General features: G+C 35.7%; 10 protein-coding genes across 11 annotated transcripts in view; 5 read left to right on the top strand and 5 right to left on the bottom strand.

Moving 5' to 3' along the window:
- Window positions 1-2172, top strand: part of LOC146140469 (very long chain fatty acid elongase 4-like) — an 8388-nt gene extending 6216 nt beyond the window's left edge. The window contains exon 5 of the mRNA XM_083391537.1: window positions 102-2172. Coding sequence (XP_083247663.1) covers window positions 102-422 — 321 coding nt within the window. The 3' untranslated portion in view covers window positions 423-2172. The remainder of the gene's footprint in view (window positions 1-101) is intronic.
- A 4539-nt stretch (window positions 2173-6711) lies between these two features.
- Window positions 6712-9128, bottom strand: LOC146140468 (peptidyl-prolyl cis-trans isomerase FKBP2-like). The gene is made up of 4 exons (XM_083391275.1): window positions 8950-9128; window positions 8694-8806; window positions 8583-8629; window positions 6712-6940 (listed from the first exon to the last, which is right to left on the bottom strand). Exons 1-4 carry the CDS (start codon window positions 9091-9093, stop codon window positions 6843-6845), a joined length of 402 nt encoding a protein of 133 aa, XP_083247401.1. The 5' UTR covers window positions 9094-9128; the 3' UTR covers window positions 6712-6842.
- Window positions 9129-14427: 5299 nt separating this feature from the next.
- LOC146140467 (isoleucine--tRNA ligase, mitochondrial-like) lies at window positions 14428-25625 on the top strand. Its single transcript, XM_083391418.1, has 15 exons — window positions 14428-14684; window positions 15209-15334; window positions 15790-16202; window positions 16366-16509; window positions 17065-17350; window positions 17777-17976; window positions 18378-18554; window positions 20233-20457; window positions 20965-21190; window positions 22618-22743; window positions 22999-23130; window positions 23469-23572; window positions 23833-23975; window positions 24539-24735; window positions 24874-25625. The coding sequence occupies exons 1-15, from the start codon at window positions 14502-14504 to the stop codon at window positions 25147-25149; spliced, it is 2958 nt and encodes a 985-aa protein (XP_083247544.1). The 5' UTR covers window positions 14428-14501; the 3' UTR covers window positions 25150-25625.
- A 6060-nt stretch (window positions 25626-31685) lies between these two features.
- LOC146140466 (ATPase WRNIP1-like) lies at window positions 31686-37074 on the bottom strand. Its single transcript, XM_083391240.1, has 5 exons — window positions 35423-37074; window positions 33220-33375; window positions 32711-32790; window positions 32372-32488; window positions 31686-31842 (listed from the first exon to the last, which is right to left on the bottom strand). The coding sequence occupies exons 1-5, from the start codon at window positions 36534-36536 to the stop codon at window positions 31699-31701; spliced, it is 1611 nt and encodes a 536-aa protein (XP_083247366.1). The 5' UTR covers window positions 36537-37074; the 3' UTR covers window positions 31686-31698.
- A 7484-nt stretch (window positions 37075-44558) lies between these two features.
- Window positions 44559-57802, bottom strand: LOC146140465 (DNA-dependent ATPase/E3 ubiquitin-protein ligase HLTF-like). Of its 2 annotated transcripts, none has more exons than XM_083391253.1 (26): window positions 57566-57802; window positions 56364-56477; window positions 56042-56208; window positions 55742-55890; window positions 53656-53726; window positions 53352-53426; window positions 53040-53148; window positions 52842-52939; window positions 52297-52394; window positions 52022-52104; window positions 51194-51266; window positions 50790-50863; window positions 50665-50730; window positions 50433-50492; window positions 50306-50361; window positions 49964-50110; window positions 49382-49523; window positions 49025-49160; window positions 48589-48768; window positions 47904-48025; window positions 47408-47589; window positions 46983-47102; window positions 46771-46883; window positions 46400-46514; window positions 46069-46191; window positions 44559-44822 (listed from the first exon to the last, which is right to left on the bottom strand). In XM_083391253.1, exons 1-26 carry the CDS (start codon window positions 57566-57568, stop codon window positions 44670-44672), a joined length of 2829 nt encoding a protein of 942 aa, XP_083247379.1. In that variant the 5' UTR covers window positions 57569-57802; the 3' UTR covers window positions 44559-44669. The 2 variants fall into 2 exon arrangements, with proteins under 2 accessions (XP_083247379.1, XP_083247380.1); XM_083391254.1 differs by having other exon boundaries at window positions 53656-53723.
- Window positions 57803-62908: 5106 nt separating this feature from the next.
- On the top strand, window positions 62909-66167 carry LOC146140464 (protein SPATA45 homolog). The gene is made up of 3 exons (XM_083391417.1): window positions 62909-63047; window positions 63127-63241; window positions 64686-66167. The coding sequence occupies exons 1-3, from the start codon at window positions 62946-62948 to the stop codon at window positions 64706-64708; spliced, it is 240 nt and encodes a 79-aa protein (XP_083247543.1). The 5' UTR covers window positions 62909-62945; the 3' UTR covers window positions 64709-66167.
- Window positions 66168-66395: 228 nt separating this feature from the next.
- LOC146140463 (barrier-to-autointegration factor 1-like) lies at window positions 66396-74302 on the bottom strand. The gene is made up of 2 exons (XM_083391416.1): window positions 74114-74302; window positions 66396-66852 (listed from the first exon to the last, which is right to left on the bottom strand). Exons 1-2 carry the CDS (start codon window positions 74237-74239, stop codon window positions 66709-66711), a joined length of 270 nt encoding a protein of 89 aa, XP_083247542.1. The 5' UTR covers window positions 74240-74302; the 3' UTR covers window positions 66396-66708.
- An 8317-nt stretch (window positions 74303-82619) lies between these two features.
- Window positions 82620-84044, top strand: LOC146140462 (uncharacterized). The gene has a single exon (XM_083392191.1). It carries the CDS (start codon window positions 82708-82710, stop codon window positions 83920-83922), a length of 1215 nt encoding a protein of 404 aa, XP_083248317.1. The 5' UTR covers window positions 82620-82707; the 3' UTR covers window positions 83923-84044.
- A 19578-nt stretch (window positions 84045-103622) lies between these two features.
- On the bottom strand, window positions 103623-110389 carry LOC146140461 (putative RNA-binding protein EIF1AD). The gene is made up of 4 exons (XM_083392189.1): window positions 110104-110389; window positions 106838-106946; window positions 104400-104508; window positions 103623-104225 (listed from the first exon to the last, which is right to left on the bottom strand). The coding sequence occupies exons 1-4, from the start codon at window positions 110188-110190 to the stop codon at window positions 103994-103996; spliced, it is 537 nt and encodes a 178-aa protein (XP_083248315.1). The 5' UTR covers window positions 110191-110389; the 3' UTR covers window positions 103623-103993.
- Window positions 110390-120691: 10302 nt separating this feature from the next.
- Window positions 120692-124393, top strand: LOC146140460 (uncharacterized). The gene is made up of 3 exons (XM_083392353.1): window positions 120692-120898; window positions 121978-122115; window positions 124140-124393. The coding sequence occupies exons 1-3, from the start codon at window positions 120712-120714 to the stop codon at window positions 124316-124318; spliced, it is 504 nt and encodes a 167-aa protein (XP_083248479.1). The 5' UTR covers window positions 120692-120711; the 3' UTR covers window positions 124319-124393.
- The last annotated feature ends 11285 nt before the right edge of the window (window positions 124394-135678 follow it).

Here is a 135678-nt window from a genome sequence, read left to right as displayed (position 1 = left end):
CATAAATATGAAACTGCATGTTTAATGATATCACATTTTTTGTGTATATGTGTGAAGAAAGATTATGCATAGCTTAAACTAAACATGCAATTGTTTTGCAGTCTCAGTTTTTCGTTGCCATTTACCACACCGGAATGTCTCTTTATGTCGACTGTCCTTCGCCAAAATGGATGCACTGGTCACTCATCGCCTACGCCTCTTCCCTCATCATTTTATTTGGGAACTTTTACCTCAAAGCATACAGCAAAACGCCCAAGAGGTCAAAGGCGACCGAAAGCAGCAAGGCAAATAATAATGGAAGCGGCGATTCACGTAAAACTTCCTGGAGCAACGTTGTCGAGCAAGAAATGGCAGACGACGAGTTGTCTCTGCGTAGGCGCACAAAAAATGGTAATGTCGTTTCAAACGGAAACACCCCATAGAAAATACTGAAGCTCATATGTTTTTTGTTTTACTTTAATCTCCATCACGCTTTGAAATTACTTTAACTAAAACTCGGCTTTAAAATTACTTTTTTGACGTGGCAACCTCGTGTTTTTTTCTGTTTTTAAGTGCAAAATGTAAACCATTCACAAACTCACGCAAAGTGTAAACCATGCACAAATTCATGGGATTTTAACTCTAGGTTTGAATTTCTCCACTTGTCAACCAATCTATTTCTAATATTTTTGTATTAAATGACTAAAATACAATTGCCAACTGTTTGCTTATATCGCTAAACCATTTTCTTCTTTGAGGCTATATTTAACTTAACATTTTTTAAAGTTTTTAACCATTTTGTTTTGATACCTATTACTTACTTACTAATCCATGAAAGGTTATAACAAAAACCCGTTAGAATAATTTTAATTAGATTATTATTTTGGACTAAATTATAAACATTTTTTGAGACACAGGAAAGCAAAAAGTTTGTCTAAATAATTTTTTTTGGTCCAAATTTTTTTGTCTGTACTCGTGGCTAAAATGGGGGCATCTCTGAAATAGATCAACAAAAAAACTAAAACGTTTAAATGCATATATAACATTTTATTTGGTTTTTGAGACCGCTTTACTGAAAACCTTATATGTCACGTTGAACGTGTTTTAGTATTTCAATTTCAATTTGTTTTAAATAATAATCTGGCCAATTATGTTGTTTTAAAGTGTTACACAAATTTTACCACCATTTTGTACACAATGTGAATACTTGAAATACTGGTTATTTTTCTGTGGAATTTTATATACACGTTCAAAAAAGTATAAAGCCACGGTTTGCACTGTCAATATATATTGCATTGCATTTTGTCTGTTACATTTTCTAAATATTAACTCAAAGACACTTTTTTAAAGACAATTTTTTATTTAATCAGGATTTATTTTTAATATTTTTGATCAGTATGTGTCTCGTTCTGAGTGCCCTGCTTTTCCGTGTAGTTGTGTGTGTTTTTATAGCCTTACATTTATAGCAAGTTTTACGTGGGAGCTATTTTTTGTTATAAATGTTTAAGCTTATCAAATTATGCCTTTTCAACGGTATTTATGCAATTATATTAAAGAAGGTATTTACAAGTGTATTTGATCGTATAACGATTTTAGGAAGCATTCTGGTATAACAGGCTGCTTTTTGTACTTTGGTTTTAGGTTTTGTGGTGTATGCAAATTGGTAAATTTTATGTTTACTTCTAGTGTTGCTAAGAATGAAGTAAAACACACTGTACCGATAGCGTACTTTCCGTTGTTAGGCATACTAGTAACATGTTTTATAAAACATACTGTAGCAATCCCAACTTCAACAATCTAAGTTAAAGTGTTAAAGTTAGATTATAAAATTATTTTAATTTATCTTTCAAAACATCACTTTGTCGTAAAAATAAGTTTATTAGAATCCAAAGTTTTTTTCTTATTTTAGTAGATCTCTTAAATGTAATCGTAGTCTAACGCCACGTGAAATTCGTTCCTTTAGGTTGGGCTTGAGTCTGATTCCAACTTAGTTTTGTTAGTCTTATTGTTTCGACGATGTCGTTTAAGTCTGAAAGTATTGCAAGAACAACGTGGACTGTACCTTATTTGCGAATTGCGATAATTTTTTTATGGTTTCTTGGTGTTGGGGCACTCGTTGACTTTTTTATATCTAAGTTTAATGTAGGCCTAATCTTCATTATATTGGAACACGTGATTGTCATTTGAAATAAACGTATAGTTAATTAACATGCCAAAATACTGTGTGTCGGCTCAATATAGCCTAATCAACATCAGTTTCTTATCTAAAATAACGCAGTAAGCATACCGGGTAGTCTTACATCTCTGCGGTATATTTAACCCAAAGTTTATGTTTGCTAGCGTACATAATGAAGTCCCCACCCGCCGATGGTTAATTAGTATCGTTTTCTCCATTTCCGTGGAGATAACCATCCTAGGGGTTGGACAGCACCGGGACTGTTGTGTAGATGGCTCGCGAATGGACTTAAAAGACGTCGATGAGCGTACAAATAGTCATTCAGCAAATCTACTGCGCAATCAGGCGCGGATATGGCATTTTCGATGGGCTAAAGTGTTTTTCAGATTTGACGTAATAAAATTACTTCATAACGTGACGTCATAAAGAAGTAATCTTAATAACGCTACAAAGTTTGTTTGTTTAAGTTGGAGAGGGGTTACTTGCAGCACAACATTACGAAGAGAAACGTAACACAGATTCGAAACTTTTGTTTTAATCTTAGAACAAATGTTGCATTTAGAAAAAGAAATTGCATTTATCGGTAAAATAGATCTAAAAAAAAGTTTGGGAGAACAATTGATCCACATTTTAGGGACACTAACAAGAAAAAAATGGGAATACAAGCGGCAATGTGTGAAAGGGCGATATGGTCGCAAACCATTTGAATAGGCCCTACAAATTAATCTCCTATTTTCTTCATTTTGATTTCTTCATCGCCAATAAAAAGAGTCTGCGGACAACGTTTTGGCCCGCAGGCCACACTCTCTTAGAAGAGAATTTGGCTAACTGAACACATAAATTCATCAGCATTTTTCAATCCACAGCAAACCATGTAAAAGTTTGCAAGAGGCGGCGCATAAAAGCATGCATTTCTCTCCTTCACAAAAGTTGGAAAGGTAATTTGCAAACAGCAAACAAACATTAGCTCGATAATTTAAATTGCATTTCTTCACAGTGCCAGGCTGTGCACACAATTTTATGTCCTCTTTAAACAGCTGGATTCGCCCCGGTAATCACACAGCAGAGTTGTCCTTTTTTATCTGAACAAATGGTGACCCTGGTTACGCAACGTTGGCCGTTTCGCAGTTGCAGTGTCGTCAAACTTAAACACAGCTAGCTACTAGGCCTATTCGTTTCTTTTACGACGTGCTGGTGATTACTGTTAATGTGGGAAACAAAGCTCACATCGTATTTTTTGGCAATTCTGCAAACCATTCCACTGTTAAACTGATAGAGATATCAACTGCGTAAGTGTGCCCATTTCAAAGTTAAACCTTACTGTATTATCCATCAATATAAAAAGGTTTCTCATTAGCAAAATCACAACTATAGCCTTCTTGCTGCGTACAACACACCTCAAACAGCACCTGGATTACAAGGCATGATTCTACTAGAGTCACTCCAGCGAGCAGTATGGAAGTGGTATTTATGTGAGGCCTGGTACGTCGATAAATCCTGGCAACACTGTAATGATTTAACTAACTTTTTTCCGCCAAACTTATGGCAATTTTAATATTATCAATCTACAAGTTTTTTTTTGTTGTTGAATATATGACATAATTGTCGAGAAAACTACACATTTTGGACTCAAAACCCGCCTCCCGGATGCGACGCACTATGGTTGCATTGGAGGTGCATTGATCGACTCAGATCAGGCAGCGGGCGTTATGGAGCCTTCATGCATGTGTGTGGATATTCAGACAACTCGACACCCTGTGACAACGGACGAGAGCAGTCAATGCAACCCATGATTGCATATCCACTGTTTGACGCAAAGCAAGAGATACCTGCCTTTTTTTAACAAAACGGTACCATTTCTTGAAACAAATAAGAAGGTCATACCATGTTCTCCTACCTCCAAATGTGACCAGCCGTTTTTTTATTAAATCTTATATAAGCTAAAATAATCCACAATGTGCTTAAGAGGAAAACATACCGATAAAACAAATGTTTCAAGATGGATTTAATGTAGACTATATACGGTTCTTCAAAATAAAACGTAATATATATTTAACCCATATTTTTTTGAAAGCATTGTAAAATGGCCTCGAAAAAAAACAGAAATAGCCTTGACAATTAAGCCTGGCAACAATTGTCAAACATCGCCAGATTTTTTCGGATGCTATTTCGCTAATAGTTATTTGACATGCCATTGATACACCAGTCATCGACGACATGAAGTGATTTGAATAACTTTACAATGTTTGGTTCACATCTAACAGTGTTCATCGACTTTTTCTAAAAAACTCGAAAATATTTAGAAAGCAGCACATTAGCGGGTTTATTAAGCTTTAACGAAGCCATGGATGTACAATGTTTTATGTGTCCAATAAATGCGTAATGTCTCCTAAAATATCGCTTCATGAAAGTCCGCTTAATAAGCGCTACGTCGTTTCCCTGATATGTAATCGGCAAATACCATACTTGCCTTTTTTGCAAGGCACTGGACAATTGCAAATCTGTTTGCCAATAAAGCGCTAACACAAGACTACAGCAACAGTGTCAGGCATGGAAGTTCGAATAGACTACTGTTTTGATAATAAAAAAGTTTTAAACTGCAGTTGTCGTCGAAGCTTAGAATTTCCGTTGTGTCCTCGCAGCGTAGGTAAAGCGCTAATGTTAATTAAAAGCTGTTAGTAATCAATCAATTTTAGTTGTTGTTGAGATTATGGCAAAAATATTTTAAGAAGTTATTAAACCGTACTTCATTTATTTTTTGTTTACAGTTTTGATATTCTTTATTTGTTTTGGTAAAAATGGGCTAAGTAAGTGTAACAGTTGTATAATGAAACAGGACTATAATATTTGTTACTGACAGCAATAGTAAGGTCCACAGGCTAACCAACACTTATTGATATTGCGAGTTTAGCAGTCAGAACAGGTGATTTAAGAGAGGCCCTCAGCCATATTGCGCAAGGTGCATAGCACTGCCCCCTATAAGGTATCCTGGATACGGTACTTACCGCACGCAAACAGGGAATAAATATGAACAAACTCTTATACCGATGTGTGAATTCGCAAAGTCAGACACTATCCATAAGCTGCTAACCCGCACAATAATAATTAAAGTGTAGCTATTTTATGCTTATGTTATGGCTTTGGGTCAAACAGTATAGATTTGCCTTAATTGGTGTTCCAATTTTACCTCAACAGGGGTCGGCAACCTATGGCCCGGATCCGGCCCTCTGCCTCTCTGACAAATTAGACGCGATCAATTTCACATACATTTTTAACTATTTTAACAACGTAAGTTCGAAAAATTTTCGCGATTTACGCGAATCATCATTCTACATCCGGTTTGTTTACGTTTTGATGCTGTTTTTTTTAGATCCGGGCTTCTTTACCGTTTCGCCGTGGAAGGCTGCTAAGTGAGTCGCGGAAAAACGGAATCCGTATTCAAAAATATTGGATATATATTTTTTAATATTTTTTGTTGTATTTTTATTTTCGGCAATGACATAAAAACTTGTAAGAAATGCCGGTATACCTAAAACAAATCGCGCTCGCTTCGCTAGCCAGGTATGCCCTCATTTAAAAAGGTTAACAAACACTGAGCTAGATTAACTTAAATGTTGTCGCGTTCCCTCGAAGTAGTTTTATTAGACTTTTTATTACTAAAATGGATGACGACGTGTAAATTTGAATTTCAAACCAAACAAACTATTTTTTTTTCACGCTTTGCGTCAACACTTTATTACCTCCTTAAATATAATTAAACACGTTTTTAAGTGCAAAAAAGACCCCAGGTCCGCCTGATTCGCAGTTGTTCTACCATTTCAATAACACAATTATAAGTATACATTTTGAGTGGTCAGAAAACACTCCTCGCTTTGGCTCAATTGGACATGTACCATATGTCTCTTTGCGTCACACATACTTTTTGTGGAATTACCAGTGTTGACAAGTGTGATGTAAGAGAATAAATGTTGCAAAGTCATTTATTTTATTTGTCAGAAGTTCAGAACATTAGGACCCTTAAAAACGAACCCACATTGTGATATCTCGTACTTCCTAAAAAATACTTCTTGCGCGTTTCAAGTCGCATAGCCCCACGCTTGCATACTTAGCTGTTACTAACGAAAAAGTAATAGGGGGAATTGGGTTAATGGCTATTTGATACACGCGATGTAGGAAAAACGATTGCGTAACAGCCTAAGAAGATTTAGAATTAAGACGATTTTTAGACTCTAAAATCATTTGGAAGAACCTTCGGCCCACTCTAATTTGTTCTCTAATTATTACCAGCGACATATTAAGCAAGAAAAACTAGGTTGCAAAGATCTATTCACCTGAACTACGCTGGAAAAACTTTTTTTCATTTTACCCTGGTCCTGACAGTTCACGCAAACACTAAACGATATGGCAATAACGAAAAGAGCAAAAAATCAACTAATAAAAAAAGATTTTTAGGGGCCTAAAAAAACAAATAATCGCAAAACACAAATGGCCTATATCCTAAATCTACCAATCGTGCAGATGATTTTGTGACAAGTTGAACAATCAAACCAGCTCAATACGTGATTTGGCGGTAACACCAAAACGAAAATTTGTATTTTAGAATGTAATCTCGTTCCATGATATACTCAATTCAGTCTATGAAAATAGTCATAACTGCATTACGTTTCCAGAATTTTCGTCATACAGCCTACAGTTCGTTCTTCCTGGTGATTTTAAGAAGCTCGACTTCAAAAATAAGTTCTGCGCCTCCAGGGATTTTAGGTGGTGAGCCTCTGTCTCCGTAACCTGTAATTGTTGGGAGATATAATATCAGAACTGGCAATTATTTCCATGGCAAAAATTTTTGATTGAATAATACTAAAATACACATAAAACAAATATTTTACTTTAAATCTATAGAATATATTGAATAAACTTTTGCAAAATTGATATCAAATTTAATTACTACTGGCTCATTTTGGCAGCCTTGGAATGAAGAGTTTCACTGGCTCATATATTTTAGCCTTAGTTTTAAACTGAGGATGCCATTCAAGATGAAAAAACTTCTTTGGGGTTCGGACTGTGTTTTCTGGTTTTCACAAGAACTCAATGTGACATCTTTGTCAGGGTAAGAACATAATGACAATAATACAAAAAGTTGCCTAGCCATACTACTCCAAAAAAAAGCATTTTGCTAAATATTTAATAAATTTTAGTTTGTCAGTATAGAACTACCAGGACAAGGCAATTTAGCCTTTTTTAACATGTCACGATGGCATGACAAGAAAACAAGTTTAGCAGTGAAATATCTCAATGGACACTTCCTAAATTTAGGGGAAGAATCGTATTTGGGAATCTTAGAACAAGGTATAATTACAAATGTAGATGCTGTTCAGTGTATCAATGTATCAATTTAATGTTAAAAACTGATTTGCTGCCCCCAGATTTAAAAATTTAACTAAACGATTTGCAATAGATTTTTTACTAGGTTTTTCATATATTCGCATTTTCATTTTTTCTATGTTTTGCTGTATTATTTATATAGACACATTATGCGCTGTGACTTAATCCAACATTGATGTGACTTATACTTAAACAAGTTGTAGCCCTCTTTTAAACAGTTGGGCACAACACTTGTAGCAATGTGGCGTAGGATAAAGTTTAAAGTAGACCATTAACTCTATGTTACGTACCAATTCTGTAAATTACAGAACTGGTGAAGTTCTAAATTTGATGGACGAGAAGCTTTCAACAACTTGCATTTTGCAATTGAGATATAAAATTGTAAGATATTTGGCGGACCGGCAGGAAAGTTGACGGACTGGCGGATGAGAACCACTGTTCTAGACAGATTTGAAAAATGCCCTGCCATTTTAAACACTTGGCGCCTTTAGTTGGGATTTGTCTCATTTAAAAGATGTGTTAAAACTGATTGTGTTAGAAATAAACTAAAATTTCTTGCTGGAGAATGATGTAGTAACAAGACATTGCGGAAATAAAAAACATTTTAGCAAAGCAGAGGATGCACATTGTCAAATTCTGGAATTATGTGCTTAGCTGGCATTTAATGGCTGTTTGATAACATTTTTAGAAAATGAAAATCTCATTCTATTTTGGTAGGTGTTGATGATCTGCTGCTTCACAAATAGATGGGTTATATATTAAACTCTAACTGCATTTTCTGAACTCTTACTTTTTTTCATAATATATACTGAAGCATTTTAACTAAGCAAGACATTATTAAACAGATTTAGTGTGGCAATTTTCGACGGATTTTTTCATAAAAACTTGGCAGTGTGATTACCATGCCTTATTTAAATGATCTTCCCCAATATTGAAAACTTTTAAGGATTTTGTGTATTTGAATTGGGCAATTAACATTCCATTGGCTAAAAGAAAGCAAAAAACAGTTGCAAAACAATATAAATATGTATAAATCCATAGTTACCTAACTCCGGAGGAATTTTAAGTTTTCTTTTCTCTCCTTCACACATACTAAAAATAAGAAATAAAGTGAATAAAGCATTTTTCAAAATACAATTAAAAGTAAACTAATTACTTTAACAAGCCTTGGTCCCAGCCTTTAATCACCTGTCCTGCTCCAAGGGTAAAATCAAATGGCGTGTCACGTTTTCTGCTGCTGTCAAACTCGGATCCGTCTGTAAGTGTTCCCTGAAACAACAAACATTTCTGCTCATCTAGGGTAAAACAAAATTTATTTTATATCCGGGTGTTTGGACACCTTTACACTTGAAATATGGCTTCCATTGTAAAATAGAAATAAAATAAATGAACATTTATACGTATAAACATACTGTGTAATGCATTGAGAGCACATCATTTTTCTTGCTTCTTTTTGCACATTCTTTTATCTTTTTTGTAATGCCTATTTGAAGTTTATTTTCTCCACAAACATAGCATGCCAGAAAACCAAGTGTGAATAGGAGTATTAATTTCATGATCAACTGAAATTTAACAGTCCAAGGTCAAAATACAACATTATTTCTTTGTCAGGTAATTTGAAGCCAAATTTACGCTCAAGGTTCAATATCTGTTCATACCGCTTGGCTATTTTGAGCCTTTTTACTGAGGTTTTAGTTTTTTGCTAAGGTATGTCCGTTATCACACTTCTAACTTTGTGCTTTACAGTTTGCATTCTGTGGAAGGTGCTCCCGCACTTCCGACAACTGGCCTCTCACGTTTTTTAAAGAGGGACTGATCTAGGACTCCGCCGAACTCCATTTTGTTCTGTTTCGAAGACTAAAATCAAAATTGTTTTTGCTTTTCGCCCGACCATATGTCTTTACAGACAAAACTGGCCTTCAGCACTGTGACACTCTTTCAAATAAAAGTTTGGGCGCTGGTCTAGAATCCTACCACAACGAAACACCATTTGGGTTAGGGTACAGGTTAGCGTTTGGGTTAAGGTAAGTCAAGTATTATTATTAAATTAGGAATATAATAATACTTGACCCACCCACACCCAAACGCTAACCCGCATGCTAACTCAAATTTTGTGCGTTGATTTTAGAACTGTGGTAGGATTCTAGACCAGCGCCAAAGTTTGTCAAACTAAGCCTAATATGTGTAAAATGACTTTGTATTCTGTCTTAAACATATGAACGAAAATTAAATGGCCGTTTTCCAAAACTCTTGAAACCTGGGCTGCGGAGTTGGTTAAAAATAACCAGAGTCCGACTCCGGCCAAATATCTAAGCCAGAGTCTGGTCACATGTGCGATTTTGTCGAGTCTCGAGTCCGGCCTGGCTATACAGTCTACAGCCTGTATTCCGCCAATTTACGTAACTAAAATAACGTAGATATTCCGCCATCCACTTATAGGGGTGTCGTATAATTCAAGCCTCAAAAAGCAAAAAAAAGACATTGTAAGTTGAAGTTGTTTTGTGGAAAATTTTCACGTACTTGAACCAGAATCTGTTGGGTTAACGTTAACGCCACACCACTTGATTAATCTCAACATATCAAGGAATGTTACAATGTATATATTTTATCTGTGCTTAATGCAGCACGCCTCCTCTAAATCTGAATTAAAGGTTGCAGCGAGATTTTTATCGCACTTCGCGCGATGCCTTGTCACCTTCAGATCAACTTCATTCGTACATTGGCGCAACAACTTCTAACGTAATAACAGGTTATTTTGCTTTTTTGTTGTATAGCGTCATATTGCGTGAGTTTGAAATCCTTTTTTTGACCTGGCCCGCCTACACCCGCCACAACATTTTATGTTTTTAATGTGGACCGCGGAAAAAATAATTGATGCGCAGTTGCGCACCGACTATTTAGCAATAACACCCACTGACAAAAACTCGTTGCACTGACTGAGCCTGAAGTTAAGATTATTGGCCACGTCGGGCTTTCCGCTTATTTATTTTTTTTATTGTTATTTTTTTTTTTTTTATTAACAAAAAACTGAACTAACTTAGAAAAAATGGGCGCTGGTCTAGAACCCTGTCACATTTTTTAAAACAACGAAGCGAGTTGCCAAAATTTAAATTGCAAAAAAGAAATAAATATGGAAGAATATAAATGTAGACTACTAAAATACCACTGGTCAACAAATTTTCACTTTTTTTCTAAACTAGAATGCGAGTATTTTATCTTAGATGTATTAAATTTTCGAAAAAAAACGCATTAAAAACAACCACCCCATCCGTCAGAAATCAGAGCAGTTCTAAGCAAAAAGGTCTACGACAATCAGTGCATTCAAAGGATCAAAAAGTCCGACTTTTAGACTTTGAGGTCTTGGACAATGCACCAATTTGCATTAACAAATGTGCATAAGAAGATTAAGTTTAACAATACTTGACCCAACCAAACCCAAACGCTAACCAGCGCCCTAACCCCAATAATGTGCGATAATTTAATAATTATAACGCTTCAGGCCCCAATACATCAATTTGTGACGTAATAATCTTAAATACAATGGACGAGAAACCATCCGAGTTTGGGCTTTTTTTCCCAGCATTTAAAGAATTATTAAAATAACGCACATTATTTGGGTTAGGATTCGGGTTAGCGTTAGGGTTTAGGTGGGTCAAGTGTTATTAACCCTATCTCATATTTTTTGTTATCTTTTCTGAACTTTTAATGAAATAACTTTTAATGAATCGCCGGGAGTTTACCTAAAGGTCCAAATCAGTGCATTGCCAGGACCTCAAGGAATGTCTGGACTTTTCTGCCATTGGATGCCCTGATTGTCGTAGACCTTTTTGCTAAGAAATGCACTGATTTCTAACGGATCGGGTGAAACAACGCACAACTGTTCTACATGGCCCGTGAAAACGTCTGACATAAAACTTTTTTAATCACACAACTCAAGTCATCACCATAGGACTTTTATAATGAAATCTTGAACTATAACCCCCTTCTAAAATCCTTTGGTGAAAATGCACTTTGAAGCCATCTATATGCTATAACTAACAGATAAAGAACACCGAACGGAAAATAATGCAATTTGCATTTTCTAAAAAAATTAACAAACAGTCGCTAAATGCCAGCCCAGCGCGTTATATGTTCCACCTTTTTACAATGTGCATCCTTTGGAATTTTACTAATATTTTGTTTCAGTGAGATTCCTTTCGTTTTGCTTATCTTATAGTGACAATTTTTGTAGAGAAAGGCTAAACATATAGAACTCCATTCCTCGAGCAAAAAAGTTTTCCCAAGAGGCGTAGGCTATTAACATTTGTGATATCAGCGACTTATTGCTCTCTTATCTTGTAGGCTTATAGTCTCTTAGTAATGCAGTTGATAGCACGGCTGTTGTAGCAAAAATGACCATCTACTGTAGGTTGTCTCAGTTTTATTTCCGTTACCGGTATGTCTAATTATTACCACATCAATCTCAACCAAGTTGTTCTATTTTAATCCGGATACAAGCAGTTTTGACTTTTCTTTTGAAAGAGACGCATCTCTAGCAAGGCTGTTTAAATCTGTCTAAAAACAGCGGTTTTGAACTTTCGTTTTGTTTATCAACTCTTTTCGATGTTAAACTTTATCAGGGAGAATTCAAGACTTTCAAGAGGAGGAAGTGAAACACGCATCGGGGCAATGTGGTGTAGGCCCTAGGCATCCTTGCTAAATCTAAAAGCTTAAGTAAAATCGTCCAACTTAATGATATCTGAAGTGACATTGCCTGTCGTTGGTCACTCAAATTTGAAAAAGATGTGGAAAAACATTACTGATTAAAAGCTAGCATTACAAAACATTTCTTCATTTTTTTTCTTCATTTTTACTTTTTCTTCTATAGTGCTACGAGAACTTTGTTAAAAAACATGTTTGCTCAGCTCGGATGTTGTGTTTACATCTAAAAACTAACTCCTTATTTCCAAAATTGGTTGATAAAAGATCTTTCCTATATTGTTTTTAAGAGATATCAGTAAATAAACAGTTAGAATTGTGTATGAGTCACATTATAGTTGGATTATGTCACAGTGGGCAATTTGCCTATATTAATAGTAGGCTACAGCTACAGCAATTCATAAAAAAAATAAAATCCTGAGGGGGTGGGTCTGATTAAATGAGTCTTCATTTATATAATTGCCAAGATGAATCGACCACACTCCTACAAGATTTGAGATGGCTGTCTTCGTGAGGCCAGATAGGTCCAATTCTTTCCTTTAGTTCAGATACATGAACAGTCAATTTTGCTGTCTCAGTATTCTCTCTCTGCACTAGGCAGTACTGGGTGATACTGGTTTTTATTCGATTGTGCGACTATACTTATTGGCGAAAATATTTCTAAAATGCACAGGAAATATTGACGTAGATATTCTTACGATTTTCAATAATAAATCACGTGACAACAAGGCGTGGTCTAAACCTTTTTCTCTCGACTCTTATAGACGGAAATAATATTTTTGTCCCAATATGGCTTGAACAAAAGCGCTTCGATCTACATTGCGACGTAACTGGCGTTCGATTCTAAAAAATACCGCATTGTTGACAATAAGGCGAATTTCAAAACAAAGCGCTCACATTAAACGGATATATATATTTATAAATGCCTTGACGCATAAAAATTGGTGTCAGCAATTTGAATTTTTGCAAATTCGCTGCAAAGATATCGCAAACATTACAATGTGGTTGCAAGAAATCTACGTAACGGAATTTTACCGAAAACTTTCCGCTTATCGTTTGCACATTGGCTGCAAGGAGTAACGCAAACATTACAATGTGGTTGCAAAGAATTTAGGCCATAGATTTTTACTGAAAATTTTCCGTTACGACACATCGATTAATACAATAATTCTCTGTGTAAACACAATATGACGAAGTGGCTACTACAATCCAAATATTTAAAAATCCTGATGTCCTAGAAAAAACTGAGGTAATTTTCAAAATCAGCGCCGAAAACACATTAAGAATCAATCTATCACATCTCAGTTTAAAATTTGCTGTTGACCAGTGTACTTTATCCACCCAAACTCGAACTCATCGCACCCTAACCCAATTAGTGTTAGTAATTTAAACCCCCGGACGAAAATGCTCTCTGAGTACTTCGAAAGGCTGTATGTCGATCTTAAGCAGTTATGATTTTTTGATCGCATATTAAAGCACGGGGCGAACCGGAACCGAACCGAAACTTTATGAACCAGTTTTGGGTCAATTTTTTTCTGAACCGTAACCGAATCTGAACCGTTTTTTGTAAGATTTTAAAGACCCGAACCGGAACTGAACCGAATAATTTGAAAGAAATTAAACCTTAACCGAACCCCAAACTGTAAATAAAAGCGGTTCACTCCAGCAAGACGTCACAATTTGTATTTTACAGAGTCAAGTTATGCTGTGTTCGAAATTTTATGAAAAAAATAAGAATATTGATTAAATATAACGTTGATTTTTATTTTTCAGATATTTCAATAATGAGTTGCTGTTTTTTTAGTACGTCACGTAACTTACATTAAATCACTTACAATTCCAAGATTATTCTCTACATTTATTGACCCATATTTCTAGATTTAACGCAACTTATATTGTATCCGAACAGGAACTTTATAAACCGGTTTTGAAATAACGATTGTCGAACCGGAGCTGAACCGGAACTTTTAAATTTCTCCAAACCGAAACCGGAACTGAACCAGATTCCGAAAAAAATCTTGAACCCGAACCGAACTTGAACCGAAAAAGTCAAACGGTGCGTATCCCTAAAAAAAGAATGATATTCCCCTAGATCCAACCCTGTTCGCGCCCCGTAATAATTGCTTTTACAGCTTTTTCATACTAGGGACATCCCCAACGTTGAACAATCTCTTTTTTAGCAAAGTCACGTGCGTTGTGCATTACAAATAAATCAAAGATTCCCGAGTTCCAGGAACTGTTGTAACCGAGAGTATGTTTTAAAATAATGCCTCTATATTTCCTTAAATGCCGTTTAAAATGTGCCATAAGGCAAAAAGATTTAGTTCGAGTCTGTCGCAGATTGTATGCTAAATCACAATACTCTTCCACAGTTCTTTTGCCAGGTACCACTTTTCCTATCAAGATAAGACCTTCACAAGTTTCACAGCACGAAAAGGAAATACAAGAGGTGAATAACAATAGTCTAATTACTGTACTTACAGATGTTCGAAACGGATATTCTGTGTTTTTATTTCATTTAACAAAATCGGCGCTGGTCTACAATCATACCACAATTATTTTAATATTATAACGGAGTTGTCAAAGTTAAAAATTGCAAGAAAGGCAGAAATATGTAAAAATGAATTATCATCATTATGTTAATACCGGTACTTGACTTGTTCAAACACTAACTCTTACCCTAACCCAAATGTTGTTAGCAATATAAACACCCGTACGAAAATGTGGCAGGATTCTAGACCAGCGCCAATGTTTATGTTGAATTTATCTATTTACAGTAAATGTTTGGGCACTTTGCAAATGTTTAATTGTCCATTTTTATCTAAATCATCATATTTTGTATTTGTTAAGGTGCCAAACCGTGTTGGGCATTGTATTTAACAATCCTCACTTTCATATCAATTTAAAAAAACAGGTTTTATTTCCAAACTTTTTTAAAATATACTTTGTAACATATACTATCCAATATTGCAGACATCAAAGTTTGATGAGTTTTATAATTTACAATGGAAGTCTAGAAAAAATCACAAATTATTTGTCCTGCATGATGGACCACCTTACGCCAATGGTGATGTTCATGTGGGACATGCATTGAACAAAGTGAGATATTGATAGAAGGCCATATTTTTGTTTGATTTAGGTTAGTTGCTTTCAGGTACTATGAATAACACTTTATACATGACAATAGTTTTCTCTTGCAATACATTATACGGTCTATATCAGTTTAATTGGATAAGGAAGATAGCTTTACTATAATTAAGTTTTTATGAAAACTTTTTGTCAATATATAAAAATCATTTTTATTCAGTTAATTTTTATTTGAAGGCTATTGTTTAGTACAAAATATTACAAACTGACAAATAGACTAGCCAATATAAATATAGTGTTAATGTTAATAAGTCAAAATTTGCCATTTTATCTATGCGATTTTCAGGACAATGTTTATGTATTTAGTGCATAATATAAACTTTAACATAAAACTTAATTGAAATTGTTTGAAGTTGTCATTCAACAATAGTATTACAAAACTATTAATTAACAGTATATTATTTTAGATCCTAAAGGACATTATCAACAGATATAAAGTTCTATCTGGTCACCGTGTTCATTATGTGCCAGGCTGGGACTGCCATGGCTTGCCAATTGAAATCAAAGCAATTAAAACGAAAGATTACCAGTCAATGTCAGAGTTAGACGTAAGGGACACAGCCCAAAATTTTGCAAGTTCTACCATTAAGAAACAAATTAAGGCTTTCAAACGATGGGGCGTTATGGCGGATTGGTCAAACCTTGATAATTGCTACTTTACATATGACAAAAATTATGAGGCTGAGGAGCTAACATGCTTTTACAAGTTATTCCAAAGAGGATTGATATATCGAGATTTAAAGCCTGTCCATTGGTCTTCGAGTAGTAAAACTGCTTTGGCCGAAGCTGAACTTGAGTATAATAATCAACATATTAGCAGGTTTATACAAATTAAAACACTATAAATATATTGTAGTTTAAATATACCTACCCTATTCCAGACTTAAGGTTTGATATGTATTTATTTGGTATTTTGTGAAAACAAGCGTTTTTGTCACTCAATTATTTTGACAGATTGTATTTGTTTATATTCACCCTTTCAGATCTATATTCATCTGCTTTAAACTCATAACTCTTCCAGACAATCTGTTACGATACTCTAGTAAAACCATCAATGTAATTGTTTGGACAACACAGCCTTGGACGATTCCTTCTAACCAAGCACTCTGTTACTCAAAAGATGCACGGTAAAATGGATTAGTTACAGACCTTTATCAAAAACACTACTATAATCTTGCCACAAAATTATGTTTCATGATAAATCCCAATTTGCTGAAAAAGCTTGCACACCATTTTGTTTTAGTTAAAAGATCTTATCCTTTTATATCACCATTGAGTACTGAAATGAAAACCCCAAATATTTTTGTGTTTGTATGCTAATGGTGAAAACTAGTGGTTCTTAAACCTTGTTTTATTACAAGCCATTTTGGAATGCTGGCGTCACCAAACTTGTTTTATAAAGGGTCAGATAAATAACCCTAAGTGGCCAAAAGTTACCCGTGCAATTTAATAATGTCGCAGAACATGTTTAAACACTTCAATTTCAGGTCAACGAAGTGAAATAACCGCTTTATAATGCATTTTACGCGATAAGCCAAGGCGTTTTGATATATTCGACTTGGAAATCGTGATAAGAATAATAATTTATTAGGTTTTTTGTCATTTCTTTTTCAAGTCATTTAGGCGATGCGTTTGAGAAATCAACGCTAATAATAATTGAAACATTTCCTTCCTATTGACAGGTACTGTGTGGTTAAAGCAACAGACGCCAACGTTATGTACCTACTTGCCGAAAAAAGCGTGGACGCGGTGTCAAAGCAAATAGGCAGACCACTAAGCATAATCGAATCGTTCGACGGGCGCCTTTTGGAAGGATTGAAATACATCCATCCGATGGACGGCAACATGTCCTGTAAGCTCATTGCTGCCAATCACGTAACGACCACCACGGGATCTGGAATCGTCCACATCTCGTGCGCCCACGGAATGGACGACTTTAAAATCGGCCAAGAGCACGACCTGCATTGCGTGAGTAATTGCATTGAGGATTTCTGTATTGTACGTTTTTTCTTGCGACTTTTATCTAGTGATTGTCAATCAGCACTCGTCCGCACTCGCATAGGCGAGCGGGCAAACACAAAAATCCCAACCCTGCGTATCATTGTTACGTGACTCATCTACTTGGTTTTCGCAATGATACTACACTAGTTTTAAACGTATGTTAATGTACATTATAATCGCCTAATATAATTAGACTTTTTGCGATTAAGCGGTTGGCTTTCGTACACTTTTAATTGCAGGCAGTCAAATGAAAAAATGCAAATAATAAATATTTATGTCGCTAAAGCAAACCAAGATGAAGGACCTATGCATGCTTTGGCACGTCTGTCAATCTTAACTTTCATGTCTAACATTGAAGAAACTTTGTCATCGAGCGAAATCATTTGCTTTTAGGAGAGTGCAGTGGACGACAACGGTTGTTTCACAACAGAGGCCGGGAACCAACTGCAAGGAAAATTTGTGTTCGACGAAGGAAACCAAGCTGTGATTGACATTCTCAGCTCACGCGATACCTTACTTCACACTCACGATTTTGTGCACAGCTACCCGTACGACTGGCGTACTAAGCAACCTGTGTTTGTGAAAACCAGCAGGTAATTTGGGAACAATACTGATCGCTGTATGTCGCATGGTACGGTTTAGCCTTTAGCGTCATGTCATTTTACGTCACACTCGAAGCAAAAACACTACTTGATTTCATGTTGCACCAAGTTGTAGTCGTGTCGTTTTTTAGGCATCAAAATTAATAATAACTTCTATTAATTCAAGGCAATTTTTCGCATATCAAACAATAAAAACAAAGCAAATAGCAAGCAGGTCTATCAGACATTTAAATGTCGCTAACGTTCTTGAAGATAAAAACAGTTAAGTTGCCGTCTGCTTATAGGTTATACCTGTCGTGTGAGAAAATAAAATTAGATGCACGTCGAAAATATGGAAGCCTAATTTAATACTGAAGTGAATAAATTATTAAAATCGTTTTTCACACTTACAGGCAGTGGTTTGTCAACACTGGTGAGCTGCACGTAGACGCGTTGGATGCTTTGAAAGATGTTACTTTTCTTCCCGAGAGCGGTCGGTCCGCAATGCTCAGCAAGCTGACGCAGCGAGCTTACTGGTGCATTTCGCGCCAGCGCGTGTGGGGATTGCCGATACCCGTATTTTATCATAAGTTAGTTTAACAATCGTTTTTTGTTGTCGTATACTTTCAATTACCTTGTGTAGTTTGACTAAAATATTAAATGCTGCGCCTGTCGGTGGGGTCATCTGTTTAAATGCATTTATGTCACTTGCTCCTTCAGTGTTTAGTAAATTTATTCATTTTATTGAATGTGGAGCAACTTTAGAGAATACCTTAGCCATTCATTATATGTTTGGCACAGCCACAGTCACAGATAACGTGGATGTTACCAAATTGAACGACTTCGCGAGTTTAAACCTTAAACTAAGGGTATTTTCTTACTAAATCTTATTCTGCCAAAAGTTTTAGGCATTAGAATCAGGGGCGTATCCAGAAATTCAAAAAGGGTGGGGTCTGAACTTTCAACTTAGGGAATTCCCCGTTGTTTTTTCGTCTGACGTTAATGACGTCATAAAATAGTGACGGATATGACGTCATAAAATAGCGATGGTAATGACGTCATAAACAAGAAAAAAACTCATTCGAAACAGCCAATTAACGTCCAGCAAAAGAAAACATTCAGACGCAAAGCGAACACTTGCGTTATCGACAATCCTGCCAGGCGCCAGCTGCGAAACCGCTTAACGTGCAATCGTTAACTTCTAGCGAAAAACTGAACCAAGACGGTGAAATATGTGTGATTGATTTTGGTAGATCCATCTACGGGACTAGGCTAAATTACAAGCACGTCTTTCGCCACCTGCAAAACTAAACGGAGGTCGTTTTCCGGGTGTTTTTCGATTAGCGCGACATATCAAACTACTTCGAAGAAACGGTATAACTTTAATAGTTAGTTAATTTAGTTGAGCATTTGATAAGCGTTATAGGTTTGGGCGCACCTGGCGAGCGAAGCGAGCGCGATTTTTTTGGGGGTATAACGGCATTTCTTTTAAATTGCTTGCAACTTTTTATTACATTGCCGAAAATGAAAAATGTTAAAAAATATATGTCAAATATTTTTGAATACGATTTCGTTTTGTCCGCGACGCACTTGGCAGCTTTCCACGGCGCAACGGTAAAAAAGCGCTGATCTAGTTCAAAATACAAGATCTAAACGTTAACAAACCGGACGTAGTAAGATCATTCGCGCCAAGCGCGAAAATTTTTCGCACTTACGTAGTTAAAATAGTCAAAAAGTATTTGAAATTAACTCGTGTATAGTTTGTCAAAGAGGCGACGGGCCCGATAAATTACAGGAGGTTGCCAACCCCAGTCTTACACCAACATATGATATTAACGCAGACAACAAACAGCGAGAAACATCAGCACCGTCTAACTCGAAGTTTTCAGAGAGAAAAAAGCGGAAACCGCTTGATTTATATTGTTAATTGTCGTACACACACTTGCTGATTAGCCAACCCGAACGAATAACGAAAGGTGAAAGAGAAAAACTATCTAGCGTTTCCGTCGACCAAACAAAAGACGAAAAAGTGTCGCACATTAGCTTAAGACGCGTGACCCAATTACATTTAAAAACACGCAGCTTCGGACGGTGAGTAAAACTCACACAAAAACGAACAAAAAACGATAATGTCACTTACGAATAGGGGGGGTCCGAACGCCCAACCCCATCCCGCCCCCTGGATACGGCGCTGAAGAATTTTTTTTTTTTCTTAAATTTAAAAGCAATTGTTTTAGATTGCACATTATTTATTACAATTCCATGCAGATCAACCGGTAATGTTTTGCTCAATGACACCACCATCGACCACATACGTAATCTGTTTTTGGAGCACGGATCAGATTGTTGGTGGAAGTTACCCATGAGCGAGCTCCTGCCTCAATCAGTCCTTGATAATTCCGATACGGCAGGTTGCAGTGACGATTTCGAAAGAGGAACCGACATACTCGACATATGGTTTGACAGCGGGGTTTCCTGGGCCGCCGTGCTTGGGTAATTCAATTAAATATATTTAAATAAATATTTCTAGCTTAGCAATAGCTACAATGCTAACAATAGGTGCAATGCGATTAAATTTTACATGCAAACTGAAAGGTTACCCATATATAGATTGCCGTCATAACCTCAAAACTACATCTTTTCACTTCTCATCTTAACGTAAATCAACTGACAATCGGAGATAGAATGTAGCAAAATAAAAGATTTTTTAACTTCATTTTTTTATTGCGACCGGGCCGTATTAGAAAAAAATATGTACCTATTTTTGGCCAAAGGGCTTATCGACTTCATAAAACAAATATAGTATACATTTTTTATACGATTTATATTTCTTTCATTCAGTAGCGCTGTAATCCTAAATTTGTATACCGTTACTCTGCCTTTTAACCGTTTAGCTTAAGGTTATTCCTTTTACAATTGGCGTGACGCATCTCCCGCTGACGCCTACGACACCCGAACTAATATCAGATGTTTTACCGTTCAAAGTCCTATTTTGTACAGAAATATTCCTGGGATGGATTCACCTAAAGCGGACCTCTATGTTGAGGGTAAGGATCAGTATGGAGGGTGGTTCCACTCGTCCCTGCTGACGGGGGTAGGACTCCAAGGGTCGGCCCCCTATCGTAAACTGCTGGTCCACGGGTTTACGGTGTCCGATTCTGGAAAGAAAATGTCGAAGTCGCTTGGCAACGTTGTCGACCCTGCTGTGCTAATCGACGGAGGCAAAGTGAGTTGTGTTAGGTAGCAATACGACGAACAAAATTACACATTTTTATTTAACTGCTTTTGATAAACGGCTTCTGGGTTTACACACAAAAAACAATACATTGTAACAAGAAAAACTATAGCAATTTGATCGCAAGAAAAATAATTTTATGCTAAATGGCTTTTTGCAGTTGTTTTTTTCAGGCTTCAAGCAAAAATAAATGGAGTTGGTATAACCATTATAACGTACATATTGGGGTATCTTGCGCAAATGTCGGGCTTCTAACCATACCTGTTTGCCCCCGGGATCAGCCCCTGTTTGTGACCATGTTTTTTTTTACAAATTGACTGTGTTGTAGCCCCCACAACAGATTACTTCGAGTACTCTGTCATGACAAAAATCCTAACGTTAATGCATCGAAGGTTATTAAACAACGGAAATCATTACAGGAATTATATGTTCGCTATATACAAGCAACTCCGCACTTATTTAGAATAGAAGTACTAAACGGAAAAAAATGTTATTGTATTGTGGGCCGCACTCAGGCTGCATTAAACGGTTACGCGGGCCGCATGCAATTATCGGCAAACAGTCAAGGGACGACCAGCGCTTTTGCTATTTCACAATAGTCTACATGTTTCCAAACAACGCAAAAAGGTAAAACAAACATCACTTGTTATTTATTCATATTTGAAACCAATATTTTCGCATTATTTACCCCATGATGAAGATGATATGCTATCCGTAACATTGCTTTTTGGATATAGTTAATTGCCATATTCATTTTTAGAATCATCGGCTATAACACAAGACTAGCAAATTTACACGGACATGCTAGAACATAAGGCACAACAGTGATGAATAGTGTGATGCTTTTTTACATTTTGTTTAACCACACAAAATTCGGATAGATTTTACAAATTACCACGCTTATTGCAAGCGAAATTAACTAAATTTGCCGGGACAACGCCAGTAGTACTTCACCAGTTAGAATTAAACTGGTAAATACTCTTTTAAACTTGACAACACCGGGTATTTTGTCTAGATATAAATAAAATGCAAAACTATCGTAATGTAATTCAATTATGCTTACGCTAAAACCGCCCGATCCTAAACGCTAACCCAAAATTATTAGGTAATATTTAAAAATGATGAATGCTGTGCAAAAAATCCATCTTAATGCCCAATCATTGTCCCATGAGGAAATGTTATATAATGTGATAACGAAAATGTGTGATTATCAGAAAACAGTTGTGTTTTTGTCTGGCTTGTGCGTACAATAACACTAAACCCAAGAAAAAGCCCAACGTGGTGTATAAACTTGGGCGAGCATTATTCTCACCTAACCTTATTACAGTCTAGTACTTTTGTTTACTTCACGTATTTTGTAGTCTTAACTCTTAAGTGCCTGAGCAAAACTCATCTTTAAAAAATCATTTTTAATTTAGAATCCACAGAAAAACCCTGCAATGGGCGCTGACGCTCTTCGTTGGTGGGTGGCAACTTCCAATGTGTACAACCAAGTGTCGATCAGCACTAAACTTGTGGCTGATGCGCGGGATTCCGTTCAAAAGGTACCAAATTAAACTGGTGCAAACGAGTAAAAAATCGGGACACTTTCTTGGCTTTAAACAGCAATTGTGCAAATGATAGTAAACTGTGATTTAAAAACAATAACTTTATTACACTTATATTAAGTCATTAACTAGTCATTTATAACACTTCTGCTAAGTGAAAAACTGTAACACGTCTTACAGGGCTCTTACGTAATAACTTTCGAACCACTTGAAGCGTATAATGTCTTAAAGAATGTAAACCTTCCTCTTCAGATCCGACAATGCTTTCGGTTCATGCTTCCCAACTTGGAAGGGTATGATCCTGCTCATGCACCAATAGATGCTTCAAATATAAGAGCCATCGACCAGTACTACATGTATCGTTTGCATAAATATATCGACCAGGTTGGAGTTTTCTTCAATTTTGAGGGGTTCTAGGTTCCAATGCGTTCATATTTTACTTTGCTATTTGTTTAAAAGTTGCTTTGTCTCTTCTTTTATTGTTATTTTGTTCTAATTTTGCTATTATTGTTTAAAATTGCGAGTATTACTATAAATTTTTGAATTACGGTTTACCAAAACGTTAGTTTTTGTCATTATTGCAAGGAAATCATTTAAGAATCCCTGCGTTTTCATCTATGTAAATTGAACAACACACAAGAAAAAAAAACTTAAAAAGGCAAAATTATTGTGATGAGTTGTTTTTCAATCTTGTCATTTAACTTTTATTTAACGTATCGTAGGTCACTGCGTCGTATGAAAGATACGATTTTTCTTCGGTGGCCCGTAGCACTCTAAACTTCGTCACGAACCTGTCTAAGGTCTACTTTAGTGCCATCAAAGACCGGTAAGAAGTTCGCTAAGTAAATCGTACCGTATTGACTTGTCTGGCATAAAAATATCTTTGTTTATTAATGCTTAAAACCACCAACCGTATTTATACTAACAGCTTAATTACGGTAACGACGTTTTTCAACAAAATCAGAAATGTACCAAAGCAATTTAAATAAATGCCTTTCATATTTGATTTAAATTCCGTAATTGAGAACACGGCTCACTAGATTACCTAAATCCTGGTCACTGGTGCATTGCCTTTATTTGTTTAAGATTGTACTGCGAAGAAGAGACCGGTGACTTAAGAACATCATCTCGCGCGGTGTTATACGTCACTCTTCGCGCCTTAATGACGTCAGTCGCACCCATACTTCCACATCTTGCAGAAGAGGTTGTCATGCACCATCCCTGTTATGGTAAACCAGAATACCTTTAAAATAAGAATAATTAAAACGGAAAAAAACATAATGAACCATTGTATTAAGACTAACGACCACTGTTTCTTTAAACAAAATTCTTGGCAAAAGTTTATTTTAACTGAGCATGAAGATTTGATGGCGTTTACTGCTTTAGAGCGAGAAAAGCACATTTTATTTTACTGCACGAATAGTTTTGCGGTGCAATTACGCACGATATATTAAAATTACGGGCCTTGTTTCGACTTTTCGTTTGTCTTAGTTCGGTATTATAACGACGGTGATGTTGTCCTATATTGGTCTTATTGCTTAAGTTCTTAAATGATTAGGGAGTTTGAGACCAACTATTGCGATTATTACGGAGATTCCTATAAATAACAATACTATGAATTACACAGTTGACACACTCGCCACAGATAAAAAGAGCAATATATCTGGATCGCTTTATTCATTAACACGTGCGGCTACGATTATAAATGAGCTCTACCAGTATATCTAAGTGTCGGATTTATCAATTTTAAGGGTGTTTTTTTTTTTACAAACGATGCATTTTTGTGTTTTAGATTCAAGTAGCGCATTCGACGGAGGTTGGTGTGACTCCCTTATCGACCATTGTCGCTACACTAAAGAGGTGGTGGCTGCCGTTGAAATAGCACTCGAATTACGTGACGCGTTTAACTCCGTAATCGGGGGGACCTCCGCTTCCGAGTTTGATGTTACAATTATAGCACCCCATGGCCCACTGCTTGAACAGTTACAGGTAAAATCATAAGTCACTTCGGTAAAAAACTTGACGTACATACCGTGTCTACTGCGTTCCAATAAAAGCTCATACAACTATTGCTAACTAATACGAAAAAAACAATGTTTTAAATAAAACTATTGTTTTTCCAAACAGGCACTCCAGAAATCCGAATCGAGTAGCTCATCCGAGCTCTGTGAGATTATTATGTCGTCACATTGCGTCATAAACCCAGCCGTCGTTCCACGTTCGGCAGAGAAACAAACTCGCAGGGTTAAAATTGACTGTCATGGCACGACGAGCGATTGCTGCGTCATTGTCAACACTGCGAGCGCCCACAAGTGTCCAAGGTGTTGGAAGAAAACTGCAATCAGTGCGGGGAACTTATGTACAAGATGTACTGAGGTTTTGTCCGAACCATGGGGCAGATAAATAAGTAATTCTGTTTTGAGCCTTTTAATTCTGTTTCTGAACCTTCACAGAGATGCACAACTATCTAAAACTAAATTTAGGTATTTTTTTACAAAAAGATTGCTACAGTTTTTGTTTATTTTGTAAACGCTTTTGACTTGTTTGCCAAGTAAACGATCTATTTACAATATACTCGAAAAATGGTTGATATACATCGGATTTTTTTGTTTTGTCGCGCTAAAAAGCATCGATAGTAACCACCCAACCGCGAAGCATTGTTAAATTATTATAAACTAGACGAAATACCCGGCGTTGCTCAGGTTAAATATAATATTTATCAGTTATTTTAACTGGCTAAAAATGAATTACACCTACAATAACCATTATAATGTACGAAGTCTACCTGAATTTTGTCTGGTTGAACAAAGTGAAACAATCCATCATACTGTTAGCTCTTTATCACTATTGCATATTACGTTGTAACATGTTAAACTGCTGGCCTCCATGATTATGGAAGATAGATGTGGTAATCGGAATATACCAAAAAAGTAATGTTACGGATAGCATGAGAGCTTCGTAAGAGGCATAAATGCAAACATAATTTTATAATGTCATAACAAATTTGCTTATGCCTAAACATTTGCACTGCGTGTCACTTAATACAAATTACACCTGTGATGTGTTTCAAATCATGTCATATTGTGTGTCTAAAGTCGGTTAACCTAATGCCATTTACAATCATAGTAACACCCCACAGCCAGCCTGTGTAAAAGCGGCATTAATGGAATGGCGTGTTTAATTTATTTATGTGACTTATCTGCGTGGCTCTAAAGATTTAATTCTTGGCTTCTGTAAACTCTCATTAATTTTTGCATTTGGTTAAAACAGCGTAAAAATGAAAAATTAACGTATTAAAAAGCCGTTTTGGGTCTGAAATAACTAAAAGGAAAGGCGCGAACGCGCTCTGTCCATTTAATCACTAATAACGTGTTACCAGCATTGTATAACCTTCTTCCTGAAGCCGCATGTTATATTCGATATTTAAAAAAAAATATTTTTAACATCAAACCAAATTGCAACGTTTTGCGTTTTATAAAATGGAGCTACTAAACACGCACCTTGGCTAAACACGTGTCGCATATATTTTACGTAACGAAAACCCGTGACATCAAAAATTACTAACAAACGTAAAAAAGTCGTTGCATCAATTATTGAAATTGCGCGAAATTCAAGCAAATACATAATCCCGGCAGATATCACGCTGCATCCAACAAAAAAAACGTTTAAAAAGGAAATTTGCTTACTGTGCAAACCGCTCCAATAAACGCGATATTTTGCAAACTCAGTCCGAATGTTGCGTAGTTTATATTCGGTTAGGGTTGTTGTACGTTGTCTGTGTAAGTGTCCTAATGCCCCATGAAAGAATGTTAGGGAAAACGCTGCAATAACCGCACTATTATGCGAACTTGGGCTCCATTTACGTGGTTGAACAAACTGCAAAAAGCTATAAAACATAAAGCAGAAATTTGGCCACATGAAATTTTATGTACTTTTAGAAGTCGCACGCGAGCCCTTTGTATTTAACATGCAAACAAAGTACAATGCTGTGTGATGTTTTTGAAATGGTACGACTAAATAATTGACTATATCACACATCCCTTGGATAAGCATGTCATACATCTTTTAAGTAACGAAACCCCGTAACATTTGTCAATTGAAAATAATTTTCAGACGTAAAACTTTAGGGTGTACCAGCAATTGTTTAGTCCTGCTTGATAGCGTGATACACGTAATCCCGGTGCTAAACTGCGTCAAACGTGGGAAAAATCCTCATTGAAAAATGAAATGCCTACTGTTAAACTGCTGTAATAAACGCATATTTTGCGAACTCTGCCAAGTATTGCGTGGTTAAACACGTTTGTTGGATGTCCGTACAGGTTTCCTAAAACGCCAAAGTAGACTGCGTCCAACACCACACAAACCCTTAACCCGTTAAAAAATATAAATTGCTTACGGTTCAAACTGCGACAACAAACGTGATATTTTGCGAACTCTGCCTAAATTTGGCATTGTTAAACTTCACTTGCCCCCTGGAATTTCAAAATGCGATTATTAGTATTATTTGTAAGTGTAATATGTATTACTTATGAAGGTTAAAAATAATATACACTATCCATTGCCCCCAGTGGCGTATCCAGGGGGCGGGAGTTCTTACCTTTTTTGTAAGTGATATTATCGCGTTTTGTTCGTTTTGTCATGGTTTAACAAACTGTTCGAAGCGGCGTGCTTTTTAAGTTATTGGGTCACGCGTCTTAATCTAATGCGAAACCAAAATCGAGCACAAACCGCCGTTTTTCGTCTTTAGTTTGGTCGACCGTAAACGCTGGATAGTTTTCTCTTTCGTTATTTGTTTAGGTCAGTAGTTCTCATCGTTTTTTCTTTGGTGACCCATTTACGTTGCAAAAAATTCTATGGCCCAATAGAATTTTTATGAAAGAAAAAAAATTAAAATAGGTTTAGAACAAAACACAGCAGAACATATTTCAAAACAGATTATTTATTCAATTTTAGTGAGATACTTCACAATAAATTTACATTCCTTTTTAAATCCTCCCCAAGCCATTATTCCTGTAAAATTAAATATAGTGACACATATGAAACTAAATCTAGCTTTTTAAATTGGTCTGTGGCCCACCTTAAATGTTCTTATGGCCCACCAGTGAGCCATGGTTCCACTGATTGAGAACCGCTGGTTTAGGTTGACTGATTAGCAAGTGTGTATTCGACAATTGACAACGCTAAGTCAAACCTTATTTCTTTTTTCTCGCTAAAAAACGTCGAGTTATACGCAGTATGTTTCTCGCTGTTCGGTCTCTGCGCTAATATCCGATGTTGGTGTAACATCGACATTTGTTTAACTGAAGCAGATTCTTAAAAGGAGGTATAATGATGATTGTCGCGACCGTTTTAACGTCTCAATTTTTAAGTAATGATAGTTAACGCAAAGTTATGTTCTTTAAGCATACTCTTAAGACAGTGGTTCTCAACCTGTGGTACGCGTACCACTAGTGGTACGCGAAGTCATTTTGGGTGGTACGCTGTATGTTTTTATTAAGCAAAATTACAGTTTTACCAAAATTTTAAGCATTTATTTTATTGGAATAAGCTATACATTCATTATAATGATTGTATAGTTAAATATTTTATGCTTCTTTAACGATAGGAACTATTATCTTTCTGGAACATCTATGCAAATTTATTTTATGACATCATAGCAAAAGAACAAAGACTCACAAAACTTGACCAGTATGTTGTAAGTTAAAAAAGGGAAACTTTTTTGAGAGTAGAAGGCCACATTTGTTATGAAATTTCCGGCCTAACTATAATTAGCTAATTCACCCCTGTTAATAATCCTGTATACATTTTGAGTAAAGTTGATTTTTTCGACAATTTGTTGGTACGCAACAAGATCATAGAAGCTCGAGGTGGTACGCAGTGAAAAAAGGTTGAGAACCACTGCTCTAAGACCACGTGATAAGTGTGTAATGGACACAACTTATTTCCCCTCAACCACAGCTTGTAATTTAGTTGCCTGGGCACACAGCTCGGCGCAGATGTTGCGCTAGTCGTGGCATAATAACACCCGGTAAAAACGATCTTCGTTCAGTATTGCACGTGGTGAAAGGCGTGCTTGTAATTAAGCGCTCGTCCGTTCATGAAACTTGAAAACTGCGCTGTTGATAGTCGAATTATGTAGCCTATGATTCTACCACAATTAATCACACATATTTCACGGTCTTGGTTTTTTTTTTTTTGCCTGAAGTTAACGATTGCACACCGTGATTTCGCAGCTGGCGCCTGACAGGATTGACGACGACGCACGTGCTCGCTTTTTCTGGACGTTGAGTTTTTTCTATCACGTCTTGCAATCACCATTCTATGGCGTCATACTGTCACTGTTTTATTGACGTCATCATTCATTAACGTCAGGCGAAAAATAGGGGAATTTCCTAAGTTAAAAATTCAGGACCCCTTTTTATTTTCTGGTTACGCCCCTGTTTGCCCCCCACCCCGAAAAATTTTCTGCGGGCGCCCCCGCACGTTTGCTAACATGAATTATAACATGTGATGTGCTTTTTACGTAATCCCAGTACCATATTTCTTCCAACGTAAGTAAAATCTCGCTTAAAACTGAAAATTGGTTACTATTAATACCGCTGCAAGGATTAAATACCCAACGGCTAAGCACGTCAAACATCTTTTAAGTTGAAAACAGTAAAATTTATTTTTCACTCCACGGGGAGTCGCCGTTCCTTTTGTTAGTCGACGACGGCGTTGCTCTGCCAGCGACCGACCGGGCGAACATGTTGCCACACACAAATCTCACAAAAATCTTCTCTTTTATTATGTAGATGCACAGCACTAGAGGGGTATTTCCCAACCTTGTGTTGCGTAACAATCTTCGTGGTGGAAATAAAATAAAATCATAATTAGACAAACATTTTCCCTTTTAAGCGAGAACACAATCAAACACTTAATTAAAAAGGACTTAAACATACGCGGGAGACCGGGAATACCGCGTACGCCGGAATAGGCTATATGGGAAGACGTTTCCCGATACACAGGGCAACATGAAATTAAACCTCCTCGTTTTTAAAGTTTTCCTACTTTTTTTAGCTTGAAAGCTTCAAAAGAGCAACAATTAAAGTATTTTATAGCTATACGTGTTGGAATAAATTTGTTTACCGATTGTCAAATTATTTTTTTAGTAAAGGGATGGGAATACTGGGAAAAGCATATTTTGTATTTTATGCAGTGAGTTATGAGACGGACATTTTCTTTTATTGAAATCACGTAGCCGGGAATACGCCGGGCATTTATAAGTTTTAATAAACAGGAAGCATGCAACACAGTATATGCGCAGAAAATTTGAGCTAAAAATGTTTACAAAACAGCCAAAAAAAATTAAATTCGTCACAAAGCACGACAAATTTATGGCCATGCTACCCCCCACACTAAAAAAAATGAACATTATTTTCAACTTAAAAGCAGATAATTTTCGCGCTTCCCTAGGTAATATGGCATATTTTCGCCAAAATGGACATATTTTTAAGCTTTGCAGTAGTGTACGGGCTTATGGCGAGTATTTTAAAAAAATTGTAAAATTCGTTTGGCAAACTCGCGCAAAGCGGAGTTTTTTCAGATTTTGCAGCGACGGCTTAAGTGGCCGTATACGCTGACCCCGACTATATAATAAACGAACTTGAATCCAAGTAAAATTGAAAGCTTTTTGGTGTTAATGCAAATGTGTATCAGAACCAGCCCGCCGCCTCTTTGACAAATTAGACACGAGTTCATTTTAAATACTTTTTTGACTATTTTAAGTGTGTAAATGGAAAACTTTTCGCGCTTTGCGCGAATCATCTTTGGCTGCCAAACCGCCGCGGACAAACGGAAACGTACTAAAAACATACAAATATTTTTTAACCATTTTTTCGAAAAATATAACAAATACTCATAAGTAATTGAAAAGAAATACCGGTACCGGTATACCGAAAAAATCGCGCTCGCTTCGCTCGCCAGCTGTGCCCGGAATAGTTAACAGACGTTGAAATAGATTAGATTATCTATCAAACTTATCGCGTTTCCTAAAGGTAGTTTTATTACACTTTTTTAGTAGTAGTATGGATGGCGACTTGTGAACTCGAATTTTAAACCAAGTAAATGCTTTGTTTAGCGCTTTGCGCCAAGACGTTACTGCCTCCTTTGAAAGTAATTATAAACACGTTTTTAATGTGCAAAAAATATCCGAGGCCCACCTGATTCACAGTTGTTCTAAAGTTGTAATAACACAAAATCTCAGTTAACATATGTTGTGCGGCCCGCAGAGACCTTTCCGAGTTTGGTTTTGGCCCGCGACTACAAAAAAGGTTGCCGATCCCAGTGTAAGGATTTTAATCACCTATCCAATGTTAGGATTAACTCTGCATAGAGTTTTGCTCATTTTAGCAACCTTATTTGACAAAACCCAATTACAGTAACTTAATAATTGAGCGAAGTGTCATAAAAGAAGCACAGCCGACCGCAGAAGACAATAAAATGGTTTTATTGCGGCCTCGGTGCTTTTTCGGGGGGCATGTGAGGTTGCTCTCGGGAAAAAGCAAGATGTATAGACAATAGACATGGTAGCGTCTTTCAGCAATATTCTTCAATTCACACTAGGAAACCGGCCAACTGTAGAGGCTAACCTCATTACTTTTTCGTGCTTTTAAAATGTCTGTTTGCCGCACTACGCGGAATGATTTGTTTAACAACCTGATTAATGTTATTTTGCAGGAGTTCGTTTGTTCGGACAGCCGACGTTATTTTTACCTGAATTATGACGTCAAGCAATGACATACATTTTCGACGTCATATCTGAAAAAATTGTGACGTCATATCATAAAAAAAATTCATGGCCCTCCCCAAACTAAAATCCTAGATCCGCGCCTGTTCGGGGTAGTTGTTTTTATTTGCCAATAACAAAAAAGGAAAATCTTACTGAAACACACTAAGAATACAAATCGCGAGTTAGTTGTTATTAAAAAAATTTAAATCCTCAATCTCCTCTGGTAAATAAACTTGTTCGCCTTTCCGTGAAGTATAATCATAATCTTTGCCGTACCCAAGATCTTTCATAAGTTTGGTTGAAGCGTTTCGTAAATGCAGGGGGACCTGAAAACAACAGGGAAAACGATTTTAAAACACAGTGGATTAAGCTTTTTTCCTAAATCAAGAAAGAACTTTGTCTATTTAGGCGTTCTTGTTGCACCCCTAAGAAATAATAAAAATATTGCGGCACCGGTACTCCTACTATAATTTTTATTAAATGATTCACTATAATGTCACAATGATCTGAACTGGGACAACACACATGAACTCTACACTATGTACGAAAATAAATTTGATTTATACGCAAAAAGTTGTATGATGCTTGACATGCTTCCCAAATGAGCCAAAATTAGATTCATTTACAACCATCTCCCAGAAGAAATGGCAGACCGGTTGGGGACCACTGGCTGCGACTATACACATGTTTAATCTTACATATAAGCAACTATTCCTTTCATTTTCTGTTACAAAATATGGTCACAGAGCCAGTAAATGAACTTGTCTATGTACCCAAGAAATTCCATTGCATATTCCCCAGGGATAAACATTACCCAGTCTTGAAACACTCAAAAAAAAAATGGGATAAACTCACATCTGGTAATGGTCCCTCGTGATTTTTTATGGAGATCTTAGCTGCTTCAAGTGCTTTGTAAACCTCAACAGATTTTGGAGCTCTTGCAAGATAAACTACACATTGAGCCAAAATAACCTAAAATATGAAGCCTTTATTAACTATAAGGTATGGGTAAGAATTTTTTAACAAGTCTCCTATAGTTTGTAAGTAATAGATTTTAAAGATTATGTTTTTTGAAAATCTCTGCATATAAGTTGATTGAGGCAAATATCCACATCACACACAGACATAAGAATATCCTACCATGATAGACTGTAAAATGTGAATAATACAAACCCATATTAGTTTTTAACTTACATCACATTCTGGCATTCCAACAAACAAGCATCCATGATAAGCAGAAACCGCAACACTTAATGCATTCGAATCTGCGAGCCCTTTAAACAACACTTGGTTAAGGTTATAACAGTTGGATTTCAAAATTTTCAATATCAGTACAGCATTAAGAACAACGAACAAGTATATATGTTATTATACAAAAGTGTATAACAGGTGCATGTTAATTGGTGAGATAATTAACATGCATGCAACACTAAATATCACTACATCTTTAGTAAATTAGGAAATATTAAATACAACTTTATAATCGCCCCTAACGTACAAGAAACTATGAATATGTAAATGTTTTAATATTAACAATTTTGTATTGGATAGTGCAGATTCGACTCTGAAATGCTTGCTTAATGCTTGTATGCCTATTTGTAAAACAAATATTTTTTTCCAAAATTACATAAAAATTCCTGGCACACTTGATTTAAAGGGAAGTAATTATAAGACAAAATATAAATAACATTTTGCAACCATACCAATATCTTCACTGGCCATTCTTATTAGCCTCCTGGCTATGGTTTTTGGGTCTTCTCCACCAAGCATCATCCTGGTTAACCAATAAAGTGCAGCATTCTCATCACAACCCCGAACTGATTTATGCAAAGCTGATGTGATGTTGTAATGTTCATCACCTATATTGCCACAAATATCACAATCTATTGCATTATTTAAAAACGTAGAGGAAATGAATTTTTAAATACAATAGTTTTGGCTCACATTTTATGGTAATTAGGCTGTCTACTATTAGCTCAGCATTTACAATAAATATGAATATATGGAAAACAAAATTTGACATAATAATTTAATAGCCGTCGATGAATAATGTGAGACCGTTGACACATATTTTAATAAGCATGTGTTGGCGGCCGTGTCCGTGCTGGCTTGCGCTAATGGTTGATATGCTAAATGCAGATTAGATTTTTTTACGACTTTAGGGAGTGCAGTTGAATCAGTGACCTAAGCTCTGTCGCTACAATCCCAGTGATCAGATTTCTTATGTGCGCTAAAAAAACTTGATTTCATTGATCGATTAATGCACAAAGAAATCAGTGTAGGATATGTGCAACAATCTGAATGGTGATGTCTCATAAAGAAAACATAATACATATTTAGCCGCTGAGCAAGCATGTGTTATGTGTTTTTGAGTGGATTCAAAACTGTAGGAGAGGTTGAGCGGCATTTATAGAAAGCCTTGTTTAAACGAATAAGATTGTGTGAGTCCATCTTAAACTCTTAATGAGTCCATCTTAAACTGACTAATCAAGTTAAAGGAGCATACATGGAGGATTAAATGGCCACAAACACATAAATTTCTGTATTATGTTAATACCAAAAAACAATAAATCATAAACCACAGAGGCTTTTTTGTACAAAAAATGGCTTTTTAGCATATTTTTTGAACTTTAGATAAGCAGTTGATATAATTGTGTGAATTACTAAATGCACTATTATATTAATTTGATGTCATGTTTGCTGCATCTACTTTATTTTAAAATTTTAAGCCATTTTTCATACATAACAGCCTAACAAATATTGTTGAAATGTGACATTTGTACCATGACTACTTACTTTTTTACTGCAAAACAGGTTTATTTATGGATATTCAATTGCAAAGCAATGCAAAAAAAGAAGAAAAAAAAATTTTTTAGGGGGAGGACAATTAATTTTTTTCAAAATTTTAGCCCAAATCTGAATTTTCAAATTGACGTAGCACGGTCAATACTGAACCAAACGTGCTCAGAGTTGGTTTGTGGGGTTATTAGACACAACCTAACAATTCCAGGGGGTCCCCACCGAAATTGACAAAAAAGTGTTTTTTTGAACAACCCTAATGTGTACATTATAATAAAAAAAATCTCCCATATGTTTCACATTCTCAACAACTGACATTTGAAGCAGTTGTGTAAACTGTAATATGTCAACTGTCCAGGTTGTTGCCAAAACTTATTTTTTTGCCAATAGTGAGAACAAGGCAACACTGCACACAGAAGTTTTACGCAATTCGGTCCTGTTTTTTTAAAGCATTGTTGGGTCTTAGAGCTTCTTTTTAACGTGATCTGTTATGCAGTCTAATAATGTACTGTAAAGAATACAAATTACTATTGACTTAACGAATTCTTGACAATTACACTGCGCATAACTGCATAACCTCGCTGAATTTTGGCCTAAAGTTAACCTTAAGTAACCCTATAGCGCATTTTGTGGACGGCCAGAACGTTTTGCAACGTAATTGTTACTTTTGCAACTTAACGCCTTTAGGGAAATTGCGAACTCCACACCAGACATTACACGTTAATCTCTCGCCCAATAACGCTTGATTGACACTTAATTATTAGACGAACGTTATCGCGAGACGCGGTAATTGGTCGCCCGAAAAAACGCTGACACTGCACTTCCAGGTTACATTTAAAGCAATTATATCGGTAAAAAAACTCAACTAGCGGCCGTGAGAAAAATAAAACTGTCAATGCGGCGGTCAAGAGCTAGAAGGTTGGGCACCCCTGCCTAAAACAATGTTAGCAATTGGCAAAATAACCAACAGTTGTTTGAAATTTCCATCCCTTGTGATCAAAACAAGTTAAACTGTCAATACAAAATTTGAAAAACTGTTTTGCCCAACAAGATTAAAATGGTGCAAAATAAGTATCACCTTCTGAAAAGTAATTATCACCTTCTTACCTGTTTTATCATACAAAATATGAGACTTTTGTAAACTTATTTTGATATGCTCTTTGGTCAATCTTCTTTGAACTCCACGTTGGGATGCAAGTAAACTTTGAACAGCAACTTGCAAGCCATTTAATGCAATCCTAGCATCACCGTCACACAACTTGGCAAGCATCTCAAGAGCACCATCATCAATGCACAGTTTTGATGAATTTAAAACATCTTTCTTAGAGTTTGCTATAGTGGAATCTGCACAACTTGGTGGATTAATTATACAAAATGGAAGATGTTTCTTTACAGCTTTAACCAGCATTGTCTTTATGTCATCTGCTTCCAGTTTCTTCATAACAATAACACGGCAGCGACTGAGTAGAGCAGAGTTCAATGCAAAGGAAGGATTTTCTGTTGTTGCTCCTAATAAAACAATTGTCCCATTCTCCACATGGGGCAGAAATGTGTCTTGCTGCAATTTGTTGAATCTGTGAATCTCATCAATAAATAAAATGGTTTTGCGACGAAATGATTTCAGTTCGTTTGTGGCAATTTTGATCATTGCTTGAACATCTGCTTTTCCACTATTTGTAGCCGACATTTTTACAAATCTAATAGAATTTCCCACAAACTTTTTGCTTCTACAAGCAATAATATTAGCCAAAGTAGTTTTGCCACATCCTGGAGGGCCCCAAAATATCATTGAAGGCACTGTGTTGCTGATTAGCAGTTTGTTTAAAGCAGTTCCTTCACCAAGCACTTCAGATTGGCCAAAGTAGTTTTCTAAACTCTCAGGTCTAGCAGTTTCAGCAAGTGGTTTGTTGGCTTTACGAAAGTCTTCCTCAGATGTATTTGCTGTATCTTTATGGTTTTTATCATTTTTCTCACTGCGATCAGATGTTGACATTACATTTTTAGTAACAGTTTCTGATTTTGAATTTTTAAGAAATGACTCCCATGGCGACTTTTTACTTGTTTGTGGACTATTAGCAACATTGATGGACAGCCTTTTTCTTTTAGGTGGGATCTCGATTACGTTATTGTTATTATTTCCATTGCAAGATTGCACATGAAACTGTATATGGCTGGAAGAAAAATTCTTAAAACAAATAGGACACTCAACAACTGAACTCATGATCACCTTCTAAATAAAAAAAACTTTATTTGGTGGGCTTTTTTTGTGCAAGCTCCCAAACAGCACTTTTATCACTTTCTGCAGCCTTTTTAAATATGTCCATAAACAAGGCAGCCTCCTCTTGATTTTTTTTTAGGTTTTCCTTTGTCCAACGCTGTTGCTGAAAAACTTGCTGTTTAATTCGTGTTTGAGTTGAATCCAAGGTAACATAATAATAAGTTAAGCTGCCAATAACAATAGAAGAAATTGAAATACCTAGAGCGCGGCCTACTGTCATTATGGCACACCTAAGGAGAAAATTATAATATAGAATACTAATGAAAATAACTACAGACAGAATGTTAAATTTAATAGTTAGGAGTGGTAGACCACACCTTTTAATTTTTTTTAATTCAATAACCAGTTTTAGTTGCAAAATTTTGGAATTAAAAAATGTATGTTTAAACATAAAAAAGAGTCGCCAAACATTTCAAAACAATCAGGTGAATTATTTAAATAGCCTGTGTTTAATTAACAGTTTGAGAATATATCACACTTTGGTCAATCCATTGATTTATTTATTCTCTTTTTCTATTGTGCAGTATTTTGAAGTACCTTAAAGGTAACTTATGAATAATACTTAAATGCTTTTAAGATCAACACAAAATTAGTGAAGTTTGTAGACCACGGAGCTTAATAATTTGCCTCTTGTTCATGAAAAACGAGGAATACTAAAACAAATTTTTAATTCTGCATACAATCAGTGTTCCCTCAAAGCACTTTTTTGCAACTCGAACCCTAAACTGCCAAGAAAGTATTTCACTTCAGCATGACGTCACAACTTGTATTTTACAGAGTCAAAGTTATGTCATGTTCATTTTTTTTATAAAAAAATTAGTATTATTTAAATAAATGCTGTTTTTAACTTTTTAGATATTTTAATAATAAACTGGTTGTGTTTTGATAGGTTACAAAACTTAGATTAAATACGAGTTCTGTTTGAATAAATATTCTATACATTTTTTTGCTTTGTTCATCAATTTAAAATTTTTGCTACCTAATTTAAAATTTAGACGTTAATAATATTTTGAACACACATTTATACCCCATTTCCGCATAACCGGCCGTCAAATCAGGACTCTTTTTGTATTACACAACAAAAATGAACAAACTGACTTGATAATTTAGTGTCTATATTGTGTATTTTACATTGATGTATCATTTACATTTGAAAAAGTAGCAGAGTTGCACTTTTAATGAAACAGTTCATAACGCAGCCCCGCCAACTGCATTCCAAAATTTGTGGTCACAAAATATTTTTATCTATTTTTTTTGTCTAAATCCTACGCCAAAGTTCTGCAAGAAATGCTAGTTTTTATTGTAACTCAATAATATTTAAGCCTAATAACATTATAGGTATAGCATTTTAAGACAAAGATATTTTTCTGGTATGTATTCGGGCGCAGCGCATCACCTCTCACGTTTGCGTTCAACTATTTTGAGCTCATAGTTGAGTCTGATTCTAACAATAAAGCACAAAAGCAAGTGATTTGATAAAACTAGTTGATCAGTTGCCCATTGGATCAACCAGAGCAAGAAACATTTTGAAGGCTAGACTCGTAGGCTTTATCCTATGCGAGTCACTTTAAGGAAAAATTGTGTGCGCGCAGTGTTTTTTTCAAGGTGTTTGGGGGGACCGAAACAGTCCCCCAAATTTCTCCAGCGGTTTCCCAAATTTTGGACTTGCAACTTTTTGGTATTTAAATGAAACACTTGCGGTCTCTTAAAACTACTTAGCGGTCAACCAAACCAAACCTTAAAAAAAGAAATGTCCACATAGTACGCACTGCGGCTAAATTAGAAATGTCCAGTTAGTACGCACTGCGGCTTCTCTCAAGCAGGTGTATGTAACACAAACCAAAAAAAAAAAGTTTTCTTGAACTTTCCTAATGTAAACTATGAAGTAATTTGATTTGTCATAACTGGCTTGATATAAACCCTAATTAGGTTTGCATACATCATCACACTATCAATGTTTTTCTTCACAGTACCTTTACGCAATTGTTTAAAATTTTCTTCTTCTAAGCCAGTGGTTTTGCTTTATGCGAACATTAATTACGAAAGGCGTTTTTTCGAATTTGGGCAGTTATGAATTTTCAAAGAAACAGTAAACACCCAGTCCGAATGAATTTAAACATGATTTATGTCTCATTTTGAAGGTGGTGACTCCTAGTTTATATCGTTAAAATTTGAACTTGTTGGCTCAACAGTTAAGGGTTAATATCGCTGAATATTAATATTCATATTTTTGAATATTAATTTTTTTTCAATATTTTTCGCTAAAAGTGTGATTGCTGGAAAGATGTAACCAATACAAGGACTGTGTAAAAATTTCAACTTTGTAGCGTCATTTTTAATTGCTTTATGCGAACATTAATTACGAAAGGCGTTTTTTCGAATTTGGGCAGTTATGAATTTTCAAAGAAACAGTAAACACCCAGTCCGAATGAATTTAAACATGATTTATGTCTCATTTTGAAGGTGGTGACTCCTAGTTTATATCGTTAAAATTTGAACTTGTTGGCTCAACAGTTAAGGGTTAATATCGCTGAATATTAATATTCATATTTTTGAATATTAATTTTTTTTCAATATTTTTCGCTAAAAGTGTGATTGCTGGAAAGGTGTAACCAATACAAGGACTGTGTAAAAATTTCAACTCTGTATCGTCACAACTTTCGGAGATATTGCCCCAAACCTATTCCAGCGCGCCAAGTTCGTGCAGGTGTTCTTAACCAGGGTTCAATGAAGCTGTTTCAAGGGTTCAGCAAGAACGACCTCTGAAACATGAATGCTGTTATTTCAAGCTAAATTCAAATCCATTTTATGTGCCAAGGGCATGGAGCATGTAACCTTTTTTGAAAGTTTGGCCAATTAAACCTATATAAATGCAAGTTTATAATTTGATTATGCTCAGTTTAAGTTGTATAATTAGCGCATGGTTTGGCTACAGAACAATCATATTTGAGTCATCCATGACAACTTTAATGTTCCCCCTAAACACAAATCCTAGATCTGGCCAATTTGGTGGCAAACATAGTTCTAAGGAAGAAACAAATTCTGATCAAAAATTTGGGGTTCAACAGGTGTCAGAGGTTAAGAACCACTACGGCAGAATGCTTACGACTTGAAAACTACGACCGAAGAATCAGGCCAGAAACCTAAAAAATTGGTCAAAAAAAAAACAACTAAAAAAAACATTTTTTTAAATATATTTGTTTTAAGATCGATTTTCCAAATGCTGAATATGTGGAAAGATTATGCACTAAAATTGTCTGGAATTTTTTATTTTTTGCGATTCTGAATAAAGTTACAGAAGAACGAAGCCCGTTGTTTAGCAGGGAAAAGCCAGTGTTAGGCATATAGATTGTTTATAACCAATAGGTAATAAATTTCAAAGAACTGTTGTGTATTTACAGTCTTACTTTGATTTGGCAAGTACTTTTTTATTGGTTAAAAAAGCAATCATGATAATCACAATTCCTTTTAAATAGACAGGTATGACATTCCTATAAACATATGAAGGATGTAACAGGCATGTTTCTCCACCTAAGGCTCAAATTAAACTATATGTGCTGAACACGACTTTAGCAATAAATCTTAAAGGCGCGCTATGATCCAATATCTCCCTAAGATGTGGCCCTACTTGGGGAGATTTTTTAATTATATATTGTTTTGGCTTTGGTTATTCAGCAAACACACTTTTGGCATATTATATTAAATTTAAATTGCTGTTTGTTAGTTTAATAGTGAAGGGCATATTTATGCTGTTATGAATTTCCAAAAATACATTAAACATGTCTTTTGCTTTAGTTTAAACCTGAACAATGGCTCTTTTTAAATTGTGTATGAATATTTAGTAATATTTTTCACAAAAAGTGTATTTCCTTGATAGCTAAAGCCAATACAGGGTACAGGTTTGCACTCACCCGCTCGCCAAAGCATGTACAATTCACTCCGGGCAAGTGTTTATTGAAAACCTTTTTGTTTTCAGACCATCTGAAGGTCCTTAATTATCAATCTGTAGCAAATTATGTTTAAGTTCAATGACTGAAGGCTAATTAATCTACGAATCATTAAGAATGATTTAAAATTACCCCCTGTTTTGGTATTACCAACCCTGATTGCATTTCACTGCCTTCCCGCGAGATCTTTGGCGTGGAATACTTGCCTAAAACTACGCCTGTGACGTAATTTGGCGTGAAATATCGCCGGCCTGGTGAATTCACTAAGAAAAATAGCCGTTTTTGGCGTATATATCGTCCTATTTTTAGGGTAGGATTTCAGCCAAAACAAATTTCAATGGCGCATATCTTTGGCGGCCACAAATTATGGAATGCAGTATTTGGGATGTTTGTAACTTACTAAAAAAACAAATGACATGCTTTTGCGTTTACTTTCACAGGCTGGTTTAGAATCTAACCACAATGAACATTGTTTGGTTGCTGGTTAGCGTTTGGGGACGCTGGTCTAGAATTTTACCACAGCACACATTATTTGGGAAATTGGGTTAGGGTGCTGGTTAGCGTTTGAGTGTGGGTATAGGTTATGAAACTTTAGTAAATAATAATACCTGACCCAACCTCACCCTAACTCAAATAATGTGCGTTGCTTTTGGACTTCACCCTCACCCTAACTCAAATAATGTGCATTTTGTTTTAATGATGTGGTGGGATTCTACACCAGGACCAAAATTTTTATTAATAGTTCAAATTATCCTTAATTTTGGCAACTTGTTTACTTGTGGGCAGAAGGATTTCCGATAAAAAACATTGGTAAGCAGGGGGCAGCAAAATATTAAATAAAAACCTAAATTACAATTTAAAAAATAATGCAGAAAAAACCTACAATAATATATAGTTATTAGTTTACTCTGAATTATTTCTCGCTTGTCATCTTCCTAATGTACACTAAGAAGTGGGCCTACTTGCATATTTTATTTGACATCACTGCCTTTATATATTAATTAATTGGCTTTGAATAAGCTACATCGCCTAACAAATGCCTTTATTCAGTGCCACTTTTAGCAATTGTTGAAAATTTTCGCTGGTTGAGAATCCTACCACGCTTTTTTGCAGTAACAAAACGACTAGCACAAAATTGAAATTCAGAAGGGAAAATAAATTTCGGAAATAAATCTAATAATAATACATGTCCCATCATCCTACCCGAACGTTAACCCGCACCATGTGTGGTAGGATCGTAGACCAGCCTCAAAAAAATTAATGCAGTTGAAAAGCAAGTATATTTTTTTCTTGTTAGTTTCTTTTGAGTTGCTAAAGAAAATAAAAGTCGTTAGGAAAAAAGTTGATTTGTTCCTAATTTGGAAACTCTGCAACTAAGCTACATTTAAAATTATGTAGAGTGCTTTGCTACATTGATATTTTTAATTGAAGTTTTTTACGATTGTAAAAACGAATCAGTATGACGGAAATATTTTCGTTTTTGTCAGTGTTCAATTTACTGTCAAAAGCGGTATTTTTTTAACGTAATTAGGTCACGCGTCTTAATACATGAGATAGGAGTTCCACAAAAACGATCATGGGCGCCCGCACGATGGGGCACTTGACCCTACCCCCCCCCCCCCCCTGGAATCTCAAATTGCGATATTAGTGTTATTTATATGTGTAATATGTATTACGACCGTAAACGCTGGAAGTTTTTTTCTTTCGTTATTTGTTTAGGTTGACTGATTAGCAAGTGTGTATTCGACACTTGACAACGCTAAGTCAAACCTTATTTCTTTTTTTTTTTCGCTAAAAAACGTCGAGTTATACGCAGTATGTTCCTCGCTGTTCGGTCTCTGCGCTAATATCCGATGTTGGTGTAACATCGACATTTGTTCAACTGAAGCAGATTTTAAAAGGAGGTATAATGGTGACTGTCGTGCGCGTTTCAAAGTCTCCATTTTTAAGTAATGATGGTTGACGCAAAATTATGCTCTTTAAGCATACTTTAAGACCACGTGCTAAGTGTGCAATGGACACAACTTATTTCCCCTCAACTGCAGCTTGTAATTTAGGTGACTTGGCACACAGCTCAGCGCAGATGTTGCGCTAATAGCGCTCGTTACGTTCATGCAACTTGAAAACTGCGCTGCTGATATTCGAATTATGCGTGATTCTACCACAATTAATCACACATATTTCACGGTCTTGGTTTGTTCTTTTGCTTAAAGTTAACGATTGCACACCGTGATTTCGCAGTTGGCGCCTGACAGGATTGTCGACGACGCACGTGGTCGCTTTTGCTGGACGTATTTGGCTGTTTCTGATTAGTTTATTTTTTATCACGTCTTGTAATCACCATTCTATGACGTCACACTGTCACTGTTTGATGACGTCATTATTCATTAAGGTCAGACGAAAAATAGGGGAATTCTCTAAGTTTAAAATCCAGGACCCCTCCTTTTTGATTTTCTGGTTACACCCCTCCCTGGAAAATTTTCTGCGGGCTCCCCTGAACACGATCACATTTTTTGATTTTCCACCCACCAGGTTTTACATAGACGTTGTGTTTGGGGAGATATTGCTTTGATAGCCCGCTACAAATATAAATTTCGCTTAGGACTTCCACCGAAGAAGTTCATTACATCAGATAATATGGCCTACGCATCACTCGGCGTATAGAACCAATAGCAGATGAATATGTGAGAACCAGGTCCAAACAGTAAGCAGAATACTGTAGCCACTACTGCAGTCGGATAACATTATAAGCAGCCTGGTCTGAACCCCATTGAATTTTCCAGACATGTTGCAGTCCAGCAGTCCCCCCGACACTAAAGTATGCAAAACCTGTATTGCGTTGGAGGTGTATTGGCCCGTCAAGCTTTTTAACTGACAAACCCGAGAAAGCCTTCCCTAAGTGTTAGCTCGCCATTGATCTTTATGGCAACGTATCTGATACAGATGGAAAGTTTCTTAGAACAGGAAATATCCGTAGTTTCGGCTGCTAGAACAGAAAAGAACCTGGCCTCGTTAAGTCTTTTAACTAGCCTATTGATTTCTGTATCAAATCACCGCACACCGATATAGGTTCGTTCAGGATTATGCAACTAGTCAACGTTGCATTTAACGAACATTTCTCGAAGTGTCTTTTTAGGATTTCGTCTAACCATTGTCTCAAATCTCAATAAAGATCTACAGTTTCCATGGTTTTTAGAGTAGTGCTATTGGTTAAGATTACACAACGGCCCGGGATGAATATGCCCTCTCAAAGCGAAGTTCTCTTCCATACAATATATATATAATAATTTCAAAGTTTGAGCTGCCTTCGGATTTTAATTAATCGCGCTGCCTAGCTCCATTAACTGTTGCTTGCTTCTTATTCCCTCGGTCTATCTGCTCGTGTACAAATCCGGCTGACGATTTAAATGCTGATTGAAACGACTTCACTTAGCAGCAGAAAAATGGTAGGCCTACCGGTACCCTATTTGTTAAGCGCATGTTTGTTGTACGTTTCGTTGGCGTTATTCCAGTTACAAAACGGTTTTATAACAAAAATTTTCAACCTTGATCCCCCAGCTGTGGTTGACCCAAACAAATAGCAAAATTTACAAAACGCACTCGAACACATGTACCTTAAGTAAACATGGTGCATGAGCATTTCACAACACCTTTAAGGGTTCATCAAATCAAAACGAAGTTGAAGTGCACTGATTTAGCGTATAGTCGAGTGTATAAAACTTGATGGGCAGCGCCGCTGCTGACAGTGAAATTGTGGATGGACCAAAATCAATCACACATATTACGCGGTCAAAATTTTAACCTTATCGTCATACCGAAATATGCTTGCAACCCAGCAAGTTATTTAACTCGCCTAACTAAAGTTGAGTTTCTAATGTAGCTTTTCTTCTTAAAGTGTTTTTTGAAAGAAAATGTAGTAAAAACATTTAAAAGCAACAGTAAAAAAACTAACATGTAAACGAATAAATGTGATGAACAACAAATTAGTGTCAGTATACCAAAAAGGGTATACAATGGGGTCGGAAAGAAACATATGATGAAACGTCGCTAACAGTAAGTACAACAAAAATAACACTTTACAACAAGATTTTGAAGCAGGCTAACTTTAGGAGCCTCAAGCTTGTCGGAATTATATGGCAGCCAGGATGCGCAATTCGTCAATTCTTTTTTTCTGCAACTCTTTCCCGTTCATTGACTTATGCGCTAAGTCGCGTTTTGTTTCTTGTATTTCAATTATTCTCTCTTCGATAGATTGTGAGCAGATAAACTTGATTATCTTGACCTAAATAGATACGCTTAAACTGCAAATCAACGCTTTAAAAATATATAAGATAAGTATATTTTACCTAAAAAAATTAGTAAATCAATTCAACTAAGAGTACTTGGGACATGTGCTTTGCATTGTTTGAAAAGTTTGTCCGCAATTTAGTGTGAGTTTAAATTGGCATATATATTATCACATTACACAACCTACGTTTGGCAGCTTTACATTAGAGTTGCCTCGAACGGACTCCAGCCATAAGACCAAAATAATAACAACATCAACATCGAAATAAATCACAGTTTGGATTCAGGCCAAAATAGGACTACTACCTAATAGTCTGACGTCTAAATCGGAATAAGACGTAAATCCGTCGGAATAAGACCTAAATGGCCATAATCAGGCCTATACAACCTGTTACCCAAACCCCGTCCCTAAGTACATTACTAACTCCCCTAATAAGTTATAACCCAATTTCTCACCCGCACCATTGCCCTCACTAACCCCAAACAGGGGCAAACAATCCTGTGCCAAAACAGCAGGGCCCTTACTAGGGAACCCAAACGTCGAAACCAGAAAAAATCAGCGGAGTAACCTTTTTTTATTGGACTAACTGCCGGGCGACATGTACTCAAGTCCTATTTTGCAAAAAATATTATTGCGCTATAGTTTAGGTGTCTTATACCAGTGTTTCTTAAACTGGCGAATGGTTCACCCCAGGGGGAACAAAATTTTTGCAGGGTGAACAAAATAAAAGGGGTGAAGAAGGGCGAACCACCAAAAATGTATGATAGCTCTGCAGAAAATCGACTACTGAACTTGTGTTTTTTTGCTTATTGTAATAGTGAAGTTGGTTTGCACCGAGTGAAAGTTGGTTCCACTGAGTTAAGTACAAAAATTTGGTGACTGTGTTTTGTGTTTTCGTAGCTTTATATTTCTGGACTCGAGAAATTGTAGATTTCCAATGGTAAAACTAGCTTGAGTTGATCTTAAAAAAAATCGAAACAACCTAAATCATTTTGTGATGTTATATATAGACGAGATAGTTTTATCATATCATGAGACAAGGGTGAATAAAATCTGGAGATTGATGCTAGGGGTGAACAAAACTAAAAAAGTTTCAGAAGCACTGGCATACACTATATTGTCCCTAATAAACTCGAACACCGCAACTCTTGTAAACTGTTTGGTGATGACATTCGATATCGAGAATGTTATTTTGTCCGAAAGCTTCCTTAATATTTGCTTGCGGTTTCAATTGTTTTACCTGTTTTGTTTGTCCAAGCCTGTGCACTCTGTCAAAACACTGTTCCTCGGCAGCTGGATTCCAAGCTGGCTCCATGAGAAAAACACGTGACGCCGTTGTCAGGTTCAGACCTACTCCGCCAGCCTTTAATTTACACATTAAAGAAATGACGATGGAAAAAGAAAAAGGAAAACGCACGAAAGCATGAAAAAAGTTAAAGTAGAAACCAAAAGTTAAAACCAAAGTTTTAAACAGACATCGGATGGAGACTTTATCGAAATATGAATTAAATAATAATAGTTAACTTATACAAAAGAGCTTTTTAATATTGGTAAAAAAAGGTAGCAGATACCTTTAGAGAGAGAAGCATCACTGGTATACACCCGTTCTTGAAAACTTTTAGGGCTTCTTTTCTCTTGGCGCTATTTAACGCGCCGTGAAACAGTATACATGGGACGCCTTTCGATCTATAAGAATCACCAAAAAACATATAGCCTACATTTCAAATTGTTTTGGTGGCAAATATTTTATAATAGTGTTAAGTTTGATAACATTGCTTAACTCGCGAAAAAACTCGATTTGTCTAACTAAAAATGGGCATTCTCGTGCTACGTCAGAGTAAGTTATTAATTAGTAAAAATTCAACTTAAAGAAAATATAATTTTGTGAAACGCAAAACTCCCACTCGCAACGTAACGATCAATTATCCAGAAATAAACTTACTGCAAATGCTTTTCAATGATACAGAGAAAGGAAGTAAACTGCGACACGACCAGGCTTTTAACTTGTGGCTCTTCACGTCGTATGCGCAGCAATTCAAACATCAGCGCGTTCACCTTAAAGGAAAAAAACGTGTGAAACCGCAAATATGAGATAATACCAAGAAGTAAATGTAATCCCTATGCAAATGTTTCGCGTCATGCAACCGAACATACCTTAGTACTAGGTTTCATTGCCTCATCAGTTAAAACTTCACGTTCATCCACCTCCGGGGGAACTTCTGTAATTTCAGTTTCTTTTACCTCACGGCGACACAATGGGCATCGCCCAACATCCTTTAACGTTGAAACAAAGTTTACATTTGGAACTATAACGTAAAATTGGGGAAAACTCGCACAAGTAAAAAATAGTGTAACAAACATACATGGAAATTATTTCGGCCTGTGGGATCGCAGTTTGGTATTTTTATTACTAATTTATCGTCACCTGTTTTGCTCTCAAGAAAAGCCGAAACTCTAAACGATAATATTCGATGTTTCAATAAGGGTTCATATGTTTGCCAAAATTAAAAAAATACAGTTATCGGAATGTAATCGGCCATCAATAGGACATTACAAATGAACGACAAATATGACTTCACCCGCGATGAGCTGCAGATAACTTCCGAAATACAAGTCTTGCAGAAGATGTGAGCGCATCTAGTGATGACTGGTAGGTTGAGCGAACCCAGGCAGACGCAGCATTCTTCCGCAGATCCTGATGCGAGTAACATTACAAGCTTGGCTACAAGTTCTTTTGCTTCCGTCGCTGGAACGGAGTAACCTAAGTAAAACGAATACAATTTTCAAATTATAACGGATTTCCCCAAATAAATAAAAAAAATAAAACAACTTGACTATCAAAATAAGGATTAGCTGATTTTTAACATAATTTGTGTAGTGTCAATGAGAGAGCGCCTTTATTTTTCATCAGAAAAGCGTTGCCCAGTGCAGTTACAAGTTACAACATATACGAAAAATTGTTTTGATCTTTTTTTTACAATGTTACTACACAAAGCAAAAAAATATAATTGTGTCAACATAATTTTTAAGTCACATATCTCTTACGTTTTTTTTGGAAAACAAAAGATGGCTGACCTTTTTCGAGTTGATCAATTGCATCTTTTGCTAGATAGGAATGGCAACATATCTGACGTAATCGCATCAAAATTACTAAAACCTCAGCGTATTTGGTCATAATGTTTCCGTCATCCAGCATACTAAAGTAAATAGAACAATAAATAACTAAAATGGCAGTTGCAGTATGACATCTTATTTTTGCACATGTATTATATACTAATACAAATAAAATAATAACGAATCCGCTACAGCAGTAATTATCAACTTTTTAGTAGATCCTACCCCACCTAAAGGATATAAAATATCTAATTTAAAAAAATCACATAATACAAAAGAATTTACGATACAAAAACAGCAATGTAATATAAAAATGGTAACATTCAAAGGCCTTTAATAAAATAAAATAATGTATAAAACTGTTTTTTTTTCTACCAACTCGAAAAATTGCTGCTTCACAACAAAAATCTAAATAAAGTCAATAAAAAAACTCAATGGACTTGTAGTAGTGTATACTAGTCTACTTTCAACTTGAATAATCTAAATATAAGGCATGGTGTCAAAATAAAACTTTTACAAGTTTGAAATAATTTTAGGACTATGAACCAAATTACATAATCTAAATAACTTCACAAAAAAGTCGAACTACCCCTTTATATTTTCAACAAATAACTATAAGAAAAAAAACAAGTCAATTTCAAATTACGTTCGAATGGTCATCTTCGTTAACGCATCCATTCTGTTGTAGATTAACCTGTCTTCTGCACACATGTCAAGTTTTTGTAGCACTACTTCTCGCGACGGAAGATTGACAATTGGCTTCCCGTTGATTTTCTGCTTCTTGGTTCTTCGCATGCAAATTGAACCCATTAAGCACTGGATTCTCCTGAGATATATTCGATTATCATGATTGCAGATCAAACGATGTACGACAAGTTCGACAACCCTACATGTTACGATTAAATGCAACAACACAGTTTAGAATTTCGGTACACGGGCCCTGGTTTCTGAAACCAACACATTTACGATTAAAATACATAACTATATACAAACATCCTTTAGTTACCAATGGGCTACATCTATCATAAATTAGCAAATTAGGTCACTTTTTTAATATACTTGCTTGTATGGTATGCACTTACGTTAGAGCTGCCGATTCACAACTGCGCAAAGGCCGTTCGATTGTTCTCTGCCACCAAGATCTCTCGGTAAACGGTTCCAAACCCAGGAATGAAACAATCGGCCATAAGTCCTTTATTGAATTTTGAATTGGAGTACCTAAAATACTCAGTATTCGTATGCTAATTAATTCTACAATAGCCTCATATTAGTAAATAATAACGTTAACATTTTAAGTATTAATGTGATAAAATATTCGGGGCACAACGGTATTTTTTTTTACAAAAACGCCAAATAACCGTGTTTTCTTTGTGCCGAACATTGCGATACTCGAAATACAGTGATGTATAACGTGCTGTTCAGAACACTTAGGAAATCACCCGACAAAATCCACTTTCTCTCGGATTTTATATTGCAGCATGCTAACGTTTGAAGAGAGGAAGGATTTCTAATCACGTGACCCTCATCGAGAATCACTCGCAGCCAGTCGGTCGACTGAAGGTGTCCCTGTTTCTTGCAACGCTGAAGAATCCAATTGGGCATTATTATATCAAAAACATAGCATCTTATGTGTGCTTTGAATATTGTACTGTAACTAGTGCAAACCGGCTTTTTCACCCAAAACATGTTCGAAACCGATTTTTAAAACATTTTGTTTATTACTAGGGATTTAAAGAGGTTTCGCTGGTCCGACAGCGATACACTAAAATACAAAAATAAAAGTCTTATTACAAAAACATTTGCATTCCTTAAAACATAGGGGACAGATGGAATAATAACGATGGTAACTTTTAAATTGACATGTTTTTTATATCCCCCTACATGGTTAAATGACTTTAATCAGATAGCAGATTAAATCCACCACAGGATTGTTAAATTTGGCGATCAAAGTTAACACAAAACAATACCAGCCACATCTAACAATATAGGACATCTTATGAAACAACTGCTAAGTGACCAACCTTAAATTCATGTGCTAGGGTTTGATAGGTTGTTATGACGACATCTTGTTGCGCAAGGTGGTGCTTTTCGCAACTACTTCGCATTGCTCCATGATAAACAATGGTATTTAGGCTAGCGTTTGGTTGGAGGTGCTCTTTAATTTGATCCTTAATAAATATATTACTTTAATTACAACTAACCATCTTTTGCATAGAAAGGTTTGTAAATGGCGGTCACTTAACAATAAAATATAATACCATAGTTGTCATTGTGGCATTTCATGGAATGAATAACAACAAAGCATACCAGTGTTGTATTAGTATTTAGATTAAGTAATGCAACCATATATAACAATAATAAACCTCCCAATTTGAGATTACAGAAAGCGGGCAGATGATTAACGTTGGTTTTGACAGACCTGCAACAATCAAGAATGTTTAAATGGCTTCTACCTCTAATAACAACAAAATAATCTCTATAAAGTATTACCTTTAACAAACAAGGTCGAGACATGGTTAGCAGGCTGACTTGGTGGTCCCAACATACTATCTATGTTAATAAAAATGCATTTTTTTACTATTTACATATTTAATACCAAATTGCTATGCAAATTGTTACCTGGCCTATAAAACTGTTTCTGTATTTAAATAACAAAAGTTAAGCAATACAATGTCTGTATTGCTGGAAAAATCTTAACAATCATTTACAAACAACATTCTACCTTGTGTTTTGCAATAGCCCAGGTTGGACTTTTGTATACTTTTCTTGGATAGTTTTTGTTTTTTCTCTGAATAAAAATACACAAAATATAGTTGCACTAGTATGAGACTTAGGTAATCTTAGTACCTTTGTTTGTCACCATATTTGAAACAGTGTAATTAACAACTTTATCATCATATCGAGCAGGTCTTTTGATTGCCCTGAAAATATTTTTTTTATTTAGCAAAGTAACTGACTACATAAAGATCTGCTTTAAGGGTGCTGTTCACCTGCAACACATTGCAGGCAACACAAAATGTGTGAGTCAAGTTTTGTGAATACACTAAAATTCTTGGTTGAATTTTTATATTGTCGCTGTAGTTTTCAGTTAGTCCCACATAGAGCATAATAATTTCAACTTAATATTAGGTTTAATCCCCTATGTATATTAATTCGTTTGAACTAATCTTTTAGTTTGAATCTGACCATCAGGCACTATAAACAATCTTCTTGGAATTGTAGGTTAGGATACAAATATAATAAGTTCTAACCTTTTGCTACAAACTTTCGCATTTTTGGTTGCTGTGTTTTCTGTTTTCTGGTTCTGAGACACCACCTTAAAGCCTTTAAAAATATTTTCTAGTTAATATACATGAATTCGCATCACAGAACTACACAACTCAATTATATACAGTATTATATGTTGGACAAATAAGGACATAATATGTCGTGTAAGAAGTTTAGATTACAGAAAATCTACAAAAGACTTTGATTAGACCAGTGGTTCTCAACCTTTTATTCTTCGTGGCCCCCTTTGACAGACCCTTAACTCTTGTGGCCCCCCGTTAAAAAAAATGACTAGCATTGTTCGTAACGTGTTTTCACTTGTTTTACTTTTCGTTTTACAATGGAATGCTTGTTTTGCAACTTAACGCCCTTTAGGGAAATATCTGTACCTGGCATTAGACGTTAGTTGCTCACCCAACTGCATTTAACGGACACCTAATGATTAGGCGAAGGTTACCGGCCAGTAATTAGTCATGGGAAAAGACGCCAACGCCGCATATAAGGCTGCATTTGAAGCTGCAGCACAGCAATTGTTTCCCACAGAAATATGCTGCGTTAATCAAAGTTTTCCGCGATAAAACGAATAAATTATATCGTTTTCAATAACCTGATATAAACGGAAGAACTTTTGTAACACCATGACCTAGGTTGAGAGTTATGCCCGTGGCCCCCCAATCACTGCTCCGTGGCCCCCCAGGGGGGCCAAGGTCTACGGTTGAGAAACGCTGGTTTAGACATTAAGTATCATTTTTATTGGTGCAATAATAGGGAGTTCAAAAATTGTAAAAATAAAATATTTTCAATTTGTTCACCTTGATTAGAATCCTTTACCTCAGCATTTCTGACATAAGTAGGGGAAATATTGGACACCTTTGCATAAAGGCTTTCCTGCGACCTGTTTTAAAAAAATTAATACTATTTGCAATCTAGGAATATTGCAATAAACAATTTTGAAATATTTATTTAATATTGTTAGACAAATTGTATAATTAGAATTTAGAAATAATCAATTAAAGAATAAATAAAATATATAGGTTCCTCAATAGCCAAGAATGTTATAAACTTATAACCAATAGCATAATCCAACCTTTCTGAATCACTTAAATTGGTTTGGATTGCCTCAAATAGTTGTTTGTTTTCACATGAATTGCTTACTATCAAAGCTATTGCAACAAGTGTTTTACCCTGTAAGTATATTAGCATACATTTATATATATATATATATATATATATATATATATATATATATATAATACATGTGTAGAAAATTGAAGAGCATTCATTTCCAATTTTAAAACTGTTACTCAAATTGCTGGTGTGCTTCTAATTAAAATCAGGATTTTACTAGAAAATTGCTATAAATATATATTTTGCTATGTATTTTACCTAGACCTATTTTTGATTTATTTTATCAAAATAAAAGTCGGTTATGTCTATTTAATGACCAAAATGACCTAACTCTAACAAAATATTAGGGTATTAATAAATGTATTGTTTACATTCGCGGTTTTCTTTTTCAGGTGTACATTTGAACTTTTCTGGCCACAGGCCAATAAAGGCACCCCATATCAGATATAAATAAAAATAAATGACATATGAACTGCTTTTTATCACATTTATTTTGTATCTTACCAATCCCATATCGTCGGCCAAAATTCCACCCCTGACCTTTCCTGGAGGCGTCACAGTGTGAAAGTTTGTAATAGTGTTTTTAAATACAATGCGTCCATCTATTTAAGAGGATGAAAAGAGACAATACCAAATTATAAGACTTAAGGAAGCAAATGATAATTTCAGTGGTGAGACGTTAAGTAAAAAAATTGTAGATACCTTTATGCTTTGTTTCCTCCCAAAATGGTGGCAATTTGTTGCCATGTTCTTTTCGAATCATCCAGCACAAGGCTTGCCGCTGGTGGCAAAAAAGCTTTGTTGAAATCACCTGTATCACAGGTTGCAGTAAAGTAACTGTTACTAAGATATATGTCAAAAAAATGATAAATGATAAAAAAATATTTATATAATATAAAAAAAAAAAAAATACAGAAGTAAAATTTAGCGATTCAAGCGTAGGAAGTAATATTGTCATATTAAAAACAGACATTGAACTTTAAAACCATCAGTTTGTAATTGCTAGCACAAAACCTGTGCTTGTTCAACTTCAGAGGTGTGATCAATTGCTTTTAGATTTTCAAACAGAGAATCTAGTTGACTTTTGACCTAAAAACAAACTGAATTTTGAATCTTAATGACTTGTCCTAGAAGTTTTAAAACTAAAGGATAAATTACCTAATAAAAACAATATTGAAAATAATATTAAAAACAATGTTAAAAATATGCATCATAAACCAATCCTCAAAAGTTTTTGTCAAGAAGAATTAAAAATTGTTATTTAAGCAAACAAAAACTTTCCCAACTAGGTCAGGTAAAGTAAGCATTGATTATTAACCTGTGACTGAGAGATTACAACAGATTTCACAGAAGGTTGAAAGTATAGAGAGCTTGATGACGCCCCTCCTTCTGCAACACAAACAAGTACTTGGGAATTGCTAAATCAACACAGGAATTGTAAAATCTAAGTCTCACCACACCACAACTTTAACAAATTTTAAGATTTCATTGCAACAGTAAATCGTTCAAATATATTAAAATCTATTTATTGAGATCATTTAAATAATACTGATATTTATAGCACAATAGTGCAAGTTGATTGCTTTGCAAGAGAACACTATCATGACAACACAATTCAATATTATTGATTGACTATATACCAGTGAAACAACACAGAAATACTAAAAGTCAATCACAATTGCTTGAAGCAGGGAAACAGTATGTTTATTTGGTATTCATTGGCTAAACTTTAATTTAGACATTATGCATTAGGCACTTAATAATTGCTCTTACCTAATATACTGTTTTTTACTAAACTGATTTTAACAAACATGTTGTAAGGCCATACAGAAACCACAAAAAATGGTGCTGAGGCAAAAAAAATAAACACTGCATAAATTGTGTTGCAAAAGGTATGAAGACACACAATGCAATGACGACATTAGAAAAAAATAATAGATTCACACAAAAAAGTCAAAGTCCCTTGGTGTTAACCTGTTTATATATATAAAGATGTAATACTCGGGAGGGGGAATAACTTTTATCCTTAATCTAAGTCAGGCGCGGGCAACATGCGGCCCAATGGGATTTTGTGCGGCCCGCAGACAGTTTCCGGTCTTACAAGATAATGGCCCGTTGCCACAGTCTGCCGCAAACGCCCAACTATACTTCCTTAGAGGACTGAAGCCATAATAAGATTGAAATACAAACAACATCAACGTCGGGCTAAGACTAAAATAGGACTAACACCTAATAGTCGTAATATCGTCCAAGTCGGAATAAGTCATAAATGACCAGAACCAGGCCTATAAAACATTTTACCTAACCCCAAGTACATCACTAACTCCCTAACAATTTCAACCCCACCAATAACCCCCCAAAAATGAGGTGCGAAAACAGCGGTACCATATAGGCACCCAAAACGGCCTATGCCATACCCATTGCCCCCGATCGTTCCATACCCTCTCCATACAGTTTTGGGCGTTATTCTGGCCATTGAGGCCTTATTCTGTCAAGTGTATTACTGCGTATTTGGCGTTATTATGGCCGGGTGTTAATACTATGGTAATATTGATTTTTTGCTTTAGGTATTGTTGGTTTTTAGGTCTTATTGTGTGTTCCTAAATTAGATTTAGAATTATTTTCCTTTGGGTTTTGCCAAGAAACGTAAAGTTGACAAGGAGGATCGCAAATTTAACAAGGGTTGGCTGCCAAATTAATTTTTCACTAAAGTCGGCAAGAAAGCATTATGTTTGCGGTGCATTAAAAGTGTTACCGTGTTTAAAGAGTACAACATTAGCCGCCATTATGCGACAAAACACGCAGACTATGGCAGTTCGATTAATGTATCGATTCAGGAATCCGGCCCGCCAAGTACTTTATTTTCCCATAACAGGCCGACCGACTGGAGAAGTTGCCCGCCCCTGATCTAAGTGAATATACTTTTTATATTATGTGTATTTTTCATATGCAGAAAACATGGAGAAGTATACACAAAATTAATGCTACGAAATATCTACAAAACAGGAAAAAATAAATATATATGATAAAATGATTTCCATGAGGCACAATGCTTTTTTGCAGGCAAACAAATACAGTTTATAAAGGGGTGGCATGGTGCCCAACTCCTTTGCAAAATATTGATCTCGATTGACTCTGCCATATTGTTCTGACTAAACATAGCCTAGAATGCATGATAAGTTAATGAGATGCATTCTTGGAGAGAGTACTCATATGAAAAAGATTTAAAGATTTTAATTTTATGGGTTTGCTATTATATTGCCATAACCCAGATAGGTTATTATAGAAGGGTAAAACAGATAAATTTTTTTGAAAAATTTAATAAACAGAAATTCCAATGAGTATTTACATCTTTCTAAAATATTTCTGCAACAAACCCATGTCAATTTAAGAAATTTACTTACTTTGAGGCAATTTTACAGGAAGTCCAGTTTGCAAAATGTAGCCACTTTTGTGAAGAATTAATTTAACTGAACTTTGTTTCTCTTCATCTCCCCAAAATGACAGAATTACAGGAATAGAGTACACATTTCCTGAACCTCGTGGAACTAATCTAAGTACAATGTATACAAAAACATCCTTAATCTAATTAAAGTATATCAAACCACAATAACTACAAAAGCTAACAGAAAACAAAAACTCAGATGTGGCCTAATCTATTAAAATATATGCACTTAAAACATTTGGGTATTATTTAAACACACCCTTCAATTCTTGCAAGGCGTTGGTCCATTATTACAGCCAATGCACAAGCTGTTTCCCTTTTGATGTGGCCAACCTGATCACTCATAACATTGTTCACCCTGACCGCATTGCAATCAAATGGATTATTAGGCTCTCTTTGCAGGCTCACCATTTCACGGTTGCTCACCTGGCAATAGAATTAATGTTAACTAAATACGATGAAGTTTATCACTTGCAGGTTATGGGTCAAGTTGCCTTCATTATGCTATATCTATGAAATGAACAATTTATGTTTGTTTTACATTTTTACAAATAAATTACTAGCAGAAAACTGTGCAGTACCATGCCAGAGTAATAGCGAATTCCAACGATATGTGCATTGATAAAACCATAATAAATATCCTCTGATGCAAAGCTGTCATCCAAATCATCCATTGAAGTGGATAACTCTAGGGACTACAAGTATAATCATTAATCAGAACAAAAACTCACTAGCATTAAACTTTTATGGGTTAAAAAGATAACTAGCTGACACAAAAATGAAAAGGGGAAATCGCATAATATGACATCAGGCCAAAATAGATTTTTACATATTTTATTGTAACTTTGTACAAATGTCCAAACAGTGTTTTCTTGTGAAAGAAAAAACTACAAAAACTTGTATTAACAGAATTTAACAACCAGAAATCTTATGAAAACTCATTAACACTCTTGAAGATGGTCAAATTTCTCAATATTCAAGGCAGCTACATTTAAGGTGAATATGCATTATCCGATAATTCACATAAACTATATATGAAGATCTTTAAAGGTATCACGCTAAGAAGGTGAGGATATGGTTTAGTTCAAACTGCCATATGTTCATTAATGTTTTTTGTAAATTAAACAGTGTTCCAGGACTCAATCTTTATTACATCTGAGTGAATATCAAATCCAATACAGCTGTAGATAGCATATTTGTGAATTTTCCAAAAAAATATCTTTATTGATTTTTAACATGGTAAAGAGAGCACTGGGTTATTAAAAGAGTAATTATATTTAACCCAAACATATGTTGCAATACTACTTTTTTAATGCATATCAATAACCTTAACCAGAGTTCAGACTTGTACAGGTTTGCGTTAATACCTTAGATAAATCAACTTTATTTATAATTGTTTCTATGAAGGGCAAAATCTGGACAAATATAAATATAAAATAAATTGTTGGGGATAGTTTTGGGCTGGTACACAGGGGTGGTCTTGGTTGTGTTACCAGGTCACTCGGCTGAGCAACTCTTAGTTATTATAGTTTATGTTGCTGTAATCCAGTTGTTTCAAACCTGGAGGGCAAAAGGGCTTTTCTGGTGTGTCACTTTGTATTATTTGTTAAAGAAAAACCCCAAGAAAAAATATAAAATTTATTAACTAAAATTTGAGCAGTCCCGATTTTACAACTGCGTTAAAAGCATTTGACTCAGCAGTGAACCAATCATGTTTATGGTATCTCCATTATGCCTGTTTACATTCAATGGATGTATATATTTGTAAAATAAACCAACTTACCATTTTTTTATATAGATAAATAAGTTCAAGATGAGAAAGTTCTTTAACAGGTCTAATAAAGTTTCTATACAACAAAAGCTTGCCAGGTATTTCAATAAATTTGTAATAAAAAAGGTTGTACACAGATTAAACAGCTGACCTGATATGGTTGATCAGTTTACTAGATATTTGTTTTATTTACATTTAAGTAAAGTTTTAGACGTGTTTTCTAAGAAAAATGTATGTTTTATCAAATAATAGTTGACAAGCATATTATATACATATTTATTATAGTAATTTTTATAACTACGAAAAAAGCACAAAAATAATTTAACTGCAATAGCTCATTAAAATATAGACGCTAATTTTTATTTTCATTGAAAGACATGACCATATGATCTTACTGTCCTACAAAATAGTGCAGTAAAAAATTGATCACTTTTCATTAATGGGTCTTAAAGATTCAAAATTAGTATTCAAATCCAATTATATTTTGGAATGTCTGGTAATTGGAAATAGTATAATCTTTTTAAAATGCATAAAAGCATAGAAAAAGGCTGTCTGCTTGTATTACAACGATGGCAAGTTTAGATTTTTGTTGCTCATTTTCAATCGTTACTGTTCCACAAGAAATTATTTTAAGTAATATTTTTCTGTTTTTAATTGTTTATTGTCATTTACCCAATAAATATCAGATGTCATTTAAATATTACTTGATGAGGGGCTGCTTATAATATCATTCTTCTTTAATTGTATTCCAAATGCTAAAGAAACATTAGAAGTAAAAAATAAAATAAGGACATCTAGACTAATATCCAGTGTGGTTCAGTGTGGTTACACCAGGTTGCAAAGTTTAAGATAGAGGGATTGGTTTTATGTGTCCCGCATAGGGATGCTCAAAGTAGAATATCGAATCCAATTCTGCCGTTTATTTCGGGTAATTGGAACCGATATAATTTAACGTTTTAACGCGGATTGTTGCGCCTAATTGTACAAACGCGTGTGGTAAGTTGGCCTGTCGCTGCGGCGACCAATTTACAGAGCTTGCTTTAAATGTAACCTGGTAGTGCAGTGTCAGCGTTTTTTCGGGCGACCAATTACCGCGTCTCGCGATAACGTTTGTCTAATAATTGAGTGTCAATCAAGCATTATTGGGCAAGCGACTAACGTGTAATGTCTGGTGTGGAGTGCGCAATTTCCCTAAAGCCGATAAGTTACAAAAGTAACATTACGTTTGTAAAACGTTCTGGCCGTCCAACAAAATGCAGTGTAATTGTCAACAATTCGTTAAGTCAATAGTAACTTTGTATTCTTTGCAGTACATCATTTGACTGCATAACAGATCAGAATTGTGTAACAAGATTGAAAACTTGATATTGCATGTGCAGCGACTGATTGAAATATTGTGCCAGGGTTTTGTAGATCATTTTTGTTTGTTTATCCTGAATAGTCTATGTACACATTTCAGGAATTCAGTTGGACTGAAACTAGAAACACTACTTACTTTGCAAGATGGGACATAAGTAAAATGCAGCAATCTTCCAAAAAAATGTTGTTAAATAAAATATATCGAGTTGGTTATATTTTACTCAAAAGCCTTTAAACTCGTGCAACCCTGGGAGTCACAGGTTGCCAACCAATGTCCCATAGAATAATGTAATTGTTTTTTATACAGTGCTTTTAAAAACTGATTTGGTCATTAACCAAAACTAAAATCATTCAAAAATAAAACTGCTTGAAACCCTTTGTTTTACAGAAACAAGATTAGTTTTAAAACAGCCTGAATTTTATGTAGCCATGAGCTCTTTAGTTGACCTTGGAAATTCAAGAGAATCATGGTGTGCAGTGGAACTCAACAAATCACAGTCATGGTGCAGGACTGAACGACACCATTATGCTGTTAGTGATTGCTATATACATATTGCTGCTAAGTTGTTCTTAAAATGCATGATATTTATATTTAATCTGTATTAAACAGGAAAACTTTGAAAGTACAGTTTTCAGCCCAAATCGTAACATGGTATCGGAACCAAGATGCCAATGGAAGATTGATGCACCAACACACAAAGAAAAAAGACATTATGCCATTCACCGTAAGACAATTACATAGGGTTTACCTAGGCTATACATCAATTCAGTGGCGTATCCAGGGGGGGGGTTGGGGGTTCGGACCCCCCCCCCTTTTCGTAAGTGACATTATCGTGTTTTGTTCGTTTTGGTCAGAGTTTTACTCACCGTCCGAAGCTGCGTGTTTTTAAATGTAATTGGGTCACGCGTCTTAAGCTAATGCGAAACCAAAATCAATAATGCGAAACCAAATTTTTTTTATTATGATGTACACATGTTAGAAAATTGTTTGGGCGATTTATTGCTGTGATTGGGGGCCCTGTAGGGTAGATTAGATTTAATCCCTTCCCCAAACAAAATCGAGGTTAAATAATTTAATAAAAATATACTAGGATTCGCTATTCTGGATTCGTTATTCTAGATTCGAAACCTATTATTCTAGAATACCTTGGGATTCTACTTTGAACATCCCTAGTCCCGCATTTTATGAAAAATTGTCCAGAAATGAGTTCATCTGCATAAAGTCGAAAGTGCATTTTAACTGAGCTTACAGTTTTTTGTGGTAATTCATATTCTGCTACACTTTTTTTCTTTAAATACCTTCATTATAGCTAGGTAATTTCAATCTACAAAACCCTGGCACAATATTTCAATCAGTCGCTGCACATGCAATATCAAGTTTTCAATCTTGTTACACAATTTACACAGCTGTCAAGGAATATTAGGGCGATACAGGCAGCAACATTATTTCATATCGACTGCAATTTGTGTTTGGGAGATGTTCGTGACTAAGTACAAATAAAACACATGTTTTTGCAAACTTAAAAAACATAATAGAATTAAATTTTGTTTTTTAATAAAAATTTAATTTCGATTTTGTTAATTTATGCATTTGATGGTAAGTGGTAACCAGGTTTGAATATATATGTTGAATTGAAATCAAATTGTATACTACAATAAATGTTTTAAAATTCAGGATTTTATTTAGCCTTAATTTACAACAATAAACATCTAATTCCATCGAGATATGATATCTAACTTATTTATTAAAAACAATTAAGGCGCTGGTCTAGAATCCTACCACAATGCACATTATTTGGGTTACAGATTTGGGTTGGGGTGGGTCAAGTATTATTCTTAAATAATGAATATAATAATACTTGACCCACCCACACCTAACGCTAACTCTCACCCTAAACCAAATATTGTGCGTTGATTTAATGTTGTGGTAGGATTCTAGACCAGCGCCAAATTTAATTTACGCTTAGAACTATATAATCATTTTATTATTCCAAATATAAAATAAATATATATGTACATAGTTTTAATATGATTGCCAAAATATAGAAAGCGCGTATTCGTAGCTTTTCATCATCAGAGACGAAAGTCATAAATTCATACTCCTCAACCATGCCTCATGTGGATCGCCCTAGGGAAAATCCCAGTTTATCGACGAAAAATTAATGTAATAAGGGTATTTTTCATTAATTTTTTTTAGGATATAAGGAAAAATATTTAAATTTTATCGTATATTGTTTGTTACTACCTTTTATTTAATTGTTTCTACCTATTATTTTAAAGAAAATTTCGGTAAGGCAGCGTGAAAAACATAGTTGATTTTGCTTAAAAATAGATACGATATGCATTTCTATGGCAACCAGTTAGTTAAAAACAGCGACCAACAACGAAAATATATATTTCAATGCTATTTACGCACCGTGCGCATAGTATTTTACGAGAGGTATTTTGTGTCTGGTGTATCAAATACATACCAGACGAAGTTTTATTGTTGGGAATACAACGATAAGTTTGATTTAAATCTTTTACGAGGGAAGGTACAGCCAAAACTAGGAAATACAATCGGGATCGGCAACAGAAGGAGAAGGGTATAGTCACAATACAGGATACAGCTGATAAATATATAGTAAAAAAGGCGCTGGTCTTGAATCCTACCACAACTCACGTTTTTATTTGGGTTAGCATTTGTGTTTGGATAGGTCAAGTAATATTCGTAAATATTAAATATAATATTATAACTCACCCACACATAAACGCTAAACCGCACCCCAACCCAAATGGTGTGTTGATTTGATAATTGTTTGAACGCTGTTTTGGATTCTAGACCAGCGCCCCGAAAAATAATTGATAGTCTATTTATTTGAGGATCTGACGCATCACAATGCCAAGTATCGCAAATGATCAAATAAGTTTAGACCATACGGTAGCAATCTGTCCATATATGCCGGAGCTGCTAATCAAACACCCATCTTACAAGTAAAAGGATATTTGATTTTCTTTTATACACACAGCTACCTTAGTTGGTATGGTAATCAGCGCATTCTTCACACAGTCGCCTTTATGTTGCATTATTTTTATCTTATTGCAGTTAAAACACTCAACTTTTTAATTGCTATATTTACAGGCGTGTTTGTGCTGCATTGCGAACTAATTTTGTTAAAACTACAGCTGTCAAAATTGTTACAATGTACATTGAAAAGACAGTTTGGTTAGTTTCGATTTAATAAAGTCAGACAAAGTGGTGCTCAAGTTTCTCTCTTGGTAAAACATAGACTCATAATTTCTTTAAATTCAGTTTAACTTGACATATTCTACAATTTTAATTAAGGGTTTAGTTAGATTATTTACGCTCAACGACTGCAGAGTTCTTACTAAAATATACACCAATTTTTATCACTTAAGATTGATTTAAAATTAAACTTTGGCTTGGTTTAAATTACAGGGCGGAAAACTGGACTTCTATTGGGCTATGGTTTAAAGTGGGTACTGTATTCCTTAAAAAATGGTACTTAAATTGACTTTAATTATTTAAATACACAGGAAGTCCTCACTATAAATACATTAACAATAGAACCAACTAAGTGAAGAATTGAACTTATTGTGGTTTTTGTTAGTAATAAGGTAATTTAGGTGACCTTTGCAAACTGAAAAACATTTTTTTATCATTTTTGTTTGTTTATCCTGAATAGTCTATGTACACATTTCAGGAATTCAGTTGGACTGAAACTAGAAACACTACTTACTTTGCAAGATGGGACATAAGTAAAATGCAGCAATCTTCCAAATAAATGTTGTTAAATAAAATATATCGAGTTGGTTATATTTTACTCAAAAGCCTTTAAACTCGTGCAACCCTGGGAGTCACAGGTTGCCAACCAATGTCCCATAGAATAATGTAATTGTTTTTTATACAGTGCTTTTAAAAACTGATTTGGTCATTAACCAAAACTAAAATCATTCAAAAATAAAACTGCTTGAAACCCTTTGTTTTACAGAAACAAGATTAGTTTTAAAATAGCCTGAATTTTATGTAGCCATGAGCTCTTTAGTTGACCTTGGAAATTCAAGAGAATCATGGTGTGCAGTGGAACTCAACAAATCACAGTCATGGTGCAGGACTGAACGACACCATTATGCTGTTAGTGATTGCTATATACATATTGCTGCTAAGTTGTTCTTAAAATGCATGATATTTATATTTAATCTGTATTAAACAGGAAAACTTTGAAAGTACAGTTTTCAGCCCAAATCGTAACATGGTATCGGAACCAAGATGCCAATGGAAGATTGATGCACCAACACACAAAGAAAAAAGACATTATGCCATTCACCGTAAGACAATTACATAGGGTTTACCTAGGCTATACATCAATTCAGTGGCGTATCCAGGGGGGGGGGGGGTTGGGGGTTCGGACCCCCCCCCTTTTCGTAAGTGACATTATCGTGTTTTGTTCGTTTTGGTCAGAGTTTTACTCACCGTCCGAAGCTGCGTGTTTTTAAATGTAATTGGGTCACGCGTCTTAAGCTAATGCGAAACCAAAATCAAACGCAAAACGCCGTTTTTCGTCTTTTGTTCGGTCGACCGTAAACGCGTTTTCTCTTTCGCCTTTCGCTATTCGTTCGGGTTGACCAATCAGCAAGTGTGTTCGGCAATTAATAATATAAATCAAGTGGTTTCCGCTTTTTTCTCTCTGAAAACGTCGAGTTAGAGGTGCTGATGTTTCTCGCCGTTTGTTGTCTGCGTTAATATCACATCTCGGTGTAAGACTGGGGTCGGCAACCTACTGTAGGGGGCCGTCGCCTCTATGACAAACTATGCACGAGTTCATTTCAAATACTTTTTGACTAAGTGCGAAAAATTTTCGCGCTTCGCGCGAATGATCTTACTACGTCCGGTTTGTTAACGTTTTGATTCTGTATTTTGAACTAGATCAGCGCTTCTTTACCGTTGCGCTGTGGAAAGCTGTCAAGTGCGCCGCGGACAAACCGAAAACTTATTCAAAAATATTTGACATATAACATTTTTTATTTTGGGCAATGTAATAAAAACTTGCAAGAAATTTAAAAGATATGCTGTTATACCAAAAGAAAAATCACACTCGCTTCGCTCGCCAGGTGCGCCCAAACTTGAAACGGTTATCAAACGCTGAACTAGATTAACTAACTATTAAAGTTATACCGTTTCTTCGAAGTAGTTTGATATGTCGCGCTAATCGAAAAACACCAGGGAAAAACGATCTCCGTTTAGTATTGCAGGTGGCGACAGACGTGCTTGTAATTTAGCCTAGTCCCGTACATGGATCTACCAAAATCAATCACACATATTTCACGGTCTTGGTTTAGTTTTTCGCCTGAAGTTAACGATTGCACACTAAGCGGTTTCGCAGTTGGCGCCTGGCAGGATTGTCGGCAACGCATGTGTTCGCTTTGCGTCTAAATGTTCGCTTTTGCTGGACGTTAATTGGCTGTTTCGGATGATTTTTTTTTCTTGTTTATGACGTCATTACCATCGCTATTTTATGACGTCATATCCGTCACTATTTTATGACGTCATTAACGTCAGACGAAAAAACAACGGGGAATTCCCTAAGTTGAAAATTCGGAACCCCCCCTTTTTGAATTTCTGGATACGCCCCTGCATCAATTATTTTATGCCAGTGTTTTAACTTTCATAAATAACTATGTTTGTTGACATTCACAAAAGTAAAACAGATATGTTTTTGCCTAATCATTAAGTGGAGGATTGAAACAGTTATACTGAACACAACATTTACAGATTCATGCCAACTGAAATTTTAACAAGCTTCAAGCCATATTTGACAAGGAGACCATACTTTCTACCTGTGCCATATATTTTTTATTGTTTAGATTATGAGTGTTTTGTTATCTGTTTTGGAGCAATAAAACTTTTCATTTTTATGGTGTTTTAAAACGCAAAAATATTAAATGTTTTATGCATTGAAATATACATTATTACTCCACACCTGTGTAATGTTAAGCAGCAAATTTATTTAATATATTTAGATTGCAAATTTATAAACTAGATTAATTTTTAAATTACATTAGGCATTAATTTTTGTCTAAAAAAAGGTGGTCTAAAAGGATAGGCAACGCAATATTTTTTTTTGCTGCTGCTTTGTCATTTATTTTGAACAAACTAATCCACAATTATATATTTACAATGATTTTACAAATGTTACCCTAAGCAATGTCATAACATAACTATGTATGGATGATTTTAAGGATTTTTACAAGAAATGCAATAATGTTTATCAACAAACAATCTAGATTGGCATATTTTAAACAGAAGCTTTGTAAAATTAATGCAATGAAGAATGACCCAACATTTTGTGGCATAAGGTCTTAAAAGCCTTACTCTAGGCAGGAGTGGGCAACATATTTTATTGTAGTGGATCAAAATCGCACAGCACACTTCAATGTAAGTTTAAAATTAATTTCAACTGGCAATAAATAATAGCCTCAAAGTTTTTTGTCAACCCAAAATTTATTTTAACCACAGGGGTAGTCCCAGCATGACTAAGTTAAATATGAAATCAGTTGCAAACAAAATACACATGCCAGAGTTAAATTTATTTTACCTGACAAGGTTTTTGTGGGTCACATAAAAAGGTGGAAGTATGTTGCTAGATTAGTTTACAATATATTCCAAAAAACATTTAATGTGAGAAATGAAATCCACTTTTTTTTTCTATTTTAAATTTGAAACACAGATTTAAAAAAAATAATAATTTCCAACTTGGTTAATGTCTTTACTAATGATTTACTATGTCCAATGCATCAGTAGATTTTATTTTACTCATGCTAATATAATTATAAATTAAATTATTTAAAAGATGTTGCACAGCCCCAGTTTAAGGACCACTGTTTTAAGGCAAAACAATTAGATTTGCTAGAACTACCAGTTTCACGAAGCACTTTTCAACCCTAACAAACATAAGAACTTTACACCATATTTTTTGAAGTACCCTGGTGATTCAATTTAAAATATTTTATATTGTTTTCTTAGTACAATGGGTGTTATCATTTGCATATATGTTTGTAGTACTCAATATGTATCTTAATATTAACAATGTCAAATAGCTATTAAACATTTTATTTATGTAACATACAGTATTGCAGACAATTGGTGCCATATATTAAGTCCAATTTACTGATTTAAATGTCTCAATAATTTATACAAAGTTGTACATTTTTTCAACGGATCTCAATGGTCAAATAAATTCTTGATTGAAAGACATGTTAGACATCATATTATGCAGAGAGTATAACTTAGTTAAAATACAGCAATTCAAATTTATTTGCAAATCCAGTATTCATTTGTGTTTTTTCCTAAAAACTTTAAAAGAGGAAAACAAGAAATTAGGAAAAGGATGCTGCGTAAAAGTTACGCTGAAATTTATCTTTTCCGTAAGTTTCACTTCACCAATAAATCACGTAATCTATAAATAAAAATTTGTCATCGCTATATCATGCCACTTGAAGTAATTTATTGCCATTGTAAAAAGAAGTAAAGGAATTTAAAGTGATAACATATTTGCTGTAAATGTATCTAAAAAATTCTCACAATTCAGTACTTATAACTCATTAACAAAAGTTTGATAAAATTGTTTTAATCAACATAATAATACCATGGTTGTTTAAAAGTATTTTCACCGTTGTTTAAAAGTGGTATTAAATATTACAAACGTTGTACAAAGCCAATAAAAATCGCCAAGATAAAATATTGCCACTCTAGAAAACAGAAAAAACACTGTGATAACAAATTTAGTGACTATTAATTACAAAAATGAATCACACCATTCTTTAAGGCAAGTGAAAGTAGCTTCAGCATGGTTTTTCTTCACGTCATACTCCTTTAACCAATCCATAAAAAGTTCTTGGTTTTTATCGAGAAGTAGAAATTGCCCAAGTATGTGATATGCCTGCAAATAAAATGTGAATATGAGAGTTTTGCAATTAAGCCTTTCTAAGATGTACTGTTCTTGCATTCAAAACTAGACATATGTAAAATGAAATAGTTGCAAAAGCAAAAATCTATATACAGGGTTGTTCCTAAGCAAAAATTTACACTCGGACTAAATAACACTCGCCAAATTTGTTGGCACGCTGTATGCAAATTTCCGTCCTTGCGCGGTCATTTCTTGGGTTATCGTTAACATGTGTTATGGTTTGTATACGTAAACATTATAGTTATTATAAAAGTCTGGTCGTTTACTTCCATGCATGGATGAAATAATTAATGACCATGAAGCGGTTTAGGCTTAAAAAAATGTTTTTAGTCAGAAATTGTTTTACAATCTGTATTGAAAATAAAACACTGATAATTTGTAGCAAAGGCCTGCCTTTTTTTCATTTTGCTAAAAATCCTGGCGCTCTGTTCTTTTTGTATTCTAGTTTGTCTGTGCTTAAAAGACGTTTCACCGCAGGTTGCTTCGCGCCAGAAACAATACGCCACATTTCACATTTTTCAGAGGTTTTGTGCTGCGCGATCCCCTATAGTGGGTTGTTCATTTCTGTTTTCCATGGGCGCCTGCAATGCTTTCGATTTGTATCTATCTAAACATAATTGCAATATAAAATATTTACAGACAGTTTTTTAAGCCTTGGGTTGGTTCACCGCTATGAACTTTATAAGATCGCAACAACATACTTTGGTAGACTAATTGCTAATTCTCAGCTGTAGTTACAGAAGTAATCAATATTTTAAAATAATGTAGTGTTCATTGAACCGTTTCAGGCCATCAAAACATCCTAATAAACACTGCTTACAAATATTATTATAAGACATTTGCATTCAAACTTATTGTTTCCAAAAACTGCAGCAATTGCTTATACAAGTTCTAACTCCTTTTCCAAAGGCGTCAACGACTGGGTTAAACATTTAAAAATTAACAACGTTTACTTTTATCTTCACTTGATTTTTTCAATAATGATGGCATGAGTTATTGCTGAAACTTCTGTAAATTGCGAAATGTCGCTTTTATCAAATTCTAGACGAAATACCCAGCGTTGCCCAGGTTACAAAAAATAGGGTAGTGCTAATTTATGGAATGATGAATGGTCGGAACGCTCACATTAATATTATTAAAGATAATAACACTTGACCCACCTTCACCCAAACGCTAACCCCCACCCTAACCCAAATATTGTGCCTTGGTTTAATACTTGTTTTAATGGAGTAACACTTAAATTAGTGAGCGTTCCGACCATTCATCATTCTGTAATTTGGTGTTACCGGTTATTCGTAAGATCTTCGTGAATGACATAAATAATGCAAACATATTTTTTTAAATGTCATAACAATTTGCTTATGCCTAACGTTTGAACTGAGTGTCACTAAATATAAATTTCACATCATGTGATGTGAAGTCGGTTAACTATAGCGCACAACACTTGGCTAAGCATGCAATACATCTTTTAAGTAACGAAAACCTGTGACCTTTGTCAATTGAGAATAACTCCCAAGCGTAAAACTTTAGGTTGCAGCAGCAATTGAGACTTGCTTGAAAGGGTCATGTTTAAGCCAATACATAATCCCGGTGCTAAACTGCGTCAAACGTGAGAAAAATCCTCATTGAAAAAACAAATGCTAACTGTTAACTTCTGCAATAACTGCAATATTTCGCGAACTCTGCTAAGTATTTCGTGGGTAAACACATTGTAAGAAGTCATTAGGCTTTGACCTCAATCACTATCGCTAACAAACGGCTTAAAAATAAAAATTCAATTTTTCGTAAATTTGCGAACTCTACCTAAATTTTACGCGTAAACAGGCATCAATAAGTTCCTAAACATAATAGTCTTAGTTGGAAACATTAAAATTTTACTTTACTAGGAAATGTACTTGATTTTATTTTTTTATTTTCCGGCAGGTAAATTAAACTTGGACTATCTTTTACTTACTGCGACAACAAACGCGATATTTTGCGAACTCTGCCAAAATTTGGCATTGTTAAACTTAAGTCTTTACTTGGAAAGTTGCACACGTTTGTTAGCATAGTTTAAAATAGTGGTTCTCAACCGGGGGTCCACTAAAACTTCTCAATATACCTATATTAAATTAACTAACGCTTGGGCTTGGGATACATGCTTAAACACAATCTTTGTAACATGGTACCATGTTGTAAATCGCATTGAGTGTGACCAGGGGCGTATCCAGAAATTCAAAAAGGGGGGGGGTTCCGAATTATCAACTTGGGGAATTCCCCGTTGTTTTTTTGTCTGACGTCATAAAATAGTGACGGATAGGACGTCATATAATAGCGATGGTAATGAGTCATAAACAAGAAAAAAATCAACCGAAACAGCCAATTAACGTTCAGCAAAAGCAAACATTTAGACGGAAAACGAACACGTGCGTTTTCGACAATCCTACCTACGCTAAATTAAAAGCACGTCTTTCGGAGCGTGATTTTTTTTGTGATTTCGGTTTGTCCGCGACGCAATTGGCAGCTTTCCACGGCGCCACGGTAAAGAAGCGCTGATCTAGTTCAAAATACAGCATCAAAACGTTAACAAATGGGACGTAGTAAGATCATTTGCGCAAAGCGCGAAAAATTTTCGCACTTGCGTAGTTAAAATAGTCAAAAAGTATTTGAAATTAACTCGTGTATAGTTTGTCATAGAGGCGACGGGCCCGATACAGCAGGTTGCCGACCCCAGTCTTACACCAACATCTGATATTAACGCAGACAACAAACAGCGAGAAACATCAGCACCGTCTAACTCGACGTTTTCAGAGAGAAAATAGCGGAAACCGCTTGATTTATATTATTAATGGTCAAACACACACTTGCTGATTAGCCAACCCGAACGAATAACGAAAGGCGAAAGAGAAAAACTATGTAGCGTTTACGTTCGACCAAACAAAAGACGAAAAACGGCGCTTTGCGTTTGATTTTGGTTTCGCAGTAACTAAAGACGCGTGACCCAATTACATTTAAAAACACGCAGCTTCGGACGGTGAGTAAAACTCCGACCAAAACGAACAAAAAACGATAATGTCACTTACGAAAAGGGGGGGGGGGTCCGAACCCCCAAAACCCCCTGGATACGCCACTGAATGTGACGTAACATTTCCATTGTGATGTAACACAAATCTATTGGACAAAAGAGTCTTTGTCAAGATCAGGGATGTCCAACCTTTTAGCAGAATGGGCCGCATTGTCACTTTAAAAATTTCGATGGGCCGCAAAATCTCTCAAATTAAAGAGAGGTGACGTCATAAGTTGCGTCATATCGTGACATCATAAAACAACCTAACTTATAAACACCCGTTCTTCGAGAGTGAACTTATGCGCAAATATGCGAAAATTTAAGTTTTCACGTGTTTGGGCTGATATATTTCCTTAAAACGGTCCGGAAAAACACACATTCAGAAAAACAAACATCTTACTTAGCAATGATGGGTGCACAAAGTGCTCGATGGATGTTGAAATGCGACATTAGACTCGATTATAAAAAACACAAGATTATGCCTACATCAAATACTGCGCGATCTTCACGTTTTGATGATATTCAAAACAACTGTTTTTAATAAAGGTTACTGAAAGTGAGAATTAGTGGTGGGCCGCACGTAAATATTAGGCGGGCCGCAGGTTGGACATCCCTGGTCAAGATCATAAAACGGTTCAAAAAGTGTTTATTATGAGTTTTGAACGCGACTTTGATTAACCTTATTAATTGTGTAGTGTTGAATGTATTTGAAGGAAATAACTAACGCTAAGAATGTTTTGCTTGGTAGTGGTGCAAGTTGTACACAAACTGATTAAACTTCCCGCCGAACGCCAGTCGGGCGAGTGGGTGTCAATCACCACTCGCTCGGAGCGATTTGCACTCGCATTGGCGAGCTGGCAAGTGCCTAATCCAGCGGTTCTCAACCAGTGGGCCATGGCTGACTAGTGGGCCATAAGAACATTTGAGGTAGGACACAGACCAATTTAAAAAGCTAGATTTAGTTTTATTTGTGTCATTATAATTAATTTTACAGGAATAATGGCTTAGGGAGGAATTAAAAAGGAATGTAACTTTATTGTTCCGCTAGTACCTCACTAATACACGGTTGAATGAATAATCTGTTTTGAAAAATGTTCTGCTGTGTTTTGTTCTAAACCTATTTTAAAGCTTTTTCTTTCATAAAAATTCTATTGGGCCACAGAATTTTTTTGCAACGTAAATAGGCCACGAAAGAAAAAAGGTTGAGAACCACTGGCCTAATCCCAACCCTGTATATGTCACAAGTCAGGATGTTTAAACAATTTCACACAGATTGGTATCCCGACAGCTAAAAAAAGTGCTATGGAATTGCAGTGTCAGAACAGCGTCTGTGACGTATCAATCACAAGCTGTTGCACTTCGTTGTCAGCAAAATTAACAATGCTCATCAAAAAAATTTGGTGATATTTGTAGTTTAATTTAGCCGATGGTAATAAGCGTGGCTTCAAAATTGCCCTTTTTAAACTCTGTATAATTAGAAAATTATTCAGCTGAAACTGTACAAGAAAAACACAAAAATGGCTTATTGCTGAGGGTAAGACGGCCATCAGTTTAGCAACCTATAGTTCCTCGACGGTTTAATCTTTTTCACAAGGCGACGGTAAAGCGCTCCTTTTCGAGATTGAGGCAAAAAAAAACATTCAATAGAGCCAACTGCGGTGAAGACGTTTGCTGTAGCTTACACACCCGTTTTCTACATTGTTGAGAAAGTTTGTTTATAAAATAAAAAAAATGACGCCATAAATTGACGTCCTAATACAATAGATTGTAGAAATCTGCAGTTTTCAGTCCACAAAATGTGAAAATGAGAATAGAAATAGAGTCATTCAATGCAAAAACGTTTTATTTTTAATTAAACTCTTTCCTTAGAAAAATTACTTTCTAAATATTAGAGATGTTCAAAGTAGAATCCCAAGGTATTCTAGAATAATAGGTTTCAAATCTAGAATAACGAATCCAGAATTGCGAATCCTAGTATATTTTTATCAGGTTTGATTTTGTTTGGGGAAGGGAATAATCTTAATCTACCCTACAGGGCCCACAACCACAGCAATAAATAGCCCAAACAATTTGCTAAAATGTGTACAATATAATAAAAAAAATCTAGCATATGTATAACATTCTTAACAACTGTTATTTAAAGCAGTTGTGTAAACAGTAATATGTCCACTGTCAAGGTTGTTGCCAAAACTCATATTTTTGCCAATAGTCAGTACAATGCAACACTGCACACAGAACCCTTTAGCAATTCGGTCCTGTTTTTTAAAGCAATGTTGGGTCTTAGTGCTTCATTTTTGACTAACATGATCTGTTCTGCAGTCAAATAATGAACTGCAGCGAATACAAAGTTACTATTGACATAACGAATACTTGACAACTACGCTGTGCATAACTGCATAACCTCGCTGAATATTGGCCTTAAGTTGACCTTGAGTAACCCAATAGCGCATTTTGTCGACGGCTAGCACGTTTTACAAATGTTATGTTACGTTTGCAACTTAACGCATTTAGGGAAATTGCGAACTCCGCACCTGACATTACACGTTAGTCCCTCGCCCAATAACGCTTGATTGACACTTAATTATTAGACGCACGTTATCGCGAGACGCGAAGTAATTGGTCGCCCGAAAAAACGCTGACACTGCACTACCAGGCTACATTTAAAGCAAGCACTATAAATCGGTGGCCGCAGCGACAGGCCAACTTACCACAAGCGGTTGTACAATTAGGCGCAACAATCGGCGGTAAAACATTAAATTATATCGGTTCCAATTACCCGAAATAAACCGCAGAATTGGATTCGAATCTCATCTGGATTCGAATCCAAGGATTCGATATTCTACTTTGAACATCCCTACTAAATATATACCAATATTTCAATTTGGCTTTCGCGGACCCCTTAAAACTAGTTCACGGACCCCTAAGGGATCCATGGACCCAGGGGCGTATCCAGAAATTTAAAAAGGGGGTGGGGTCCCGAATTTTCAACTTGGGCCCCGTTTTTCTGTCTGGCGTTAATGACGTCATAAAATAGCGATTGTGATGACGTCATACATAATACCGCTTCGTGTGCAATCGTTAACTTCCTGAGTAAATCGAAAACAAGACCGTGAAATATATGTGATTGATTTTGGTAGATCCATGTACGGGACCACGCTAAATTACAAGCATGTCTTTGGCCACCTGCAATACTAAACGAAGATCGTTTTCCAGGGTGTTATTCGACTAGCATAACATAAAAACGCCAATTCAATAGTTCTAAAATCAGTGTTTTTAACCTTTTTAAGTGAGGGCACACCTGACGAACTAAGAAAAAAAAATTTCGCACTTACATAGTTAAAATAGTCGAAAAGTATATGAATTGGTAAACTGCGAGAAACATCAGCACCGCCTAACTCGACGTTATAAGCGAGAAAAAGGCGGAGATCGCTTGATTTATTGTTGTTAATTGTCGAACACGCACTTCCTAATCAGCCAACCTGAACGAATAACGAAATGCGAGAGAAAAAATATCCTGTGTTTACGTCGACCAAACAAGAAACGAAAAACGGCGTTTTGCGCTCGATCTTGGATTTGCATTAGCTTAAGACGCGACGCGTGAGTCGTGACCCAATTACATTAAAAAACACGCAGCTTCGGACGGTGAGCTTGAACGTTGACAAAAACGAACTAAAAAACGATATTGTCACTAACAAAAAGGGGGGGGGGTCCGAACCCCCAACCCCCCCCCAAGGATACGCCACTGCATGGACCCCAGTTTAAGAACCCCTGGCTTGATGAAACAACGATAACAAGCGGTGATTAGGTGTTATGTCATATACTCATTTTATTCGATACCTAATTTTCTGGAGAAAAATATCACAATCTGTTCTGATACCAAATGATGTGAAGCAAAATAGGTGAGGTTGAAACAATCAAAGGTAATTTTTATTTGGTCATTACTCCAAAATTTGTTTAAAAGTAAAGTATAGTTGGGCTGTGTGCCAAGTTAGCTAAAATACAACCTGTGGTTGAGCGACAAAAACTGTGTCAATTGCACACTAATCAGGTGTAATTAAAATATGCTCATATAGAGAGCATAATTTTGCGATAACTATCATAACATAAAATGGGGGGGTGGTACAAACCAAAAAAAACCTGGATAGGGGCCACTGGAGAAAACACTGCATAACACCATTTAAAATTTACCTTGGAGAAGCCACCATCTGTTAGTTTTGCACCAGTTTTGCATCCTACTCCAGCAACACAGGTGTTTTCCTTATCACCCATTGGTTCCGCGACAAAATCCTTATGCTTTTGTGAGGTGGAGCTCATTTTCAACTTTTAAAACCAAAAGTTAAAAATAACAAAATTTTCTATAGATTAAAATTAACATTGTAAAACCAAGAGGCAAAAACTATTTTTTTAAATATTATCCATGTTAGATTAGAACAATCCCAAAACTCAAAATAATTGAGGTTAAAATTTTGACCATTATATAATGGGGGCCAATAGAATGTTGTTAGCTTAGTTTTTCAGTTGAAAAATACTAATATAAGATGTCAAAACAGTTATTTTTAATATGTATTACAAAAAGTAGTGCAGTAAGTAAAACAATAAATCTGATGGATTGATCTCCTAAAAGTGTTTTTACATATATATAGGGTAATTGCATGAGATATACTTTTCTTCAACAAGTTTTTAACCGATAAATCAGACAACAATCTTTGTGACTAGCATGTAAACAACCGATTAGGCCAGTGTTCCCGATAAGCGCATTTTTTTTGCGCATTTTGCGCAAAATTTTTTTTACTTCAATTCGACCTCCAGTCGTCTTCTAATGCCCAGATTATCACTATTTTGCAAAGATTAGTACATATAATACCTTATGTACCCCATTCTTACTAAACGATAGTTTAAAAAAAGTGCCCAAATTAGTTTGATCTGAGCTACGTACAGAACAAAAATCCCAAATTAGTTTTATTCGAGCTACGTACAGAACAAAAAAGTGCCCAAATTAGTTTTATTCGAGCTACGTACAACGAAAAAAGTGCCCAAATTAGTTTTATTCGAGCTACGTACAACAAAAAAAGTGCCCAAATTAGTTTTATTCGAGCTACGTACGTAACAAAAAGTGCCCAAATGAGTTTTATTTGAGCTACGTACGACTAAAAGAGTGCCCAAATTAGTTTTATTCAAGCTACGTACAACAGAAAAAGTGCCAAAATTAGTTTTATTCGAGCTACGTACGGAACAAAGACTGCGCAGATCAGTTTTATTTAAGCTACGTACGGACAAAAAAGTGCCCAAATTAGTTTTATTCGAGCTACGTACGGAACAAAAACTGCCCAAAATAGTTTTATTTGAGCTACGTACGACCAAAAAAGTGCCCCAATTAGTTTTATCCGAACTACGTATGGAACAAAAACTGCCCAAATCAGTTTTATTTAAGCTACGTACGGACAAAAAAGTGCCCAAATTAGCTTTACTCGAGCTACGTACGGAACAAAAAGTGCCCAAAATAGTTTTATTTGAGCTACGTACAACAAAATAACTGCCCAAATTAGTTTTATCCGAGCTACGTACGACCAAAAAAGTGCCCAAATTAGTTTTATCTGAGCTACGTACAGAACAAAAAGTGCCCAAATTAGTTTTATCTGAGCCTCTTATGAGCAAAACAGTGTTCAAATTAATTTGCTTAAAGACATATGTGGAAAAAAGTTGTTCCTAACATGGAAGGTGCCCCCCTAAATAGAGCGCCGGCAAATTCTTAGGGCGTCGCAAGTACTGCTATAAATATTTTCTATTATGTGCAGTAATTTTTATGGTTACATGTTACGTCTGGTGTGATTTCTGCCTATATTCGGTGTCTTATGCTTTACTTTGAAATTACATGCATGTGTAGTTTTACCCGATCTGTCAGGAATTTTGCAGTTCTAAGCTGTTTTTACTGCTTAAAACCGGGGTCGGCAACCTACGGCGCGCGGGCCAGATCCGCCAATATAATTCATCCGGCCCGCCGCCTCTTTGACAAACTATTCACGAGTCCATTTCAAATATTGGAGCATAATGGTTGGAGGTTGTAGTAAGACGTAATAAGAATACCAAAGCCCATACAGAAGCAGGTATCAAAAAAATAATTATAAAAACACAGTTGGGGTAAATTTCGATGAGCGTGGATAAATAGTGAAGACCCAAAGAAAAAAAAAAGTCTCCCGCGTATCCAATTTGGGCACTTTTTTGTTGGAAATTTTGGGCTCTTGCGCACTTATTTTCGGCTTGTGTGCAAAATTTTGGGCACCTGCGCACATGGTAAAAAATTAGACGGAACACTGGATTAGGCATATAAAAAGCTGATCAGACATATAAAAAGTTCAAAGCAGTTTACTTGTTTAACAAATAGAAAAATCTGGACACAATTTCCATCATTTTTGGTTCAGGTGTGGCATGCCTTAAAATCTAACAGGTGCACTTGCCCTACAAAAAAAACTTTTTGTCTGATATCTGTGAGATGGTGTCTTCAGTAGCATTTTTAAGGTGATCAATAAGTAAGTTAATTTTTGTACAGTGTTAGAGGTGGTCTAGAACAGGGTTTCTCAAACTTTTTTGGACCACGGACCACTATTTGTGAATCTGTTTTTTCGCGGACCGCAATACAAAGCAGAAAATAAATAAAACCAAATTTTATAAATTTGCAAAACTGACAACATCAATGGGATGGATGAGATTGCTTCCCTCTGCTTAAATCGTTAATTCATCATAAATTCGAAGCGCAACAAGTAAGATTTACGATACTGGATGGCAAAAGATTTCGAAATCAATAAGTTGTGAATAGCTGTGGCAATTTAATTATTTTTGAAAGAGTACACATACTGTACAACAGGGGTCAGCAAACACTTTCTAGTTGCGGGCTTAAACCAAAGTCGGAAAGGTCTCTTGCGGGCCGCACAAAATGTTAACCACAAATTATGTTATTAAAATGTTAGACCAACTGTTAATCAGGCGGGTTTCGGATATGTTTTTGCACTTAAAATTGTGTTTAGCTACTTTTAAGGTGGCAGTAAAGTGTTGGCGTAAAAGCGGGACAAAAAAGCGTTTGTTAGGTTCAAAATTCAAGTCTACACGTCGTTATTCATATTGAAAAGTGTAATAAAACCACTTTGAGAAAACGCGATGACCTTAAAGGTTAATCAAGTGGGCGCACCTGGCGAGCGAAGGGAGCACGAAAAATCATTATGCAAATCAACATCATCATGTCAATTAAACCGAGAGGAGCTGCAGAAGTTTTACACACTGTCGGTGATAGTTCGATTATAGCTGCAGGCTGCATGCGAGTACTATTGCATATTACAAAACAGCATTTAAACAAACTTGAGAAGTCAAATATTAATGGTTCACAGTTTGCGAGTTTGTGATGCACCCTTGTATACATTTTGTACCGGTGCACCCCATGCATATTGTGAAGCACCATAGGGTGCACCGTGCACACCGGTTGAAGAGCACTGGTCTAAAATCCTGCGGACCCGGCCATAATACTGAAATAAGCAAAAACAACATCGGAATAAAATGCAGTTTGGAATAAGACCAAAAAAGTAGCCAAATTCACACATGAACTATAAAAAATAGATTAATAAAAATATTTGCATAGTTACACACTGCAACACGCCATAGTATGACTATAGCGGCTATAGGGCTTTGGGACTTAATAGATTTTCTCAGAAGAGAAGAATACATTTTAAAATGTTATTTTATATTTATATGGGTTTTTATTGGATGAAGCATTTTAGAAACATATTTGCACTGGTCTAGAATCCTCCTCATTTTTACAGATGAAACAAGTTTTTAAAATTAAAATTGCAAATCAGTCAACCTAGAATAGAATCTAAATACGGTTTATTGGCCATTATATCTGGTCAATTATTCACAACGTAATATTTAAATAATTATAGTACACTTTTTAAGGTTTATTAATTGCTAAAATTAAATTCGGCACTGGTCTAGAATCCTACCACAGCGAACATTATTTGGGTTAGGGTGCGGGTAGGTAAAGTATTATAATTGAATAATAAACAATACTTAACCCACGCACACCTAACACTAACTCGAACCCTAATCCGAATATTATGCGTTAAATTAACAATTGTTACAACGCTGTGGTAGGATTTTACAGTAGCGCCATAAATTCTACTTTGTAGTTTTACTTTTAACTTGCAAATCATCCACAGCCAAATCGGAATAATTTGGCGGGAAACATATTTTTTTCCCCATTTAATTTAATAAACTTTTCCGCTATCCTTAGGTTGAAACATAACATTTTTCTGTCTTCTTGGGCACGCATTTGTTGAAGTTAGTAATGTGCATTTTAAAAGCTTGGTTTTGCATTAGATTTGCCATTGGCAAATCAAACAGAAAAATATATTATTTTTGTAAGGGCGCGACCGCCAGTTTGGGTCTGGGAAGCCCTGCATTGGACTATATTATTCTCGCGAATTTAAAACTTGAAACAAGTTAGTACAATGATTTTAAATTGATTTAAAATTGTACCTGTTAACTAATTTTTATTTGGTTTTACCAAATTACGAAGGTTTCGGGAAATAATTTAACCAATTTAAACATAAAATGGCGACCATGTAACCGATCAGTATGACATAAGCCCAGCACGTTAGAAATTATGAGAGAAGAGAGAATGTTGGCGACGAACTGTTTTTTTTATAATTTAAAGTGTTTAATTGTGTGTGCTTAATAAACCTTACTTTTAAAACAATAATGTACCAATGGATCTGGTTGCGTTTAATTTTTCGTTTTGAAAATGATAAAATATCAAACGGTATTATTAAAATATATATTTACAAAAAGAAAGTTAAATTTTTTATGTCCAAATTGACAACAGGTCTCAAAACAAAACGTGCACATTGTGCGATATGTGCACGGTTCGCTGCACATTCCAAGGTGCACATTGTGCGCACAATGTGCACTTGCGATATATGACGTTAAAGTGCACATTGTGCACTATCGCTCAATGTGCAACTTACAATGTATCAGTGAACGTTATACAGAAAAATAAATGACTTCATATTAAACGATTTTTCCGATGATGTTTTTGTATGGAAAAGATCAAGTAATACATGTTATCTTTCGTGCAATTCTTTTTATTATGATATATTTTCTATTCGAGTTCCAATTTTATGGATTTCCGATTATATTGGGTGAATTTATTATGCATGTTATTTTTCGATCGATTCTTTTTATAATTCTTTTTTTTTAATTGAGTCCCAATTGTATGGATTTTCGATTATATGGGTTAAATTTACCAAACAAATAAGTTAACAACTGGAGCTAAACCTGCAAATTTAGCCTTAAAACCTGTAAAAGTATTTTTAAACGTTCATCATTTTTAACTACTCTGCTTATGTGGACATGGTTATGACGTCATTGGGTATCGGATTGTGATACTTTTTGTTCACGATATTGGTTATCGGAAAAAATGTCACGTTTTGGGCACCCCTTCCAAACTGCATGTTGATAGGACCTTTTAAACGTAAGGCAACACTTATTGTTGTTAAAGATCTATGTTTGGCCATTTTAATCTATATCAACTGCAATTTGCATTTTAATTTTGTTAATTTAGAAAAAAATTGGTTAGAATTAGTTGAACACTGAATAGCGATACGTCTGCTTAGATGGTTTGTGTTTGTTTTTAAATGATCAATGAATCCTAAAAATAACTTTCGTAATTAGTAGCTCTATCGACCTCTCTGATTCACTGCATTTTAAAAAATACAAGCATTTTTATTATGAAATACATTTAAAATGAGTGATTGTACAACGTTAAGTCAGGCCATAATTGCGTAAATTTAAAAAACACAAAAGTTTATTTTATAAAACCAGAAAATTGAAGGAGTCACGGCACGCATATAGCACAAAAGCAATTAAGGGAACAAAAAAATACTCACTTCAGGGCGAAATACCAATCGTAAGATAAAAAGTTGGAAATGGTTGAATAGAAAAATTTTAAACGAAAAACTGCAGCAGCAATATTTGCGAAATACTTTAAGCAAGATTATAAACAAAATGCTATCGATAGGTAGGTAATATGAAAATGCGACAGAAACAAATTAAATATAACCTCAAATGACAAAGGAAAATGAAATTATAGTAAAAATAAATGAAAAATGAATAAAAAAGAAAAGGTATCGAAATAAAAAATTTAAAATCAATACACTAAAGGGAAGTTAAAGACGAACGTAGAAAAATGCTACAGAAACATAAAAAATATATAATGTTAGATTACAGAGAAAAATTAGCGACATGCTTTATTTTCAAACGTTTCGGCAATTTCTAATGCCATCATCAGTGATTAGAAATTGCCGAAACGTTTGAAAATAAAGCATGTCGCTTTTAACGTCTATTTGGGCCGTTATTTTCACCATTAAACTTATGAACAGATCCGTATATAGTCTTCCAGAGAAAAAAAAATTACTGAAAATAAAAAGTAAAGGCATAGGCCTACATTCATGCAATATCCAAAAAGGTAAAGAATGCCGAACTGTTACCGAATCTGAACCAAATAATTTGAAAGAACATAAACCTTAACCGAACCCCAACCTTTAAACAAAAGCGGTTCACTCCAGCATGACGTCACAACTTGTATTTTACAGAATCAAGTTAACGCCATGTTCGAAATGTCATGACAAAAATATGAATATTGATTAAATAAAACGTTGATTTTTCATTTTTTCTATATCAATGAGTTGCTGTTTTTCTAATACGTCACGTAACTTAGCTTAAATTACTTTACAATTCAAAAATTGTTCTTGCCTCTAACCAACGAGATTGCAAACCGTGCTCAAAATGCGTCCGATTCTCTTGGTATCCACCCGACGAATGACGATGCAACACAACGCCATCAAAAAAACGCAACCGCACACAAAGTTGTCACGCAGCGTTAGAAAAATTGAGCCTTTGAAATTCACACAAAGTCGGTGGGTAGCTGACCCGAACGGCAATTCCCGCGGACAAACGCATTAGTCTGGTACAAAGGGTCTACAATAATTAAATTTGTGACAATCTGTTTATCTTCTGGTAAGTAAGAAAAGTACAAATCCTACATCTACCTGTCTGTCTGTTTTCAAGTTCGATAACAATAATTCGCTGCTGGACAAATAGCACCTTACCATCACATTCGGTGGAAAAAGTGATCACGGAAAACAGAGTGTGCAACTTTTTAGCCACCTTTGCCGCACCGGCACATTAATAGCACATCAAATTCAAGTGAGGTGCACATTAGATGCAGATTTAGTGTACATTTGGTGGAAATATCGCAAGGCGCACAATGTGCACGTTTTGGTTCGTGCACATATAACAAGTGCACAATGTGCACCTTCGAATGCGGTGCACATATATATAACAAGTGCACATTGTGCGCACAATGTGCACCTTCGAATGCGGTGCACATATATATAACAAGTGCACATTGTGCGCACAATGTGCACATTTTGGTTTTGAGCCCGTCTCCAAATTGACTGTCTAAGTTTCAATTTGTACGCCAAAACTTTCAACACACCAATTTTGTGCATTTCATTTTTATGGTGCGTGATGTCCTAATACCAAACCGATGGGAAACTTTGGATTTTGCTCAGGGAAGACGATTTTGCACTTTGCGCGGCTGTGAACGGTTAAAAATGGAGTACCATACTAAATCCATTAGCGCGACGAAAGTTTTGCGCATTTGAGCAATTTTTCTTGGCTGACTGCATTTTATATCAATTGCGGGGCTATGACCGCGGCTGAGAGAGAAAGTGTGCAGGCTTTACTTTCCAACCTGGTTACCAACTAACTGCCAACAAATGAAGCATAAATATTATATTTGTTATGGCTTTTCGGGCGGCACTTTCCAGACGCACTTGCATCCGCATAGTATTTGCAATTCACCCGCCAATCTGGAGATTATGGCAGATCTCGCGGCTACACCTCTAAAAAAAAATTGGGCTGACCATGTGCAACTAAAGTCAAAAGTGCACCCCGCAATTATAACATATGGTAAAACCATGTGCATATTGGTTATTTAGCAATGCAGGTGTGGTGTGTTGAAAAATATCGGGGTGCACTTGACATACATACTTTCAATGGTAGGTTCAAATCAAACATTTATTCACTAAACAGGTGCAAGCGTAAAGGAACATCCTGTTAAATAGCCTATAGGCACCTCCTGGGTATATCAACCCGATTAAAAAGTAATTGAAATCGATTTCCAAAAAAATAATTAAAATTATGCAAAACTGCACGGCTGTAATAACGTTTTTTGTAAAATTTGCACGGATGAAAATGGGGTACTATACTGAAAACCGTTAGCGAGACGAACGTTTAAGCGAATTTTTGCGGCTGACCGCATTTTTCGTTGATTTTATTCAACATAAAATGCACGGCCAAGTGGCAAATTGCAGGCCTTACTTTTCAACCTGGACGCTAACCAAAAATAAAATCAATAAATAATATGAGTGCAAGGTAAAACAGCGATCTGGTCAAATAGCCACTTTTTATGCAATTTGTTTTGCTTGTGCATCGCCCAACTAGTTTTTCAAAATATGTACAAAAAATACATTGTTAAATGACAATTTATTGTGTAAAAGTTTCTGATAAGAAAGTCAGTTTTTTTAAGAACATCGACCAGCAATCACCTATAAAATTAAGTAGCAGCTTAAGTAAATAGCAATAGTAGTTTATTTAGTGAATTTTATAATAACAGCATTGTTTTTTATTCATTTTTGCAGGATTATCTTGGTTTGGTGTTCCACTTTTTTAAAATGGTGACAAGAGAGGATGATGATAATGTTGTTTCAACACCAAATAAAAAACCTGTACAGCGTGCCATAAAAAATTTGTTAACTGGATTTGACAGTGTCCTACCTGTGAAAAATGATTATGGTGATACGTTTAATAATTTGGAATTGTGTGTCATTTCTCTTCCCCCTAATATCCCCCTTTCTTCTTTAAACAACATAAATGTAACTTACAACTCTGCTGAAAGAAAAAGTCTAGAGATTACCAATGGAAATCAATTAGCTATACAAGTCTCCTGCAAAAATGTTCGAAAACAGTCTGTTTTGATGAAAACAATGAGTGACAGCATGAACACAATGGTGATAAAAAAAACGCAAAACAGCATTGATTTTACAGAATTTGCCCCTGTAACTTTGCCAGATATGAATAACTGTATACCAAGACCTGCACCACCCATAATGCCAGATGTTGAAGTTAGATTTAAACCTTTTGGATGGCAGGATCCTATCGACCAGCAATCACCTATAAAGCAAAAAAGGATGCTGCCCAAGAAAAAACACAAAAGGAAAATAGAATTTGATTTCAACTGCAGTACATCGGCTGGTGATTATCAAAACTCAGTTAGTAGCTCTTACCCTGCAAAAAAGAAAAAGGACAAAACCTTTCAACTCAAAGAAAGTTGGTCTCCATTATCTTCCAACAGTACCCATTCAGTGAATGAAACAGTTGAAAATGTTGGGCAGTTATCAACTATAACAAGCAAAGAATCTCCAAAAAAGAAAAAGCGAAAAAAAGACAAGGAAGAAAACTCTATATATTTTCCCCTGTCCTCCCAAACAGAGCCAGTATTACCATTAGACGGTAATACAACTTATAACCACACTCTTTTGTCCACTAAACATAATCATAAAAGTTCAAAGCGTGAAAAGGAAGATAATGTTGTTTCGAGTTTTCCCAAAGTTGTTGGTGAACTAAAAACAGTAGATTTGGAAAATATAAAGAGTGATAATAATGAGCAAGCCAACTTTTCCATACCATTGCAAGAAATAAATTCAAAAAAGAAGAAGAAAGCTAAAAGTGTTAAGACTGAAAAAAGGGAGGATGATACAAACTACCCATCTGTACCAGAAGTCCTTCCAAAATTAACAAAACAAGACTCACAATGTTTAACAACTAATGCCAAAACGAAAAAATCAAAAAAGAAAAAACATAAAAACAAAGTAATTGATCTCTTGTAAATATTTTATTTTTTATATGACCAACCAGTCATAACTGCAACCAGCAGCAAGTGTTCAAAAAACATAAATAAACACCGGCAAGGCAAATAATAGACTGTAAACCATAATATATTTTGCAAAGTTAATCATTTAATCATGTGTCATTATGTTTACTTTTATTGGTAGCTACCCAACATTTAGGTTTCCATGGAAAAAATGACAGAATTACACAAAAAGTTTTGGTGTTGTAAATAATTTTAATTAACAGCTAGCTTCTAGTATGAATTAAAGCCACATTTCATGAACAGCATTCATAGAGTTACCCTTGTATAGCTATTTTATTTTTAACCTAGGGGCTGCTATCCTCCAAGAGTTTAAGGAAATATTTCCAGAAAAATTTAGATTGCAGTAGAATTTTCATGTGTTTCTGTGTTTTTTTTTAATTGTAAACACACCATACAGATGGCACCACTTTAAATGGCCTAATTATGGTTAGCTTACCCCCACCAATAACTTACAAGTTCAACCACTTAAAGTTGTTAAACATTGTCTGCGTAAGCCAGTGTTGTAATGGCTTAAGTCACTGTTTTCAAATGATTGGCTTAAATCTTTCGAGCAAAATGACTTGATTTGACTTAAATGAACTAAACCATGGTTTCTCAACCGTGGCCCTCGGCTCCCCTGTGGGGCCACGGAGCGATGATTGGGGTCCACGGGCATAACTCTCAAGCTAGGTCATGGCATTACAAAACTTCTGCCGTTTATGTCATGTAATTAGAATCGGTATGATTTATTCGTTCTATCGCGAAAAGTTTTGATTAACGCCGCCTATCGCTGTGGCAAAACAATTACTGTGCTGCTTCAAATGCAGCCATGTATGTGGCGTTAGCGCTTATTCAGGTTACTGGCCGATAACCTTTCGCCTTATCATTAAGTGTCTGTCAAATAATTTTCAAAACTAAGATTCGTTACTCTAGATTCAAAACCTATTGTTGTAGAATACCTTTGGATTGTAGGCCTACGGAGCCCAATTCGCCAGTTAATAATTCTGGAATTATTGCTAGAAGTATTTTGGGAAGTAAATCGTGGAAAAGTTCAAACCTTTGATTGGCGTAAAAACGTCAGGCGTTATAAAACACAGACTTTTACTTTAAAGACTGCAATAAAGCTTCTATATAATAACAAAAGTAATAGCTCCAGTGCTTTGTGTCTATTCGAGATTCGTACTCACTACTCAGCAAGAAGGCCGTCGTAATCATAATATGCGTTTAATTCGCAACTAAAACTATCTTTGCAAAGCTGGATTTTCTGATCTTGCGTGATTAAAGCGAACGAAACAGAGTCTAATAAAAAATAACTTAAGAATGTGCTTTGCAATGACTACAAGTACGTTGATTTAAAGTGAAATAACAGATTTCAATTTGTTAGAAAGTAGCCTAAGTAAGTTTATTCGTTAGACTTCGTTTAATTGCTGTTTGTTACTGACGTGGAGTGAAACAAGTTAAAACACGTAAATACAATGTATTTTTTATAAGCAGGTGGGCCAAAAGGGTTGAAAGCCTATCAAAGGGGGCCACCAAGCATATAAGGTTGAGAGCCACTGAACTAAGTTTTTTTATAAAAGTGGTTTATTTATCGTAATTTTCGCACAAACAATTTGCTTGTTATATGTTAGTTATTCTTTTGTTAAGTTTTTTCTCATAATGGACGAGTTTACCAAGTTCAATAGTATATAATTTTAGCTTCACTTGAAATTGAATTGCTCTAATGACATGACTGATACTCGACTTTTTATTTATTCAAAAACTTGGACTTAAGTTATTTCACAAATGGCTTGACTAGGATTAATTTTTTTTTATAAATATGGCTTGATTGTTTCTAAATGATTTGTTTACAACACTGATGGAGCATCTAGTTATTCACAGAGTCTTATATCTTATGTTAGAGTCTTATATCCAGGGCCGGATTAACCAATAGGCTAATAAGGCTATAGCCTTAGGCCCTGGAAAAATTCCACCCTCAATTTTTCAAGGTTAAATTTTTGTAAGGCTGGTAGTGATACAGATCCAGTATCTGTACAGTACTGTTTTTGCTTAAAAACTAATAACTGAGTCGAGTCAATATGTGCCTTAATTGTGTGTGAGTATGTAAATAAATCGTATTATTTATGCTGCAAACGAGTTAATAACTATTTACGTTCTGTGCTATCACTTTTAAGAGGAACACACAAAACCTAAAAAGCAACAATACCTAAAGCAGAAAAAATTAAAAACCCAATAGAATAAAGCCCAATGACATAAAGCTTAAATACGCAGATTACTGCCCAGTACAGAATGAGATCAAAATCGTCTATATAAGACCTAAATCTGTCAAAATACGTCCTAAATTCATCGTAATATTGCCTTAAATGAGCAAAATAACACTGAAACTGTAGGGAGAGGGTATGGACCGATCGGGCGCTGTGTTACCTCTGGCATGGGTCGTTTTGGTGTTGACGTTCGGACACCCTAGTTTAACCTGCGCCATATTTTTGACCCTATTTGAGCTTAGCCTATTGGTGGGTAATGGGTGGGGTTAAAAACTATTAGGGGAGTTATAGTGATGCACTTAGGGGTGAGGTTTGAGGATAGGTAAAGTGCTGTTTAGGCCTTATTCTGGCTATTTAGGTTGTCGCAACACGTCAGCACATCAAATTATTTATCGCCTTAATGTTGCGTCACGGAAAGTTTTTGTTTAAATTCGGTTGCCGATATCTCTTGCTAGAGTTTGCAACGAATGCCTTGTTACACCAATTTTTATGCGTCAGAGCTGTATGTGATGTGACGTATATCCGTTTAAAGTTAACGCATGTTTTGAAATTCGCCTTATTGTCAACAATCCGGTATTTTTTAGAATCGAACGCCACGTCGCAATGTAGATCGAAGCGCTTTTGTTCAAGCCATATTGGGACAAAAATATTATTTCCGTCTATAAGAGTCGAGAGAAAAAGGTTTAGACCACGCCTTGTTATCACGTGATATTTTGTTAAGTATTATAAGAATTAATGACGTAAATCTTTCTTTGTTCGCAGAAATTTTCTTAACTGTTTCTCGTCTATAAATAGCGTGTTCAATCAATATAAAATGAAGGCTTTTACAGCTTTTACTCAGACAGCAAACTCGAGTGCTTTTGTGACTGAAGACAGCAAAATTGACTGTTCATGTATCTGAACTAAAGGAAAGAATTGGACCTGAATGGCCTCACGAAGACAGGCCATCTCAAATCTTGTAGGAGTGTGGTCGATTCATCTTGGCAATTATATAAATGAAGACTCATTAATCAGACCCACCCCCTCAAGGTCTTATTCTGACGGGTTTTGGACTTCTATTTCGGTCTTATGGCTGGAGTCCCTTTTAAGCATAGATAGTGATGTTCTTAGAGGTTTGAATGTCGATGACATCATTCATAAGGTTGGTCCATATTAGACGCGTCTGGCGTTAACGTAAAACGTTTTTAAAATTTCTGTTGAAACAGTTCAACTTTGACGCTTTTGGTTCGGAACGATGAAATTTGCCGTTAACGTTTAAGTATGATCTGGACAACGCTAGCGTTTTGCGACAGACGCTAACGCTAGAGAAGCAAAGCGCATTTAGTGTGAACCAACCTATACGTATGCTAGCTGTAAGGCAAGGAAAATGTAATTTTCCGCATAAGCTACATTGTAATAGGGGAGATGTTGGACCAGTGACTCGAGAGCTGTTTTCCTCTTTCCATTTAAAATAGTTTTTGAGGATTTGAGACAATTAAACGATTTTTAAGGCAAAAGAGTAAAATTATGTCATCTAATAGAATTTGTATTTTGTTCTAGAATCTAGAACAGGCTTTCTCAACCGTGGCCCTCGGTCCCCTTGGGGGGGCACGGGCATAACTCTCTAGCTAGGTCGTATAGTTTGCAAAACCAAACTACACAAGTGTCTTTATTTATAAAATTTGCCTGTTAACTTAAATTTGTGATTTTACTTATGACCTTTCTTGTAACGTATTGTTACTCATTTTTCTGACACGTTCTTTGATTTACTCGCAAGTAGGGATGTTCAAAGTAGAAGGCTGCATCCTTTTATTACGTTTTTCGCGAAGTTTTACGCCTAATCGTAGGGGAAGGTTGCCCATGATGGAACACATTTTTTCAAATGATTGTAGTTCTCAGTTAAAACAATAATTTTAAATAATATCATGCCTACTTGATACCTCTGCCCTTAACGCTTAAAAAAACTTATAACTCTGCCTCTAGCGTTCTAACTTTTTTTTAAAATCGTCTTAAAAAACGTTGTTGTGTCCCGTCTTTAGAAAACAGAGTTTCATATGATGGGACAGTGTGATTCGCAAGATGGGACAGGAAGAATCCACTGTTTTAAATTGATCAATTTGTACCACAAGCATTAAAAGCAACTTTAATTCCACCTGTAACACTTGCATAAGTTTAAAACTAGCCTGTTTATAGCAATTTCACAGAATCGTACAACGAATTTGTTGTGGTAAGCGAAAATTAATATATTTAAATTAACAGGACAAGTGCGTGGCAAAGAGTGACTGTCTTGGAACTTTAGTTTTGTTGTGTCTATATTTTTACATTGAATACATCATACAAATATACTGCCTGTGTTGATAGCTCTCTGCACACACGACCTAGGCCAAATCTTGTCTGTTTTCTCGGTTGTTTTTTAGTGGACTTTTAAACAATAATTTTGTTTTAATTCGAATAGGTATGGTTTTTGTTTAGTGAGGTTGTACCGGCATTTGCAATATTTCTTACAAACATGTTGATGCGGGGATCAATTCTAACCAGGTGCATAATTGCTTGACGTATTTTATAGACAGGGAAACCGTGTAAAATATTGCATCAAACATTTAAAACTAACTATATTTAAATTTGTTAGTTGAAAACTTTTAAACTAAAACAAAATGTTAGCTTTTTAAAAAGATGTAATGGCAAGTCCATTTTTTGTCACAATAACTCAAAAAGTAGGTTGCAACAACTAGTTTCTCACTTGGAAACGGCCTGTCCCATCTTACCCACCCCACATCACCATATGCAGAAGATATACTGGCTGTTTATAGGTACAAGATAATATAAAAACCTTACCTGTATAAGTAAGCCTGGTAAATTACCTATATATTAGTAAAAAATGAATTTTATACCACTTCAACAAATACGAAATAACTCAGATATAAAAACAATGAAACTAGGAAAAAAACACCCCTATTTGCTTTAGATTGATATGTTTCAAAAACGCCGTCAGCCTACTGAAATGTTTTTGTGTTAAAATGATGGCTACCATTGGGTGCTTCAAAAAATATTTAAGAATTGGCGCGCCTAATGGCACGTCGATGTAATCGCCAAGTCCCGACTCAGGCAACGTCCCATCTAGGGCAACCTTCCCCTACGTTTGCGAGTGGCAAGATTGGGGGATAAAGGTCTGTCCATTACTGTGTTGCTTTATATGAAGCCATGTGTCAGCGTTTTTTCGGGCAGCCAATCACTTAACGATAACCTTCGCCTAATCTTTAAGTTTTCGTCAAATGCTGTTGGGCAAGCAACTAACTTGTAATGCCTGGTGTAGAGATTTCCCAATTTCCTTAAAGAGTTTGCAAAAGAACATTCCATCGTGAAACGCGCAAGGTAGAGTCCATTTCAAATAGGCCTATTTTTTGACTTTTTGACTATACGTATAAGTGCGAAAAATTTTCGCGCTTCGCGCAAATCTTCTTTCTACGTCCGGTTTGTTTACGTTTTGATGCTGTCTTTTCAAGTAGATCTGCGCTTAAAAATAGGTTAACAAACGCTGAATAGATTAACTATTAAGGTTATTGCCTTTCCTGAAAGTAGTTTTATCACATTTTTCATAAGTAGTATGGATAACGAGGTTTGGACTCGAATTTTAATTTGCGCCAACACTTTACTTCCTCCGTAAACGTAATTAAACACATCTTTAGGTACAAAAAAGATCCGAGACCCGCCTGATTTACAGTTGTTCTAACATTTTAATAACACAATTCTAGTTAACATTTTGTGCGGCCCGCGGACGACTTTCTGAATTTGGATTTGGCCCGCGACTAGAAATAGGTTGCTGCCCCTGAGCTAGCTTATACACAGCGTATTTGCCAAGCTATAGTAACGCATTATTAAAATAAAAATCTAGATATCATCTCGGCGAATGTAGTGAAAAAACATTAGTCGAATACAAAAAAAACTCCAAAAACAAGCCTGGCTATGACTAACTAAGTTAGTTTAATTGATTTGTTAAATAATTAGAAAGTAGGTGTACTTATTCAACTTTTCTCTTCTTACATATTGAGTTAAATGCTGTGATGTGTTGAAGGGTAGAATAAACTTCACGTTACGACCTCAAAATCCTATTTTACGAGGTAAATAAAAAAAAACTGCAGATGGAAAAACGTCAAAAGTGACCCACTGGTCCCACAGCTCCCCTACAATGAGTCTATGACCCTTAATTACTTTTATTACATGTTTTTATATTATGTTTGTGTTATTTTGCAGTATCCTAAATAATTTCAATTTTTCATTTATGTGTTTTTGCTACGTTTTGTAGCCTCGTTAGCAAAATTAGGCCCTTCCCTGGTAAATAGCCTTAGGCCCACAATACCCTTAATCTGGCCCTGCTTATATCTTATTTAAGTTATTTACTCAAATAATAAATTAAGGTCACTATTTGAGGCTTAACATTTTTTTGGTTTATTACTTTTTTAAAAAAAGCTCTTTGAGATCTCAACTGTTGGAAAAAGTAGCATTCATAGTTGTTTCTTTCTAGGATTTATAATTTTTGATCAGATATAGCTATATAGGTCTATACTTGGTTTGAAATATTTTTTGATGTATGAAGCAGGTCTTTAGAGTTGCACTCCGGACCAGAGTCCGACGTGCGCTGGCGCAGTAGGCTACCAAGTTCAGAAACGATAAGGCCACATACGCTACTAAAGAAAATAAAAGTTTTTATAAGAAAATTCAACAAAAACAGTTAAAGGGATATTTTTTTTACGTTTTCCGTGGAAACTTCGATTACGATCGGCAGTATGGCAGAATGCTGGCGACTTGGCGACTATGTCGGCCGAAAAATCAGCCAGAAAACCGAAGAAATTGGTGTAAAAAAAAATTAAGTAAAAAAAAAAATTTTGAAAAAAAATTTTTTTTTCTTTTTTTTTTCTAAAAATATTTTTTGAAAAGTTTTTTTTCAACCTCCAATTTACAAAATACCTTGTGGTTGTTTCCAAACATATTGAATCACATCTATTTTTGTACAGCGGAACTATGTGATAACATAACACACTACAATTGCCAGAAATTCATTTTGTTGTGTTATTTTGAAAAAAGTTACGGTAGTGTGAAGCACATTGTTTAGTGAGAAAAAGCTAGTGTAAGGCATATAGACTGTTTATTATTTTAAAAAGTACACACTTTTGATCATAGGCTACAATTGTTACATGTTGGCAGTTTTGCTTTGAATTGGCAAGTACTTCTATATTGAGTTGAATTCCCAATTCCTGTTAATTTTACTGGTATAACATTCGCATCAGCATATTAAGGATGTACCAGGCTATGCTTCTCCACATAAGGCCTAGCCCTAAAGTATATTTTTGGTTGTTTAATTACGCAAATACAAAAATTCGGCCTGGTTTTGCTAGGTTTCTGTGTCTTTTTTTCAGCAAATCTATCCCAAAGGTAATATGCATACTATGGCATGTTGCACTGAGACTGTGACAATTTCTATTAAATTTTATTATAAATATCATTATTTCGAGCAATATAGATTGAAAATTTATCCAAAGAATATTTTTTCGTGCTTTTCAATCTGGTTTTGAGCAGCACGGTTTCACACAAATTTGCCTGAAAACAGATTATCTATGTACCACTTTTAAAGCAAGAAAAGCAGACATGTAGGTACATTTTCGCGCCTTCGGCGCTACGTTTTGTTGTCCAATTTACTTAATAGTCTTGTTTATCCCCAAAACATGGCAAGGTTCAAACATTCCTTAGGCGAACACATCATTTAAGTTTAGGGGCGCAACCAAAAACCGAAGAATTTTCGCCAAAAATGCTTGTCACCAGAAGGCTGGCAAGATTCTGCCAGCCTGACGATCGGTATTAAACCTTGAATGCAGAGACAGCGTGTGACGCAGCTAGGAACCTAGCCACTTCCAAAACAGGCCGCGTTACAGTGTAGCCTACTAATGATATGTAAGCCGTAATAGTTGGTCAAAAAGCAACTTCAGAAGGGCTAGATTTCAGTTGTTAGCACACATATGATTCATTTCGAGGCATGATATTATTAGAATTTAGGACCTTAAGCCTTAAAAGTGACCTTTCCCAACGTTCAAAAGTTTGCGCTGTTTTTCAGTCACAGTTTTTTTTAACCGCAACCATTAAGATCACGCTGCACGTGTCTTTGTGTGTTTAGATGAGTGTTTGCTTTGCGACAACTGCCGCAAATATCGCGATCCAGTGTGAAAGCAAATTTTGTTAAATAAACAGAATGTATTTCACGTTACAAGCAACTGGGTTGTCCGAGCAAGTCCGAACTTAAATTATCCTGATATCGGGGTAACATCGAACATTTGATTCCTTTTCGGTTGAGTCGTTTTTGACGCATGTTCGATCAGGGTTGCCAGTTAGGATTTTTTAAAGCCAAATTTGAAAATTTAGGCTTTTTTTGAACCTCTTTGGATTTTATTTTTTCAAAAAAAAATCCAAATGAAATTTGGCTTTTTTCGTTTTATTCCAAAATGTCATGAGTGTTATGTTACGAAGAGATCAAATTAACACAAAAAGTGAAAAAATTTCCAAAAAAGATCACAAAAAGAGAAAAATTGCTAAGAAAAATTTGCGAAAACAAAACAATTGCCAAGAAAAAATTCCAAAAAGACAAAAAAAGTAAGAAAATTTGCCATAAAAAAGAGAACTTTAATGTACCAGCATCACCGTTTATTGCATTTTTTATTTATTTTTTTGGAAAAACATAGGCTTGTTAGAGTTTGTAGTAGATTTGGCTTTTTTTGGCCTTTTTTTAGAGTAAGTTTGGCTTTTTTTATTTTTTACATCTGGCAACCCTGTGTTCGATTTACTTGAAGGAATCATAATCTTCCATTTTCGACAGAGGATTGACCTATTTAGTAAAGCAAAATTTATACACATTATTTAAAAAAAAAGGTTTTAGACAATTAGAAAAAATGCACGAGCCATCCCTGATCTCCCCTAAAGTTGGGAGGGAGGTGGGACGTTTGAACGCCACGGGTATAGCATCGGTCGTTGGTATTCGCATTTGGCCTAGTTAATACGGCCACGTTGTTTAGGCATCGGACTGCTTGCCTTTTTGGGGGGTTAGGGTTGGGCTTAGCATTTGGGTTGGAATTATTAGGGGAGTGATAATTTTAGGTGTTGAGGTTTAGGGTTAATAGTAGGCCTACGTAAAATGTTGTTTAGATCTTATTCTGTCCGTTTAGTTCTTATTCCGACTGATAGTTGTTCGTATTTATGAAATAATAAAAATATCAACTATAAGTATTGCATAAATCTAAATATATGATTTGTGTTCGACCGATCGTAAGTAAACATCGAAATAGTGTGGTTGACGACGCCAAGACACTAACAACAATAATGTTGTTTAAAATTCAAATTAATGAATTTCTAATTAGACAAAATTTTGTTAAAAAGGCATATTTGAAGGTCAAAATTTCATTTTTGTAGGTCAAAAAATAATCGATTCATTATTTTGATGGTCAGGCAGTAAAGGTAGGGCCTACCTATACAGACCTTGATATAAAAGTTTTGGAAAAATAAACGTAACTAGCCTATGTATTTCGATTAGTTTTACTAACCATTATCAAAAAATCCAAGAAGTCGAATGAGCTTTCTGACGCCTAAAATGGTAAAAAGGAGTGCGATTTTTTCATTTTGACGTCCAAAAAGCCACTGGCCAGCCTGTTTATGTATTTTTCATTACTATCCAAGTTTAACGGCCACAATAGCGCCTATTGCGTCATACAATGCAGTTAAATGGTATTTTTCCCAATACTGCATAATATAAAACGTGAAAGGAAGGGTCTAGTTAGAAAAATCATGGAGGCCTTGGAAGCAAAGATTATAACAAATCGTAAAAAGGTTCAAACCCAGTGCAGTCTACAAAACCCTTTGCTACAACTTGCATCTAAATCGGGCAGTAGGCCGTTTGAAACCTTCTCATTTGGAGAACCTAACAATTTGTGTAAACGGCCAGGTGGGTTAAAATGTAATCAACAGAACCTTTATGTGCCCCCAAGCAAATCGACATACTGCGCAGCAATGGAAGGCATCAGGTTAGCCACATATCGACAAGCCTCGAAAATTCCAAGAGTGTTCGGCAAAAAAATAAAATGCCTGCCGAGAGAACAAAAATGTGCGCAGTACGGAGTTCGGAATAAGACCAACGACAAGTGGTTATTTGTTTCGACAAATAAATACGAAGAGCTTGGCGAGAGAATGATGCGGTGTGGTGCAAAACAAACTATAAGAATCCGTGAAGAGCGTTACAGAGACAACTGTGGTACCCCAGCCCCTTTGCATTACACACAAGTGACGAGAACAGGACACTTGCCGATGTGTGTGCACTGTGGTGAAATGGGGAAATGTCAAACAAAACAACAGGAAAGTATTTCTACAGGAAGTGAGTTTTTAGACGACATAGGGTCTAGTCTAATCTGGCATCAATCGTTGTCAGTAAAACCAACTACAACCTTGAAGAACTTGGTAAAAACGTGTGTGCACTCGCAAATACAATCATGACAGTACTGTGTAAATGAGTATTTATCAGGGAGTCGAACCGGAACCGAACCGGTTTTGGGTCAAGTTTTTCTGACCGGAACCGGTTTTTATAAGATTTTAAGGAGCCGAACCGGAACTGAACCGAATAATTTGAAAGTACCTTAACCGAACCTGTAAACAAAAGCGGTTCGCTCCAGCATGACGTCACAACTTCTATTTTACAGAGTCAAGTTACGCCATGTTCGAAATTTTATGAAAAAAATATGAATATTAAATAAAAAAATCGTTCATTTTTTATTTTTTACATATTTCAATATTGAGTTGCTGTTATTTTAATAAGTCACGGAACTTAGATTAAATGACTTACAATTCGAAGATTATTCTCTACATTTATCGACCCACATTTTGAGATTTAACGCAAATTATATTGTATCTGAACCGGAACTTTATGAACCGGTTTTGAAATAACGATGGTCGAACCGGAGCTGAACCGGAACTTTTAAATTACTCCGAACCGGAACTGAACCGGATTCCGAAAAAATCCTTGAACCCGAACCGAACCTGAACCGGAAAAGTCAAACGGTTCGACTCCCTGGTATTTATATTAGGGATCCCTACAGAAATAAACTATAACCTATGTCCTATTATAGGACCTTGTTTGAATTGTTTATAACAAAAAGACTAGCTTTAACTTCCACCTTAACTACAACTTCAACACACTTTATATTACCAAGTTGTAAAACGTAATGCTGGAGTATTATAATATGGCCGATTTCCAGTGACGTGCGGTGAGGTTCCTAGATGATAAGGCACAAATTTTTTCAAGTCACGTTTTTCTTTAACAACCACAAAAACGGTATCGTACTAATAAAATAAAAGTTTGAACTTTTTTTGTTTAGCTTTTGCCATTGTATGAACTGCGCATCGAACAGAAATAAATATGCTAGCAAACTGTTTCAAACAGCAATTGACTGAGTTTTAGCGCAATACTCAAAAAACTTTCAGAGCAAAAACAAATGACTAGTAGTAAAACTACATTAATATAGCAAACGTAATAATGAATACAGCTATTATGACGTAACAGTGCATGATAATTGAAGGTGTGGCATGCCGCTGATCGACTGTTGTGGTAGGCTACTGCTCATAAAAGCTACAAGACAAATGATTATTAAGAGTGCAATATATATACTTTTTTGGGGGGCCCCATGGCCTCCTGGCTACGCCTATGACAGCCACACAGTCACTCCTTTTTTACCAATATCTTCGAAAGTTGCGTGTTATTTTTTTTGTCCAGGCGTCTGATGCAAAACTTTTAAATTGGCAACAGGTCTGCCTTTATTTATGACCTCAACTTTAGAGCTTTACACTACAAGTCAATGTACACGCACTATGCGGGCATTCAAGCTGGACAAAAAAAGGTTTCGTCGCTGACCTTACAATTGAGGCATGCCCCAAATCATAGCTTAATCCAGTGTTTCTCAACCTTTTTCATCCCAGGGCGCACTCATAAACCTTTCAAAATGCGGCGGCGCACTTGACGAGCGAGTCGACTGCTAACTTTGTTTGGATATTGTGTTTTTTGCTGACAGTTTTTATTACATCAGGCTCCTAATTTTATTATCTATAAAGAAGCCTGCGGAGTCGGTTAAAAATAACCCGACTCCAACTCTCGAGGTCGACTCCGGCCAAATGTGCGATTTGGTCAAATTCCGAGTCCAGCTGCCACTCTACAGCCTTTATTTCACCCATTTACGTAACCAAATTAAGGTGGATTTTCAACTATCCCCTCATAGGGGTGTCACATATCTCATCCACCCACAAACCATTGCTGGAATATATCCACCATGATATTCCGCCTTTTCAATTTGCTGTTGGCGGCATTATCAGTTTTAAAATTGGTACTGCGCACGTCGGACTCGGGACTCAGGCAGTCCGACTTCAGCAAAACAAATCGACTACGGTACGTAGAGTCCCAAATCTGACTCCACATTAAAAAAAATGTGCTTAATAAGATAGGCCTAAATAAAAAAAAAATAAATAAAATAGGCCTTTTATGTTGTAAATTATAAAAACACAGTTAGTTAGAGCTCGATGGAAACACAGAAGAAGTCCCAAAGCAACAACATCTAACTCGGAATAAATCCAAAATTTAACTGAATAAGACCTAAATGGACAAAATAACGCCCAAAACAGTAAAAACAGGATATGGCCCGATACGGTTAAAGGACATCTTCTTGGCATCGGCCGTTTTGGTGTCGACGTTTGGGTGCCCTAGTTTAAAATGCCGTTAGGGCGCCGCTGTTTTGGCACTGCATTGGTTGCCTCTGTTTGGGGTTAGGCGCGAGTTATGGGAATTTGGTTTATGGTTTAAATTATTAGGGGAGTTTGTGTTGAAGTTGTAGAAGCCATTTTGTCATATTGTGTTTACACAGAGAATTTTTGTTTTAATCGATGTGTCGTAACGGAAAATTTTCAGTAAAAATCTATGGCCTAAATTCTTTGTAACCATATTCTAATGTTTACGTTACTCCTTGCAGCCAATGTGCAAACGATAAGCGGAAAGTTTTCGGTAAAATTCCGTTACGTAGATTTCTTGCAACCACATAATATTTGCAGCGAATTTGCAAAATTCAAATTGTTGACACCAATTTTTATGCGTCAAGTTATTTACATCCGTTTTTTTGTATATGTTTCAAAACACCGCGGTCTGAACATTAGTCGGTTTCCCCGGTTGTGTGATTTTTAAACTGTTGACATTTTAACTGCAGACAGAGGCTGTTTCGCAATCGCATTTTGACGTAAAATTTGTATGTTTCGCGTCAGAAATAAGTGTGAAAAAGGTTTAAACCACGCCTTGTTATCACGTGATATTTTGTTAAGTATTATAAGAATTAATGACGTAAATCTTTCTTTATCGCAGAAATTTTCTTAACTGATTCTCGTCTATAAATAGCGTGTTCAATCAACATAAAATGGCTTTTATAGCTACTACTCAGACAGCAAACTCGAGTGCTTTTGTGACTGAACCAGATAGAGGCTACTCACCCGAACCGCAGCAAGCGGACAGAACAGGGTTTGTACGCCGAGAACCAGAGTTCTCGCCAATCAGTTCTGCAAGCTCAGATTCAAGCAGAAATTCTCCTGTCCAGAAGGTACGTAAACCCTTCGTTAATCTTGATAGACTTCAAGCATCTACTTCAGCAGCTGCTAATCATACAGCGAAAATACAATTGAGCAAGCCATCTCGAGGTCCAAGAACTCCACCTTTGATTAGACGAATTTCAGGATCCAGATCGCCCATAAGATCTAGATCACCATCAAGCAGAAGATCACAATCAAGCAGAAGATCACCACCAATAAGAAGATATCCATCGGAAAGAAGAAACAATTACAGAAGAAATAGCCACGAACGTTCTCCGGAATCCGAAGATTCTTACGAACTGTATCTCCCGCCAGCTCCAAGACCTTCGTGGCGAATCCACGTCCCGTTTAGTGCAGGCACATCAAGAGAGCAAATTGCTTCCGATCGGCTACTTGAAAATCAGGAATCTTCCCCTTTTGTCGATTCTTATTTCAAAGCTCGTGCAGTAACTACTCAACAAATCAGACTTCAAAACGGATCTTTTGAGGCCATTATCAAGAGGACGGCCTTTGACCATTTTGCTATTCCTAGCATCAGAGAATTCCGGCATATCAGCAATATAGACAATCTTGGAATTGTGGCTGTGCATTCTCTGCAAGCCAACAACGAACCAGGAGACGTGTTCGTGTGGCGATCAAGTCATACTCCAACATCTATTGAAGGCAAGGTCTTAACAGCGGCGTTCTTGGCATTAAGAATATTCCTTAGTGTTCCATTACGTCTTGTAACAAGTCTTGTTTCTTCAAAGTTATGGGTGGGTTTTGGGGTTAAGTCAAAAGTTATAAAGGCCTTATTCTTACAATTTAGGCCTTATTCGGACGAATTTAGGTCCTATTTTGATTTAAACGTTATTACAAGTATTAGGCACTAGTCCTATTTTTTCTTATTCCGAAGTGTTTTTTATGCCGAAGTTGATGTTGTTTTAATTGCGGTCTTATGGCGAAAGCCCCGCTAGATATGTTGAAATAGTTGGGTGTAAAACGATTAGGCGCCGCCACAGCCTTATATGCCATGTTTTTTAAACGGCGGCGTCTGTAGACACTGTTTTGAAACTGGACTGTTGGTCCGATAGGGGTTTGGGTATGTTTTCTATTGGTCCTCTTTCGATCTTATTCCGAACTGTGTTATATTCCGACGTTGATGTTATTCTAATTTTGGTCTTATTGCTGGAATCCACTTTTAGTCGCAAATTCTAAAATAATACAGAATTTTTTTTGCACCTGGCAACCTCCCCGCGGCACCGGTTGAGAAACGCTGTCTTAATCGTTCATCATGTTTTCCGAGAGAATTTGCGAAAGAAAAAGGCACGCATAATGCAGTGTAGGAAACTGTTGGGATTTAAAATTCTAAACTAAAGAGGTATGGCCTAGGTATAGTGAGACGGGCGATAACTTTGTAGTAATATTTTATTATTTTTTAGCGTATATTAATACAGTTTTAAGGTTACGTTTGGTTATTGAATGTGCAAAGGTTTAAGTTTTTAAAACATTTAGAGAAGGTTGGCAAGCTTTTACCTTGATTGTTGAAGGTCGTTGTTCAACTTGCATGGAACACCGGTTGCGGAGCACTGCTTACTCTTTAACACTACCACAGTGGCGTAGCCATAGCCGAATTTTTTTTGTTTAGCTTTTTTCATTGTATTAACTACCGTAAAGAACACAAATAACAATGCTAGCAAACCGGTTCGAGCAGCAACCGACTGAGTGTTAACGCAATAAATAGTCAAAGAGCAAAAACTGACTAAAAGTAGTAGAACTACAAGCAAACGTTATATTAACTACATCATTTTTGACGTAACAATTCGTGACAATTGAAAGTGTGGCATGCCCTTGATGGACTGTTGTGACTTGTGATACTGCTCATAAATGTTAAAAACAAATGATTAAGAGTAAAATATTTATAAATTTTTTGGGGGGACATGCCCCCCCTCTTGGCTACGCCTATGCACTACCACATTGTTTTCCACGCTCTTGCGGAAAAGGCTTTTCAGATTTATGAATAAACCTGGACCCAAAGCTATAAGAACTAAATGTGTATAGCTTACTTTATATTATATTAACTCGCAGAAGCTGTATAGTTCATTTAGTACTTTGTTTAGCAACAAAAAGTTTTTGTTCGGGACTGAAGGGCTACAGAGTGGGACTTTCGTCGGATAGATTCGGGTCAGACTCAGAGGTGGGATTCAGCCGGTTACTTCGCACCGGTTCTACAGAACCGTCTCACGAAATTTAAAGAGATCAGCGAACCGGTTAGCATTACTGGTTGCTGTCAATATATACTTGCATTTTATCTGATACACCAATTTTTTAGATCCAAGTAGCTCAATGTATTATTTTCGAAATGTGCAATGGTCAAGTTCGCACGTTGTGTCAATATAGTAGGATTCCTTTTGTAATAGTTCGTCTGAAAATTTACATGTTTCGTCATAAGTACAAGTCATGAGAGATGAGACGACTGCTGCTTTTGGTGTGGCTGTTAGCAGTGTTCTGCCGTATATAAAACAAAGTTTGCCAAATATATAAAAATATTCAGTTTATTTACTGAAAATGTAACTTTTTGTAACAGAACCGGCTAAAAAATATGACTTATGTGTAGGCTTGCCATTTTTCAGAAACGTAAATCCGGGACGCACATTAAAAACTGCAAATAAACTTAATGTAGACCTAATACAAAAGAATGTAATGCAACTAATTAACTTAACGGGGTTGCGGTTGTTTTATATTTTTTCAGGTGGTAGTTTTCAGGGCACTATTTTTAAGGGTGGTTTGTCGAAGTCAGTGGTTCTCAAACTGGGGTCCGCGGTCCTTTTGGGGTCCGCGAGACAATTTTCTGGGACCGCGAAGCACCTAACAAACAATCAAAACGACGCTCCTGAAGATGAAAACCTCTTGTGCAAAAGAAATTCAGGAAACTTACGTTTCCAAAGCAAGCTGATTAATTGCTCATTCACGTTATTGTACACTTTGAGTTGAATTGTCCATTGTGACGTCACAGTATTGCATTGTGCTAATGAGCGTTGCGTTTTTACAGCTTGCTGCGCTGTCACTGTGAGCTGTTCGGTCGGTCATGGTTTTAAAACAGGGTTGCCAGTTTGGATTTTTTAAAGCCAAATTTGAAAATTTAGGCTTTTTTGTGAACATCTTGTGATGTTTTATTTTTAAAAAACAAAAACAAATGAAATTTGGCTATTTTAGGCTTTTTTGGTTTCATTTCGAAATTTCATGAGTTTTATGTAAGAGATCAAACTATCACAAAAAGAGAAAAATTGCCAAAAAAATGTACAAAAAGAGATAAAATACCAATAAAATTTTACAAAAAGCGACAAAAAATTGCCACAAAAAGAGAAATTCAATGTACAAGCATGATCGTTTATTGTATTTTTATTAATTTAAGGAAAAACATATAGGCTTGTTGGAGTTTGTAGTAGATTTGCCTTTTTTTTAGGTGAGTTTGGCTTTTTTTTTCATCTGGCAACCCTGTTTTAAAACTGTTCGTGATTGCTTCACACAAAAAAGTGATTCGTTAGAGGTTAACATAGCCGAGCTGATAGCAAAGAAGCAAGTGCACCCATCCAATCCAATAAAAACAAATGTTAGTTTGTGTATATTTTTGAGGGACCGTGAGCAATTAAAAAAGTTGCTGAGGCACCGTTGCGCAATTTTTCTAAAAAAGTTTGAGAACCACTGGTCTAAGTAACTTAAATTGTAACCGAAAGTAATGTTCTGTATTGTAAAAAAAACTAAGTCGGGTAAATACTTTCTAAAATTGAAAAAGGATGCGGCCTTCGTGAAAGCAGCAGCAATATTAGGCCGTACGGCGTACATGTTGGCAAAGGCGCTGTGTTCGTACCAAACCATTCTCAAGCATACAAAATGTAAGATTCCATCAAGCTGGCGTCTTAAAACTATTAGGCCTACATATTATGTTGTACTTCGCGTTATTTGCTTGGGCAGCGTGTTATTGCGATGATTTGAAAAGGTAATTTTACCATGTTACTAAAAAGTAATGTTACGGATAGCGTAATATACTGACTGAGTGCTAAATAGTGTGTAAAGTGTTAAACATTTTAATTTTTTTCTAAATAAAACATTTTAATTTCTCTAATCGTTAATTGTTATACAGCATATATACGTTGGTCGTCCCTTGACTATTTTTTTTTTTTTTTGGGATTGTGTCGGAAATGGGTTAACTAAATGATTCTCCACAAATAAAGTCACATTCTTCAGTCTGTGTGGAAGCAGCATTTAATCGGATGGCGTGTTCTAAATTATCGCATTTATCTGCGTGACTGTGAAACATCTAATTGTTCGTCAAACTACAATTTTACATTTTGTTGAAACAAAATTCCAAATAATTTGAGCTTATTTGAAATGAAACGACTAAATACCAAAAGCCTATAAGCACGTCAAACCTCTTTTACGTAACGAAAACCAGTGACATATATCAATACGGAACCACTCACTAACAAAAAACCTTAAGTTGTATAGCAGATAAAATCTCGTTTGAAACTGAAAATTGGTTTATTAAAACCGCCGCATTAAATGCGAAATTTTGCGCGGTAACAGACTTTAAGAAGGTTTTAAACATATAAGTCTTAAGTTAGAAACAATAAAACTTACTTCTATCAAGGCAATACGTATAGGTCGTAGGTTATGACTTCAATTTGATTTGTAATGCTGAAAACCCGCGACATTTATCGATACAGAATTACTAACAAACGTTAAACTTTAAGTTGTTACAAGGGCTGGGGAGCCACCGTAAAATAGCATTTGCTCCGGGGCCATCAGGCAATTATTAAATGGCTCCGGAGTCGTAAAACTCAATCCTTTGGCTCCGGAGTATTAAAACTCATATCCTTTGGCTCCGGAGCCATCAAACACACACCCAATGAATCCGGCTCCAGCTCCGGTGCCACTTATTCAATGGCAAGTTTAAAAAATTGCTTTTGGCTAACTAACGTTGGAGATGGAACAAAATATAATTTCTTGGCTTTAGCACCACAAATTGAAAAATAGCTCCAGCTCCACAAAAATAATAAAAAGGGCTCCGGCTGCACAAAAATAATAACAATGGCTCCAGAGAAAATGCTTAGCTCCGGCTCCCCAGCCCTGGTTGTAACAGCAATTGTTTAGACTTGCGTATAAATGTTCAAGCAAATAATACCGGCGCCAAACTGCGTTATTCGTGAACAAAATCCTTGAAAATTAAAATTGTTAAACTGTGACCGGTTTGCGACTGCGCTCGCTTACCTTCCTCAAAAAGACATCTCTCAACACCGGCCGGATAATATTCATTTAAATTTTTTTACTCAACACACAAAAAAAAGAAACTAGACCCAGAAACTTCACCCCCAGAAAAATATTTCTTAACACCCGCTGGAAAGTAATTAATATATGTTAAAAAAAATTGCTTGACAGCCTTACCAACCAAAAATGAAAAGTAAAAGGTATTACTTAGTTTTGAGAAAGAATTGCAAAATAGCTAACTGAGTTTTTCCATTTTTTATTTTTTGTAAATCTCAAATTGAAAAATCCGGGACAAATTGATTAACCAGGCGGGACAAGGCCTCAAAACCGGTACTGTCCCGTCTAAACCGGGACGTATGGCAAGCCTACTTATGTGATAGAACAGGCTTACAAAAAATTTGAATCCCACCACTGGTCAGACTCTACTTTTTTGCCGGATATCAATGCTCACTTGCTCAGTATACAAAAATCTTATGGAGCACACTCGACACTCGTGGTTTGCACAGAAACAACAACTAAGTTTGAAACGCTTAATTTCGCAAACAAACTTACAAAATTTATTCCAATCCGAAAAATTTAAATTTTCTACAACTTCAAGATGAACTCTTAAACTAATAAAAAAAATATATTAAAACAAAATCTAGCACGGAAACTATGTTGCGGGCAACATTCCCATCTTTTAGCTTTGTTGCATTGTTTTTCGCTTTAAAATGAAATTATGCACAACTCTACAAAAATATCACCACACACAACTGCGATTGGCCTTTTTGTTCAAAAGTGTTTCAAATCAAATTTCCACCCGAACACTAAACCTTTCTGGTTGTGTTACACCGAGCTCAACTGCTGTTGCATCTTGGTCAAATACAATGAGATTGAGTGGAAACGTCCATTAAAATATTTAAAAAAAATTAATTAATCGTCATCGGATGATTCGTCCTCCGAATCGGTTTCGTAAATTTCCGGCGGACGATTGGTGTTCGCAGGGATGTCGGAGAAGTCATCCTCTTCACTTTCCTCCCCTGAGCTGTTAATGCCAAGAACAGCTCCTGAATTGGAGTCATTTTTCTTCTGCAGGTCTAGGCTGGCTATCTGTTGAGTCAGCCCGACACCTTTGTACGCTACCGACCCGCCAAACTCCTTTGGCCTGGATGAAGGTGAAATGTTAATTATCAATTTGTTAATAGACCTTTTAACTATTTCGTTTGCAATAACTAATCATATTGTTAGGTTAAAGGGTTAAAACATATTCGATGTGTGTTTGTTCTTTTGGATCTATATCGATTATCGAGTAACCTATTACTTTGTATATTTTGCTTACCACATTTGGCCTTGTTTAATAGCTTTAATGTGCTGTGGATATAAAATTCGGACAATTTCTCCTTTTACCTTGTCACCTTCTGTGATTGGCTCAGTCATGACAAAATCTCCTGAAAAAATGAAATATAATAAATATTTAATTAGCAAATTTTAAGGAGAATATCGGATTCTTACATTCGAATCCAAATTTCTTTTAAATCCAGTTTTGACGGTTATATCGGGTAATTGGAACCGAAAGAATTTATTCGTTTTACAACCGAAGGTTGCGCCTAATTGTACATACGCTAGTGGTAAATTTGGATTAAGGCCTGTAGCGGGGGCGAAACAATTACTGTGCTTGCCAATAACCTGAGCTTAGCCTCCTAACCATTAAGTGTCAATCAACTGTTATTGTGCTGGCGGTTAACGTGCAATGCCAGGTGCAGAGATTTCGCAATTTATTTAAAGGCGTTAAGCTACCAAAGTAAGATTCCGTCGTAAAACGTGCGAAGTACGAGGTTACTTAATGTTCACATTGAGGCCAATTTTAAGTGAGGGACGCCACAGCGTGATTTTAATGAAGTAGTAACGCATTACTGGCAATCAAGGCTGCGGAGCCGGAGTTGAAGCCCGGAGCTCCAGAGCCATGCATTTTCACTGGAGCCAAACCCATTAGTATTTTGTTTGTGAAGCCGGAGCTTAAACTGGAGCCATTTACAAATTTTAAGAGATGACGCTATGAAATTTTTATCTGCATTAGCTTAAAATAATTTTAAATTGTTTGAATGAAAACTACTAAACAGTTCAGTGTGGTAAATGTAACTTAATTTAGATTGTGCGGAAGCAACTCTAATAAAATTACCGCTACAAAGCCAGAGACAAAGCCGGCGCTATCAGACATGTGTTTGATGGCTTCGGAGCTGGGCCAAGCTATTGCATATGTGTTTTGTCGTTTCGGAGTTGGAGCCAGAGTCCATGCTGTTTTACTTTGGCTTCCCAGGCCTGCAGGCAATAATAACTCTATGTTTTTGCAGAATAAATATTGACTGTTTAATTAGGAGATTACAGTTGTAGTAAACTACATTGTTTTTGTCACTAAAGGGTATATTATGATTAACGCACCCCAAAACAGAAGGCTAATAATTAATTACAAATAAAATAGGAATGATATTCTGGATTCGATATTTTAGATTTGAAACCTATTATGCTGAAATACCTTGGGATTCTATCTTGAACATCCATATTCTAACTGTTTTATAATCACTGTTAATATTACTTATAATTAAGATCTTCAATGGCAGCAGATATATCCGTTACTATAGTCACTGTATTAGAATTTGATAAATACAACTATTAAAAAAAAACAGCTTTAACTTAAATTTAAGTCCCTCAGTGACCAATTTTTATGGTTGTAGAACAGGGGTAAAACAGGGGAAATAAATGTGTTTTTTTTTGCACTTTGCACATTTAAAGTGGTTATGATTTATGAGTCCATGTTTGCACACTAGTTTGCCCATCCCCCTTGTATGTTTGTTAATGGCACAACAAGTTTTTTAACATTTTGATACCTATAGTATTTTCCTTGTTTTTTGCTTAAACATGGCCAGATTGATACATTCATAAGGAAAACGACAAAAAATGAAGGAATTTGAGCAAAAAATGCTTCTACCAGCCTAGTTTGAACAAATTAGTTTTTTCTGCATGTTTGTTAGCAGTAAGGCAGAATGATGGTGACGTGGCAACTATGCGGGCCGAGGAATCTGTCAAAAAAATGAGAAAGTGGTTGCATAAAAAAAAAAATTAAAAAAAAATTTTTTTGGGTTTTTTGGTTATGCTTCACTGTGGGATTATCAAGAAACTGTGTAAATTATGTTAGGATGGAAAACGGAACTTCTGTTGTAGTAAAAGATGGAGGTGAGACACTAAGCTATGGCCACACCAAATTATTTTTTTGTGAACTTACATTATTTATGTGCAATTTTTTGCATTAACTTTGTTGTTTTTAGTAGTTTTTCCTACTTAGGTTATGTCAAGCACTATGCAAGTCTTTTTATGTAATTAATGTGTTGTGTATCCTAGCAATTGAAAGTTTTACTAATTTAAACCAAATACAGGGATTTTTTTTCGTGTTTTTAGCGATTTAACACAATTTTATTTGCAGACTTGCACCTGAGTATGCAGAGGAACAGCCAGTGATTTTAGGAATAATTGTTTTTCTATTATAACATTATTACGTAACTTTGTGACGCCATACCTAAAAAGTTAATGGCACCCCTCAAATAAAAATCCGGATCCGCCCTTGTATGTCAGTAATTGATATACTTTGAACACAAATTTGGCCCTTTACGTCGAAAGGTTGGACGCTTATGTTCTAGATTTAAAAAAGAACAAATTACAACAAGAGTATTCTAACAACTTCTGTTACAGATTTAATCATAGATATGAAACATATGACTGTACCTCGTTTAATCCAAATGTTTTTCCTAAACTTTGTAGGCAGACTTGCTAGGAACTTTTCTCCAGATGCTGTGCACACTTCATGCAAATTAGAACCTGAAGTTCCAAGAACCTAGGAGGTTGAAAATTTTTAGACACATCGAAGAAATAAATAAAGCAGAATACAAATTGTTTTACAATATATATTTTTAACTAGAGGTTTCAGCTTAATTACTAGTTGCAATCTTTTTAATGTCAAGAAAAAGTCATAATGACCTGCCAATGTTTAATGTTTAAACAACACTAGAATGACCATTGATTGGCATTTACATTATATATATAGTTAAAATTTAAAAACATGGATAAGACTGGGGAACAATTTTGCCAAAAAAATATTGTTGACTTTGATTTTGCACTTCATTTAGGCTAATTCCGGTGTGTTGATTTCAAAATGCAACTAGTTTTCTTGTATCACGTCAAGTTTTTAAAACTTTATGAAATGAAGATTGTTTTGTAATAGATGCTTCCTATTCGAGTTGAACTACTGCATTAGTGTAGCGGTGTAGCCTATGGGTTACATTGCACTTTTAAACAGGAAACTGAAAGAGCAAAAGTTCCCACATTGGTGCACACAAAATACCCTTATTTAGGGAAAAATATCCGGAAGAAGGCGAAGGGCGGCACAAAAAATGGCGAAGGGCCGCATGCGGCCCGCGGGCCACACATTGCCCGCCCCTGATCGAAAATATGCTACTTTTCATGAATTTAGCCATATTGCTTTCCCATACGTAATAGGAATGCACATTCTAATCATATAGTAAGTTATATACAAGGGTCAACTAAATTATTAAGGAAAAAAGGAACAGGCATTGATTTAGGTCGATACAGGTTTAAAAACAATTGTTAACTGCGCTGACTCAAAATATGTGTTGCATCGCTGTATTTTCATAAAAGCGTGGAATGTAACTGCTTGGTTAAAAAAATACGATATATGGAATCAAGAACAGAAAGGAGAAAAACCTAAGAGCAAATATAAACAATAAAATCGAAGCTAATAAGCTGAATAAATTGCACATTCAGTTAATCTTCATGATGAATATTGCAACATCAAAAGAGTCATTTAAATTGTTGCAATATCACAAGCACAATTGGATAATATGTGTTGACCTTAAAATGGTATGTTTTCTTCTTGGTCAGCAACATGGATACACAAAGTGCCCCTGTTATTTGTGTATGTGGGACAGCAGACTTCGAGATCAGCACTTGGTGGAGAGGAACTGACCTCCAAGATCTGACCTTAAACCTGATGATCCCACTATTTTACATGAGCCACTTGTTGACAGAGATGCACATAAAGCTCGGCCTAATGAAGTAACTCGTTAAAGCATTGTCAACTGAAAGCAACTGTGTCAACTACCTCGTTTTGGCTTTTCCTGGCCTGGCAACAAAAATGCTACACAAAATGAAGGCTACACAAATGAAAGTGTATTTGATGATCCACAAATTCGGCAACTCATTAAAGATGAACATTTTAGTGGTTCAATGTCCGAATTGAAAGAAAATGCATAGTCATCATTTAAAAACATTATTAAGGAATGTCTGGGGAATACACGGGCAGAGAATTATGTCAAATTTGTTCAGTAGCTATTGAAAACTACAAAGAACTCAGCTGCAGCATGAGCCAAGATTGGTGTTGTCGATGAGCAAGGGGAAAGATTCCACCAAGATCCGAAAGTGATGGAGGAACGATATCACGGAAGATGGTACTTGCATATGCTGGATGACTATTGCTTGAGTATTAAACGAGACTGCCTACATCTATGCCTACAGCATGCCAGGAAAAGCCACCCCTACAAGCATATTTTTTTGCCCTAAAACTTGCACTTTATTTGTCCTGCAAAAGCAATATCCGTTTCAAGGAACATATTAATTCGGCAACAAATGTTTATTTTAAAACATTGAGTTACTTTCGGTTGATTGCAGTTCCTAAAGCGTTTAATAGAATAAACGCATGTCTTAAATGTTGTACTTTTTCGTGGGTTCTGAAAAAAGTGCTGGGTGCCTAGCTCAAAAACTTGACGTGATAGAGAAAAAATGATGTTATTTTTAGACTCAGCGCACAAAAGTTTGTTAAAAATAATTGTTAGATTGAAGTCAACAAAAATTGTGTTCCCCAGTGGAATTGTATTTGCTTTTCGCAGTTATATCCACTTTTTACAATACCTATATTAAATACTATGCAATTTACTACCATATGTGCTTTTGTACCAATATTTCAAAGTTAACCAATATAATCAGTTACCATTTATTAAAGTTGAAATCAATGATGGCCATGAAAAACATGTTTATTGTCTAAAAAGTCAATAGAGATGAACACAGTCCAAATAAACATTAAATTTAGTCAGAAAGCATGCAACAATTGCATGCAGGGCTGGGGAGCCGGAGCCGGAGCTGGAGCCCGTAGCTAAGCATTTTCTCTGGAGCCAGAGCCGGAGCCGGAGCCATTGTTATTATTTTTGTGGAGCTGGAGCCGGAGCCAGAGCCATTTTTATTATTTTTGTGGAGCCGGAGCCGGAGCCACTTATATTATTTTTGTGGAGCTGGAGCCGGAGCCGGAGCCCTTTTTATTATTTTTGTGGAACTGGCGCAATTTTTCAATTTTTGGTGCTAAAGCTAAGAAATTATATTTTGTTCCATCTCCAACGTTAGTTAGCCAAAAGCAATTTTTAAAACTTGCCATTGAATAAGTGACTGGTGGCACCGGAGCTGGAGCCGGAGTCATTGGGTGTATGTTTGATGGCTCCGGAGCTGGAGCCGGAGCCAAAGGATATGAGTTTTACTACTCCGAAGCTGGAGCCGGAGCCAAAGGATTGAGTTTTACGACTCCGGAGCTGGAGCCGGAGCCATTTAATAATTGCCTGATGGCTCCGGAGCTGGAGCCGGAGCTAATGCTATTTTACGGTGGCTCCCCAGCCCTGATTGCATGCAGTGATTTAACTATTTAACATAGTCACTAGTGTTTTGTGGAGCTTCACAATCTGGTTCCAAGCTTATATCTATTTTATTTAAGTGCACAGCAACAGATCTTTACAATGAGTCAGCCTTTATGTATATATATATATAAATACAAATGTGTGTTATACTGTCAAATGAAGATGCATTGTAAGCTTGTGAGTTAAAAGCCAGAAAATAATAGGTTTTGAGCTAAGTGGCATACTCTGTTTCACTTAAGAAAGTCAAATAATGCAAAAAAACATACACTTTAATGTAGATGTCAGACTCTTGAATACCTGTACAATACTTTGATGTGTGTTGGGTAGGTCAAAATTTTCCAACATTTCCTTAACAACATGTTTTCTCTTGGTGGCTGCTGTCATGATAATACGGTAATAAATATGTTAAAAATGCAATTAGACAACACAATGTTAAATTTCTGCCAACAGCAGAAATCTACACACTTCCTTCTTCTTTAAAGGGCCATAATCATCAAAGGTTCCGTAGTTACTGGGTGAAACGTCTTGGTGTAAAGAGAAATAGATGTGCAGAAACGTATTTAAAAAACATTATTTATTGCACAAATCTACAAAAATCAGTAGTATTTACTGCAGTATCACTACTGTTTTAAGGCTAGCGTACTTTGCCCCATTTAAAAAGCTGCCTGAACTAAAAAATATATATCCATGGAGAAAGTTTTACCAAACAGAATACAAAACTTTAATGCATTTTAGTGAAGTTGTTTTAAATTTATATGTTTTTTTAATTGATTAAGCATATTAAAAACATATTCGCACTGGTCAAAATTTTCTACCCCACTTTTCAGCTATGAAATAAGGGAGAATAAATATAATAATAAATACTTGACCAACCCATGCTCCAACACTAACCAAATAATGTTAGCAATATAAATCCCCAGCCGAAAATGTGGTAGGATTCTAGACCAGTGCCAACATATTTACATTGTAAAAAAAATATGGGGGTACATGGGCTGGTTACCAAACTTAATCAGTGTGGGAAGTATGGCAGATCTTGACGAGAAAAAATCCGGGTGATTGGGTGCAACAAAGGTAAAAGAGTGATTTGATTTTTGCGATGCACTTTATATTCCATCAATTGCACTGTAAACGTATGCCAATGCGATAAATAAGGTACATGACCGTTTACATATTTGGGGTGCAGTTCAGTTAGTGGCCCCTTAACCCTCCTCTGTTTTAGACAATGTTTTTACAAAATTACAGTGTTGTAGACAATCTATCACTGAATTTAAAATGCAAGCTGAAACTAGGGTTCCTCTTTTTCCTTTACTCCAGAGAAATGCGATTGAAAAATGAAAATTGCTAGGAATACCAACAAAATTATTCAACTTTCACGTTGGTGTTTTTTTAAACGCAAAATTGATCGAAGGCGTAAGAGATGAAAAACAACAGGGGGCTTTGTGCAGTGACCTTCGTTTATGATTGCAATGCGATTGTATCAATAGCTCAAACACCAATCCTATTGCTTTCCACTTTCAACCTCTTTACTGTGCAGGGCGCATTTTATTGGTAAAATAAATTTAAGCAAGTTTTTCCGCTGGTAAGCGCAAAGCAACTCAGGCAACGACTTTAATAGGTTTGGTAATATTTTTTTTCTTTTCGATCCGTCAAAAACGACAAGTTTTTTAAAAAACAGGGATTATAAAATAATTTCCCGGGGATTTTTCGTCGAAACATTCTCGGAGAGGAATCTTAACTAAAACGTTTAACACCTAAATTGGTCGATCTCTAAATTACTATACGCCTATAGTCACTTTAACTGAATAAACTATGCACTTCGTTCTTTGTTGTTTATATATGCACTTCGTTGCCGAGATTGCGCAATTAATAAGCAAGTTCGCACCTATTTGAAATAGAAGTAGTAAAGTAAACCGAAAAACGTTATTACATCGTGGAAAGCGCCTGGGCCGCCTTAAAAGGTTGCCTGGTTGGGCAGTCGTGATCTAGATCTATATTTAAATCATATGGAACTTTTGCAACTTCAAACGTTGAAACGTGTTGAGACTAGAGAGTTTCGCAAAACGCAACATCTGAGGGAATTCCCGGGAACCATGGTTATATTTTTTTATATATAGTTTTCAATGTTTGATTAAGAAAGGGACAGTGTTTTAAGAGAACAAGGCAAGCTAGAAAACACGTAAATCATATGAAAACAATAATTTAAAAAATGCTTATCTTAAAAATGCTGGCTAATGTTATGTTGTGATGTGTCGTAAAAAATAATGCACATTTTGTTGTTCAGTAGAAAAATTCGTCCGCATATGCGACATAATGCGAACGCCCGTATATGCGACCCAGAGCCAAATATGAGCAATTTACAACACCACTTAATTAGTGTGACCAATACCTATACAATACATGCCTGGACACGACTGAGATTCGTCAAAAATGCTTCTGTCGTGTTACGCTTCACTGAATTTACCACGCCTCGTTGATTTCTTAGCGCTCTTGGCCTCTTGGTATGTTTTTTACCACAGTTATTATTAGTCTTGTGCTTTAATATGGACAAAACCGAGAATTTTGATGACGAAGAAGGGTTGGATGAAGCCTTGGAGCAAATACTTATTGAAATAGAAATGGATATTTCGTCAAACCAACCAGACGAAAAGTATATATGCGAATCGTGTAAAAAATCCTTTTGTACATCACGAGGTCGTCAGTCTCATATCAATAGACTGCATATTGTTTCGGAATACGACGCCATCACTATTGATAAATTAATGTCTCTTTGGAAAATTGCTGAAGAAAAATGTAAAATATACATTTCTTCATTAATATTAGAAGATTTCGAGTTAACTTTGGATAGTGTATTGCAAATTTATAATCAAAATATAAAAATGGAGGATTTTAGCCAAAATTTTATGTTGACGGTTCACAATCAAAACTTAAATACCAGGTCAGTGCTGATAGAGCTTTTTCCAGCTTTGTTGAAGGAAAAGGGAAAAATTGCACTGATTTTGAAAAACAACATGCTTCCATCAATGATACTAAAAGAGATATTTGCTACTACATAGGGGGGAGAGTTCTACGTTCCCTGTATTACAAAACGGGCGAGGTTTTAATTCTGCAACTAAAAGGAGAAAATCCCAGCAGTGTTAAAAATCTTTGGGGTATAAATGAAGTTGCAAAAAATATTTTTTTGCAGTCTGAATTAAATGTAAAATCAGTACTTCAACAGGAATCTGCACGTGAACTTGATCCTGCATTGATTGCCGAAGAAGTTTTGCTTTCACAGAAAAAGTTAATTGAAAAATGGGTTCAAGACTTGCCAGTGGATGTCAACCAAACGCATTACTATGTGTTTTCAATTTTGTCTAATATTATTAAAAAATATGTCCGGACTAGAGGGCATTCATATGCCACCCACTTTACACAACTGTTTCACAGAGCCCAAGTGTTAAAGCGCAAAGTTCAAAAAAAAGCAAAAGGTCAGGGTGCATCATTTCGTCAACAGTTTGCTTCTTCATCAAAATCTACAGTTTGATAATTTCAAGCTACATAACTGCTTTCATAGCAACAGCCAAGAGTAACCAGTTTAATTTTCCATAGTTTCCGAATTTGCCTATGGAGCTATGGGTTTCAGTTCTGGAATATAAAAAAATTGAAAACCTGGACAAAGGGCGACTCCTTGACGATGGGGTCCAGGCTTATTTACCATGTTCGCCCGGCAAACAACCTGGTTTAAAGTTTATTATGCTCTTCAATAAAACAAAGGTGAATAACATGAATAAAAGTATATAAAACACAAAAAATGTATATATGTCATGGCGTGCAACATAAATCGGTTTGTAGCCCACCTCTATAGGGTGGGAAGGAAAAACAAAGCTAGGTCCTTATCATTTTGAACCTACTACTTGTGTTATAAATATTTGAATTACACCATACTTCCCTCAGAAATTACATTGCCAAATACTGAACGTTTCAAGCCCCTTGTTACATTCAGTGCATGAGCCCGTTGGCTAAATTCCCTTAAATTTGGATTTAAATTACAACCACCCTGTTGCCGCACCTGTCCGAAAAACGCCTCCAAGACATCCTGGGATAGACGTCTCAGAATAACATATTTGGCACCACTAGACAAAATAATTTTTGTAATAGCAACTAAGGATTTCGCAGTGAAAATCAACCCATTTTTTGTTGCATGGGAAATCTTCATTTTTTCTTTTTCTGGTGCCGTAAAACTTTCTCCATTCTGTTTTTTTCTTGCTTCCACGACTCTGTCCCATTCCTGAAAATAACTTATAAAATCCTGCTCCAACCACTTTAGTCTCCAGTCATTAACATCACAGAATGGTGCTTTTAAAGGGTTGCCTTTTCCTGTACTGGAGTTGCAGATATCAAAGAAATCATTTATGAGTTGGCAAAACTTAGAAAGTGCCTCGTCACCTTTCTGTTTCAGGGCTGCAGCAACAGACCCTGACAACACCTGAGCAGCCAGATTAACCTTCATTTTGTCAAATCCATTGGGATACATGTGCTGTACTGTTAACTTGTGGAGCATCGTTAAGCACTCAGCACCAGGTTCACAGTTGTTATGATAACAAAAATATGGTGACAAAAGTGATGACCAGGTTAAATAGCCACTATTCCATAGGAGCTTGGATCCCGAACGACTGTTACATAGGTTGTTTCTTGCTGTTTTAATCAAGTGACTTGGGTCACTCACGAAGAATAAAGTCCTACAAAGCATAAAATGTTTTATAAAACTTTATAATCATAACGACAGAACTCTTAGATAACTCAATACTCACTTATGTGGTTCAACTGGGTTCGGAGCACAGTGTGGAATTGGGCTTCCATCTGGTAATGCTGCCAGCATGCAAAACATTTTTCTGTTCATCTGACACCCATCACCTACATTAGTTTCTCAAAAGTATTTATTTGCAATATATATGAAATTAATTAAAATAACATGCTGTATGATAATATTTAACCAACATGTAAACCTGAATTTTACAATTATTAAACTTTTAATAAATGTAGGACATACCAATAAGTGCCAAACAACGAAGGTTAGAAATATGGAACAGAAGACTAATTGCTTGCATCACAAGCGACAACAATTCTTGTCCATTGGCAGTTGTCGTGGCAAAATGTCCCAACAGCACAGAAATGTTTGAGTTAGTTATACCTAAAATATAAAACTAGGTGCAATTTGTTTTTAGAAATATGAAAAATGACAGTAATTTTAGACATTAAACCGATTACTGTAGTCTTTTAAACCATACAAACAAAGACATTTTACCTTTAACATAAATTCCTAAAGCATTGCTCGCTAACAATTGATTTTCCAATGTTAGGTTGCTGCCCAGATCAACAAATCCCAAAAATTTTGATGATGAGGCTTGAAATACCAATTCCTCTAAAATTAAACTTTTACCATTCATATTTTGTAAAACCGAATTTACCACCTTGATAATTTTACTTACCACGAATTTTCATCTCATCAACAATAAGCATCACTTGATGGCTGTGGTCATCAATATCGCCTGGTAGATTTAGATTTTTCAAAATGTCATGATCAAATCCAACATTTGGCCGTGTGGCATTTCTTTTAACACATAACAAATAAATTAATAAATATCTATACATCTATAAATATATGTATATCCACTTTTATATGTCCATATAGCAACAGTTAAAATATATATATATACAGTATATCTCACTCATCTGAAAATGAAAATCAGTTGTTTACCTATATCTGCGGAGTGTTCTTGAAGATGGAAGAACAAGAATGTCAGTTTCCTGGAGCATTTGATATGCTTTTGGTCCTTTAGCATAGAGAAGTAAACAATGCCTGTAAACATGTAACCATTATTTTATTTTTAAATAAAATCCCAGCAGCAAAACTTACTTTATTAAATCAGGATGATATCGATTGGTTTTTCTACTTTGGTGATTAAGAGAAAGTTGTTGTTTCCAAAATTCTTCATAGAAAGGTGAAATTCCTTTTTTTCCTTTAACTATAATATTCCAAGTATAATTTTATATATATATATATATATATATATATACATAGGATATCCAAAAGCTGTAAGTGTGAATTACAAACTGACCTTCTTGCATACAACTTTGGATATCAAAAGATTGATTATCGTCCAGTAGTATGTGTTTGCTTTGATCCTTTAGTAGCTCCGAAATTTGATTTTGCAGGTTTGCAATGCTAAAATATTTTTCAATTAACATATAATCAATACTACGATCACATTTATTGATTTTAATATTTTATTTTTCACCTTTCATTTTTATCCTTTATGGTGTTTTTTACACGTTGTGGTAGTGAACGAGCATCTACTTTGCGAAGGGGAATACCTTCAACTTTGGCAACATACCTCTGCTTTTGTTGCAGTCTTTTTTTGTTTGTCATTGATACCATCACACATTTTGGACAAAATCCAGCAAAAAATAGTTCACACTGCAATGACCTAGATTTGATGAAGTTTACAAATACATTACTATACCAATATATTTTTAGTAGTTTTTTGGCAAAAAATATAATCTTTTTATGAGCTGATTATCTCTATTTAAAACTTCCAAAAATTTTACATTTATTTTCATATATATATATATTATATCCTGTTCTAACTGGCTTCTTCTAACAAAATGTAATGTTCTTAACCTTAATATTAATCTATATTTAGAACTCTCAATAGGGATGTCTGATACTTGATATTTAATACCGATACCCAGTATTTCGAGCAAAAAGAATCGCGATCTGATCTGTTACCCAATATGGCTGTTAAGCACAAATGAACTGGTATCGGATCGGCACCGATACCAACGGGTGAGTACCGACACTATTACATCAGCTATAGGCTACGATCCTATATTATCGGACATACCAACTCTCAAATAATCCTGTAAGTGCTTAATATTTAAATAACAGTAAACTCAAATTCCTGACTAATTATGCATATACCAATTTTATCTGTTCTGGGGTAAATAAAATAAAAAGGTTTGAACATATTATCTAAATACTATATTTTACAAAAGTTCTGTATAACACACCTAACAGCCAATGTTACTGATTGAAGAGGTTTGCAGTGATCAAACGCTTGACTTGATTTTGTTACAATATGTGAAGCTGTCATATTGCTATCTTCTCCATCTGCTAACACAGACACTCCTCCACAAATTGGTAGGTTCGAAATAAAATTTAAAAGATCTCTTACAGATTTGGACCTAACGTTATACTCAAAAATTTCTTTAGAGAGGCCAGACCATCCAAAGTAGTGCACATCTAATTGAAAATTTTCATTAACAAATATTTTATATTTTTGTTGATCGAATTCAGAGACGTTGGAAATGCAAATTTGTGAGAAATCTTTTGCATGTATTTTCCATGTATCACTTTTTGAAACAAGACATTTAGCTTGTTTTAGAAATGAACTAAAAGTTTTAAAGACAATAGAATTTTCTGGATTTCGTGGAGTGGGTGGTCTGCGAGCTACCTTTGTACTGGCTGCTAACTTCACTGGCATGTTTAATGTTGGAATTGATCCAAATTTTAACGTATCTCGTTTCTGTCCTGTAGATAAATAATAATTTATGTTTTTTAAGTAAACTAACATAATGACTATTTCTAAAATACACAAACTTTTCCAATCCAGGAATACAATACAGGTGTAGAATAGTTAAGAAATTGTTTAAACTAACCATGAATAAACTGGTCTGCTTTAAAATGACGACCACATATCTTTACTACATCTCGTTTATATAAATCCCCAATTGCTTTGTCAGCCCTGAGGCCAAGAATAATTTTTTCCAAATCATTTGCCCACTTGAGTTTGTCGCCTGAACAGAATCTTTTTGCTGGCACATGGTAAAGTTGGTCGGGATATTTACCATCACAATCAGGAATACAGCAATGTTTACTCATTTTTAACTAGTCTATGAAAATAGGAACAAAAGTTACTTTGACCAAGGTAGTGAAATCTTGCTCAAGGTTTACAAATACTGGACCAGTAAATAAAAGTCATTGTTAAAGGTAAGTAGGTCTACATGTACACATGTACACATGTAAGAAGAAGTTTGTTTTCGCCGACGACCAGTCTGTACTGCAAAGCACTTTACGCAAAAATCACCGAGATCTCCTGTGCACACAACTTGCCTAAAAAAATTTGGGGCATGCGTTTGCCACACCATACAGACTGGGCCAACGAAATCTCGTTACTGTTGTATTACTTTGCCCACAATCCAAATAAAAAGTAACTATATTGTAATTTTTTCGTTCGTGTCGAAACAATGTAAATATTTTGGTCTTTACCTAACTTTATAAACTGCAATCCTAATAAACATATTACAAAATCTAATGAATCTCGCAGACTACAACCAACGTTAATTGTTGCTTTTGGTAAATTCAGTCAAGCGTGAGACGGCAGACTCAAATATACAACAAATAATACAGCTACAATGGGCGGGGGAATTCCCGTGTCCATGCCTGTGATATAAGCCTTGGTGTGACGTCACCATGATGATATGATGTCATACCTGTCAGGCAGCACAAACACTTTATGGTCAACTAAAAATATGTCCGAACGCTTTAATGACCAACTAAAATATGTCCGAACGCCATTCCGACGTCGCCGCCCGTATATGAGACATCGGCTACCAACCCCGATGATTGTAATAGCGTTCCAATGAATGGTAAACTAATTCTCTAGCCGTCAAATGCGCCCGCAGAAAATTTTCCAGGGTGGGCAATCAGGGACGTAACCAGAAAATCAAAAAAGGGTCCTGAATTTTCAACGTAGGAAATTCCCCCTTTTCCGCCTGATGTTAGTGAATAATGACGTCATTAAAACAGTGACAGTATGACGTCATAGAATGGTGATTGCAAGAAGAGATAGAAAAAAAACAGAAACAGCCAAATACGTCCAGCAATAGCGACAACGTGCGTCGTCGACAATGCTGTCAGGCGCCAGCTGCGAAACCACAGTGTGCAATCGTTAACTTTAGGCAAAAAAACAAACCAAGACCTTAAAATATGTGTGTTTAATTGTGGTAGAAAAAGCGCAGTTTTCAAGTTCCATGAACGGAACTAGCGCTCAATTCTAAATTACAAGCAAGCCTTTCACCTCGTGCAATACTAAACGAAGATCGTTTTTACTGGGTGTTATTATGCCACGATTGGCGCAACAACTGCGCGGAGCTGTGTAACAAGTCACCTAAATTACAAGCTGTGGTTGAGGGGAAATAAGTCGTGTCCATTGCACACTTAGCACGTGGTCCTAGTAGAGTATGCTTAAATAGCATAATTTTGCGTTAACTATCATTACTTAAAAATTTATACATAAAAACGTGCACGACAGTCACCATTATACCTCCTTTTAAGAATCTGCTTCATTTAAACAAATGTCGATGCTACACCAACATCGGATATTAGCGCAGAGACCGAACAGCGAGGAACATTCTGCGTATAACTTGACGTTTTTTAGCGAGAAAAAAAGGAATAAGGTTTGACTTAGCGTTGTCAATTGTTGAATACACACTTGCTAATCAGTCAACCTAAACCAGCGCTTCTCAACCAGTGGGGGCCATAAGAACATTTGAGGTGGGCCACAGACCAATTTAAAAAGCTAGATTTAGTTTCATTTGTGTCATTGTATTTAATTTTAAAGGAATAATGGTTTTGGCAGAAGTTAAAAAGGAATGAAAACTTATTGTTCAGCCGCAAGTATCTCACTAATGCACGGTTGATTTAATAATCTGTTTTGAAATATGTTCTGCTGTGTTTTGTTCTAAACCAGAGGTGGCAGGCGACCTAATAAAAAATGGCACGCAAACCCTCCTAAAATAGGCTACTTAATTTGTTATTCACCCAATTGTCAAAAAATTCTTTATTTTGTACAGTAAATTGCTAATTTTTTATACAGTAAAATCATTCTAATACTATAACAATATATTGTAGTGGAGGCTAGCATTTACATAACTATAAAGTTTGGTGTGAGGAAACAAGAAGCAAAATTCAGCTCACCGACGGACAGTTTGCTGCAGTAATGCGCGCACTGCCATACGTCTTTATTGTTTTTAAAAATGCGCTTTTATTATTAGAAAGAATTAGTTACTAAACTTTGGCACGGGAAGACGTTATAGGATAAAAATTGGCACGCCGGCATGATTGAGTTTTTTTTTTTGCAAATGTACATGGGCCACGAAAGAAAAACGGTTGGGAACCACTGACCTAAACAAACAACGAAAGAGAAAAACTATCCAACGTTTACGGTCCACCAAACTAAAAACGGCGTTTTGCGCTTGATTTTGGTTTCGCATTAGATTAAGACGCGTGACCCAATTACTTAAAAAGCACACTGCTTCGAACAGTTTGCTAAACCATGACAAAAACGAACTAAAAACGATAATATCACTTACAAAAAGGGGGGGGGGGTAAGAACTCCCGCCCACTACTGGATACGCCACCAGGGGCAATGAATAGTGTATATTATTTTTAACCTTCGTAAGTAATACATATTACAAATACAAATAATACTAATAATCACATTTTGAAATTCCAGGGAGGGCCCCCTTGCCCCCCCCCCTGCGGGCGCCCATGCTAGCCGTGTATCAAATTTCGAACTTCGGATTGCGTTGCATTTCTTCATAACTATAAAAAATGGAATATTACTGTACTTTAAATTTTTAAGTTTAAAACAAATAGCCTCTTCCATTTCTTTTTGTGTTCTATTTTTAATGTTAAACTATGAATCTTTTATTTTTAAGTCAAAATATAAATCTTTTATTTTTGAGTATGAAATCTTTTTATTTTTGAGTAATAATAAGTGGTCTATTAGTTATGTGCCACAATCAACATAACACATTTTTTTATTTTCTGATTAGCTTCCGTTTCTTTCAATCATAATAACAATGGATCCATGGTCAAGTCGTGGTGAAGAACTTGTGGACTGCCACAACTGCACTACACTTGAGTTTGAAGACACCTTTAATGATAACAAGAATAGCAGTGCAGAACAAACAGAAGTCTTCATAAAACCTATTCCTCAAAATATTTCAGACCCTCCAATCCAAGCAGAAAACTACATATTTAGATTAGGTACAACGCATAAAATTTAATTTGTTAAGCTGTTTTAAAAAACAGCTTTTAACACTAGAATTACCGGTGCGGCACGTTTTTGATTTTCAATCGTTTATATCTCCGCTTAGGTAACTGTGAGAATATTAAAACTTCCTGACTTTTTCTAAGTCTAGGTCACCTTTTGGTATGTAAATTTTTAGTTTATTAGAATAACCACAGTATAAGATAGGAATCGATTTACCTTAAATTACCGCCAATGAAAAAAAATCGCCATAAACGATAGCTATTTGTTTCGCTATTATTTTAAAACAACCATCGTACATGTTGCAGTAGCTCATAACAGTAAGTTACTAGCTAGTTCATGATTTTAAGCCAACAATTCTTATCAAAATTTGATGGTTGACGAAAGCAAAAAGCGGAAGTGATTTCACACAACTGTGAACTATCAACAAAACAAAATACAAAAATGTGTTGTGGATGCCGTGTATAAGATTGCGGAAAGTGTACAAGTTATGTTTAACTTGAATGTGTGGATTGCACTAAGCGCTGCTAATTTTTTGGTTCATGTATGCCTTTGGATAGCTATTTGTGATCCATGTGACAAGCAACATAATAAAAATTCATGTTTGATATTTTTAGACTAATTAAAAACTAAATGTTTGTCAATCAATTTCAATATTTATGTTAGTTGTAAAGAAAGCAAACAAAAACAAATTCTTCTTACGCAGCTAAAGAGCAGGTTGCAAGCCAACAATGCATCAATTCGTAGATATGGCTTCTAAAGTATATTTCAGAACATGATATTATAATGGAGCCTACTGCGTATTAATCTCACACTTACAAAGGTTTAGGTCGCTTAATAGTAAAGGAAACTTATAGATTGAAATAAATCTCAATTATTATGCATTTTTTTCTTTATTATACAAACGGTGATTTTGATCGCTTGCGGTTATTCTAGGTGTGTTCACCGCGCGGTAATTCTAGTGTTAAGTGATGTTGCTTGTAGCTTCATTTTTATAATGTAAGATTTGCTAATAAATGTAGGGTAGTAGCATGTTAAGTATGTATATGCGTTTTAAGTATAAATATTCATACAGAACGCAAACTGCAAAATATTCAAAGTACGTCAACATCTGTCACCCCCCAGGGTATGATCGCTTCACTACAATCACGAAAAAAAGTACAGTTTGAGGAAAGACTAGCAACAAAAACCAACCACTTATTCCCAGTTGAAGGTATTTAAAAACAAGATTAGCATGTCTTAAAAATAGTTTTGTATTACTTTGTGGGTTTTATATTAATTTGTGAGTTGTAAATTTTACTCACATATAATTTCACATTACATATTCATCATTAAAATATTTAACATCAACTTAACAATAGGTATGTATTAATCTTTTATTAACAAAGTTAAACCTGATTATCTCATGGTTGTAGCGCAGCGCTATTTAAGCTGGTATACCGTATACCCACTTAAGTGATACCTGGTTCAATCTAGGTCCTAGGGCAGTTGTTCCCAAACTGTGAGTCATGGCTCAGAAGTGGGCCACAAGACAATTTTTAGTGGTTCATACAGCTATTTATAAATTTTCAATATACACTAAAGTAGTTAGCATATTGAAAGTTTCTTGTTAAAGAAGAAATATTATACTTTGTTCTTTAACCCTGTTTGACCAAATGGTTATTGTCTAAAAATATGGGACTACAGACTCAAGGTTGTGAGATTTTGGCAGCAGTGCATGCAACATAGCTTACATAGGTGTACCATGTTAGTAGTGCACAATAGTCCCAATTGCAGAAGTATAGTTAGACTGACCTGAAACTTAATAAAGATTTAATGAAATTAGGGCAGAAAATTCTTTATAATACCTGAAAACCGGTGTTCAAAGTGCACCTTAGTAATCACCAGTATGGCAAAATGATGGCCAATTGGCAACCATGTCGGCCGAAAAATCAGCCAGAAAAAATGATTATAAAACAAACTTTTTTTATAAGATTGCTCAAAAATAACCTTGCAGCTTTTTCTTGAAATATTTAAACACATATGTTTGAATTGCCGAATATGTAGGAACATTACACACTACAATTGGCAGGAATCAATTTTGTTGTTCCATTCTAAAAAAAGTTTAAGAGCGAAGCCTCTGTTGACTGGGGAAGAGCCAATATTAGGCAAATAGAATGTTTATTTAAAAAGTACTTAATTTCGATCACAGAATTGTTGAGTTTCACTTTGATTTAGCATGTAATCATATAATGAGTTAAAAAAGCAATTACCATAGACACCATATTGTGGAGGTACCAGGCCATGCTTTTCCACCTAAGGCTTAAACAATTTATGGCTGATTTAGTTTCTGTTTTAAGGAAATTTATTCAGACCAAAGGCGTACTATGGCATGTATACCAAGACTGGCTGAGCTTGATTTGGCCTGCGACTTGGTAAAGATTGCTGACCCCTGCCTTAGGCGAACACAGCATTTAACTTTAGGGGTGCAGCAATAAAACTGAAGTATTCGGGCCAAAATGATTGTCACCACACGGCTGGCAAGATTCTGTCAGCCTGGTCTTCATTAGAGGTGAGGAATCTATAAACGGCTATAATATTTTTTGGCAGAACAGCAGATAGAAGTTAACAACATCAGATTAAATAAAAAGGTAGACAGTGGCCTCAAATAAAGTATGAATTGTGCTGCTCCAGGCAGTGCAGGGTTTCAAATGTAGATTTTGTACAGTTATGCACCTAACATTCAGTATGAGACATTTATTGCATAATTAAGAAGCTTTAGCTTTCAAAACATTATCCTGTGGTCTTCAAAATATCTTTAATGTTACTATTCAAATATTAGGTTTTGTGAACATAAACACACTCGACTTTTCAAAAACTTTGCGAAGACATCAAATGGGATCATAAAACTCATCATTAATTCTCAAACTGTGGGCTATGCGCATATTCTATTTTTACCGCAAATATGAATTTTTTATCATTAAAGTGTATATAATTTTTTTAGTATGTCATGCAGCTGTGTGCTGAGTGAGCTAAAACCTGAACCCTTACATTATTACTTTGTTAAATTCTTGTGCTTTGCTATATGTTAGGTTTACAAAGTTCTTAATAGGTTGTTATTGGTATACAACGGAAAACAGTTTAAAGAGCACTGGCATGGCCTACCTGAAATACTAAATTTTGGTATTGCTTTTGTGTTTTTTTATATTTTATTAAAACTAAAATGAGGGAAATTATTTGTCACATTTGATATTTTAGATGAAATTCATCTTTCTGATGATGTATCTACAAGCAATAATTATCGAGACAACATTAAAAGAAAACTTCACCCTGAACAACAGGCAATAAATCAAATAGAACTTTTTCCACTATTGGAACATGATGCACTTTCAAAAATACCTCAACATAATTTATCTCATGATGGAGAATCAAGATGATGAAGATTGAGCTGTTTAAAAAAATGCTGTGCAAGACACAATACAAATGAGTAACAGCAAAATACTCTAGCAAAACTAGCAATTCAGGTCAGACACAAAAAACAGATCTTAAAAGATATTTATATAATTCATAATTCGAATGAATGATTCATTTGAATTAAGATATACTGACGATGCCTTGATTGGCGAAATATATATATATCTTTCAAGATCTGTTTATTGTGTCTGACCTGAATTGCTAGCTTTGCTGGAGTATTTTGCTGTTACTGATCAGGATGAATTAAGGCCGACATTTATCTTGCAAGGGTCAAGGTGATTTCCATTATTCACATATTCAGTGCAACATACAAACGAGTATAGACATCATATTTGGTTATGTGGTTTAGTTGCTTGATTTGATTGCAGACAGTCATAGTAACATTTTTTACTTCATTAACCTTAACCCTGCTTAGCAACACGAAATTTTCAAGTTACAATTAACCAAAATTGAATAAAGCATTTCATATAAACAAATCATAAATACTAAACCTTTTCCAACCATAGCAGTACATTAATTTTAGCCATAATATTAAACTTTATGTATGAGTAATTGTATTATGTTTATGCACCCGATCCGTTAGAAATCAGTGCATTTCTAAGCAAAAAGGTCTACGACAATCAGGGCATCCAATGGCAGAAAAGTCTAAGACTTTTAGACCTTGAGGTCCTGGCAATGCACTGATTTGGACCTTTAGGTAAACTCCCGGCGAAGATAAATTAAAAATATTCATTAAAAGTCCAGAAAAGATAACAAAAAATATGAGATAGGATTGATAACACTTGACCCACCTAAACCCTAACGCTAACCCGAATCCTAACCCAAATAATGTACGTTATTTTAATAATTCTTTAAATTTCTAGGGAAAAAGGCTCAAACTCGGATGGTCATAAGATGGTTTCTCGTCCATTGTATTTAAGATTATTACGTCACAAATTGAGGTATTGGGACCTGAAGCGTTATAAGTATTAAATTATCGCACATTATTTGGGTTAGGGCGCTGGTTAGCGTTTAGGTTTGGTTGGGTCAAGTATTGTTAAACTTAATCTTCTTATGCACATTTGTTAATGCAAATTAGTGCATTGTCCAAGACCTCAAAGTCGGACTTTTTGATCCTTTGAATGCACTGATTGTCGTAGACCTTTTTGCTTAGAACTGCACTGATTTCTGACGGATGGGGTGGTTTATGTCAAGTTGTAAATGTATCACTGTGTTCACGTTATTTCTGGCACTAAACCTGCGTTGCTGGTGGTGATTTTTCGTTTGTTTTCTTATATTTTTTGTGTATAAAATTTTTTTCTGATGAAGATTTGTGTATATACTTCCAATTGAATCGCAAACAGGGTGCCGTTGACTCGGTGTTCCTTACGGTCTTTTCCTGCATCCTGAAACAAACAACTGTAATTTTGTATCGTATTCTGGCAAGAGTGGCATTATCTGTTTAAACGTGATTATCTGAAAAAGAGGTTACCCGTTTTAATTTTAAAACCTCAGAAAATCCGCTTTACTCCGGCTCGTAGGCAGTGTTCCCTCTAAGAAAATTTTCTACTGCGCAAATATGTTTTGTAGTGCGCAAGAATATTTTAAGGCTGCGTTAGCAGAGGCCCGCGGCATATCAATGTTTTTTGGTATAGGGGCGAGGCGTGTAAATTTTAAGGATGACGTAAAAAAGCGTGACGTCATGAAACAAATATTTTCAATAAACTTGTATGTGCAACTGAAATCGAGTTAAATATGTTTAAGGATATGGCAACAAAGCGGTCGGAAAAAAAATGTGCGAATATTTGGGTTAAATTGACGAAATGTCTAATTTTAAAAATAGGATGCGTGATGCCTTTAACGCACAATCCAGAATCACGAACTATTTGCTCATTTGTAATAATAAAGATGATTTTGTCAATTTGTGAGGGCCATTATTGACCCCACAGATGTATCTGCACAGAAATAGTGTAAAAACTGCAATGGTGTTAAAAAATTACGTCTTAAAAAATGCATTTCGGTTTCATGATCCAAAATTATCAAACAGTCTACTGCTGTGTTCGGTACTCTTCTAAACTCATTTTTTTTAAGCTTGATTTTCCTGACATTTAGTTCTACGTGAGATAAAAAAACGTACACAGCGTGTATGATGAAAACCGAATAGACAAAGTAATTTATTACGTCACAATTGTCAATGCGAATTTGTTTTTTTGTTTACTTGCTTTTAGCTAAAAACATCAACAAAAAGTGACCAATGCGAAATGCTCAAATAGTTGTGACAAAAAATGAAGATATTTTAGTTTTAATTCGAGAATGATGTAAGTGCGCAAAAGCAAATGTTACTGCGCAAAAAAGCAAAATGTTTACTTTGTCTGGTGTGGGAGGGAGACGCTCTTCCTATTAGTGTAGTTTTGGGTACATTAAATGTCTTGTTTGCAGCAGTATAACTCATGGTTTTAGATTGAACAGCCATAATTGCATTCTTGGTTGTTTTTTCTTTGGTAGTTGCGTTGTATAGCTGAACAAACCTGTAAAATCGAAAAAGTATAAATAATTAATCCATCAACAACTTCAAAGTTTTATCAATACTTAAATTGGGACCACCTAGGTTAAAACTTTACCCATGTACCTTAACTTGCTTACAAAAACATTGCAATAAATATCTCCACAAAAAATTAAGTTCGTACTACTTCATATTATGCACTTAGTGCTGCGGTTACCAACACAAAAAAGATATGCATGTCCTAATACAGTTAGCAGTTAAGTGGATCTCTGGGAACTTCAAGGCACACCGGTTGCGGAGAACTGGTCTAGAATCCTACCACATCGCTGAAACATTTATTAAAGCAACCAGTTTATACGGTTATCTAATTCTATTTGAACCCTTATCTTAAATCAGTGGTTCTCAACCGAGGTGCCGCGGCACTTTAGTAGTAGGGTGCCATTTTCAAACCTCATGGTGCCGAGATATATTTCAAATTCTTTAGGATTCCAATTTTTGCTCCATTGGTAAGCTTTTTGATACATTTTTGTGTACGATAAAAGTGTCAACATTAAAAAGATTGTTTAACCTTTGTTGCACAGTTAACATGCTGTTTCGCTATCGTTTTTATTGTAACGTTACGCTTACAGTTGACCACTCAGCAAAAATACGATCAAGAGTGCCGCGAACAATTTATAGTTTCTGTATGGTGCCGATGCCGAAAGCCAAAAAAGGTTGGAAACCACTGCCTTATATCATGACATCCAAAAATTAACGTTTCAAGATGAACACCTCGTTTCGTCCGAAACTTGTAACTGTAATGGCGTCCGAGACGCGTATCGACACGCTCTAATATACAACACAATAAGCGCTTCGTGGCGCAATATTTGAATTAAACATTGAGAAGTCCGCTTTGTTCCGTTAGCCAGCTTACGCACATTTTCTTATAAATTGGATTCGGAAGTTTGTTTGTAATACACAACAAGACTTACAGGGCAAAATCACCTCTTCTGGACCGAAAACCTTGGCGGGTTCGATAACGCATATTCTAAATCCGGAATCGGCAACTTATTGCCAGCTACCTCTATTGCAAACTATGGGCACGAGTTCATTCACTATGTCTTTTGGGTATTTTACGTAAAATACGTAAATAATTATCGCGTGTTCCTTATCTTTGTTATACATTTGGGTTAGTTGAGCCATATACACTTATTATAAACTGAAACATGTAAACTTACTCCTCCAATGACCAATATAAAGCAAGATAAAAAAAGAAATACGTTAATATAGCTGAGCGTCCAATGTGCCTTGTTTGTGGATTTACCTTTTCTACTAAGCAAACTAAGGCAATGAAGCCGAATGGACTCCAAGAACACCTCAACAAAAAGCTTTAAGAAACTTTGACAAATTCGGTCCCATTTAACGCAGACTGATAAGCGACAGAAGTATGGCCTAATTTATTTATTTAATAAGTAACGGTCGTGACTGCAACTACGCGACCTATGTAGCCTGGCCTTTACATGGGTGTTTCCTAGTTGGAACGCGTCCCGTTCTCTTGTGCTGTGCATGTACTGCCTTTATATTTGTCACACAGAGTGCACGAGTCTTTCAACGGTGACGGTTCTCTATCTATTAAACCAGTGTTTCCCAACCTTTTTTACACTATGCTCCCTTGAGCTCAATATTATTTCATATCGCCCCCTTATCTTGCTTTACGGTAAAGTATTATATTAGTCGTTGTCTAACATCATATTGTCTTAACTTTCGTTTCGATAAGCTGTCAGTCATATTTTAGGTTGTCTAACACAGGGTTTCCCGAACTGTGGTCCGCGGACAATTGGTGGTCCGCGACGACTGCACAGGTGGTTCGCGGCGATATGACAAGAAATTAAAAAGTCACACATATACTTTGTACAGTACAGGCTACGTACCTTTTTAATAATGGCCGCAGTTATTCTTACTTGTTGCGCGAAGATTAGTGAGTAAAAAGTTGGTTGTTAGGCAGATATGAGAAACGAAGTGCGGTTATAGGATAATTTAATTGTGTAATTATACTGCCATTAAATTAGTTGTTAACTTCAGTAACTTAACTTTAATTGTATTGCGGTCCGCGAAAACACAGATTCACAAATAGTGGTCCGTGGTCCAAAAAAACTGGGAAACCCTGGTCTAACATACATTCTCTGTAGGAATTAATACATACATTATTTCACAAGGTTATGTCATACTTTCTGCACCAAGATTTAAATCAGGGGTCGGCAACCTTTTCTAGTCGCGGGCATCAAACAAATTCAGAAAGGTCTCTGTTGGCCGCACAAAATGTTAACTAAGAATTGTGTTATTAAATGTTAGAAGAAATTGAGTTATTAAAGTGTTAGTTTTTCATCCATACTACTAATGAAAAGTGCAATAAAGCTATTTTGAGGAAACGCGATAGCCTTAATAGATAGTGTAATTCAGTGTTTGTTAATGTTTTGAAGTCCGGGCGCACCTGGCGAGCGAAGCAATTGCGATTTTTTTGAGCTATACCGGCATTTCTTTTAAATTTTCTGCTAGTTTTTATAACATTGCCGAAAAAAAAATGAAAAAATGTTAAAAAATATATGCCTAATATTTTTGAATACGTTTGTCCGCGACGCACTTAGCAGTCTTCCATGGCGCAACGGTAAAGTAGCGCTGATCTAGTCCAAAAACAGCATCAAAACGCAAACAAACTGGACGTAGATAGATCACTGGCGCGAAGCGCGAAAATTTTTCGCCCGTACCAAGTTAAAATAGTCAAAAAGTATTTGAAATGGACTCCTATCTAGTTGTCAAAGTGGCGGCGGACAGAATCTGGCCCGTGGGCCGTAGGTTGTCGACCCCTGCTTTAAATATACAGACATTTTGCCACGTATTAAGGCCCGTTTACACTACAGCTGCACTGAGCTGAGCAAAGCGTAATTTGCATTTAAATTCTATTGTGGCGAGCGTTTCACGCTTTTCTAAACTCAAGCCCCGTGCAGCAGCTGCAGCTAGCTTAAAAATACGCTTTGGAGCGATTTTCACGCTTTGCTAAACTCAAGCCCAGTGCAGCTATAGAAACACATTACGTTTGGAGAGATTTTTACGCCCAGCGCAGCTCACTGCAGCTGAAGTGAAAACAATTTCACGCCCAGTGCAGCTCAGTGCAGCTGTAGTGTAAACGGGCCTTAAAACGGTGAAACGCAACAGCAACCAACAACCTAACAGAAGAAAGCCAAACAATGATCGGGAAACTACTCCAAGTTCGCAGTACGGAAGTTGCCATTTAAGGTTAAAAATTACCTAAAGTGGTGTTTGTTACTATTTTTATGTAAACTTTTTATGAAATGTTGCCATAAGTACTTTTATGTAACGCCCCCTTATATGTGTTCAGCGCCCCCCAAATGAGAAAAAGACCCAACACGCCTCCTTGTAACTCGCCAACGCCCACAAGGGGGCGGTACCGCCCACGTTGGGAACCTCTGTATTAAACAGTACAAAGAATCAACGAAATCCAATTATTCCGTCATACGAGGCTATGGCAGACGAGGCTTTACAATCTTAGATTAACAGAAATACAGATATTTATATTACATTTTGCGTTTACATTATAGTACCAAGGGGACGATTCAGGATTACCTGACAGCTAAACTTCAGTTGTATTTTAAAGTTTATCAATAAATGTCTAAACAAACAGTAAACGTAAAATTAATAACTTCCTATAAATTCTAAGCTTGATACGACTAATCAACACAAATAACTAGTACAAAAATAGTTGTTAGGGCTATTTAGTATTGACCCAACAGTCGTATGGCTTTACACATACCCCCTTTTTGAACATAATTTGCTGCACACTTTAAAAAAAAAAAATTATAAGTTGACATTCGCCGTAACTGCTTTGCAAGGCAAAAGGTAAGTAGTGAAGTAAAGTCTCGCAGCCCCAAGCATAAAAAGGACTACTGTACACTTGAGAATCTTTCGGCAAAAATAGTTCAGAACACTGACATGTAGGCCTACAAATGTATAATTTTTTTTTTTATGAAGGTTAAAAAAAGAGACCACTTTCCCCGATAAACTTAAAACGCTATCACTTTTACTCGGCCCTATGGACTATTTTTAATAGTCACAAGGTGGCGCACAAAAGCAACACCTTATTTTTTTGATCGATGTTATTGTCGTTGGCCTGATATTGGCAATTTTCGTTTTAACGAAAGTTTGATATGTTACTTTGAAGTAATTGTTTCTTTATTTTTAAGAGAGTTTGGAATCGGGTAACTACTAGAAAGTAGAAACGTACTCTAGATTGGGTTGCCGTCCATTTATAATATTGAGGTAAATCTTGAAACTTTTTATATTATATGTGGCCGTAAATATTCTGAGGTATTTGCTACACAACGGTTATTGTAAATAGGGCGCTTATGTCATAGGCTGTATATTTTTTTCGTTGCTTATATAATTTATTACATTATCTTTTATAATAATTTCTTAAACAAAATAAGTTTGCGTTACTGTTACTGCACATATTTGTTTGTTTACATATGAATTTCACTTTGTCAGGTGGTTTGTTGCACTTGGCCTACCCTTATTTCCGTCCCACCCAACAAAGAACAGCTTTCTAAGAAAATACTTCACGGCTTTTTGATTTTCTTGAAGTGCATCATGTAGCAATAAAATAGTGCTTCAAGAAGACCAGTTTTACAAACATGGCTTGCAGCGCACTGAGATGAGTACAAAAAAATCACTGCACAGTTTATAGAACAACGTATTAAATCCACGGTAAGGCAATGCATAATATTATGAGTTTTTGAATGGATATTGTGCCTTAGTGTCGCATGCTTGCACATGCCTATTTGTAAAAAAATATGCTATTTTCCAAATTTATAAGTTTCGCGGCACACGTCGGAATCTCTCAAGGCACGCTAATGCGGTATACACTTTAAGAATCACCGCTTTAAGACATGTTTATTGTTTATGCCTTGAACCGTCTTAAAAATATCGTGATAAACGTCTTCTTATCGGGTTCGCGTCACGTCGTGGGTGTTGCAATATTCCCTTAAAACTTTCCCGGTCATGACCTTATTGCTAATAAAAAAAATCTGGAGTGCCTGAAAACGCTTTGATGTGATTTCGCGATTCGTGAATATCGCCTTCGGCCTCTTCTATTTTGAGACCGAATATTCCCAAAATCACGCCCATCCCTTAGAAATTTGATGAAATACAGACGCCTGTCGTTCAACTACCGTCACATTGGCCGATTTGGAGAACTTTACACACCCGCGAGTCATACCTCGAGCAACCATCGTATTAATTTTTAGGTCACGTAAGCTACATTTTATATTTTAAACGCGTGAAGCAAATTGAAAGTGTCAACGTCATGTTTGACTGCTATCATTTATTTTATACACTTAGTGGTCGCCAAATAACGAAAACCCAGTGTTGTAAAACAATTGAATCACTTTTGTATGACTTCTCCGGGTAAAGTTATTTGCCAAATAATTTAAGTCCAAGTCAAGTCCAAATCCAGTTCATTCTTCAAGTAACGTGCAAGTTACATTGCACTAAAAATACATTTATGTCTATTGCAATGTCTAGACTCATTTCTTTCGTAGGTATATTTCGTAAACAAAAAAACAAAAACTAAACATGTTTTGGAACATCAAGCACTTGTTTAAAAATATATCTAATAAAAACAGTCCAGTTACTGGATTACTCAGGGCTAAGCTATATCATATAATATTAAAAATGTTGGGTTGAGCCATTGAGTTAAAATAAGTTGCTTGTGCACAAAAGGCTTGGACAGTAATTTTTTCTCTCTGCCCCTACGTTAGACGGGGCTGCAGAGCAATGTCTGAGATTATTGTTCGTATTTCCTGTTTTTTATTTAACAATACCTATACAATAATAAGCAAGAAAGCGGCTTTAATTTTGTTTTTTATGTGAACCTTACTTTTATTAATTAGGCTACGTTTAAGTAGGCCTAGTTTATTTAACTTTTTTTCTGTAGTTCACATCAAACTAGAACCAATAGTTACAAGGCAACAAATTCTTAACGGCGTTAACAATTACACTTGACCCAAATCGCTCTACAAGATAAATTAAATCCAAATACAGTCCAATAAAACCAATGAATAAAACTCAAGATGATCGCCCTTGAAAAGATTTCGATTAAAGGCATCTGGTTATTAGGAATGTTTTCCGCTCATCTGATAGGATTACTTTAACTTAGTTCTATTGGTGAAACAAACAGACGATAATATCAAAGTTAAACGTTTGGGTTAAATGGAGACAATAGCCCAATATTATAAAAAGTTAATGCGTTCTTAAATAAAAACCATGGGCTAAAATTATGACGATTTTAAAGCCACACATCTTATTAAAAACTATTCACGACTGTCCTAATTTTTTACAAAAGTGTAAGTTTTTATAAATTTTCGGTTAAAGGAAAAGCTATACAGGCAAACACATTTTTCTACAATTGTTTTGCTATGTTATTGCTACTGATTTTAAAGCCGCGACGATTGAAGTAATTAGAGTATTTTTCTCTAGTGTTTCTTAACTGTTTACTCTAGCCTCAACGCGCAAACGTTAGAAAGATTAGCTGAAATAAAAGCTAATTGAAGAACAACAAGCATATTATTACCTTGCGAACTACTTAAAACCCTTTCATCTAATTTTCGGACAAATTACTTTATTCGTATGGGGAGTTTAACAAAAAATAATCATTTGTAAACCATCAGACCCTGGCGGATTGTGCTGCAGTGGCAAGTCTCTGTGATGTATGGAGCAACGTGGAAGCTAATTTCACGGACCTCTGCTTATGAATTGGCTGCGATTCGGTGGCTCGAAGCTGAAAAGCCCATTGTTGACGTTTGGTAGTCGTTTTTTAACAATAGATAACGGATGTCCGCAAGAGAAATTGTTTTGGCCACCGAGCCTAACCCCTAACTAAAATTCTTCTATTTTCGCTTTGATTTAGATCTTTTTGTCTTGAACTTTGTTGGTTTATGGGTGGTCCTTTCAAGCCTAAAGCGTTCATTCTGTATTTTTTAATCTTTTAATGTGTCGTATAAAACTAGTTATTTCTATACTATTACGTAGTGGAAAAAGGCACGAAAAAGACGTCTTTAAAATGTTGTTATTGTGAGACACTGCGAAAAGGTTATTTACTGCATTGGTTAAGTTTCAAACACTTTTAAGTATCCACACAAGAAGTATATTGCTATTTCTATTTTGGATAGCAACAATTCTAAACTATTCTAGAATGATTAAATAGTTTTAACTGTAACACAATAACTTAGAAAAACATATATTGTAAAAATAAATTATTAGTTAAAAAAGTACACATTTAGTGACGTTTAAACAAGTAATACAAAATTACTCTGCACCAATTCGAATTTGCGCATGACATTTCGAAATGCTGTTTCACATAAATTATGTCACGCCGACAAATATTATCGCTGGTCTTGTTTCGAATCAATAACAGTCGTACTTCTTCGAGTGTGCTGCACAACATCCACTGTGCATACCAGGCGTGTAACAAAACACCAACATCCAATCTCAGTCGCCCCCTGTTGCCAACATTTTGCGTGTGAAGTCTCTGCTGAGAGTGGCCACTTAATCAAGTGTTTAAAAGATGGAAATGCAATCTGGCTGTGCTCGACATCGGATCCAAACCATTTCCGTCGGTTCTCGAGGGCGTCTATTTTAAAGCAGATCTCACAGCTGTTGCTTCTAAATTAGACTCAACTCAGAACGGTTCTACTGAAGGGCAGACTCTTTGAAATTCTAATGCTTGATTAGTCACCACATTAATAATTCAAGCTATAAAAGGTTTTTTAGAGATTTGTTCTGACAATTTTAGATATGGCATGTATATTAAACTTCTCCGTACTTTAATATGTTGCTCTAACATAGCAACTGGATGAAAAGTATATTTGCATACTAATTTGCAAAACGTTATTGTTTATCTAATTAAGATATAGTTGTATTTTTTTGCACCAAAACAGCATATCTGACATTACAAACTACGGTAAATACATTATTACCCTAAATGGGAAATTCGACGTGGTACGGCCGTGGTACGGTAAGTGTGTCGCCCATTTTTTCCTCACAACAACCCCACACACATTTGACGCCGAAGCACGTGCGCGCTGACCCCGAACGTAACCCGAAACGAAGCGTTAATAGTTGCCACTTGAAAGTCAAACCAAGGAATGCTGTTTTTTCCGGAACTCACGAGGCATCATTCGGCAACAAGACAACGAAATTGGACAAACGGTCATTTCAATCGGAAGGAAAGACACTCCTAAACTTTATACAAAATGATACACACCCTATACTTGATTTCCGTTTAAAAAATTATTAATATCGTATGTAATTTTATGAGGGCTCATTTTTAAAGAGCGATGATTGCGGTTTTTAGAATTAGTCAATTACCGAATCATCTTTATTGGACGATGGAGCTAATGACGCCACTATAAATGAACGACTTGACTGTATATTCAACCTATTTTGTTATGTGGATTTGTGGAAAACAGGACTGTGGCATCGTGACCAAACTTTAGACTCGCTGTAGCTGGCTAGTTTCGCTGGAGTCGGACTTGACTTTATTTTGTCGGTTGATGTAATTCACTGAAGTCGGGCTGATGGTATTTTACACCGACTCCGCAGCCCTGCCTTAAAGCTCTGGAAACACTTTACAATGGCGGATCATAAGACATTGAAGGCAAATTATCAATATAAAAATCGATATTTGTTACTTCTACTTCATTTTTTAAATGGCAAGGAAAAAAATGACTCTGTTTTCATAATTATATTTCATTTCAAACGTATGTCAGTGTATTCGGGTTTTCTTTGTTT

The sequence above is a fragment of the Ascidiella aspersa genome, chromosome 6 (assembly GCF_963924565.1).
Source record: "Ascidiella aspersa chromosome 6, kaAscAspe10.2, whole genome shotgun sequence".
Taxonomy (NCBI): domain Eukaryota; kingdom Metazoa; phylum Chordata; class Ascidiacea; order Phlebobranchia; family Ascidiidae; genus Ascidiella; species Ascidiella aspersa.
The sequence above is the reverse complement of the archived record's forward strand: the minus strand, read 5'-3'. Positions and strand labels throughout refer to the sequence as shown.

Excerpts from the sequence above, each read along its gene's own strand:
- LOC146140467 (XM_083391418.1), top strand. The coding sequence starts at position 14,502 with ATGCCTCTATATTTCCTTAAATGCCGTTTAAAATGTGCCATAAGGCAA. Across the intron at positions 15,335-15,789 it reads TGGGACATGCATTGAACAAA|ATCCTAAAGGACATTATCAA; the intron begins GTGAGATATTGA and ends ATATTATTTTAG. Across the intron at positions 16,203-16,365 it reads AATAATCAACATATTAGCAG|ATCTATATTCATCTGCTTTA; the intron begins GTTTATACAAAT and ends TCACCCTTTCAG.
- LOC146140460 (XM_083392353.1), top strand. The coding sequence starts at position 120,712 with ATGGATCCATGGTCAAGTCGTGGTGAAGAACTTGTGGACTGCCACAAC. Across the intron at positions 120,899-121,977 it reads AAACTACATATTTAGATTAG|AACGCAAACTGCAAAATATT; the intron begins GTACAACGCATA and ends ATATTCATACAG. Across the intron at positions 122,116-124,139 it reads CCACTTATTCCCAGTTGAAG|ATGAAATTCATCTTTCTGAT; the intron begins GTATTTAAAAAC and ends TTGATATTTTAG.
- LOC146140468 (XM_083391275.1), bottom strand. The coding sequence starts at position 9,093 with ATGAAATTAATACTCCTATTCACACTTGGTTTTCTGGCATGCTATGTT. Across the intron at positions 8,630-8,693 it reads TGGGACCAAGGCTTGTTAAA|TATGTGTGAAGGAGAGAAAA; the intron begins GTAATTAGTTTA and ends TCTTATTTTTAG. Across the intron at positions 6,941-8,582 it reads TAAAATTCCTCCGGAGTTAG|GTTACGGAGACAGAGGCTCA; the intron begins GTAACTATGGAT and ends CAACAATTACAG.
- LOC146140461 (XM_083392189.1), bottom strand. The coding sequence starts at position 110,190 with ATGACAGCAGCCACCAAGAGAAAACATGTTGTTAAGGAAATGTTGGAA. Across the intron at positions 104,509-106,837 it reads AAACATTTGGATTAAACGAG|GAGATTTTGTCATGACTGAG; the intron begins GTACAGTCATAT and ends TCATTTTTTCAG. Across the intron at positions 104,226-104,399 it reads ATTAAACAAGGCCAAATGTG|GCCAAAGGAGTTTGGCGGGT; the intron begins GTAAGCAAAATA and ends ACCTTCATCCAG.
- LOC146140465 (XM_083391253.1), bottom strand. Across the intron at positions 52,105-52,296 it reads AATTTAAGTGATTCAGAAAG|GTCGCAGGAAAGCCTTTATG; the intron begins GTTGGATTATGC and ends TTTTTAAAACAG. Across the intron at positions 47,103-47,407 it reads TTATCTGCAGCTCATCGCGG|GATGTTGGGCGATGCCCATT; the intron begins GTGAAGTCATAT and ends TCAACGTTAAAG.
- LOC146140464 (XM_083391417.1), top strand. The coding sequence starts at position 62,946 with ATGAGCTCTTTAGTTGACCTTGGAAATTCAAGAGAATCATGGTGTGCA. Across the intron at positions 63,048-63,126 it reads CTGAACGACACCATTATGCT|GAAAACTTTGAAAGTACAGT; the intron begins GTTAGTGATTGC and ends TGTATTAAACAG. Across the intron at positions 63,242-64,685 it reads AAGACATTATGCCATTCACC|ATTCATGCCAACTGAAATTT; the intron begins GTAAGACAATTA and ends CAACATTTACAG.
- LOC146140466 (XM_083391240.1), bottom strand. The coding sequence starts at position 36,536 with ATGAGTTCAGTTGTTGAGTGTCCTATTTGTTTTAAGAATTTTTCTTCC. Across the intron at positions 32,791-33,219 it reads AATGGCCAGTGAAGATATTG|GGCTCGCAGATTCGAATGCA; the intron begins GTATGGTTGCAA and ends TGTTGTTTAAAG. Across the intron at positions 32,489-32,710 it reads TTGGAATGCCAGAATGTGAT|GTTATTTTGGCTCAATGTGT; the intron begins GTAAGTTAAAAA and ends TTCATATTTTAG.
- LOC146140462 (XM_083392191.1), top strand. The coding sequence starts at position 82,708 with ATGGTGACAAGAGAGGATGATGATAATGTTGTTTCAACACCAAATAAA.
- LOC146140463 (XM_083391416.1), bottom strand. The coding sequence starts at position 74,239 with ATGAGCTCCACCTCACAAAAGCATAAGGATTTTGTCGCGGAACCAATG. Across the intron at positions 66,853-74,113 it reads CAGATGGTGGCTTCTCCAAG|GCATATCACATACTTGGGCA; the intron begins GTAAATTTTAAA and ends TTTTATTTGCAG.